Raw genomic sequence first — 140883 nt, 5'->3', positions numbered from 1 at the left:
CACATCATCCGCATAGAGACTGATTTTATGTTCTATGTTCTTGCATTTTATGCCCTTAATTACTGAATTCTGTCTAAATGCTGCTGCTAGAGGTTCGATAAAAATTGCAAACAGTGAAGGGGAGAGTGGGCATCCCTGTCTGGTGCCCCTCAGGAGACAGAAGCTGGAGGATGTCTGGTCATTTGTTCTGATACGAGCTGTTGGGGAATTGTATAATATTCTTATCCAGTTTATGAAAGAGTTTCCAAAACCAAATTTGTGTAAAGTTGCGAATAAAAATTTCCAATTAACTCTGTCAAACGCTTTTTCTGCATCTAGAGATAATATTATGGTTTCGATGTTTTTATCGTATGAGTAGTCTATTAAATTAAGTAATCTACGAGTGTTTGTTGAGGAGTGCCGACCTTTTATGAAACCAGTTTGGTCAGGATGAATTAAGAGGGGGGTCATTTTCTCTAATCTCTTTGAGAGAGCTTTGCAGATTATTTTAAGGTCTACATTTAAAAGAGAAATTGGACGATAGCTTGAGGGAAATAAAGGGTCTTTGCCTGGTTTTAGCAGGAGACTAATGTTGGCAGAATTCATATTTGGTGGTAGTCTGCCATTTTCCTCGATTTCCTGCAACATTCTGTGGAATACTGGTGCCAAAATTGTCCAGAATTCTTTGTAGAATTCTGCAGGGAAGCCGTCTGGACCTGGAGCCTTATTATTGGGCATACTTATCAGGGCTTCCTGGAGTTCACTTGGCGTCAGTGGCGAATCCAGTTCCATTGCTTGACTGTCTAGTAATTTTGGAAGAGTTACGTTGTCAAGAAACAGATCAATTTCATTTTTAGATGGGTTTATTTGTGGTGAGTATAAAGTTTCATAGAAATCCCTAAAAATGTTGTTTATTCTTCCAGGATCATATATTGTGTTCCCCGATAAATCTTTAGCAGCACATATAGTTGTTTTTTCTTTATTTATTTTTAGCTGGTTAGCTAGAAATCGACCTGATTTGTTACTGTGTTCAAAATTCTGCAAGCGAAGTCTTTGTATAAGGAATTGTGTTTTTTTATTAATAGTTTCATTTAATTCTAGTTTTGTTTTGCGTATTTTGTTCAATGTTTCCTGATCTTGGTCGCACGCGTAGGCTTCTTCTAGTGATTTGATGTTTTTTTCTAATTCCTGAATATTTTTGTTTTCTTCTTTCTTTTTGTGTGATGAGAAAGAAATTATTTTACCTCTCATCACAGCTTTCCCTGCTTCCCATAGAACAGAAGCAGATATTCCGGGAGTGTCATTAAAGTCTAAATATGAAGTCCATTCCTTTTTAAAATATTTAATAAAGTCTTCATCTTTAAGTAGTGATATATTAAATCTCCAGTTTTTTCTTGGCGTAGTGTTATTCTTGTGCATTAGTGTTAAAGATACAGGAGCATGATCGCTGACAGCTATAGGGTGAATCTCAGTGTCTGAAATGTCACACAGCAGTGAGCTGCTGACCGAAAAATAATCCAAACGAGAGTAAGAGTGATGAACATGCGAGAAAAAAGTATATTCCTTACTGGTGGGGTGAAGAGAGCGCCATGCATCGCAAAGACCAAAGTCGCTCATATACTGTTTGATCATATTTGTGGACTGCCAATTACGCTGAGTTCCTGTTGTGTTGAGCCTATCCATGTCTTCATTTAGTCCAAGGTTGAGGTCACCGCCAAGAATGAGTGTGCAATCAAGGTGTTCAGAGAGTGCACTAAAAAATCCGTGGAAGAATGAGGGTTCATCAACATTTGGACCATATATACTAACAATACATAGTTTTTTGTTCAATATTGATAGTTTAGTAATTAGAAATCTACCCTCTGGATCTATAACTGTATCGAGTACTGTAAAATTAACATTTTTATGTATTAAAATTGCTACTCCCCGTTGTCTAGAATTATAACAGGCTGCAAACACGTTAGGAAACTCAGGTGTTTTAAGTTCGTTTAAACCTGTGACAGGTCTGTGAGTTTCTTGTAATAAAACAACATCTGCCTGTAGTTTTTTAAGCTGGTTAAATATCTTTAACCTCTTTCCTCTGGTGCCAGCTCCATTTACATTCCATGTGACAAACCTCAGCATGCCCATAATTGTGTGTGTATGTCTAATGAAGTATGCTGGGTGTTTCGTTTAGACAGGTGGAGAGAATGTGGAAACATCACTTGTTTGTAAATAGAAAGAGAAAAAGAAGTGTGGTGAGAGGCTCCATAAGTCTGACTATGTGTGTGAATATTCACTAATATGAACAAGCGTGGCTTGCTTATGTGTCCTGCAAGTCTGTGCGTGCTGTGAGGCTGTTGTGAATGTGCTGCCGTTGAGCTGATGTGTTTGCGTGATCGTGTTGTGAAAATATGGAGAAATAGAGGGTGTTGTTTGTAGGTGAGTGGGGAAGTAGGTGATCACAGCAGTGAAAGACAAGAGAAAGAAAGAAACCACATGAACTGTGAGCGACAACAAAAAAAAGGAAACGAAACGGAAACATTCCAATTAAAGCAATGACGGAGGGTGACGGTGTTATATCTGCTATGACATCATATTGATATTACCAGGTTAAACCCATGTTAAAAGAGAAAGTGTGAATGAATAAGAAAAGAGTGTAGCGGGTTCTTATCTGGAGTGCAGTCAATATAACCATGGTGTGGTGCCGGGGTCGCGGTACAGCTGTCCGTCCACGTAGAGCCGGTCCACGGCGATGACAGCACGGGAGCCTTTCTGGATGAAGCTACGTCGAACTGGGAACAGGACCTTGCGTCGTTCCAGGATCTCTTTGGGGAACTGGTCGTTCACGCTGAAGTCCGTTCCTTTCAGCTCTCTGCCGCGACTCTTCACCTGTTCCTTCTGTTTGAATTGACTGAATTTGGCCACAATAGGCCGTGGTCTCCCGGTCCGCGACCGCGCGCCCCCCAAGCGATGTACTCTATCGAAGTCGATGTTCTTTACGGTGTCCTCCGGCAGCTTCAGGTGGATTTTAATGAAGCTTTTCACCGTTGCCTCCGCGTCCTCTCCGGCAGATTCTGGAATACCAGAAAACACAAGATTATCTCATGATACGGGCTTGTAGATCGATAACGGACTCTTTTATTTGTTTATTTTCAATGTTTAGCTGGGTCACGTTATTGGTAAGAGATTTGACCGACTCCCGTAGCGTGGCATTTTCAGCGGCAAGCGTTTCCACCTGCTGCTGGCTGAATTCCAGGGATTCTCTCAGAGATTTAAATTCCCGGTGTAAAATCTCCACCAGGGACAGCCTCGCATCGAAACTGGACAATCGCTTGTTGATTGACTCCAGGATGTCTGCGATGTCTTTGCCGGCAGGCGATGTTGTACCGGGGGAGTCTGCCGGGCGACATCTCTTCGATGACGGCGTCTCAATTTTGGCCGGGGAAGATGCACTCTGGGCCTTATTCATTACTAAATCTTGAAAACAGCGGTCGATGTAATCTTGGAGAGCGTCTAAACTCTCCCCATTGTCCTCCAGGGTGTTAGAGATGATAAAACAGATGTTGTTAGTTATATGACAATTGATTAGTATATTTGGTAATACTGAAGCTTGAAAAACCTTTGTTAAACTCTATGCTACCATTTGCTTTTTTTCTGCCAAAATCTCCGGCGTCTGACGTCACCTACAACATGGGTCGCTTACCTTGTCCGTCACTTCCGTCACTTACCCTTACCTTACCCATACTTGAATAAATTCTTTACAAATCCTACCATGTGGATTCATGGATTTTTTTTTCACATTCTGTCTCTCACAGTTGAAGTGTACCTCTGGTGCAAATTACTGACCTCTGTCATCATTTTAAGTGGGGGAACTTGCACAATCGGTGGCTGACTAAATACTTTTTTGCCCCACTGTATCTGCATTGACTATTTACTGAATGTACAAGACTTTTAAAAGTGATTTAATGTTTCTTAGCTTCAAATCTGTTTGCTGTAATTTTCAAGTTGGTTGCCCATCTTTCCTAATTTTCAATTTTTATGGAATTAGTCACTTAGCTGGCTTCATTTTAACAAATACTTTTTTCTGTTATAAAGGTTTGATGATTCATTTTCTTATAAAATCTTTTTTTAGGCTCCAGACAGGTTTTGTAGCAGCAGGGAAAAGGGGCCCTTTGAACTGAGAAGGATGCTGACCCCTGACTTAAGCCACCAGGTCAACACAAAACAAATACAGAAAAATGGAACGGTTACTTTCAAGGCTACGGGTGAAGGTGACTGGGTGTGTAAAAGCAAATATACATCAGACTGACAAAGAAAAGAGTGTTAAAAGATTTTTAATTTAGAACTTTAACTTTAACACACAGTAGCCACGTTGAACACATGTAACTGTAATGAACCAAATAAAACAGAAAAATGCAGGCAGCACTCATTATACTGTGTATAACACAGTATGGGGTTTTTTCTTTTCAGATGCTCCTGTCACTCCATTTCCCAGGTCATCATAGCACTCCCACACACATGGAGCTCTCCTGCAGTATGCAGTGTAATGCCCCAAACCACCACCTTTCCATGGAAAGCATTAATGCCCTCAAAGTGAACCACTTTCCTCGGAGAACCAGGTTGGAGGGAAATTCATTCAGTGGAAATTCTGTTTGGTTTGCAAGGTCAGTATCAATCCACACGATATCTCCAATGTTGTAGCTGTGAGTAACTGTCCCTGCACAGAGCTCATTTCCTGTGGTGCTGTCTTCTGTTTGGCCTCCAGAGATGGACTGGAGAGTGGCCACAGGCAGGTAGACTCAGGTAGGCCAAGTCCTGCTTCCACAGCAGTGCCAGGATGAGCCATAGCAGACTCTTTGAGGACAGAGATGGCAGGAGGAACAAATGGCACTTCCCTTGTCATCCCTTTGCTGAGGTAGCAGTGCTGTGAAGAGCAGTGTTTGGTAAAATAAACACTTGAGATGTTCCTCATTGTCTTAGCAATTACAGCGGAGATATCGCACTGAGCATCGGTTTGGATCGCAGCAGACCTCAACGAGACAGCTTCAAACATTACACTAAGCAGCTCTGCCCTCCTCCTGTAGATTTTTATGATTTTTCCTATAATGGTGGGCCGGTCTCTAGTCAAAATGCTCAGGCTGATTCTTTGTCCCAGTCCAGCCCTGTATGCAGCTCATCTGCAGTCTGGTGTTACCTACATCTTCCTATTCAGAAGGCAGAATTTCCGAGTTCGGAGTGCAATCAAAGCACCACGACTGCAGTTTTTGTGTTGGATGTAAAAGGCGCACATGACGCTGTGATGTAGGCTAGAATCATGGCGGCGGTCAACGACGGTCCAGGCGTGGGATTTCTCTCGTGGAAATGTGCAAATTATCTTTTCCTTTCTATTGGTAGGTGGCACAGTGCACTGTGGCAGGATAGTGCTAACATGTAAGCAAGCTAGAAGACTGCAAAGTAATGGAAGCAACATATTAACAAGAGAATTCTAAATAAAACCAAAGTTACTTTGCCTAGTAACTAGTTACATTGAAAGTAACGAGTAACTTGAATTAACTGAGTTACTTTTGATAGAAGTAACTAGTAATGTAACTAAGTTACTATTTTAAAGTAACTTAAGTTTGGCTTTTTGCAGAGTGGCCAAATTTGGAAGGTGGCTTGGCTCAGGATCCCCATCAAATCTGCTGGCTTCGCTGAGCTCCATGCAGCCGGTCCCATTCTGCCCTCACGCAGCTCTTTAGCGATCTGTTCACGCAGGTTTCCAGACATGAACCGCTTGGAGTGGCCAGTGTGCAGAGAGATCTGTATTTCTCATGAAACACTGGGGCACCATTGGACTATTAATTGCTGTCTGTCTGTCACATGACATTTCTAACTGGCCACGACACTCCTTACAGTCGTCTCCAATGTCCAGAGAATTGACCTTGGACCTTTGCTCTTTGGAACACAAGTGTACATGTATGTTTGATCTTCTTCCATATAAGATCGTTGATGATATGAGTCCAAGTGCCAGGCTTCAAAATTGTGTATTCCCTTTTTTGAGAAGGAGAAAACTTGTCATTGTATTCAACCTTTTCAGGAATAAATTTAACCCAGTCCTCAAAAGGGACGTCTAGTTCAAAAGCTTGACAGTTTTCTTGTCCAGGAGAAATGCAATGTGAATCTAATTCTCCTTCACTATTACTTTCCTGATTACTTTCCTGATCACTGATTTCCAAAGCTGACCAGATGTTGTGTCTATTTAGCTTCACAAAAGTGTACAGGGCCTTTGCTGACATCATGTCTTCTAGCTGCTGACTCAGCTCTTTCCAGACTGGTGCAGCTGGAGGGGCTATTTTGCCATTTTGGACTATGGCCTCTTTTGAATTGCAAAGAATTGAAAAAGTGGAAACCTTGTCTACAGATGGCTTTTGAGGCATCTAAATAAAAGAAAAAAAACACACTGATTATGATGGAGCAAAACGTGATTTCTGACCTATATATTCAGCCAGGAGTAACCCCTCCCCCAAGTTCCCCACCAATCTACACTTTCATATTTTGTTGAATTCTTGCTTTTAAGATGGAGCTATTGAATTTATGAGTTTTATTGACTTGAGTGTTTAATCCATTAACATGTACTGTACAGAACTTTAGTCCAGTGTACTGAATGTTTTTAAAGCGCTTTAAAAACATTTTTTTAAGTTTTCTTGGATTTGCAAATTTGCAATTGCTGTATTTTTGAAAATGTTTAACATTGAAAAAAAATCCCTTTGATCCAGACAGTTAACTGTGTCATGTAACTAAAACCTCAGTATTTTAAATGTAAGCTCACCTTGTTCAGAAATCAGATGAACGCTGTTCTAAGAATCCTTCAGACACAGTAGTGCCAAATAATACTTTTTTCTGCCAAAAAATGTGTATTTGATGCAAAAGACTGCTAGCTTGTTCTTTTCTCAAAGCGTGTTCATGGGAGTGTAAAATGTTCAAATGTAGTTTTCAATAAAGTTTTTTTAATCCACTCTAAAAAAAATAAATCCTCAAGCATGTGCATCGTAGTTTTATGAACGAAAAGTGATCGAAGTAAAGAAACAAACTACACTCATTACAAATTTAGCTGATTACATACAATAAGATTTTTTTTTTAACAGAACTTTATTGAACAAATGAACACACAAAGTGAAAGGTCATTTGAAAGAAGATATCTACCCCGTGATAACAGGGTTCTTGCTGATCGGCGTTGGCTTAGCCCTGGTTTATCGGAGAAATAAGAGAGCGGAACCGGCTGTTCAAACCCCCCCAAGGCTGCCCGCTGGAATCGAAATGGAACGAGGCGCAACCTCTCACAACGAACGTAATATGGTCAACACCTTGGAGACGCTTGCATCGGCTGTGAAGACTCAAAACAACACCATTGAGCGTATGAGGGGAAACATCAGAGAGAGGCCTGCTCAGAATGACACCCTTGAGCGACAGTTGGAAAACATCGCGGAACGGATCACTGCAGTTGTGAGGTCTCAGGATCAAAAGAATGACAACACCACGGAACAGAAGTTTGATACCATCATGGGGAGGCTCGCGACTCTCCAACGGGAGATCGAGAGGCCAGTGTCAGACTGTTAAAGAGCAGCCTGAAAATTCTCCTGGGCTGCTCGCATGGAAATTAACAAAATCAACATGAACATTGCGGATCCCCATAACGGCGCCAGCTGCAGGCCCAAGGCTGGAGCCGAACAATCACTCCCTGATAACGACTGTGTTACGGCTATTCTTCCCATCCCATGCAAGGCCACCTGGGTTGGCTGGAAGACTGTATACTTAGCCTGTCGGGGCGAAGGACACTGTCTCAGCTGAACTATGGACACGCACGCACATACATATACACTGATGTGCACACACTGATCCCCCCTCCCTTTCCAAAGGCCTTCGATGCTTGTCCCCTCCCGGGGAAGATAGCAGTCAACTGGACCAGCGCAGACATGCTGCAGGACCGGATGCGCTGTTTACACCGGCTCTCTCTTACCCTTTACCCGCCCCTGTTGCTGGTCTTGTGTTTCTATGGTGTATTGATAGTCATGTGCTTTTGTGCTGAGGTGTTTTTTCTGTTATCAAATTGTTCTCCCACTAGGAGCTCAGTCTGAGTGGAGTTTTTTTTCTCCTCCTCTTACCTCATGTTATGTATTTTCATTGTTTTTTCCTATCAGCCTACCTTTCTGACATGTCTGCCCAATGTGATGTTTGTGTAAAGTTGGTCAGAAGGTTCCTTTGTAAGTGCACATGCGCCATTAGCGTGCTGCCTGCTGTAACCCTAATTTCCTTCGGGATTAATAAAGTGTTCTGATTCTGATTCTGATTCTGAAAAAGACATTTTTCAGCAGTAACACCATAACAGAATATCTCAGAAACCGTAGCAGCACAAACGCTAATTTTACCTGCACAAACCTGCACAAACGTAGCACTAAAAAAGTCGACCATTTTGGTCTGTTATGGAGCAGTCTGGGAGGATGGTGACCTTTGAACGACCTATATAATAAAGTTTAATATCTCAGAAACCGTAGCAGCACAAACGCTAATTTTACCTGCACAAACCTGCACAAACCTGCACAAATGTAGCACTAACCGCTCCGCCTATTTGCCTTTACTTTTTAAGTGGGTGGGGGGTCAGCTTCACTCTGCTCAGCAAGCTGTCGGCTTTCAGCCCCGACCGTGTTCGTGCCGTCGGTGAGAAAGTCACATCTCGCTGATTCTGATGTTTTGGCGGGTCTGAGCTTTGTGTTTACGTCTTTTGTGTTCCTGCTCTCATTTACTGTTTTAGCTGTTTGGTGGTTGTTGAAATTTTGTGAGGTTTAACCTGAGATTCTGGCGTTTCGGGCAAAATAAATTTATATTTAAAAATCGATTCAGGATTTTAATAATTCGATATCACGTTATCCAAGCTAGAATCGATTTTAATGGATAAATCGATAATCAAGACCCACCCCTGGTGCTAACCACTTTACTGCTGTGCTGCCCAACTATTACTAGCACCAATTTCCCAGTCTCCTTGACTTTAGCAGTACCCTGAATTAACAACAAGTTGTTAAGGAAAATCTTGATTAAAAATGCAACCACCAGGCGAGCGTGTCTTTTGAAGTGAGGTTTATTAAAAAAGAAAAGAAAAACACTGCAGTGGAGAAAATGTTCAGGTTGATGGGTCTGTCTAGCACAGGCCCACCGCTGGAACGAGACAATTTAACTACACAGCAAAAGCATTGAACACCAAGTAGGCAAAGTCCTTTGTGTTACTCATGCATGAGGGAGACCGGACCGGAGCCAGATGTCGTTGCGCCCACTTGACCTCCGTCGGACTCTCAGCCAGGTTCCCTGTAGCACTCCTTTTATTGTAGTTACATGAATATGCATGGGTTCATTAACATGACGTTTCACATAGGTATACATGCGGACAAAGAATACCTTATCTGTGTGTGTGTGTGTGGGGGGGGGGGGGGGGGGGGTCAAGATGTGACCCTGTGAAGACTCCCCAAAGCTGGTGCCAGGAGTCCAGCGGTCCATCTAAGCAAAAGGCTCGTATACTTAACCAGATACAGAGTAGGTGTCCTCCTATACCATGAATCAGTAAGTGGAGATATGACCGCTCTCATGACCTTAAGGTGTGTGTGCATGCCAGAGCACTCTGGAAGGCACACAGAGTCTTTACGGTCTGCTAAGGATCAAACCTCTATCATTATGCAATCTTTTATAAAACTCTAAGCACATATGAGTAGATATTTCTAAGCATAAATGACAATCCATTATACAAACCTGACACAGGTCAAACAGCAAACAATTTCTGAAGAAGGACACCGCCCTGAACCATTTTATACCTCCCAGAACACAAACAAAGAACATTCCACAGCACATCATACATCTCTATACCTTCAGTCCAGCTCATCCTTGCGCCTCTCCCACTCTACTCTAAGAAAGGTTATGACCACCCGTCACCTCCCTAAGAGCAGGATGCTCTGGAGATCTTCAAGTTTACAATGCACCCTCTGTGAGGTGCAATAAAACCTGAGGCCCACTTGTGAGAACATTCCACATGTATGTATACAAAGAGGTGTCAGGAGTGATTTTGCTATACTAAAGTGATATGATTAAAATATGTGATCAATACATAAAATAAAGAAATTTCCAGCACAATGCCCACCCTTTGTGATAACAACCCCATTAAATCACATTAAAACAAACTGTTCCTAACTGCTGTATGTAACATCAACATCACTGCACACTCAAAAGAGATTTTACAATGTGCATCATTCTACAGTGTCAGTCTCAGACAATTCCATATCTTAATTTTCATCCTCACTCTCACTCATCACTGTCCCTATTTTCAGTCTGCAACAGGGGTAACTGACATTTAGGAGACTCATCTTCTCTGGTCAGTGCAGTCATGATCAACCTGTTCACTAGGGTGCGAAGGCACGGTATGAAACAACAGCCACAGCATGTAAGTATGGCAACAAATGTGGCCATGGACATCAACAAAGACACCACTATGGCTTTATATTTACCAAAATGATTAGTGAACCAATCATCCAAGGGATTATTTATGCCATAATCATCTGTATTTGGGTGGACAGCGTTCTCAACCCTTCCAGTGCCCTGGCTACAGAGCCATCCTGAGCCGGTCGCGGCCATCTCTCCACATCCTCCTCTGCGCCTCCTTCTTTCTCCATTCCCCTGCTGGCCTGCACCCCCACTTGCTACAGTAGTGTTAGTGCTGCATTGTGCAAGTCAGTGCTTTGCTTCTCTTCCTTAGCTGTTTTCTTCACTATCATGCCCATCACCTCGGCTCATCCTCTCCCCCCACATAGGATCACTTGACCTCGGCTTCTATGTCAGGTCTCAGTCCTTTGAAAATGCGTCCGCGGGCTTCATATTTACCGCAACTGCCCTGCGAACCTCCGAGCCCGTAGGTCTGTACTCCTGGCACTCCATGAGCAACTGCTCTCCAAACTTTGCACCGGAAACAGTCGGGTCTGGCAGGAGAGAGGTGGCCTCTTTCACATCTGAAGCCGTCCACGGTCTGTGTACCAAAATGGGCCCAGCTGGCCCCGACACTTCAACCATTGGCATTTTTGGGGGGGTTCGCTCTTTCTTCTCCCTGGTTCTCAGAAAATAGTTTATTCAAAAAATCTGATGAGTTGGAATATTGATGTTATTATTAGCTAAAGCTTTCAGACCAGTGTATTGGTCCTTTAACTGATTGTTAATCATTACAGTGAGCTGATAAAGAATGTGTCCATGACCCTGCCATAAGAAAGACACTGGGCAACAATGGCCTACATGCTTCAAAGATGGAACCACTGCGGAGCAAAAGGAACATGAAGGCTTGTCTCGGTTTTACCAGAAAACATCTTGATGATCTCCAAGACTTTTGGAAAAACACTCTGGTGTAAAAGCAACACAGCATTTCAGAAGAGGAACATCACACCACAGTAACATATGTTGGTGTTAGTGTGATGGTCTGGGGCTGTTTTGCTGAAAACCAAAATATAGACTTTGGAGTGGCCTAGTCAAAGTCCTGACACGACCGATTGAGATGCTGTGGCACGACCTTTAAAGGTGGTTTGTGCTCAAAAACCCTCCAATGTGGCTGGGTTACAACACTTCAAAGTTTAGTGGGTCAAAGTTCCTCCACGGTGCTGTAAAGACTCATTGTCACTGTTATTGCAAATGCTTGATTGCAGTTCTTGCTGCTTAGGGTGACACAGCCAGTTTTAAGGGGCAAAGACTTTTTCTTACCGCTGTATAAAAGACACACTGAAAGTAATCATGGTCACCGTGCTTTGTTCCTGGACTTACTGGACCCAGTTTATTTTCTGTTTCTGTTTTCTTGTGTACTTCACTACCCCTCTGCAGGTCTCCTCCTGAATACACTGACTCGTGGACTTTTCTGTCAAGGTGTCTACTGATGATTGGCTGCTACACAATATCACACAGTTTGAAAGCCCTGGGTTCATCACTCCAGTCCTGTCCTCAGCTGTGAGACCCTATTGGCCTAAACTGTAATCATGATGTACATGCACCACTAATAGTGTAGTTCTTATGACTGAAAGGCACAGAGAAAATTAGTATGATGGTGCACTGCAGATCCCAAGACCTCTGTGTGTTAATAAACCAAATGTTATTGATGGGAACTTCTTAAAGTATTGTTTACATATTTAAAGATTCAGTTTGCAGTTTGACGGACATTTGACTAACAGGTATAATGCACAGATGGTAACCACACAATAGATATACACACAGGAGGGAGACTGAACCAAATCAACATGACAAAACAGGGGGAGCGCAAAACTGAACACACTGACATCAGACACCTTCAAAGTAAAACAGGAAATGCACAGACTGGACTCAGAGACACGGTACACAGAGAGAACAGAGGGAGCACAGAACCCAAACCCTAATAACTAAAAATACACTAGAACACAAGATCATAATAATAATAAACACAAAACATTGGGTCAGATGACCCAGGACCATGACACACTGCATGTGCACTGCTGAGAGTAGTAGTGATCTCTGTGCATGCAGCTACAAAACCTGAAACTCAGTTCAGTTCTGGTCCCTAAATGGTCCTCCCTGTTTTCTCTCGCTGTCTCTGAGGAAACCTCTGGCTCTGAGACCCAGGACCATCCCACTCATTCCAAATGAATGAACCCTCCAGCTATATCCCACAACCACAATACCACGTGTTCTTAAGCATTATTTGACCACTAAGCCTCACATTTGCAGTCATTTAAATATTGTCCACCCAAGACTCTGTGCTGTGAAAGGGAAGCTCTTACAAATTCATAAGCAATAAGGCCACTAAAACTGATGCGCCCACACCTTTAGTCACAAAGCTGAAGCTGTGCCTCTGCGTTAAATCCCTCATTTAACGCCAACAGAGGGTTTTCTTTTTCTGGTGGGGTCTCTTCTCACTGTTTCAGCTGCCAAGTGCTGGCATCAAGAACAGCTGGTGTCAGACATTCACCACGGTGAAAGGTCACCACTTCCTTGTCTTGAAAATGTCGGAGGAGGAGGACGGTAAGTGACGGAAGTGACGAGTAAGGTAAGCGACCCATGTTGTAGGTGACGTCAGACGCCGGAGAATTGGCGGAAAAAAAGCAAATGGTAGCATAGAGTTTAACAAAGGTTTTTCAAGCTTCAGTATTACCAAATATACTAATCAATTGTCATATAACTAACAACATCTGTTTTATCATCTCTAACACCCTGGAGGACAACGGGGAGAGTTTAGACGCTCTCCAAGATTACATCGACCGCTGTTTTCAAGATTTAGTAATGAAGAAGGCCCAGAGTGCATCTTCCCCGGCCAAAATTGAGACACCGTCATCGAAGAGATGTCGCCCGGCAGACTCCCCCGGTACAACATCGCCTGCCGGCAAAGACATCGCAGACATCCTGGAGTCAATCAACAAGCGATTGTCCAGTTTCGATGCGAGGCTGTCCCTGGTGGAGATTTTACACCGGGAATTTAAATCTCTGAGAGAATCCCTGGAATTCAGCCAGCAGCAGGTGGAAACGCTTGCCGCTGAAAATGCCACGCTACGGGAGTCGGTCAAATCTCTCACCGATAACGTGACCCAGCTAAACATTGAAAATAAACAAATAAAAGAGTCCGTTATCGATCTACAAGCCCGTATCATGAGATAATCTTGTGTTTTCTGGTATTCCAGAATCTGCCGGAGAGGACGCGGAGGCAACGGTGAAAAACTTCATCAAAATCCATCTGAAGCTGCCGGAGGACACCGTAAAGAACATCGACTTCGATAGAGTACATTGCTTGGGGGGCGTGAGGTCGCGGACCAGGAGACCACGGCCTATTGTGGCCAAATTCAGTCAATTCAAACAGAAGGAACAGGTGAAGAGTCGCGGCAGAGAGCTGAAAGGAACGGACTTCAGCATGAACGACCAGTTCCCCAAAGAGATCCTGGAACGACGCAAGGTCCTGTTCCCAGTTCGACGTAGCTTCATCCAGAAAGGCTCCCGTGCTGTCATCGCCGTGGACCGGCTCTACGTGGACGGACAGCTGTACCGCGACCCCGGCACCACACCATGGTTATATTGACTGCACTCCAGATAAGAACCCGCTACACTCTTTTCTTATTCATTCACACTTTCTCTTTTAACATGGGTTTAACCTAGTAATATCAATATGATGTCATAGCAGATATAACACCGTCACCCTCCGTCATTGCTTTAATTGGAATGTTTCCGTTTCGTTTCCTTTTTTTTGTTGTCGCTCACAGTTCATGTGGTTTCTTTCTTTCTCTTGTCTTTCACTGCTGTGATCACCTACTTCCCCACTCACCTACAAACAACACCCTCTATTTCTCCATATTTTCACAACACGATCACGCAAACACATCAGCTCAACGGCAGCACATTCACAACAGCCTAACAGCACGCACAGACTTGCAGGACACATAAGCAAGCCACGCTTGTTCATATTAGTGAATATTCACACACATAGTCAGACTTATGGAGCCTCTCACCACACTTCTTTTTCTCTTTCTATTTATAAACAAGTGATGTTTCCACATTCTCTCCACCTGTCTAAATGAAACACCCAGCGTACATCATTAGACATACACACACAATTATGGGCATGCTGAGGTTTGTCACATGGAATGTAAATGGAGCTGGCACCAGAGGAAAGAGGTTAAAGATATTTAACCAGCTTAAAAAACTACAGGCAGATGTTGTTTTATTACAAGAAACTCACAAACCTGTCACAGGTTTAAACGAACTTAAAACACCTGAGTTTCCTAACGTGTTTGCAGTCTGTTATAATTCTAGACAACGGGGAGTAGCAATTTTAATACATAAAAATGTTAATTTTACAGTACTCGATACAGTTATAGATCCAGAGGGTAGATTTCTAATTATTAAACTATCAATATTGAACAAAAAACTATGTATTGTTAGTATATATGGTCCAAATGTTGATGATCCCTCATTCTTCCACGGATTTTTTAGTGCACTCTCTGAACACCTTGATTGCACACTCATTCTTGGCGGTGACCTCAACCTTGGACTAAATGAAGACATTGATAGGCTCAACACAACAGGAACTCAGCGCAATTGGCAATCCACAAATATAATCAAACAGTATATGAGCGACTTTGGTCTTTGCGATGCATGGCGCTCCCTTCACCCCAACAGTAAGGAATATACTTTTTTCTCACATGTTCATCACTCTTACTCTCGTCTGGATTATTTTTTGGTCAGCAGCTCACTGCTGAACGACATTTCAGACACTGAGATTCATCCTATAGCTGTCAGCGATCATGCTCCTGTATCTTTAACACTAATGCACAAGAATAATACTACGCCAAGTAAAAACTGGAGATTTAATACATCACTGCTTAAAGATGAAGACTTTATTAAATATTTTAAAAAGGAATGGACTTCATATTTAGACTTTAATGACACTCCCGGAATATCTGCTTCTGTTCTATGGGAGGCAGGGAAAGCTGTGATGAGAGGTAAAATCATTTCTTTCTCATCACACAAAAAGAAAGAAGAAAACAAAAATATTCAGGAATTAGAAAAAAAACATCAAATCACTAGAAGAAGCCTACGCGTGCGACCAAGATCAGGAAACATTGAACAAAATACGCAAAACAAAACTAGAATTAAATGAAACTATTAATAAAAAAACACAATTCCTTATACAAAGACTTCGCTTGCAGAATTTTGAACACAGTAACAAATCAGGTCAATTTCTAGCTAACCAGTTAAAAATAAATAAAGAAAAAATAACTATATGTGCTGCTAAAGATTTATCGGGGAACACAATATATGATCCTGGAAGAATAAACAACATTTTTAGGGATTTCTATGAAACTTTATACTCACCACAAATAAACCCATCTAAAAATGAAATTGATCTGTTTCTTGACAACGTAACTCTTCCAAAATTACTAGACAGTCAAGCAATGGAATTGGATTCGCCACTGACGCCAAGTGAACTCCAGGAAGCCCTGATAAGTATGCCCAATAATAAGGCTCCAGGTCCAGACGGCTTCCCTGCAGAATTCTACAAAGAATTCTGGACAATTTTGGCACCAGTATTCCACAGAATGTTGCAGGAAATCGAGGAAAATGGCAGACTACCACCAAATATGAATTCTGCCAACATTAGTCTCCTGCTAAAACCAGGCAAAGACCCTTTATTTCCCTCAAGCTATCGTCCAATTTCTCTTTTAAATGTAGACCTTAAAATAATCTGCAAAGATCTCTCAAAGAGATTAGAGAAAATGACCCCCCTCTTAATTCATCCTGACCAAACTGGTTTCATAAAAGGTCGGCACTCCTCAACAAACACTCGTAGATTACTTAATTTAATAGACTACTCATACAATAAAAACATCGAAACCATAATATTATCTCTAGATGCAGAAAAAGCATTTGACAGAGTTAACTGGAAATTTTTGTTCGCAACTTTACACAAATTTGGTTTTGGAAACTCTTTCATAAACTGGATAAGAATATTATACAATTCCCCAACAGCTCGTATCAGAACAAATGACCAGACATCCTCCAGCTTCTGTCTCCTGAGGGGCACCAGACAGGGATGCCCACTCTCCCCTTCACTGTTTGCAATTTTTATCGAACCTCTAGCAGCAGCATTTAGACAGGCTACAACAATTAAGGGCATAAAATGCAAGAACATAGAACATAAAATCAGTCTCTATGCGGATGATGTGTTGCTTTTTCTGCAAAACACACAAACCAACCCCTCTGAGGTAATTACTCTAATAAACTGGTTTTCAAGAGTTTCAGATTATTCAATTAACTGGCCAAAATCTACAGTTCTCCCCATTAACTGCTCCTTCCATAATTCTTCCTCTGCCCCACTGCAATCCGGAAATATTAAATATTTAGGTATTAATGTTTCTCCTAAGCTTTCAGACTTAACTAAATTAAACCAAATCCCACTTCTAAAGATAGTAGAAGGCGATCTGACTAGATGGAAATCTTTACCCATATCACTCATGGGAAGGGTCGCCACTATAAAAATGATGATCTTGCCAAAAATAAATTACTTATTTTTGATGATCCCTAACAAACCATCACAAGATTGGTTCAGATCTCTGGATTCATATATTTCCAAATTCCTTTGGAAAGATAAACCCCCGCGTATCAGCTTAAAAACGCTACAAAGAACCAAGGATAGAGGAGGATTAGATCTGCCTAATTTTCACCAATACTTCTTAGCCAACAGGCTTCAGTTCATCTCAGAATGGTTAAAACATACCTTCTTAGTTGAGCCCTGGCTAGATGTTGAACAGGCACTATGCAAGGATCTAGAGATTTCAGACCTACCATTTATTAGCTCAAACATCAAAAGACATGAATGCTTTAAAAGTATCAACATCAGCTTTTCTCTAACAGCATGGTGGGAGTTTCTAAAAATAACGGCGTCTTCATTAATCCCATGCAAACGTACACCTATCTGGAATAACCCTGACATATTACAAAACAATAATATGATTAATTTCCCAGAATGGAGTTGTAAAGGAATTAAATACTTAGAACATATATTAGAGGGAACAGAATTTATTCCATTTGATAGACTAGTTGCACAATATGGGATCAACAAGAAAAGATTTTTAGAATATCAACAAATTAAATCCATAGTAAAAAAGAAATTTAACCTCAGTCAAGTTGAATTACAAACACCACCAAGTGCGGCACATTTCCTTACTCTTAAATCCCCCAAATTATTATCTAAAATATACAGAACACTTTCTAAATTAGATGAATCAATACCCCTTCCTATTGCAAAGTGGGAAGCAGATCTATCAGTCAGCTTAGACCAAAACTTCTGGTCTCAGGTATGCTTAAAAACTTTTAAATTAATTAAAAATCCCAGTCTGCAATTAATACAGTACAAAATACTACATAGAGTGCACTATACAGGTCATCGGATGTTCAAGATGGGCTTTACATCTTCCAACAACTGCTCACACTGTCAAGGCAATACACCAGACAATTACATCCACGCTCTTTGGTTCTGTCCACCAGTGCAGAAGTTTTGGCGCGAGATATGTGAAGACTTATCAAAGTGTCTGAAATGTAACATTCCAACTTCCCCCTTAGTGTGTTTGTTGGGCAGCTTAGATAATGTCACTTCAGAAAAGAATATAGCCCATATGGTTTTCACTGCCCTATGCATAGCCAAGAAAACAGTCCTCATGAACTGGAAAAATAAAAATAATCTTAATTCTAACCAATATAGAAATTATCTATTAGATTACATTAGTCTTGATACAGCCTCTGCCACCACATCAGATCAATTGCTCTGGGCTCCTTTGATCAGCTCCATCACCTAGTGGGGGTGGGGGGTCATAGTTTGGTCCCGCCTTCACTGTTGTGATTGGTGTGGGGGTAGGGACAGGCTTAGGGCGTCGGGGGGTTCCCCGGAGGCGTCTTCCTTGGGGGGCTAAACCCGGGGTAGCGGTCATGTCCGGTTGGGGGCTCTGTTGGCTCTCAGGTGACTGTTTCCTCGTGGCTGCGTGCAGCGGGGCTAGGGGAGGGTCTGTGCTGACGGACGTGGGTTACTGACCTGGTAGCCTGTCTGCCCCTGGGTGGGTCCGGGATGGGCATGAGGTTCTGGGGGCGCTCCGTCTCTGGGCTGGGGCCCTGGCCGGGCCTCGGGGCCTTGGGTCCTGGTTTGTGTGTTGCTGGGGTTGTGGGCGGGTGGGTGCATGGGGGCCCATCCCTGGAGCAGGGTGCCGCCGGTGCGTCGAGCCACCTGGGGGGCTCTTCAACTGGTGGGGGAGATTGTCACACCTAGCAGGAGCTTTCCTCTCCCCAGGAACTCTCTGCAGGAGGGGGAGATACAGGAGAGGTGGAGGAAGATCTCAGCCTGGGCGTCTGTTGTCTCATGTAGTCTGGAAGATGAGTGGATGGTGGGGTGGGTGCAGTTTTCTCTGTGGTGGGGTTGGGTGGACTGTCCCGGGCTCTGTGGGGCCGGGGGGCGCTGCTGTGCTGGGCCCCGGTCTGGATGGGCCTGGGCCCCCTTTCCCTGGCGGGTCGCGGAGTATGGGAGTGCCTACTGGGGTCAGCGGGGGAGCTGGCCCCAGGGAGGGGTCACCTGCCCCTCGCTTCCTTCCCTCCCCATCTCCAGCTGCCTGCTGGAGCGGGGGGGCTAGGAGGAGTTGGCCGTCCGACTGCGGTCTGGAGTGTGGGGCCTCCCTGCTGCTGCGGAGTCGGGGCGGTCTGCCTCTCCCCACCGCAGGGAAAAGGGTAACACCACCTGGGTCTGGGTGCAGTTCCCCCCTCCAGGGGCAAGGGTACCTAGACCCGGTTTGTAGAGTACGCTTGGGGAGTGTGATCGTGTGTACAACGTCTCTCTATGTCTGTCTCCACGTTGGTTGAGTGTGGAGTGAGTGCATATGAGAGCATGAGGGGGGGAATGGATGTTTGTGTCTGTGTGTGCCTGTATGTCTGTGTCTATATGTCAGGTTGGGTATCAGACGCCACCTCTCTGGGGACATCTCAGGCCCTCCAAGGTTTGGAGGCCTATCTCCACCCACCACCACTTCCCCTGCCAGTGGCGGACTCCCTCAGGTGTCGGTGCGTTGGTGGTTCTTTGTGTCTGGGGGTGGGCGTCCGGGTACACACCGGACGCCCACCCCCAGGGCCTGGAGCCTGGGGCTCGCTCGGGCCACTTCGGAGGTGGGGTGCCCCCGGCCTCTCGGCCTGGGGCTCGGTCACTCAGGCACGGCTGGCTGCCGGCGGAGCTCACGGGCGCGTCACTGCAACTCCCCCTGGCTTCTGCTCCGCGGCTGCTGAGTGAGCCCTCATCTGGGACTCTCCTCAGCTCTTTCTGGGACAGTGGCGCGGCTGCCCCTCTGTTGGTCTTCCTTGGTCTCTTGTGTTCTGGGGGCCTCTGGATGTCTGGAGTTTTGATCTCCTCCATACCTGCTTCATGCCCTGGAGGACGGGGCTGTGGCTCCCCACACTCCCTAGCAGATCGTTACATGGAGAAACCTTTGGAATGCAAGCATGCTGATCCACACAGGTGTGCACACGGGTGTTCACAGACGCGGACTACAGCTTTCTTGGCTGCTGCCTCAAAGCACATTGTGCGCTGTTGATCTTGCGTGCTGCACAATATCGTTTAATATTTAGTATCTACTGATATCTACTGCTAGCTAGTTTATTGTGATGGTGCCGTTTTTTTTTATTATGTTGCTCTTTGTTGTTTGCTTTCTCTTCTGTTTTTTTTCTCCATACGGGTGACCCAGGAGTTTTGTTTTGTTTTTTTTGTTTGTTTTTTGTTTTTTTTTGTTTGTTTTTTTCTCTCTTCCCCCCCTTCTCACCGTCTCTTCTCCCCTTTGGTTTTCTTTCTCTCTCTCCCTCTCTTTCTTTCATTCTCTCTCCCTGTCCTATCCCCCAGTCATGTCTGTCCCGTTTGTAGGAACTGAAAATAAAATAAATACATAATTATTATAAAGGTCAATCAAATGGACCAATATGGCAAGGCCATGATGATCTACTTGGTAAAATAAATCCGCTTGGCATCTTTCTTGGCCTTAAGACAACAATTCTGACGGCTAAAGATCCAAACGGGACACAAAAAAAAAAAAAAAAGAAAATGTCGGTGTTGACGTGCAACGTTCCCTCTAAGCTGCGCGCGTGCACAATTGTGCACTGCTAGCACGGTCTCTCTGATGCAGAACAGCTGATTGTTCTGTAAATAGTTTGAAATGCTTATTTAAAAACGCCTTGGCTGCATTTTTAGGTAAACAGCTGCAAAAAACTTTGTTGTTTGCATAACTCAGTTACTTTTTTGAAGAAGTGAGTATATAATTAATTGCCCAACACTGGTCATTATTTACTGTACTTGCAGACAGAGTTACAGACTCTCTCCCAGACCACAGACTCATAATACAGTCAGAGCTTTATATATATATAAAAGAAAAGACAGTTGTGTTTTCAAAATTGGAGTTCAAGTTATTTTTCCTTCCAATAGTGTTAACATGCTGCACAGGTCATGAACAAGATTTTTTAAATTTTCATTGTAAGTGGGCAAAAGCAGGTAATTAAGAGTCGTCTAACATAAATGTAAACGCTGTAATTTGATTATTTTAATAAACATGTAATTTGGATGGATTGGATGCTGGCGTGACCACAGTGCGCACGTCTGCTGTTGCTCACAGTGATCCAAGGGACGCTCAGGGAGTTTGTGTTCAGACACATGAAACATTAGAGGGAACATTGTTGGCGTCCCAGCAGTTATCCCACCTGGAGGCCACTTTGGACCTTTCCTGTTTGGAAGATTGGAAGAACACTTACCGGCACTCTTTGAACTGCTTCAGTTCCCACCTGTCCACTCACTACCTCCTCCACCTGCCAGCAGTCTGCCCCCCCCCCCCCCCCACACACACACACACACTCACCCGCCATCACAAGTCACTCCCTCTCTCCCTCTCAGAGCTCCTGTGATCGCGTCAGCGTTGAAGTTCTTTCGCCGATAAAACTTATTTAACTGACTTTAGCTCAGAGTCTTATCTTTGAGTCCTCACCGTGACACATGGATACAATTACTTTTGCAGTTAATATGTTTGAAATATGTGTTTGTAGCATGAGACGCCTGCAGGCAAGATAGTTTTAAAGTGAACTGACAGATTTTCAGTGTTTAAGATTTTTAGTCAAAACCTAGAAATTGGTCCATAATGAGCACAAGTGCAGTGACACAGCTCTGCAACACCACAAATCACCAAAATCAGTGAGGTAGTGTCGGTGATCCACAGCGTGGAAGGATCTCTCAAGACAACAGTTAATGAGACTCATGCCTGGATCGTACAGTATATAGTATTGTCTTTAACAAATATCTAGCAATGCAATACACTAAGACAAAAAACAAATAATGCAGTTACTGTGGAACTTCAATATGCGGATGAGTTAGGATTCAATTCAATTTTATTTATATAGCGCCAAATCACAACAAAAGTCGCCTCAAGGCGCTTCATAGATACAGAGAAAACCCAACAATCATATGACCCCCTATGAGCAGCACTTTGGCGACAGTGGGAAGGAAAAACTCCATTTTATCAGGAAGAAACCTCCAACAGAACCAGGCTCAGGGAGGGGCGGGGCCATCTGCTGTGATTGGTTGGGGTGAGAGAAGGAAGACAGGATAAAGACATGCTGTGGAAGAGAGACAGAGGTTAATAACAGATATGATTCAGTGCAGAGAGGTCTATTAATACATAGTGAGTGAGAAAGGTGACTGGAAAGGAAAAACTCAATGCATCATGGGAATCCCCGGCAGCCTACGTCTATTGCAGCATAACTAAGGGAGGATTCAGGGTCACCTGGTCCAGCCCTAACTATATGCTTTAGCAAAAAGGAAAGTTTGAAGCCTAATCTTGAAAGTAGAGATAGTGTCTGTCTCCTGAATCCAAACTGGAAGCTGGTTCCACAGAAGAGGGGCCTGAAAACTGAAGGCTCTGCCTCCCATTCTACTTTTAAATACTCTAGGAACAACAAGTAGGCCTGCAGAGCGAGAGCGAAGTGCTCTAATAGGGTGATATGGTACTACACGGTCATTAAGATAAGATGGGGCCTGATTATTTAAGACCTTGTATGTGAGGAGCAGGATTTTGAATTCTGGATTTAACAGGAAGCCAAAACAGGAGAAATCTGCTCTCTCTTTCTAGTCCCTGTCAGGACTCTTGCTGCAGCATTTTGGATCAGCTGAAGGCTTTTCAGGGAGTTTTAGGACTTCCTGATAATAATGAATTACAGTCGTCCAGCCTGGAAGTAATAAATGCATGAACTAGTTTTTCAGCGTCACTCTGAGACAGGATATTTCTAATTTTAGAGATGTTGCACAAATGGAAGAAAGCAGTCTTACATATTTGTTTAATATGTGCGTTGAAGGACATGTCCTGGTCAAAAATGACTCCAAGGTTCCTCACAGTGTTACTGGAGGCCAAGGTAATGCCATCCAGAGTAAGAATCTGCTTAGATACCATATTTCTAAGCTTTTCAGGGCCGAGTACAATAACCTCAGTTTGATCTGAATTAAGAAGCAGAAAGTTAGCGGCCATCCAGGTCTTTATGTCTTTAAGACATTCCTGCAGTTTAACTCATTGGTGTGTGTTATCTGGCTTCATGGACAGATAGAGCTGGGTGTCATCTGCATAGCAGTGTAAATGTATGCTATGTCTTCTAATGATGCTGCCTAAGGGAAGCATGTATAATGTAAACAGAATTGGTCCTAGCACTGATAAATATTGTTTTGTGTTCTTCTTTACAGCACAGACTTCAGGCTTCCGTGGATGAAGAGTTTAACGCGGCACCCCTCTAGATGAATTCTGCCTACACATCCAATTTATTTATTAACTCTGTGAAAGTGGAAGATTTCACCACAGAATAAGAGAGAGAGAGAGAGGGCAACTATCACACAGGAAAGAATGAAAAGAGCTGAAAGCACCACATTAGATCTGATGAGGTTGGTCACAGGAGACTTTATATGCTCTTTAATTCAGTCTGATTGTGTTCCCACTGTGGTCAAATACACATCGTGGTCAAACGTTTCCAACTACTCATCATGGTGATGAATGTCATGTAATCGACTCTGCGTACTTTTCTTTTTTGAGGTGAAATAATTGTCCAGCATACACCTTTAGTGAGTGAAAAACGAGAGTTTGAGTTTAGTTTGGATTTCCTGTAACACTCACTGGGTCACATGTTTATATACAGGCTCAAAAATACAATATTTAGCAAAATGTCTCCGCAGGCTTGGAAAGTGGAAATCTTTGGTTGGTAAAGATGATGTTAAAGATGTAGGTTGTCACCTCAGCGGTGGTCCTGAGAGCCTTTTACTGTAATCATATGGGTCATTAATGGACATGAGCCAAGGCATTATTACAGTCACAGGAGCCAGGGTATGACTGGGGGTTGAAATCCCTGCATTTTAGGCCACTGATAGCTGTTGTCGTGAGCCACCCCCTCTGTTCAGTGAAGCTCTTCCAGTTTCTCTTCTTTTCTTTAAGTGTATACGTCCTGGAGAGCTGGCACTCTCTTTAGGTTGTGCCATGCATCCATGGAGAGGCTCTCCGAGGACCCAGGAGACAAAGGAAAAGTTTCAAAACGCCCACAGGAACACAGAGAAAGAGCTAAACTGGGTCGACTATAACCAGGGACACAAAAAACTGTCACTGGGCCGAGTTATACTACCCTTTGAATCAATAATAACAGCATCAGCAGTTACAGCCCTGCCCCGGCTTGTGCTCCGCAGCCTGTGGCAGACTGCTGGTGTGTCCTCAAGTTGCAGATCCAAGCAAACCTCTTCCCACACTGGTTGCAGCTGAAGGGTTTCTCCCCCGTGTGAACCCTTTGGTGCTTTTTCAGGTTTCCAGCCTCAGAGAAGTGCTTCCCACAAGTGTCACAGCGGAAAGGCTTCTCGCCTGTGTGCACTCTCTTGTGGACCTCTAGATTGGACAGGCCAGAGAAAGCTTTTCCGCAGGCTCCACATACGTAACTCTTCCTGCGGCGCTCTGTGGGCAAAGTGCATGCGGCACGATTTTTATTAAGGTTAGTGAGGAGAGTTGTCCGATGCTGTGGGGCGATGGCCACCTCAGTGCTGGCCAGCGGTGCTACAGCTCCCCGGACTGATAGAGAGGACTGTGGAGCCCCAGCTGTCTTGGTTTTACCTGTTTTACTAACAGCACCTGTGCTGGAGGACGGTGTGATTCGTGAGGGAGGGACGGTGCTTTCCTGTTGAGAGTAAGTGTTGCCATTTTGAAGCTGCTGCACTTGAGCCTGTGCTGGTGTTCTCCTCCAGGAAGGCTGGGAAGATCCTGGATCCTGCATTCTCAAAGACGTGGGTGCAGAAGTCCCTGAGGAACCAGAGAAAACAAGGAATCAGCTGTCACTAAACTCGGAGCCAGGCAGTTATATGTGATGGTTGCTTTTCCAAGGTGAGCGCTATTAATTCTCTATAGGCTCGTCTTGTTCGTGTATTTACTCATTTCTCTTAATGGTATTTCTGTGTAATACAAGTAAATATAAATATATATTAAAAATAAAAGCACCAATGGCTGCACCAGTAAAAACATACAAGGAAAAACAACAAATTCATACGGCAGAAACACGCAAATCAACAACGAGAGCAGCTAAAACAAGTGTGCGCACGCACACAAAGGTTGTTGATCCCTCAGTTTGAACTTCATGTTGCGACTAAACGGCTGTCCATCCTCTCCTCCTCCATCACCGTGTGGTACGCTGGAGCCACTATCAGGGACAAACAGAGACTGCAGCGTGTTGTGCGCTCTGCTGAGAAGGTGATTGGCTGCAGACTCCCATCTCTGCAGGACCTGTACACCTCCAGGACACTGCGGCGTGCAGCCCGGATCTCAGCTGACCCTTCTCACCCTGGACACAGTCTGTTTGACCTGCTCCCCTCAGGCAGGAGGCTCCGGTCCATTCGCACCAGAACCTCTCGCCATAAGAACAGTTTCTTCCCCTCTGCTGTTGGACACACGAACAATAACCGTATGACTGTTCCCACCACTAACACATGACCCTACGCTGTGTTCACTGCATCATTCCATGTTTGGCACTGATCACCACCTGCACTCATGTATATATCATGTATATATCTTTCTACTGTTTATTTAAGCGTTATCTGACAGTATGTTTGCACTAAGTACCGCAGCAATTTTCCTAATGTTGTAAACCTGCTCAACATTTGGCAATAAAACCCTTTCTGACTCTGATTTGTTAAACTCAGCGTCCTACTCACTGCACTCACTCTGCTGGTCCACAGACTGTGACATTAGCATCTTCAGACCCTAAAGCATGCAATAGTACAATAGAGACTTTTCATCACCAGTATCTTTTTGTCAGGCTTCAGCAATAACAGCTGCCACAATGACCTCAGTGTGTAAAGGAAAGCTTAACTAACAATAATAATAATACATTTTATTTGAAAGCGCCTTTCAGAACACTCAAGGACACTGCACACAGCAGAATAACAAAAGCAACATAAAAGCCAGCAGTTTACACAATCATAAAAGCATAAGACATAAAACAAATTTAAAATAGCAGAGTGGAGAGGTTATGTGGGATAAGCTGTTTTGAACGAGTTTTGAGTTGGGACCTAAAGAGAGAGAAGGAGGTGATATTTCTTAAATCAGGAGGTCAGGAATTCCAGAGTGGAGCAGCTGAAAGCCCTGCTCCCCATGGTGGCAAAACAGGGGGAGGGGACGGAGAGAGAAAGAGAAGAAGAAGATCTGAGACACCGAGATGGGGCGGTGATCTGAACCAGATCAGAGAGATGATGAATAGTCTTAAATGTGTACAAGAGTATTTTGAAATTGATGCAATATTTGACCAGGAGTCAGTAAAGCTGCTGCAGGACAGGAGTGATGTGGTGGACAGAAGAGGTCCTGGTGATGATACGGGCAGCAGAGTTCTGGACGCGTTGAAGCTTGTGGACGGATTTCTGAGTAAGACCATAAAGAAGTGAATTACAGTAATCGATCCTGGAAGTAACAAGGCTGTGGACAAGAATGGCAGCGGCATGTGGGGTGAGAAAAGGACGGAGACGATTAATGTTGCGCAATTGAAAATATGCAGACCGAGTGACATTATTAATGTGTGAATCGAAAAGTACTGTCGAGGATGAGACCCAAGCTTTTCACAGAGGAAGAAACGAAGACCAGCGAGTTATTGATAGTAACAGAGAAACTGTTGGTTCTGGATAATGTAGATTTAGAGCCGACCAAGAGGAGCTCGGATTTGTTACTGTTGAGTTTAAGAAAATAAGAAGAGAACCATGAATTTAGTTCAGCTAAGCAGAGGGTGAGGGAGGACGGGGGAAGAGCAGCATCAGGTTTAGTGGACAGATACAGCTGGGTGTCATCGGCATAACAGTGAAACTGGATATTATATTTATGTCCAAGTGGAAGAAGGTAGATAATGAAAAGAAGGGGCCCAGGACAGATCCCTGGGGCACGCCAGTGGTCAGAGGGAAGGGCTGAGAACTGAAGGATTTGAGTTGAATAAACTGAGTGTGATCAGACAGGTACGATTTAAACCAGGCTAGTGGAGTATGGGAGAGACCGATAGAGGCCAACCTACTGAGAAGTATAGAGTGAGAAATAGTGTCGAAAGCAGCGCTCAGATCGAGGAGAATAAGAATGGAAAGTAAACCAGAGTCAGCTGCCATAAGAAGATCATTGGTTATTTTTATAAGCGCTCTTTCAGTGCTGGACTGGAACTGTTCATACAGATTATTATTAGTTAAATGTGAGTGCAGTTGTGTGGCTCAAGAATGAGTCCAGCACACAATCACCCGTCTGCTGTCGACCTGTCTGCTATCACTTTGATGACCACTCCGACGTGGCACCAGTGGAAGCTTTGACAGCACACACTACTGGTTTTAAGTACGTTGATGGAACATCAATAAAGTGATCCAAATATCTGAAGGTGTACACAGGCAGAGCAAAACAACAGCATTAAGAGGCCGTACTGAGGAAAGCAGACAAAGTGTTACCCTGTGATGCAGACAGCCGGCCTGCAGAGGAGAAACTCTGCCCTCCGCTCGGCTTCAACGCCGAGGACGTCGAGGTCTGTGGTGGATCGAGCACTTGCCAAGGCTGTCGACGAGTGTCTATGATAACAACTCTATCCTGGTCACGTTCAGTTGACTTGTTAGGAACAAATGCACATGAAGAGCCACCAGGAGCTGACACAGGGTCACTATCAGGGGCCCAGCGGGTGAAGAAGGTTTCCAGTTCAAAGAGAGAGTAGTCACAGCTCGTGGGGTTGTTGCTGCATCGCTGCTGCTGCTGCTGCTGCTGCTGCTGCTTGGTTGGGTTGGCTGGCATGTTGGTGTCTGGTACCCTCAGCTGGGCCGCCACAATGCTGCTGATATCTTCTGATTCTGCAGGGGTCCTTTGAGGTACTGCAACCTGGAAGGAGAGCAGAAGAAGGACCAAGCTTCATGACACAGGCTTACAGGACTGGGTTGAAAGTTTGAAACTAACAGAAGTTTGCTCATCCTTTTCTTAAGAGAATGTACAGAGAATTATAGTTTCTGTACAAATGTAACAGAAAATGTAACAGAAGCCACAAACTAATCTGTGTACGTGCTCCACTGACAGAAGAGCTGCCACAACAGTCACAGTGTGGTTACTTTAGTAGTCAGAAGGTATAGGCTGAGTCGCGTGTCCTCTAATTAGAGCGAAAGTGCCGTCTGTGTATGATGACGATGCCACAGACAGCACAACACTTTTATTTTTCACTCAGTGTTACACTGGACTGCTTTGGTTAGAGAAAAAAAAGATGAGGTCATGAAGATCCCTACAGGAAAATTCATTTCTATATCTATATCATAAACCATAACGCAGTGACAGCGGAGTCCAGCTATCAGCCAGCTCTGTGGTCAATGGTACACTGACCAGAGGATTAAGCTGGAATGTTTCTGATGGGGGAGATGTTGGAGCACCTAGAGCATAGGGAGCCCTGCCCTGGTCCAGGTTGGAACCAAGGACCTGGTAGACGTTTCTTCCTCAGACAAAGGGAGATTCTCAGACATAGACTTCAGGAAAATGTAGCTGCTTCTTCCTTTTAAAAGGAGTCAGGGGGTTTTGCCATTTGATTACAATGAGTCCTGGAAACTTTCCATTACAGGTCCTGGTGGGAAATATCTAGAAAATACTGCAATTCAATTTAACTTGTGTTTACGATAACATGGCACTAGTTCAGCACTTTAACAGTGCTAAATTTATTGAAAATTGCTGCACCTATTTCGATTTTCCCAGTTTAGCACAGTTTGTACAAGTCTGATGATGCTGAAGTATTTAGTACAATATTTGGTATGAGCACATTTATGTTCCTCTTTTTCTGTCATTTCTATAAGTAGTCTTTAGGAAAAGTTCTCTAGGCTTCTTGAAGGACATCCACAGCTCTTCTTTGGATGTTTCTGCCTTTTGTTCTGTAAAAGACTATCCCAAACTGCTTCAGTGATGTTGAGGTCTGGGCTATGGGGAGGTCCATCCACGACTGACAGCGTTGTGTTTTTCTATCCAGATATGCTTTTACTTCACATATTTGGGATCACTGCCATGCTGAAAAATGAAGCTACTGTCCATCAGATGCTCTTCAGATGCAACTGCATGGTTGGTCTGAATTTTATGGTACTTTTCTGTCTTTATAATTACACCAATTTGACAAGATCCCAACACCAGTGGTTGAAATGTAGCCATACCACGCCAGAAGCCCTACCGTGTTTTACAGATGGCTGTAGACCCTCACTGTTGTACCTCTGTCCTGACCTGCTCCATAGTGACATCCATTTGATCTTAGAGGTTTAAGTAGCATGTAAAAGTCATCACTTCATCAGACCTGTTTGACTGATTTTCAGTCCAGTTCCTGTTTAATGTTCACACTTGATCCTTTTCTCTGGCTTCTTTACAGCCACTGAAACCTTTTCTGGTGAGGCTTTAGTGACCAGTCATTGGTCAGGTGCAGGTCCAGATGCATCTCTCAGGTCCCATGTCTTACTGACATGGCTTTCAGATACTGTTGATCTGCTGCAGTTTTTTAGGTTTGGAACTTCCTCTCTCGTCATCCACACTTTGCAAAATTACTGGCTAAAAGATCTTTGAGAATTTTCTTGACACAACAAAAATATATTACGCCTGTGAAACTGTCATCTTTGACATTTGTTTGGTTTTAGTGACAGCCTCCCTTTACAATTGGTTGACTATTGTGTGTAGATGTAACCCTGGTTCATGCCTGAATGATTCACAGGTCAGAGTTCAGTCGCATAACAAACACAGATGAAAGCTGTCCTGTACAGGACAGGACCAAAGATGACTGAAAACTGCAAAATCCATTTACTTTTGGAGTTCAGAGTATTGCAGTGTTTTGAGTAAACTAGTATGTTTGCATGCAGTTCTGTTTGTTTGACTGTAGGTCACTGTAAACCATCTGAACCAACTACAGCACACAGAACAGGGGCTGAAGGTTTATGGTGAGGGTGATATTTCTGTCTGTGTCCAAACACAAACAAGTCAAGATATGGTTGATAATAAAAACCACAGTTTTTAGATTTCCTTTACTGGTTTACAGTGTAAATCATTGATACGTGTGGGTGGAGGCACACCGAAGCCTGAACAAGTGAGAAGGGTTGTGTCAGGAAGGTCATCCAGCTTAAAACCTTCACCACATCAAACATGAAGACAGAGATGAAAGTGTGAAGACAGGCAGCAAGTCAGAGGGAACAGCAGGAGTGTGGAGGTGTGAGGTCTATGAGTATAAAGGGAGAGACGGCCTGAACTGTGGTACTGTGTGTGGGAGGAGCTACAGGTGGGCTTGAGCTGGGGGTGGGATTACATCAGGGACCTGCAGCGCTGATGGACAGGCTGATGAGGTCAGGCAGGAGTCTCTGTGGACTGTGATGTTTGCAGATGAGGGAGCGGGTGGAGGAGAGCCTGGAGAGTAGAGGAATGAAAGTCAGCAGAAACGTGTGTGAATGAGACCAGAGGAAAGGTGAACATGTAAGGAGCAGAGACAGTGAAGGAGGATGAGTTTAAATACCTGGGACCATCCAGAGAGAGCTGCAGGCAGGGTGGAGTGGGTGGAGAAGAGTGTCAGAAGGATAGCTGCGAGAGTGAACGGGAAGGTTTTAGAAGATGGCAGTGAGAGCTGCTGTGATGTATGATGTGGAGACGGTGGCACTGACACAAAGACAGGACGCAGAGCTGAAGATGCTCAGGTGTTCACTGCGAGTGAGCGGGATGGACAGGACTAGAGGCTGGGATGGTTCGCACATGTGCAGAGCAGGGAGGGTGGATGTACTGGACATAGGATGATGAAGATGGAGCGGGAAAGAGGAAGACCTCAGAGGAGGTTCATGGATGTAGTGAAGGAGGAGATGCAGGGCGATGCTGGGATAGGGTGAGGCTGATGATGCTGTGAAGACATCAGCGATGTGTTTGCAGAGGGTGGTTACTGGGACTATAATTAACTGGGCAACAGTGCCAATCCCCAAGAACCATTACAGCCTCTGCTCCATGCTTAGAACAGGGGAGATTTTGTGTGTCCACCTTATTTCTGCCTCACAAAGACATGACGGCTTCAATCAAACATCGCATTTGGAGTCATCATAATTATCGATTTCAACTTGTCCAGTACGTTGTTCTCTCCATTTCTCACCATCAGTACTGGTTTCCTTGAAGCACTTCCACTATGAAGGCCTGACTCACAGTGTTTTCCCATCAGATGTTACTGGAACACCACCGAGTCCTTGGTTCAGGTATGTGGATGACACCTGGGTGAAAATCAGATCTCAGAATCCCAGGTTCTAGTTCGATGTTTCAGGTAGTGTGTAATGTTTAGCTTACCCCAGTTTAGGTGTTTGTTAGTTTCTCTCTCTTTGCTTTTGTTTGTACTTTTGCTCAGCCAAATAATGGCTTGTGTTTCGTTCATCACCTCACTCTGCCTCCATCATGTTTTTGGGTCTCACTCCACGCCGTCTGCTTCACCTTCAGACGTGACAACCTGGGCCTCACAGAGTTTCTGTCTGATTTTTCAAAGTTTTTATCTGATTTAGTGCTCAGCTCAGATAAAATAATTATTGTGGGTGATTTTAACATCCATGTAGATGCTAAAAATGACAGCCTCAACATGGCATTTAATCTGTTATTAGTAGGGGCGGGTTAAAAAATCGATTTTAGTTTGAATAAAGCGACATCAATTCAATAAATCCTGAACCGATTTTTAAATATAAATGTATTTTTCCAGAAATGCCAGAATCTCAGCTTAAAGCTCACAAAACTATTTGAACAACCGCCGAACAGCTAAAACAGGAAATGAGAGCAGGTACATGGATTTCATTCACCGTGGATCGTTCACCCGGCAGCACGTACACGGACAAGCTGTCAGGGCTGAAAATTTCACAGATTCTGATGCTGCAGGTTGAGTAACTCCGACTAAAACTGACTGAACCAGCAGCAAAAGGAGATCCAAACTACACTTCATGTTTGATAAGCATCGTCATCTCTGACCTTTGCTGTTTTGCTTCCACCACGATAAAATCACACTTCCTGCACAGCTCTCTCTGTACTTCAAGAACAGTTTCCCGTCTCAAATCTGTTTTCTGCATTACTCTCTGCTTATTAGGCATCAGTCTACAGTTCTATTCAGTGCTGTTGGCACCTGTTTTTTTCTCAACAATGACATCTGACAACAAAACCTCATTTCTGCAGTTTAAGATCGAAGAAATAGAAACTTTACACTCAGCTGTGTCTGTAATCAAACCTCTATAACTTTGCTCTGCTTCACTTCAGCAGCATCAGGTGATGTTTATACAGAGATGGGCAGTAACGCGTTACTGTAATCCGATTACTTTTTTCAAGTAACGAGTAAAGTAAGGGATTACTATTGCAAAAACGGTAATTAGATTACCGTTACTTTCCCGTAGGAACGCTGCGTTACTGCGTTACTAAAACCGTGATTTTTTTGCGAGTGTCTCATGACAGTGACGTAAGCGAGTGCGCCGTTCGTGACAACAGCTGTGTGCAGATCAACAGTGGATCATATATCGAGTGCGGGAGAGAGTATGAGCGTGCAGCGTTTAAAGCGTGGAAGTACTGACCTTACTTTGAGTTTGATTCCATAAAAAGTGACAAAAACATTAGTGTCCGCTGTGCGTGGGAAGAAAACTTCTTTTTACAGCGAAAAAAAACCCTAAACTTCTGAGCAAGCACCGAGTAGCTACGACGTAATGGGAAACTCACAGAGAAACTCACGGATTCTTCCACTGACCGCGGCACACCTGCACCAGGGTAAACCTCCGCCTACCCCACTCCTGCTTTACAGGTGAAAATAGAGCAACAGGACCGCAGAGTCTTTGACTTTATTTATGTTCTGCTGTGTTTTACTTGCATCTATTTGAAAGACTGAGTGTAAACACAAAAAATATTTTATTTTATGAGCTGGAATGTGCAGAAAATAGGTTTAAATGTTAAACTAATTTCTTCCAGTCAGAGAATGTTGCAGATAATTAAATTTTTGCTTGATGCATAAAGTTAAAAGATTAAAACTGATAAAACAAGTTTTAAAAAGAGACTTTTCCATTTGATTACATTTTGTATGATGGATTATGCAGAAAAAGTAGAATTGGGCTGAAAGATCTATCGCTTTATCAGCTACTCAGGTTGTAAATCGTGTTTTTAAAAAGTAACTAAGTAACTAAGTAATTAATTACTTTTGAAAATAAGTAATCAGTAAAGTAATGGGATAACTTTTGGGGGGAAGTAATCTGTAATTAGTTACTGATTACTTTTTTCAAGTAACTTGACCAACACTGTGTTTATATGTTGATTGATGGTTTTCTTTAGTTTTTGATCTACTGCAGAATATTTTTAAGGTTATCTGCTATAAAAGCCAGGCCAGGAAAATCTCCTTCATGTTTTATCCTCAGTTACTTTGACACAAAGACATCTGCTGTGATGTTCACACCTCTGAAGTCTCACAGCGTCAGCTTTGTTTTTATACATAGATACAAAAATATGAACATGTACTGATAAATGATCAGAATTATAATATTTCTCACTGTCTGAGTGAAAATATTTATTAGACTCAATTGGTTTCTGTCAAACTGTAAAAGAACCCACCCACCACTTTAATCACACTCTAGATCTTGTTTTAACATATGGCATAGAAACTGAACATTTAACAGTGTTTCCTGAAAACCCACTGCTGTCTGATCATTTCCTGATAACATTTACATTTACAATAATTGATTACACAGTGGTGGAGAGTAGACTTTATCACAGTAGATGTCTTTCTGAAAGCGCTGTAACTAAGTTTAAGAATATAATCCACCCACTGTTATCATCTTCAATGCCCTGTACCAACATAGAGCAGAGCAGCTATCTGAACGCTACTACAACAGAGATTTATAAGAAAGCCCTCCGCAAAGCCAGAACATCTTACTATTCATCACTGATTGAAGAAAATAAGAACAACCCCAGGTTTCTCTTCAGCTCTGTAGCCAGGCTGACAAACAGTCAGAGCTCTGTTGAGCCAACCATCCCTTTAACGTTAACTAGTAATGACTTCATGAACTTCACAAATAAAAGTCTAGGAAGAAGTCCACAAGAACTTCTTCCTAGAGTATTTAAAAGTAGAATGGGAGGGAGAGCCTTCAGTTTTCAGGCCCCTCTTCTGTGGAACCAGCTTCCAGTTTGGATTCAGGAGACAGACACTATCTCTACTTTCAAGATTAGGCTTCAAACTTTCCTTTTTGCTAAAGCATATAGTTAGGGCTGGACCAGGTGACCCTGAATCCTCCCTTAGTTATGCTGCAATAGACGTAGGCTGCCGGGGGATTCCCATGATGCATTGAGTTTTTCCTTTCCAGTCACCTTTCTCACTCACTATGTGTTAACAGACCTCTCTGCATTGAATCATATCTGTTATTAATCTCTGTCTCTCTTCCACAGCATGTCTTTATCCCGTCTTCCTTCTCTCACCCCAAACGGTGGCAGCAGATGGCCCCGCCCCTCCCTGAGCCTGGTTCTGCCGGAGGTTTCTTCTTCTTCTTCTTCTTGGGTTTTTCTCTGTATGTGTTACTGTAGGGTCTACCTTACAATATGAAGCGCCTTGAGGCGACTGTTGTTGTCATTTGCCACTATATAAATAAAATTGAATTGAATTAAATTTTAATCATTAGAGAAAAAATTACCAGTAATCATCCCACAGATGTAATATTATCTACAGCTACTCTTAGTACCATTGATGTTAAGTTAGACTCTTTTTCTCTAATTGATCTTTCTGAGTTAACTTCAATAATTACTTCCTCCAAACCTTCAACGTGTCTTTTAGACCCCATTCCTACAAAACTGCTCAAAGAAGTCCTGCCATTAATTAATGCTTCGATCTTAAATATGATCAACCTATCTCTAATAATCAGCTATGTACCACAGGCCTTCAAGCTGGCTGTAGTTAAACCTTTACTCAAAAAGCATCTCTAGACCCAGCAGTCTTAGCTAATTATAGGCCAATCTCCAACCTTCCTTTCATATCAAACATCCTTGAAAGAGTAGTTGTCAAACAGCTAACAGATCATCTGCAGAGGAATGGTTTATTTGAAGAGTTACAGTCAGGTTTCAGAGCTCAGCACAGCACAGAAACAGCTTTAGTGAAGGTTACAAATGATCTTCTTATGGCCTCTGACAGTGGACTCATCTCTGTGCTTGTCCTGCTAGACCTCAGTGCAGCGTTCGATACTGTCGACCATAATATCCTATTAGAGCGATTAGAACATGCTGTAGGTATTACAGGTACTGCACTGCAGTGGTTTGTATCATATCTATCTAATAGACTCCAGTTTGTGCATGTAAATGGAGAGTCCTCTTCACACACTGAGGTTAATTATGGAGTTCCACAGGGTTCAGTGCTAGGACCAATTCTGTTTACATTATACATGCTTCCCTTAGGCAGCATCATTAGAAGACATAGCATACATTTACACTGCTATGCAGATGACACCCAGCTCTATCTGTCCATGAAGCCAGATAACACACACACCAATGAGTTAACCCTTTAAGCGCCATCATAGAACCAAGAGCCAGAGCTTATCTTTATATTTTTACATGCTGTAGTGCCATTTTTAGGAGTATTTCAAGTTGCTATACATCAGTACAAGGCCATTTACACCATGATAAGGGAAAGACCATCTCTGAATTGAGGAGGGGGCCTAATTGGGTACATCTGTCACCATCTTACAATGCTGTGATTGCAGCCATTCCCCAACTCTCTGTGGATGGTACTCATGGTTATTGATCAATGGTCATGACAATTTGCATATTAATGAAGGAACTGACCTCCCAGCCCATTGTTCCTTCAGTCAGATGTATGTGTGGTGTGTTAACATGAGTGCAGCATTTCACTGTATATGTTATTTGTAGCTGGAGTGTGTGTGTGTGTGTGTGTGTGGTGGGGAGCAGAGTTGGGGTGTTCATGTTAAGATGGTTTTGAACCTTTGTATCTGTAAGAGAAATATATTCAGAGCTCTGGAAAACGACTCGAGTCTGTTGTGGTTGTTTTTTTCCATCATCTGGTCCTCTTCATGTTAACCACCAACCGCGACACCTATGAAACTACGTGTAATCTAACATAAATTAATGGGTATGTGCAATGTTATAGCTCAAAGTTGAATGTTTTCTAAGCAGAGAGCAGTAGAAACGGGAGAACTGCCAGGTTATTGCACACCACTGGAAACCAGTAAGGCTGCAGTTTGTGTCCATGTTTGTCCAGACTTTTGTAAAAGTAAAGACTAAATGAATTTACGAGGTTCAATTTTATTTTATTTAAATGGTGTCAAATGACAACAACAGTCACCTCCAAGTGGCAGAAAGATTAAGGTCAACAATTTAATATAAGACCAAATGTGAAAAAGGATTATGATGCAGACAAACAGCCAGAAAAGTTCAGTTATTACTTTTAAACATAAGATACACATTTGACAGAATTAGTGTATGAATTTTTGTGCTTGCAAAAATCTGTGTTGTCAGATCACAGTGACCTTGACCTCTGACCACCAGTCCCAGTAAACATGTGTGCCAATCTTCAAGAAATACTCACAAGGGCTTCCTAAGAGTTTGTATTCATGACACCAGAATGGGCTAACAATCTATTACATGGATAAAACACACATACATAAAATAAAGATTTCTGCTTTTATTTTGAAATTGTAAATGTTGAACAGTGGCTCACTTATCACTCCGGTCTAAAGCACACACATTTTCTAATGACCAAAAGGCTTCAGTTAAAAAATGAATCAAAAACTTTCAGTCAAATGTTCTCATGGTGAGCTTTAGAGCTGTGAGAATGAACACTTACTGCTTTCACTTCCTGTCAACAGTATGGAATAGATTTGACTGGAACTGTCCTTGGGCACACACAGCAACACTTAGCATGACTTTACACAACATGAGTTACATAAAAAACTGGATCTGCATCTTTAGAGGCCTAATAACCTGCTAGCATGCTAAAGCTGAAACAAAACAAGTGTTGTGTTTTCAAAAGGTGAAGCTAATATACTCAAGGTAAACGTCTGACTTTGGAGACCACAGGCCAAACCAAGCAAAGCAATGCTAAACCCCAACAAATGCCCTTACTGAGTGTCTCACTTAAATGCAATATATTATTTAGGATGTCTGTAGCTCAGGAGGTAGAGCAGGACACAATCATGTGAAGGCTGCTCCAGTCTACGTGCTTTGGACAGGACTAACCCAACTTGCTCTCTGATGCATCCCTTGGAGTGAATGTTTGACAGAAAGCACTTAAGCATAGAAAAAGTAGAAGTGCTTTGAATAGAGAATCACTACCTAAGAACAAGTCAATTTACACCACTAACAGCCAGGGTACACGCTACATTTCCTGAAGCCTATTTTAACCTCAGGGCACCATCCATCCATCCACTTCCACTTATCCTTTCCAGGGTCGTGGTGTGTGCTGGAGCCTATCCCAGCTGTCATAGGGCGAGAGGCGGGGTACACCCTGGACAGGTCGCCAGTCTGTCGCAGGGCCAACACACAGAGACAGACAACCATTCGCACTCACATTCACGCACAGATTCACACCTATGGGCAATTTAGATTAATCAATTAACCTATCCCCACTAATCACACCAGGACACGATTTTTAAAATAAGGCTACCGTATTTTCTGCACTATAAGGCGCACTTAAAATCCTTTAATTTTCTCAAAACTCGACAGCGCGACTTATAATCTGGTGCGCCTTATGTATGAATTCTGGTTGTGCTTACTGACCTGATCCGACTTTATGTGCTACACGGCGCTGGAAAATCTGTCAAAAGTGTTTTAGTACGACGTTGGTAAGCTACGAAGGCGCACCGCTTGGAGCATTACGGCTACCGTAGTCAGGAGCCTCGCAGAGTAACCTGGGTCCTAAACTCCGTCCCCTTCAGGTCCCAAAGTCAAACGAACACTGCGGCATCACTGAGAGTTAAAAACTGTCTAAATTCTTTCATCTGTAATAAAATCATCAGCTTTGTTGCTTTACCAGGTGCAACAATTAAGTTTAACATCCTGGCATCCATGAAAACAGAATTTATTAAAATTTAATGAAGCTAGAAGTTAGCAGGAAGTTAGCTCGCTAGCTTCCACCTAAACATGACATACCATGTTCTGACTGAGAGATTTCTGAAACAAATTCAAACGTACAGCTCTGCTATCACTTCCAACATAACCGAGGACAGAAAACTAAACAGCAGTGATGTTTGTAGGGTTACTGAAGTTGGGCTAGCTGGTATATAATGATGTGCTACGTGATTGCTAGCAACACAGCTATGTTAGCATAGCATAAACAGTGAAGCTGGAGGATGAATGTTAACTTTTTTCCACTCGATAAAAGTTAATGTGAGGGTTCCTGATAGTTAGAGACAAATGCAGTCGCATGGCAGGATGCTGTAAACGGACCAAACTTCAGTCAGGAGAACAACTGAGATAATCCATCCACAATACGAGGTTAGTCATTCATATACTGCAACAACATGGGAATAGAGCAGCTGTGATTGAATACAGCATTAATGAATCAATGGTACGGACGTCGAAGAAGCAAGAAGAATGAGTATATAATTATTATAATATAATCCAGTGCGCCTAATGGTCTGAAAAATACAGTACTCATTAACAGTGTGTTAGCCCTTTCATCTAAGATGTTCCTGACTGTATGGCCATGTTTTGTGGATGGTGTCTCTTTAGGTGTTTTTTCAGGTTGCTGGGGTCAGAAAACTTTTCGGGGCAGAGCGAGCACTGGTACGGTCGCTCCCCTGTGTGGATGTTCCTGTGGATCTTCAAATTCCACAACTGGGAGAATTTTTTACCACAGATGGTGCAGCCATATGGCTTTTCTCCAGTATGGGTTCTCATATGAGATTCCAAATTTGCTGGAGCAGGAAACCTTTTCCCACAGAAACTACAGACACAATCCCTCTTCGTGGGATTTTTTGGGCCCTGACTTGGACCTGGGTGCAGATACTGTTGAGACCCCTGGACTGACAGGTGTCCTGCTTGCGTCTGACTTGACACCTGACTTTGGCTGGACTCATCTGACAGATCAATAACAGGAAGCTTCTGCTCAAAGGGATAAGTGGGCAACTTTCTAGAATTCTCAGCGGCTGATCCCCTCTCTGTTGCGTTCTCAGCAGCCGATCCCCTCCCAGAGCTGCCAGGCTCTCCTCCAGTGAGTGTGCCAGGCAAGTATGAGAGTGGAGCGAAGTGTGAGGACAGCCCTGGAAGGCTCTCACTGTAACCGCCCCCCCTATTAGTCCACAGCGAAGAATGGCCACAGCTGACCTCTGAGAAGCCCCGCCCAGAGTCCTGCAGGTCGGACAGCCGATTGGTGGACATCTGTGTGGTTTCATCAAAGGACAGCACTCCTCTGCAGTCGTCTGTACTGGACTCCACCAACCCTGGACACAGACAGATTCAGAGTCAAGTTCTCACCCAGCTAGGGTTAAATGGACTCAACATTCTCACAGGGTTTTCTGGAGCGAGAATCCTTGATGTAGGGCAAAACATCAGATGATGCAATATGATGACTGACGACTCAGTTCTATTTTATTTATATAGCACCAAATGACAGCAACAGTAGCCCTCGAGGGGACACGTTTGATGTCATCAGGCTGCTGTAGTCGGAGTCAGAACACTTCCTAAACTGATCTACAGTTCACAGTGAACGGGTCTGCTCACCCTCCTGTATGCTGAGGCACGGCCGGTTCCGAGGTCTCGTCATTGGCTCCACCTCCTCCACCTTCACCAGCACCACATCTGGCTCCTCATCCTTCTGCCCACACAAAGAAAACATAGGAACTGTCTGATGCAATACACAACACGATACCAGTGAAAACTGTGAAAAAAGAATACGAACTCAAGTATAGTGAAGTTTATTTAGACATCAAAGTCACAAAGTACTGTACAATCACTCCAAAACAATTAATAGCAATACAGAACCATGAAAAAAGCCCCGCCCCTCCCTGAGCCTGGTTCTGCTGGAGGTTTCTTCCTGTTAAAAGGGAGTTTTTCCTTCCCACTGTTGCCAAAGTGCTGGTCATAGGGGGTCATATGATTGTTGGGTTTTTCTCTGTATGTAGTATTGTAGGGTCGACCTTACAGTATAAAGCACCTTGAGGCGACTGTTGTTGTGATTTGGCGCTGTGTAAATAAAACTGAATTGAATAACAAACCAAAGGACGTCAGCAGAAAGCCGGATTACACAGAAAAGTTTTGAACTGTGTTTTGAAAGACTCCACAGAGTTGACTGAACAGAGCCGGGAACAGACTCAAGCGCTCTGTGCCGCCCAGTCTTCAGTCTTATACGAGCAAAAACTATTAGGTTTTGAGCTTGTGAGCAAAGACCGCAGACAGCAAGTATTTTGGAGCTTGTCTGTATGTAAGTGTGAGAATTTGAAAATCTAAAATCAACTGAAAGCCCCTGAAAATTAATAAAAGGGTAATGTGAACTTGCTAGGTGCAGCATGTTGTATGACTGGGAGGCATGAATGAGACGATACACATATCCTGGTAAAAAGCATTACAGTGGTCTAGGCACGCTGACGCATGAACGGTTTCCTCTGGTTCAGAGCACAACACTACAGCTCACAGTTTAGAGTAGAAAAGAAACAGGAGCGTGACATCGACCCTATACATGTGAGCCAACGTTCAGAATTAAACATGACATCAAGATTAGGAAAACGGGTCTTCACAGAGGAGCTGATTCTTGAATACATATCAGCAGGAGCTATAATGTAGCCTCAGTCTTGTTGGAACTAAAGATAATATATATATTTATTATTGGAGAGGCGGTCACAATTCTGGGATAAACAGTGAACTAGTGTGGACAGCCTATCCAGCTGCTGAGGCTCAAACATTTGTCTGCGCCACAGAAACAAGAAACACTAGAAAAGGACGTTAAAGGAAAACAACAATGGCCCCACACTGAACCTTTTGAGCCCCACAGCTTAGAGATGCAGTATAAAAGGAGAACTTGCTCACCCAAATACAATGTCCTTCCAGATAAATAAGAAGAAAACCAGTCTAGTGCTGAGCTGGAGATACCAGCCAAAACACTGAGCCTATTAAATATTATGGTAACAGAATCAAACGCAGCGCGGAGGTCAAGAAATATGAGTAAACAACAATTTACTGGTTTCCACCTTGGTCAAAACCGGACTAGCTCGTTATCCTCTTCAGGTTATTTGAGGGAGTTTGTCCAATCAGTCTGCAGGTGTTCGGTGGGAGAGACATTCAGTCACGTCCCTCAGGGGATCCTGTGGGCGGGGCTTCAGGAGTATGTGGTCTGGTCCATTTAGTCCCTCAGAACTGCAGTGACAGCTTGGTCCATACTGCCTGCCTGAGCCGTCCCTGTTGGAAGGTATATTTTTTGGTGGTCCCAAGAGGTCATGTGGTGGCTTTAGCTCAGGAAGTAGAGCAGGTCATCCTCCTCCTCTACTGCCGAATTGGAAGGTTGGCGGTGATCCCTGCCTGCTCTAGTTAGTATCCTTGGGCAGGATACTAACTTGCTCTTCAGCGTAATTGTTAGATACAAAGCACTTACGTATAGTAAAAATGCTTGAATGAATGGATGCTGTGTAAAAATCTTTGAGTGCTCAGCGTAGAGAAGCACTAGAGTAGAGCTGTGACTTCCTGCAACCTCTCTCAGGTGGCTTGGGAGCACCTCTGGATGGCCAGGGAGCAGGAGATCTGGGTTTTCTGCTTGACTGCCACCCCCACGAGTTGTTAGAAAATGGATGAATGGACAAATGTGATTTCTGTGTTATTATCACTGATTTGAAGTAACCTCTGCAGTAGGGGTGGGTTTTGATTATCGATTTATCAATTAAAATCGATTCTGGCTTGGATAATGTGATATTGATTCATTAAAATCCTGAATCGATTTTTAAATGTAAATTTATTTTGCCCGAAACGCCAGAATCTCTGGTTAAACCTCACAAAATTCCAACAACCACCAAACAGCTCAAACAGTAAATGAGAGCAGGAACACGGATTCTGCACAAAGACGTAAACACAAAGCTCGACCCGCCGACGGATCAGGATCAGTGAGATGTCGCCTTTCTCACCGACGGCACGGACACGGTCGGGGCTGAAAGCCGACAGCTCGCTGAGTCTGATGTGTCAGCGGGTCGAGCTTTGTGTTCACGCCCCTTTTGCGCTGATTCTGAAGCTGTTAGTTTTATCGCTCTCCAAACAATATTGACCGAACCAGCAGCAAAAGAAGATCCAAACTACGCTTCACATAAACATCGTCATGAATTCACTCTGACTTTTGCTGTTTTGCTTCCACCACGATGCACAGCTCTCTCTCTCTCTCCAACAACAGTTTCCCGTCTAAAAATCTGTTTTCTGCATTATTCGCTTGCTTGTTACGCACAAGTCTACCGTTGTTTACAGCCTGTCGGACGCTGTTTTTTTCCTTTTACTTACTTCCGAAAAGAAAACCTAATTTCTGCCGTTCAATACTGAACAAATTTAAACTTTTTAAAATTATGCAAAACGCTGTGTCTGTAAAACTGCTGTAACTTTGCTCTGTTTCACTTCAGCAGCATCAGGTAATGTTCATGTGTTGACTCATGGTCTTCTTTCATTTTTGATCTACTGCAGAATATTTTTATAAAATCCAGGGCAGGAAATTCTCCTTCATGTTTTTCTGTGTTTTATCTTCAGCTACTTTGACACAAAGGCCTCTGCTGTGACGCTCACACCTTTGATAAAGTCTCACAAGTGTCAGCTTTCTTTTTATAGATATAAAAATATGGAAATGTACTGATGCATGATCTGACTTATAATATTTCTGACTGTCTGAGGCAAAATTTCCCCGACTCAAATCGAATGGAATCGTGGATCGAATCGATTCTAGAAATCAGTGACGATACCCAGCCTAGTATGCAGTACAACAGCCGAGGACGCCTTCATGCAGGTGTCAAGGGTTACATCTGAAGCTTTATTTATCATTTATCAGCTGTAATGTTTCTGCAGGGTCTGAAAACAAATAACCCACGCATTTGAGGTAAAAGACAACATTTTATTCCTTAATGAAATGATGCATGCAGAAAGTGGAAACCTACCAAAATGAGCAATGCTCTGATGCTAACATGAGCTACAAACAAATGTAGACTCGGTAACTAAAATACTTTGCAATTCAAACAAAGCCATTTCAGATCAATTCCAACCCAACAGCGTGTGACAAACATCACTGTTACTAACTGCTAGGTTAGCAGTGTTCATGCTTAGCACAGTCTCCCTCCCAAAGGTTAAAACAGCCAGTCTGTAAATGTGACTGGACACATTTTAATGTAACAGCTGATGTAAACGTGCTTTTGTGGGCCACAAACCTTTGACAGCAGGTCACTACGTGCACTGACGGCAGCACGGTTTCAGGTCTCGTCACACATCGTATTCCTCTGTGCCACAGTGAGGGCGAGTCACGTCGTTGCACTGGCTGACGCGCTCGTTCACTACCGAGAGCGCGCTGCAGTTTGTCCCCTGGTACAGTAGTGATACACACATTAATCTGCTGTCTGCACATCTCACTGATCAAACGAATGCAGCTTCATCCACAGCAGCACAGGTAAAGGTAGCACAGTGCTGAGCCTTTGAACAACATGTGCTCTTAACCCGGGTGTAGGGCTGTGCGATATGACCAAAATCCCAAATCACAACCATATATATCACAAAATAGTGAATTTGCTGTAAATTCTGTGAATCTCGGCCGACTCGACCTGCGTGAAGTGTTTTCAGCTGGGCGTCGTGTAGCTGCAGTCGAGTGTTTAGACCGATGCATTAAACAGCCTGCAGAGTGTAGAGAGTCTAAGGTTTATTTGGAGCACCTGACGGCTCTTTTTGCTTGTCGTCCGTAAACTCTCTCCGTACTCTGTCAGGGGATTCTTGTGTAGGTGTTACGGCCCTGGCCATAATGTGTCGTGGTGGCTGTTTTTCATTCTGCCTGTCTGTGTCTTTAAAAGTCTCTGCAGGTCCCTGATTGGAGAAGCTGACGGCTGCTGATTGGTCCCCTGATCATGTGGCTGCTTTGAAAATCTGTCACCAGCAGCTGACAGCAGCCAGTGTTGCCAACTTCGTCGCTATATTTAGCGAGTTTTCAGACCCCTTAGCGACATTTTTTCTAAAAAGCGACTAGCGACAAATCTGGCGACTTTTTCTGGTGTTACTGGAGACTTATTTATGACGACTTTTTGACGTGAAAATGCGTATCGCTCTTTTTCTCAACAAGCAGCGGTGCTGCCGTGGACACCTCACCCGTGCCAAAGCGCTCACGGGCGGACGATAGTCCTCCCCAGCTGCTATCAGGGCAGGAGACGTTCACACCTGTGCATCCAAACGGCAAATGAATCGCGTATGAGCGAAGCCGCTGCTCCGCACTGACTGTAACGCAGTCAGTTCTTCTTTTACTCTTTTACTCTTATGCTGTTTTGTGGATCACAAGGTTTAAAACTACTTATAAACACACACACAGAGTAACTCCACCAGAGCGCCTGTTTCGGGTCACTTTTGCCGGTCCAAGCCCGGGTAAAGGAGCAGGGTTGGAATTGTGACATTAAAAAACAATAACTGCTAAAAGAAATTTAATTTGTAGCTCTAAATAAACTCTAAATGCATTTAGGACGTTTTTTACTCACTTTATGTCTCTTCCACGATGTTATTTCTCTCTCCAACAGCATAGGTTACAATTACATTAGCATGACCAATTATGCAGATTAGGCGATGACGTCATTTGGCGACTTCTAGCAACTTTTAGGACAGCCAATAGCGATTTTCCTTACTGAGGAGTTGGCAACACTGACAGCAGCAGCAGACCCATGCTTGGCCTCCAGACCCTGTGTTACTCGCGTGTGTGCTCCTGAGGATTGCTGAGCTTCTGTATGTAGTGTGTAGTTTAGAGTCACGTGTAAATAGTCACTGAAGCCGAAGGGTGAGCTGCCTTGTTATTTTCTGTATTATTTTCTCCTGTTTATTCAGTTGGGGCATTTGTCTTTGGTTTGTTCTTTTTATCACGTAGGGTTCAGGTAGCACCCCCTTGACTGGTTTTGTTTGTTATTTTGGCCTTTGTTCAGCCCGGAGTCACGCTTCAGTTTAGGCACAATAAACCACTTTCACATCTAAATCGGCTGTGGTGTGGTTTTGGGGAGCAGGGCGGGGTCACTCTTCTTTCAGCTTATGCTTCGTTCCTGTACCCCTCGACAGGGGCGTAACAGTAGGTGGTAGAAGAGGTTTGTCATGTTTGAGTCTGAGACCAGTTTGCACCATGATTGTTCTGGTCCGTGTCAGACTCTTCATAACCAAACCACGTCCGTGCTACAGAGGTGGCCCCTCGGTTACCAATAAGGTCCTCGATTTGTTTGGACTGGTCCTTCTGTTTGTCATCATTTCAGTTTATTTTGAAAAATCTCAACAGGATCTTAAGCTTTATTGTGAAAGGTTTATGTGGAAAATAAACAAGAGGACGGCGGAGCCTCATGCTGGGTTTACCGTCGTTGTTGCTAACGACAACATGTAAAAACAGGCGCTTGTCCGTCCGTAGTGTGGTTATATTAAATATAAGAGAAACAGAGAACGTTAAGAAATGAATGTAGCCACTACAGCGACCATCAGGACCATGATATTGCTGTAAACACTTTATTGTGTGACACCATGAAACAAACGACAGCGTAAAATGAAACGACGTTTTTATATCGCCATCAGAGACATAGCGTCCTGTCTTACAGCCCTGCCTGGGTGCTGATTTTGGTTCTACGACTGGAGATGTAACTTCAACCTTTTCTATTCAGCCTCCTGAAAATGTTTCAAGCATCTTTTTGTAAACTACGATTCGTTTTATCATAAAGTTATTATTTTAGACGCCATGAAACAAAATGCTATGTTGACGTGTTTTTTTACAAATCATACATCTATAACACCACAGCGTCTGGCTTACAGACGACGCCTGCACGGGGGCATACACAAACCAGCAGAGCGAGAACCAGGACACTGGACCTGACCAATCAGAGGAGGCCTGGCTGCCTGCTTTTACAGAAACACACACAGATGTGGAAGCAAACAGAGCTTCACTCTGCTTTACAGCTCTGCTGTAACGGCTAGCTGACACACTGCCCTGATTCCAATGTTGAGTATCATGTGGGAGGAGTGTAAATTTCACTCGTGTAAAAACAACGACTGTAGTCGCCACAGATTTACTTTCCATTCTGTCCAGCACAAAGCGGCCTTCCAGTGTCTCTGCACCTTTCACACAAATGCAGCTCATTTACCCTCCCAGGTCTCTGCGTTGTAAACGTCAGCGTGGCTCTTTTGTTGGTGTGTTTTCAGGTTTCTTATCCAGGCAAATCCCCTGCCACACACCCCACAGGTGTACGGTTTCTCCCCAGTGTGGACTCTCTGGTGTTTTCTCAGGTTCCCGGCCTCTGAGAACATCTTCCCGCATGTGGAGCAGCTGAAAGGCTTCTCCCCTGTGTGGACACGCTGGTGTATCTCCACTTTCTTGGGCCGGTTAAAAGCTTTGCCGCAGTAGCTGCAGGCAAACAGTCTTTCCCTGCCAGTGCGCGGGAACGCTTTGCTGCCGTCAGTGAAGGAAAACACGTTGTCATAGCGATTCCAGCCATTAACACCGGAAGAAGTTGACGGCAAATCGACGGCCGCCATCGAGTACGAACACGACGGACTCGTTCCTTCCACGTCAACATTTGAGGGCTCGTCAAAAAACTCCCCGACCAACGAGTGACCGGTTTTATCGATGTCACACAAGACGTCAAACTTTGAGTCGCTGCTGCCATCGTCGACGTACCGGTGTGGGATCGCCACTTCCTGCAGCGAGTCTCTGCCTTCAACAGAAGCAGTGAGTTCACACTTAAGAGGAGAGGAGCCACTGACCTCCACTCCCCTGCTGCCGGTAAGCTTCGTCCTGCACGCCTGGCTCTGCGACTGGGATCGAGTAGACACGGACTGGGCGTCCTGGTCCTCGGGGCCAGGCATCTGACCTTCAGCTCCATGAGGGACACACTCCATCAGCCCTTCAAACACAGAAAGAAAACTCAGTTTACCATTACACTCAATTAGTAGAGCACTATTCTATAATGCTAACTGCTATTTAAGTACTGGCTGTAACACGTGTGGATACGCAGCTCTGCACACTCTCAGGGAAAACAGGGAGACGACTTTCAGAGTCACAGATGTAGAACGAGGCACAACAACGTTTCTCCAAAGTCTCTAACAGATACCGTTGGCTGCTGCCGTCACAGAGTCGCCACGGAAGCTTTCTGTCGGATGGCCTTCCTCACCGGGCCAAAGAAAGAACCAGCAATCATTCCCTTTGTGAGTGACTCCATTAACCACCACACTGTGAAACCTCCTCTGAGGTCTCTAATATGTTAAATAGATTCTTGTATGAAAATATTTTAGCAGATCTGCACAGAGTCTGACTGGCAGCATATTGATTGTTGGGCGGTCACACCGCCCATCGTTACTGAAGCAGCGTGGGCTCAAACCTGACAGAGGAGCCTGGAGAACTGAAGACCACATCGATATCTGAGCTTACAGCCTAAGACCAGAAACTACTGCTGTTTGAGCTCTCTGCACTTTCACAACACGACACATCAAATCTCAGAAATAAGAGACGACTTTCTTACCACGACGGTCTAAGCAGGATATAAAATATGCAAGGAAATGTCCACCGACTCTCACATGTGAACTTTACCTGCCCCTGCTCATCATCACACTCGGTGTGGGAGGAGTCACAGCTGTTATGAAGCAACATGGCTGTAACAGCGTGTCCTGTTTGGCTTTGCATTGTTTTAATGTTTTTAATATACGAGCTGTTCTACAGTGTTTTAACTCTTTCATGGTCAAACATGTTTCATATCCAAACAAACAGCTTTAGAGGATATGAAACCCTGCTGTGCTCTGTTCTACCTGCAGCACTCATGTCCTGAAATATGTGAACCTCTCTGTTGTAGAAATTATAAAAACTCTTCAATGCATTGTTTTTGCTTGGATGCATTTGATGCAGAGCGCAGCTTGTAAGCACGCTGCTTAGAGCTGCAGTTTACATTTGTGCCTAAAAGCAGACCTGCTGTAGGAGCGTACAACAACACGCAACCGCACAGCAAACCTGAGAGCAGCCACACGCTCGCTCTGTGTGAGGCTAACACACACACTCTGATCTGATGCAGCAGATCTGAGCTTTTTGTTCCTCCTCTTCATGTAAAACTCCTCCAGGAGGACAGAGCACCGTCTTCATGTCCGAGTTTAGGCTGTACGAGTACAGTCAGAGCTACAAATGTGTACGATGTGAGCCTACCTACTCTACAAATGTAAAGCTTTGCCTTCTGAGGACTTGAGTGCTTCAATCCAAACACAAATGTGACCAAGAAACTATTTTACTGACACCTACATCCTAACCTGAATACTGTCTGTGCACACCAGCATCTAAACCTACAGGTCACACCTGTCACTCACTAACACACTTATTTACTCATTTAGGACGTTTTCTTTAAAAAGTATCATTTTAATGACACATAAAAGGGTTCAGTTGTACAGATGTTGTACAGATGTTGCATCCAGTTAAACGACAGTAGTGATTTGTTCACCATGACAGACCTGTGTGCCGTCTCTTTGGATGGGTTAGTATTGTTATTATCTGATCACGGTCACTGAGTGCTCTCCCAGTGGGAATCCCCACACGCTCAGCTGTGTGTCTGTGTTGGGACCACTCATGCTTTATGTCCACGGTCAACTTCAGAATTACCAACTAACCTAACATGCATGTGTGTGGACTGTGGGAGGAGCAAACCCACAGAAAAAAGCCGAGCCTTGTTCCTCTGAGGCGACGCCTCCAACCACGTGCATGTGCGGTTTAAACTACGACCGATTTGATCGAAGGTGTTAAGATTTTTAAACTGCAGCACGGCATGTTGCGTGGAAATGTCCCAGTGTCAGTACTCGTCCACTCAGCAGCCTTAGTGTTTCTGTCTGTACTCACCATCATCTCCTATAAGTGACGTACTCTGCTCCGCTTCATCTCGAGACGTGGCTGCCTGCACCTTCTCCTCTTTCACCAGCACTGCCTCCGGCTCCACCAGCTCCACATCTGGAGACTGCACAGCAACACGGAATCGTCTCTCAGTCAGCCAATAGCAGCTTCACACAGCAGCGTGCACATACGCTAACCTGTGATGATGTGCCTACCTTACTGTGCATGCTTTCAGACAGGATCAGTTCACCGGTTGCGTCTCCGCTGGGCCACAGAAGCACCTCCCTCTGCTGGTCAAACACGTCACCTACACGACAGAAAAGCAGCTGTCTTCAAATGCCGATGTTATTCTCATGTTTGGCTCACATATTACACTATTGGAAGTGAACGCTAACACGGCTCTGTGTCAGTGTAAATAGATCCCGCCCCTCCGTCCCTATAGGGCAGTAATGGCAGAGCCCACCTGTTTATTTTAACCGTGATGTGGGTGTGACGGTGTGTTTGACAGGCACAAGTTACTTATTTTACTGTGTTCAGCTGTATCAGCATTTTACCAGAGAAACTTTATTTTATTCAATATTTCAATGTTACAGTTGAAGTATTTTGAGAACATGCATCCATAATATTCATCTTCCTGTTTCCCCATCATCCCTGTTATTAACCTCTGTCTCTCTTCCACAGCATGTCTTTATCCTGTTGCAGCAGATGGCCCCGCCCTCCCTGAGCCTGGTTCTGCTGGAGGTTTCTTCCTGTTAAAAGGGAGTTTTTCCTTCCCACTGTCGCCAAAGTGCTGCTCATAGGGGGTCATATGATTGTTGGGTTTTCTCTGCATCTACTGTACAATATAAAGCACCTTGAGGCGACTGTTGTTGTGATTTGGCGCTGTGTAAATAAAACTGAATTAGAAAACAAACAAAAAAAAGAGTCTTATTATGTAATACTATGTTTTTTTGCTAAACATTTGTTTCAGTTTGATTTTGTCTAAAATGTGATGTGTACATTGCTGGGGATTTTTGTGCACGTGCCATGCATTCACACTCAAACATCAGCTGGCGTTCTGCATAAATCACGTGTTTGATTATTCCTGCCATTTAAACTTTGTACACTTCCTGATCCAAGTGAAAGTGTTGAGCTGTTCCTCTCCATCTCAAACACACTTTCAGATGCTAACCTGCAGCACGGCCAACACTATGTGATTAATAAAGTGTCACATTGTGATATAATGGCATTTACATTCTCTAATGCACAGAACGATGACACAAACGCGTCAGCCTCAGAGGCAGATTTATTTCAAAGGATCTACGTCAACGTTCTCCTGACGGCACTTCGCATGACACGCACAACCGTGGAAACAACAAAGCCCTGTTTAACCACCTGAGGCAAAAAGACAGCGTGGAGTGCAGGCTATGAAGCTGGAGATACTAGCAGCCACTAATGTGCCACCCAAATGTAAATAAAGGACTCCACCGAGCGTCACTCGAGCGACGTGGTTACTCAAGTGTTTTGCCAAGTATTTGATTCAAATGGTGGGAACCAGAGACTTTAAACAGCTGGTTAGAAAGCTTAAAAAGGTTACATCATGGTTGGTTTATGTTGAGCAGTCATTTTATAGAGCAACAAAATCTGACTAACTGATAGCTCATGGAGAAGGGCTGGGATTCAGTTTGCACTTCTTCCACATCGATTTCAAACTGGATCAGGACGGGGGCAGAGATATACATCGTTTACGTGATCAAAACAGCAACCAAGCGAGCAACCCAGGTAGAATCGGAGCGGTCAGCCTCCGTTTCTACCTGAATCACTTTGAAGTCTCTGTGCTGGTTTCCATCTTTGCTCTGTGCTCAGACCTAAACACTAAGACAAAGATCACATGTGTGTCCTCATTAGGACAGAGGTTCGTGTTGGTGTCACTTGGGACCAAAGCTCTGTGTAGCACCAACAGATTACAACACACATCTATGCCAGGCACTGCAGGGGGACACTAGAGTCCTCTGCTGTCATATCCATGTAACGAGGGCTGGCCAAATGACCGTCTGTGTGACCATCTTCTCGTCTCCTCTGCTGTTTGTAGTCTCTTCCCACCTGCACCTCTTTTTCAACTGATTCAGGGCTCTAGAGTGCGACCAAATTTCTCAAACAAAAAATCCTAGGTCACACAGGTGAGACCAGCCAGTCCCCACAACACTGAAAGTCTCCATGCGGTCAACAACAGACACACATTATGCCCATATCATGGTCTAACCAATCAAAGATAGTCTCTGATTGGCCATGGTCCAGATATTCCTGTAGGCCTATGTGTGTGTGTACGTTTGAAAGTGCAGGCGGATACAGAGAGGTGAGCAGCCTCGGCCTGACAGCAGCAGATGTAGCTGTGGGTAATGAGAAAAGATGAAAAGAAGAAAAAGGCCAAATCACAGGAGTTGGCCATCTGAGGGCCATGTGACTGCAATGGAGGACAGTCCATAAGATATCAAGCTGTGCCGACACAGAGATGTTCAGTTTGAAGCCCGTGAGACACTTTGAGGTCCTTTTAGATTTTCTTTTCATTGAATGTCTTGAGATGTTTTGAGGTTAAATTTCAGCTCAGTGAAGCGCTTTAAGCACTTTGTCAGTAACTTGTGTTTCTTGTAGAACTGAGCTCCAAATAAAGAACTTTGTGTTGACAACATTGTTCGTTAATCATTTACAAATCAATATTGTCTGTAAGTCAACATGTAAAACTGCGGTGTTAAGTGATGCAGTTGCACCTATCTTCTGTCCTGGTGCAGCTAAGAAAAACCGTTAGGCGCACCAGTGCAACCGTGGGAAGCCTTAGTCAGAGCCCTGTGACGTGTCTGAAATCACAGCGCAGGGTGACAAACATGAACCAAGAACGGGAGGCTCATTGTCACAAGGTACAAATAAGCTGAAAACAGCCGATCAGAAAAGAAGATGGGGTTATATGTAAATGCAGATTTGATGTAGGAGGCTTCTACATGTGCTCTGTAATGTACCGGTATAACAGCTGATGGGCGGAGACGTTCATTTCATCGAGTCTCGATGAAGAGGTTTCTGAGTTTGCATGAATGAACCAGAGATGCTCGTGTGTCCACTTTGAGAGAGGGCACTCTGCACACCGGAAAAACGAGCTAGGCACACTGTAGCCCCGGCTCTATCCAGGGCCCAGACTTTTTACAACATAATAAACGTGTGAGTGAAGAAAGCCTGATGTGGTTTCAGACTGGACTCTTCTTACTGCTCGGATTATTCGTGCTGACCGTACCGGCGGGGGTGGAGGGTTCTCGGGGCCTGTCGCTGCCGTTTATCTGCACCCTCGGCCGGCTGCTGTTCAGGGCACTCTCCCGGAGCCTTCTCTCGGCATTTCCCCGGGCCATCTTCAGCTCCAGCAGGTGTAGTTTCCTCTTCAGGGCCTTGTTCTCTCTCTGGCACTGAGACATCTGCAACCTCACCACCGCGTAGTCGTCGTCAACCAGCTTACAGATTTCCGCCACCGCTGCGTTTGCTAGGACCTCCATGATGGAGGCCAGCTGGGTCTGGAAGGCCAGGCGGTTGGACATGGCTGTTAGCCGCTGGCTGCTCGGTCTTTGCTCTTTCACTGCTCGAGTAGGACTAAGAAACTACTGGAGGTCGTTCACAGCATTGCAGCACAGCTAGCAGGTAAACACTAGCACCTCACCGCTAAAGTGCATCTCCTGTTTGACGGCGGCTCACAGCCAGTTTGCCGTAACAGCGCCACCCTCTGTTCCGGAGGATGTAATGCTGCTCGTAGCTCGGTGGCACTAAAGCTCCAACTTGTTCAGATGTGTGTTTGTCACCAGATCACCTGATTTAGCTACGACTCTGAATTTGTCTAATTCTGTAACAGCGGCTAAAATAACAGAGAAACATCAGACTGTGGCTGGATAACAATATCTCAATATCTTTTATAATCTCAGGTATGAGTGTACTGTATGACACAACTTCATTTCATCTGGCTGTGCTGATAGTTTTAAAAACAACTTGTCCAGCCACACATAAAGATACAGCAGCAACCTTCCTGTTAGTAAGTGATCTCTGCCTCCTGAGCTACAGCCACACCTACTGCTAAGCACAACACCTTCTGCTGTCATGTTTTTATCTATTAAATTATAAAAAATAATGATAACTGGGTGTGTATGCAAATGTAATCATTACAATTGTGGAACACTGAGACACGCACAAAGATCTAACTGCTGTCGTCTCGTACATAAAGCAGAATGTCTCCACAGAGAGGATGTGCAGGTAAACGGTGGTTCGGGTCAAGTCAGTGTAGCCACCTCTGAAGTGACAGCTCTGGAACATACAAATGACAAAGTGACAGCACACAGCAGAAATGATGAGCACAGCATGGCGAGGTTCACTGCAAACCTCCTACATATTTAATGACATCAACACTGAAACATGTCATGAAAGAATACTCGAAGGCAAAGTATTTGTTTTAGCTGCTACAGCCGATTACAGTCAGACACCAACACACACTAACACGACTCTGATATATATGTTTCACTTTACATCTTTTTACAGTCCTGTGATGTGTTGAAATGTGGACAATGAATGTCTGACATTAAAAGATTCATCTTCAGGCCTGGACCTGGAAAAAGCTTCTCCAGTCAGGCTCTGCATCCAAAAATAATAATAACAATAATCCAAATGTAATGCCCTCTCTTCACAACAGCTTATTACATTTCCATCAATTCAATATGAATGTGAAGTGCACACACATAAATGTAGTCAGCACAACGAGGAGGTGCGAGCTTGGGCAACAAGATGTGTTTCAACAAAGTGCCAACACGTCAGAGTCACTGCACAGGTCTGAGAAGGCCACTCGTCCACGATACTGTCATGATGACGCTGATACAGAGAGCATGGAATCAAACCGCGACTCCAGTTTTTCCCTTCTAACAAAGGGGAACCTTTAAAGTGCTTCAACGGAAGAGTCTGGAATTTTTTTACAACAACATTACTCAGTTTGTTATAGCTTTTGTAATCGTGCAGCAACATGGACTCCTAGCCGCTGCACAGCTGTGGTATCCTAGCCTTCCTGCAGCAGCCCGCCCCTCGCAGCTCCTCCCATCAAACCAGGACACGCGTCTTCTTCATATCAGCTAAAATAAGATGAAACCCACTGTCCCGCTACAACGTGCCTTCTATGTCCACTTTTCCTTTCGACTGTTCACCTTATCCGGGCCATAAAGACCTCTGATTGGAACTCTGGACTTTGGAAAGCAGAGCCCAGAAAAGGACCGTCAAAGAGATCGAGGCGATTATCCCAACAGGACTGAGGAAAGCTGCAGCCCATCCACGGGACGAGAGTCAGCGCCGTGAATGCTGCCAGTCCTGACTCTGTGAATCGCACTCGTAGTCAGCGATCAATGTTCATGACAATTTGCATATTAATGTTTATGAAACGGAGCTAGTGGTGCTCGTGTCAGCTGTGCCGTGTGCACGGTGGGAAAGCTGCAGCCTGACCCGGATGGGCCGTGAAACGTTTCTCCCAAACAAAGCGCAGCATCCACACAAACACAGACAACGTTCTGGGATTTCCCTTCTTGGTTCTTGAGACATAACTAAGGTACTGTTACTGTGCCACATGTAGCACACTCTCTGTGTGCAGGATTGACTAATGTTCATTATGTTAATAATACATTCAAACATGAATTTGGCATATTGAGAGTCCCATTAATGACCGATGTTCTGATGTTAGACTAAAGAAAGTGCTCTGTGTTTGCAAACTTTATCAACCAATATTTAATGGATGGAATAAAGTCCACTCTTCTAAATAGAGCGATCACCTTCAACAGATGTGCAGATGCTGTTTGCCATCACTGCTTTATGTACATAGCACCAGGTAACAACAGTTAGGTGGAGAGTCTGCGCAGCAAAAGTCAGACTTTCTGTTGTCATTGCTACTTACAGCTGCTGACAGCATGAAATACAACATGCTGGAATCAGCAGCCGTGTCGCTGCCACTACACTGCACTGTCAGCTTCCAGCTTCATCTAGTCATGAACACCAATGTTTGATAAAAGCATGAGCCAAACTGGTACACAGTCATGCTCCTTGGGCCACGAGATTAAAATAGAGGTTCTGCCCTTTTATTTGCTCTCGACATCGCGGTTTTATTAAGGAGGGGTTTTCGTCACAGCTCACTCGAACGAGTTCTCAGAGTTTATTGTTAGACTCAGAGTTTAGTCTCAGTTTAGTCTCAGTTTAGTCTCAGAGTCTAGTCTCAGTTTAGTCTCAGAGTCTAGTCTCAGAGTCTAGTCTCAGAGTCTAGTCTCAGAGTTTAGTCTCAGTTTAGTCTCAGAGTCTAGTCTCAGTTTAGTCTCAGAGTCTAGTCTCAGTTTAGTCTCAGAGTCTAGTCTCAGAGTCTAGTCTCAGAGTCTAGTCTCAGTTTAGTCTCAGAGTCTAGTCTCAGTTTAGTCTCAGAGTCTAGTCTCAGAGTTTAGTCTCAGTTTAGTCTCAGAGTCTAGTCTCAGTTTAGTCTCAGAGTCTAGTCTCAGAGTCTAGTCTCAGTTTAGTCTCAGAGTCTAGTCTCAGAGTTTAGTCTCAGTTTAGTCTCAGAGTCTAGTCTCAGTTTAGTCTCAGAGTCTAGTCTCAGAGTCTAGTCTCAGAGTCTAGTCTCAGAGTCTAGTCTCAGTTTAGTCTCAGAGTCTAGTCTCAGTTTAGTCTCAGTTTAGTCTCAGAGTCTATCACAAACTCACCTGTGTGACCGTGTCTCACTGTCAAACCACCAATATGAAGACAGTGTGGGGTAGACCAACCGAAGAACTGATTTAGGACAAACATTTACAAACATTTACTCTGAACGTCATCATGACATCACCTCATCTACGCTCAAGCTACCATCTTTAAATGTTCACCATTCAGAGTCCAGAGTGTATCAGATGTTGCTACAGCATTCATGCTACAGGCCACACTGAGACTGTTGCCGGTGTCTGCGGACGCTACACATCTGGCTGAAGGACTGGCCGCAGCGCGAGCAGCTGTAGGGTTTCTCCTGTGTGTGAACTGTACGGTGCCTCTTCAGATGGCTCGATGAGATGAAACTCTTCCCGCACAGCGTGCATCGATAACGCCTCTCACCGGTGTGGATGAGGAGGTGAACCCGCAGGTTGTTGGGCTGGGCAAAACCCTTCCCACAGTGAGGGCAAGTGTAAGGTCTTTCCCCGGTGTGCACCCGCTGGTGCAACTCCAGGCCGGCCGTGCTGGGGAACACACGTCCGCACACAGCGCACGCCACCGGCTCTTTTGCGGCGGCGGTGCTGCTCCTGTAAGGCCGCCTCTGGCTGCTGGCAGTGCCAGTGGGAGCTGTCGGAGGAGGGGGAGGGGGCGGAGGTGGAGGGGGTGCAGCTACTACGGCGGCGGCAGCAGCAGCCATGTCGAAGGAGGCAGCAAAAGCAGCCATCTCGTGAGCGCCGCCTGTAAAGAGCATAGTCGGGGGGCCGTCGAGACTTTCTCCCCCTCCCTGTGAGGGGAAGGAGGCAGAAGGGTGCCCGCTGTCCGTGTTCCCCAAACCCAGCTGTGCTACTGCATAGGCTGCTCCCAGATGGCTGACACGCTCCTGCATCCAGGCCAGATCCAGGCCCAGGCTGTTGAGGCGGTCGCAGCTCGACTCATCAGAGGCTATAGTGGCCGACAGCTGAGAGGGATGAAGGTCATCTTCTGTGAGCTCATCTGTCTGGACCTCTGGCTTCAGAGCCATATCAGGTAGGCTCCCCGAAGGGTCCCTGCGAGCCGCTTCGGAGGCATGGACCCCCTCAGTGTTGCCTACGGGCTTAGCAGCCTTACGTTTTGCTCGAGGCCTGCAGGTCAGGTCCATCGTGGCATCAGCAGGAGAGGAGGACAGCTGTGATGTGGAGGAGGTGAGGCTGCTGACGCTGGTGTCGAGGACAGTGTCAGCAGGGGGGCTTTCCTCGCTGGGCTCCAAAGCTGTAGAAGGACAGACAGTAACACTGAAACCATGTGAGCAGCCAACAAAACACTGATGTAACTGTGTGGGGGCCACACTCACCTGCAGAGAGGCCACACTCCGCCCTTATGTTAACCTCCACCTTCACGTCCAAGTTGCAGTCATCTCTCTCCTCTTTTTCCTGCTTCACCAGTGTCAACATCTTGGCTTCCTCCTGCTGAGAAAAGACAAACGAGTCTCACAGTTTCAGCTACTGCATCAATCATTTCTGTCCCACACAGCAGCCAAGACGCTGCGGACGCTGAAGGAAGACATTCAAGACTTTTTGCCTCCAAAATAGAAATAACTGCACGTGTGCACACTGTGAGTGGAACCAGCTTCCAGTTTGGATTCAGGAGACAGACACTATCTCTACTTTCAAGATTAGGCTTCAAACTTTCCTTTTTGCTAAAGCATATAGTTAGGGCTGGACCAGGTGACCCTGAATCCTCCCTTAGTTATGCTGCAATAGACGTAGGCTGCCGGGGATTCCCATGATGCACTGGGTGTTTCTTCTTCACTCACTATGTGTTAATAGACCTCTCTGCACTGAATCCTTAGTTGTTATCCATCTCTGTCTCTCTTCCACAGCATGTCTTTATCCTGTCTTCCTCCACTCACCCCTAACTGGTCTCAGGTGGCGGCTCCACCCTGAGCCTGGTTCTGCTGGAGGTTTCTTCCTGTTAAAAGGGAGTTTTTCCTTCCCACTGTCGCCAAAGTGCTTGCTCATTGTTGTGATTTCTCTGTGTCATTGTAGAGTCGACCTCACAGTATAAAGCACCTTGAGGTGACTGTTGCTGTGATTTGGAGCTGTATAAATAAAGCAGAATTTGAACCCAAACCATGAGCTTTTTCTAATTCAGTTTATGTTGTATTCCTAACTCCAACTGTTCCTTTTTAGGGCCTAAACCAATAGAACCCTTTAAAGATCCTGAACCTAACAAAGTAATGTTTTTAGAGTGAATAACATATGAAACATATGTTAGAGGGTGGACTCAGACACATCTGAGTCTAACCTTAGGATGTGGACCTTTTCTTTGTCACACGGTCACAGATCAACACTGACGAAAATAATGTTGGATTCTTGTATTAACAAAAACAGATTGATCTTGGATTAGAGGTTCACAAAGTGCAGAGAGCTGAGGTTATATAACGTGCTAGCCTAGTGCACGATTCATCTTTACCTTTGAAACTGGATGAAAGGGTTTGCCTTCAGAAAGAGCCAGAGGAGGGGGTGCCAGGGGCTGATGGTCATCAGGTCCTGAAAAATAACACAGGACATTGAACATGTGCTCCCCCACGTGTTTCAGCTGTGTGTCACGCAGCCACATTATCAGACAGACACGCCACGCATCCCCACGTCTGATGTCTATGATCTGCCGTCATATTTGACGCACGGCGAGCTGTACCGTGTGGCAGCAGAAACTCGGCACACCTGGCAGTGTTTCCACTCTTCTCCAGTTTTGCTGCGCCTGTGTGAGCAGTGGCTTCCTGTTCTTCTGCTGCTGTAGCACATCTGTTCGATGTGCTGTGCACTCAGCCCCGCTCTTCTGCATACCTCGGTTGTAACAAGCTCTGATTTGCTCTAACATCAACTACACCTTTTCACCCGGAGAACTCACTGGATATTCTGCCTTTTGCTGAACTCCACAGGTGGCTGTGCAGGAAGAGCCCAGCAGATCAGCAGGTGCATGTTACACCAACCAGCATTTGAGGACACCTGAATCAGGTTTGCTGGGACAAAACATGCGAGCCATCTTTTACCATGCTCTTCATGGGAGACAGGACGAATTTCTCCGACTAGCACACGGGGCTGGATGCAGCAGTATAATCATTACTGAGCTCACAGCTGGATGGGTGGATGTGCAGGGTGTCCCGCTCCCCTACCTTTGGGCGGCCTAAAATGAGCCGTGTGATGCTCCTCGCGCTGACTCCGTCTCCTCATCCTCCTCTCACAGCTCCGCATCTTCACGTCCATGTCTCGCAGCCTCTGCCGCAGGGCTCGGTTCTCCTTCTCGCTCTTCTCCCGCTCCTGCTCCATCTGAGAGCGCAGCGCCGCGTAACCGTCGTCCACCAGTTTGCAAATTTCGGCTACCGCCGAGTTGGCCAGCATCTCTATGATGGAGGCGATCTGCGCTTGGAAGCCGACGCAGTCCGCCATCGTGGCCCGCGCTGTCGGAGTGCACGGACAGATGCGCGCGGCAGACGCTGCGGTGCACGGGCGTCAGGAGATCCGCGCACTGATGTGTGGCCGAAGACATGCACAGGCTCCCCGTCGGCCTCCTGGGCGCTGTCAGGTGGGAGTCGCCTGCTGATGACGTCAGTTTGTTGTTTAGTATCATGTCGCAGGCTGCCGCCCCACATGTGACAGCATCAGGTCACAAAAATAACCACCTGTGTGTGTGTGTGTGTGTGTGTGTGTGTGTGTGTGTGTGTGTGTGTGTGTGTGTGTGTGTGTGTGTGTGTGTGTGTGTGTTAAAGACACAGACCTTAATCATCAAGCGTTCTGAGGTCTAAATCCTGACAGGAAGTGTTACCATGGCACTCCTGTGCAAGATGCAGGTGCGTGTGTGCTGTGGAGGGGCTGTGATGGCTCATCACACACACGCGGGTCACCTCTGCAGCGTCTCATGCTGCTACACAAGTCTGCCATCTGTAATCCAGTTTGAGATCCTTCCCAGACGCCTTAACGCCCACTCACCTCATGGGCCATCTAACCTCAGGAAATCACATGATAGGGCGGTGCCAGGTTTCACAGTGGGTTCACCTGAAACCTTGGCTGTATCCCAATTCAGGGTCTGCAGCCTTAAAGCTGCATTTTAAGGCCGATTATATGGGCTCAAAATGTGGTCATAACAAGGGCGTAGATTGTCATGGACGGAAGGGACACGTCCCCACCAATATCCAGCGATTACTGAATTGTCCCCACCAATAATTTGATCTCTTCGAGTAAAGAAAAACAAACCCGATTTAAAAAAAAACCGATCTGTCAGCGTCTCATTCACCCAGCGGTGCAGAAAGAGTTAAATCACCTCTACTGGAGACCTACGTCATGTGACAAATATGGCCAATGTGATTGGCTGAGCCTTTCAGGGAGCTCTGTTCAGTTTCAGCAGCGGGAAACCTGCGCTGCGAGGAGGAGAGGAGGACGGCAGCAAAGAGGAAGAAGCTGGATGTAAGAAAGTATTTTTCAAAGAAACCTGTGAGTCACTTAAAGCCAAGTTCACTCATAAAATGTGTCACAATTAGTGATGGGCAGATGAAGCCCCATGAAGCACTGAAGCTTTTCATCCAATTGGTTCACCCCAACGCGAAGCTTCTTGAAGCTTCATTTGCTCTAGCAGGACACCTACTGGACGTAAAAATAATAGCTGGCATGAATTTGAAGAGTGTGGCATTTTGCACACAGCCTGTAAATGTCAACAACAAAAGGAGTGTGTAAAACATGTATATTGTAGTGATGGCAGTATACTGTGTATATTTATACTGGCAGTGTGGAAAATGATCATTTCCTGTGAGGTGAGGTGTGGTTGGGGTGTGGACAGTAGTTGTGCTTTTGTAACGTTGAGGTATGGACAGCTACACACTGAGGCTTTGAGCCTCAGTCCTGCCTGTTCACATTTTATTCTGTAAAAACTAAATTTTCACTGCTTTTATGACATTTTAGTGGGGAGAACATAGCTAGGATTTAATGATTTAACAAATCTTTTGAATCCTTTGTCCTCCACAATGCTAAATTGCTGGGAGTCCTCAATCACCATGCTAACCAGGTCTTCATCTATTTGAGATTGTTCTCCTGAGGAAAGACAATAAAGATAAAGCACAAATATAAATATCACACACGTAACTTATTACAGTTGTATGATATTGTTATATCATTTAGTAACATTACTGCATCCTATATTATCATGGCATTTGATGGCTCACCTGGTCTTGCTCCACAATCGGTGTTCCCCTTATTCTCATGCAAAGCTCTGTAGTGCCTAAGCATGGATGAGGTGTTGTTGTTATATCCCAGCTCCCTGGCACATAGCAAACACTTCACCTTGTACAAAAGTACAGACAGCTCAACATAAATTGTATTGCACCATCAGTATCATGACAATACATCTTCTGTAGAAATTTACATACCTTGTTGGGAGGAATAAAATCAAAATGTTCCCACACAGGGGAGGACATCCTCCTCTTCTTAGCTGGCTCCATTCTCTCCTGACTTTCTCTCCTCACTCTCATAAACCTCCAAACTGTCTCTAACTCTCACTAACAACTCTCCATCAAACACCCACATTTTGAATGAAGTCTGAGGGTTTATATCGCTGTCATAGCTCGCGGCAAAGTTCGAACCACTTCATGAACCAGTCACGTGGTACAGCCGGGCAGCGAGGCTTCGGACGTCATCATTTTCAGCTCCTCCCATAAATGAAGCAAGCCTCGATACGCGCTTCGCGGAAACGCCCCCTCCATTACTCGACACACGCTCCGAAGCCTCGATACAGAACGTCACATCACTAGTCACAATAACGTTACAGGCTGTGCCAGGCTTTGGCCCACATCAGTCTAAAACTGTATGTAACCATGAATAACGTGTTGCCATGTCCACCAGGAGAGACCGGACAGTATAGATGTAAAACCAATATGCCAGCAGTTTATCTCAGTTAGTGAGAGGAGCAGGCCTGTGTTTGGCTGCTTCACATAGTGGACATTGAGTTGTTGTGTGGGGCATGTAGTCCATGTCTGTTGCTGTAACAGTAGCTCATGTTTAGAATAAAAGATCGCAGCTCACTGAGTTAATCGGGGCAATAGTGCCTCAAACGTTGCATCATTTTGCTGAGAGATCTGTTACTTTGTGGTCATCTTAGACGAGTAGTTTTATGGACAAAAACCAGCAGGTCACTCAGTGTTCCCTTAGTGCTAATGTATCAGAGATGTTGGTGTACTATAACTGAAGTAATGTTGTTAAGTCCTTAAAGTCATATTCTTTTATTGTCATGACTGTATTTGAAGCTATTTTTATTTTTGTATGATACCTGATTTATATGGAATATGGCTGAAGTAAACTAAAGCCTGAAATACTCAGTCATTTGTTTAATAGTACTTTAACATTATATAATTCACATATAAAACTATGAATTGTAATTTTAAATGGTTTAAAAGCACGTAGAATAGCATATGTAGGCAAGTATATTTCTCCTTTTTTGTTAATCAAGAAGGAAAAACAAAAAACAAAAACAGGGCAGGGTTCGGTGGTTGAATCATCCGTCCCCACCAATGCCCAAACCAAATCTACGCTCTTGGGTCATAAATATTTTGTACATGTAAATCAGGATTTGTATGTGTAAAAAGAATCTGTGTGTGGACTTAGCCAAAAAACCCTGCAAGTTACAAGTACGAATTTTAACCCTATTTTTCTTCCTTTCATCTGATTGGTCAATGTCATGTCAATCACAAATGTAACAATCCAATCAGAGAACAGATGGGTTTGGCTGTCGAGGGGCGCTTTTTTTGAACTGCAGGTCTTTGAAAGGAATAAATGCCCCTTTACATGCCAACCCAGCGTTTTCCTTCATCACCACCAATGACTGTAATAAAGATGGATGACGTGACAGCGTCCCAAAAATGAAGCCAAAACGTCTCTATCGCCCCCTGGTGTCTGGCTGCAGTATAGGTCATAAACCCCGCCTCCTCTATGTTAGCGGATGGGACTGTGGTCAGACTAAAATAAATTAATTCTCCTAAGAAAAACTTTTTCCAAAGATTCTTTCTTTTGTTATCAATAGTTCTCATCACGCTGATTGATGTCCAATGAGTCTCCTCTCCCATAAGTTTGATTCTAATTCCTACCGCGGTGATGTTAAATTGGGGTGAAACGTTATCATAGCAGCTTTGACTGGCAGCTGCAGAAGTGGAGGTGGAGCGGCCGAAGAGTAAACTGTTAAAAGTAAGTACTGAATATTATGTCACTTATTTATGTGCAAATGTTTAATAATGAGGAACATTAAAACATTCCTGTTGGCCACATGTCGGCAAAGTTATGTGACATTAGCGATGTTTGTACTTTCAGCGTTTACTTGGTTTTAAAGCCTTTAAAATATAATACAATAGTCGACCTTAATCTTACAGAGAATGTGATGATTTTGTGGATAATTAAAGTCAGTCATATATCCACAAACACAACAGGCTGAAAGTCAGTGATGCTGCTCGGTTTGCAGTCCTGAACATCACGGCACAAGCAGGATTCACTGCACTGTTAATGTGAGCTGTGTTATATTGCTGCCTCTGTTCGGTGGTGTCGAGCCAAACGCACTTTAACGTGTGTTTGAACGAGCTGACGGTTCACTCGTTAAGCTGAAAGAAAGATGCTTTAATCACAGCAGTCACACATGTGTCCACTGTACCATCTGGAACTCTTCTTGTTTACACTCGTAATAACACAAACACTAAATCCTGCTTCTCTGTGCTGTTGTGTAGCAGTGTGTACACCTGAGACTGTCACCTGTCTGTCTGTCCTGCACTCTCTGTTTCTTTCTCTCTGATTGTGGAATAAAAGTATGAACATGTGTTTATAAGTTCAAATTCAAATTCAAATTCAAATTTTATTTGTCACGTACACAGTCATACACAGTACGATATGTAGTGAAATGCTTGGACAACTGCTCGTGACCTAAAGAAAACAAAAAAGGAAAAGGCTATGAATAAGATAGGAAATAAATATGAAAAATTAAAAAGGGTAAATTTAACTAGGAAGGAATAAAATATAAATTAAGGTTAAAAATGAAATAACTGTACAACACAAATTAGAATGAAAGGTAAATTTAACTGGGAAGAATAAGATAAAATATATAAATTAAAGTTGAAAATAAAATAACTGTACAACAAAATACACAATATAGAACTATATAAGAATGTATGAAGAAATATAAATAAATATATACACAATAACAGCAGCATATACACAATAACAGCAGCGTGATTTAAGTGATGAAGTGAAACCAAAGTCCAGAAAGTCCAGTGTGTGTGTAAGAACCATATGTGTGGGTCAGTACTGTGTGGTGGTGTGATTGAGAGACCGTATCGCCTGCGGGAAGAAGCTCCTCCTCAGTCTCTCTGTGTTGGTCTTCAGGGAGCGGAATCGCTTTCCTGACCTCAGCAGAGAGAACAGTCTGTTGTTGGGATGGCTGAGGTCCTTCACCATCTTCCTGGCCTTGGTCCAGCACCGCCTGCTGTAGATTGAGTGCAGGTCAGGGAGCTCGGAGCGGATGGTGCGCTCAGCTGACCGCACAACCCTCTGTAGAGCTCGTCTGTCCTGCATGGTGCTGTTCCCGAACCAGGTTAAGATGTTTCCCGTCAGGATGCTCTCTATGGTGCACGAGTAAAAGTTCCTGAGCACCTTGGAGGGCAGTTGGAAGTCTCTCAAGCGTCTGAGGTGGTAGAGACGCTGTCGGGCCTTTTTCACCACGGTGTTGATGTGACAGGACCATGACAGGTCCTGCGTGATGTGAACTCCGAGGTATTTGAAGCTGTCCACTCTCTCCACTGGGCACTCGTTGATGACGGGGGTCTGGTAGTTCCTCTCCTGCTTAGTGCTGAAGTCCACTATCAGCTCCTTTGTCTTACTGACGTTTAGAAGGAGGTTGTTCCTCTGGCACCAGTTCTCCAGATTCCTAATCTCCTTCAGGTAGGCTGTCTCGTTGTTATCAGAGATCAGGCCCACCACGACGGTGTCGTCAGCAAACTTGATGATGGTGGTGGAGCTGGTAGTGGCCACACAGTCATATGTGTACAAAGAGTACAGCAGGGGGCTCAGAACACACCCCTGGGGGGCTCCAGTGCTGAGAGTGGTGGAGGCTGAGACATGTCCGCCCATCCTTACTGCCTGTGGTCTGCCAGTTAGGAAGTTGGAGATCCACTGACACATAGATGAGCTGAGTCCCAGATGCTCCAGCTTGGTGGTGAGTGTGGAGGGAATTATGGTGTTAAATGCAGAGCTGTAGTCTATGAAGAGCATTTTAACATAATTCCCCCTTCTAGTGTCCAAGTGAGTGAGTGATGTGTGGAGGAGATGAGACATGGCATCGTCTGTGGAACGATTTGGACGGTAAGCGAACTGTAGTGGGTCCAGTGTGTCTGGTAGTGAAGAAATGATGAAGTCTCTGACCAGGCGTTCAAAACACTTCATCACTACTGACGTGAGGGCTACAGGGCGATAGTCATTGAGAGAAGCAGGGGGGGGGTTTCTTCGGGACAGGAACAATGATGGACTCCTTGAAGCAAGTTACACTTGTGTTTGAATCCTGCAGCTTATCACACATTTGATTTCCATGTGTGACGACTGCAAGTGTCCAGAGTGAGGACAGACTGAGGGACCCACTGCTGCACATCATCTGTGAGGCTTTGCAGCCCTGATGATCCACCAGGACAAACTCAGCAGTGTGTGAGGAAGAGGAGGAGGAAGAGCCAGCAGCAGCTGACAGATGGAGAGAATAGACAGACTGTTCCCTGTTTGTGAAGGACTGCTAGTATAGAGCGTTATTACATTTATTGCTAATGCAGTCATATGGCACACTGACTTTTGAGGAAAGTTTAGATGCACTCATCATCAGAAAGGTTGCCGACCCCTGCTCTGGGGTGAACTGCAGCTCCATGACCTGGAAGACTTGCTGTAATCGATGAAACCATGAATTCTGCTCTCTACCAGAAAGTCCTGAGGTAGAAAGTCTGACCATCATTCACAGAGTCACCTTTGAACGTGTCAGGAAAACTAAATGAAGGCTGTTTTCTGTCACAGTGGCCGGGTCACCCCGGAGTGTATTAGGAACACCTGGTGATGACGATCTGAAGGCTACACCCTGTCAGTAAATAGCCCATTGGTGTTGAGTCACATACTGGTTCACACACAGTCCACACACTACATCGGTGAAAGACTGGTGCAAAGACAGCTGCACTGCAAAAGAAGCATTATCGCTCCGAACACACCAAGCGAGAGCCAGACCCCTGCTCCTGACTGCTGCTCGGACTCGATAAGTTGTCCATCTGCTGCATCTGCGACCACGATGGCCATGTTAGCTGGACCTGGGAGTCCACTGTTTCTATGGCAACAGGAGAGGCGTTGAACCCCACACCTTCGGCTGATGATGTCAGCACTCAGCTCTGCTGAGAGGCGCTCCCTCGTCTCCACCTCCTACCCACGACCCACCACGTCTGTCAGCCCCACGTGGCAGCAAGCCGACTGCAGCGCCGTCAAGCTTCGCAGCAGAGCTCCACTCTGAGCCATCTTGGAACCTGGTGGAAAACCAGAGGCTGGCTTTGAACTGATTTGGTTGACTGATGCAATTTTGAGTTTAGAACAGGATGCTGCTCCGTAAGGCAAGGCAAGTTTATTTGTATAGCACAATTCAACAACAAGGTGATTCAAAGTGCTTTACAGAGACATTAGAAACAAGAACAAATAAAAAGCATGATTTAAAATTGAATAAAACAAGCAAATAAACTAACTAACTAATTAACAAACAAACAACAGTATATAAAATCAAAACAGATAAAATCAGAACAGTAGATAAAATCAGTAGTTTAAATGTAAGTTTTGAAATTTAAGCTTAAAAGTGTGGATTTGGTGCTTTATTCAAATGCAGCTGAGAACAGGTGAGTCTTCAACCTGGATTTAAATAAACTGAGTGTTTCAGCTGATCTGAGGCTTTCTGGGAGTTTGTTCCAGATATAAGGAGCATAAAAGCTGAATGCAGCTTCTCCGTGTCTGGTTCTGACTCTGGGAACTGATAAAAGACCGGATCCAGATGACCTGAGGGATCTGGAAGGTTCATACTGGGTCAGGAGGTCATTGGTGTATTTTGGTCCTAAACCATTCAGAGCTTTATAGACCAGCATCAGAACTTTAAAGTCTATCCTCTGACGGACAGGCAGCCAGTGTAAGGACCTCAGAGCTGGACTGATGTGGTCCACTTTTTTGGTCTTAGTGAGGACTCGAGCAGCAGAGTTCTGAATGAGCTGTAGTTGTCTGACTGATTTTTTAGGTAGACCTGTAAAGATGCTGTTACAGTAATCAAGCCTACTAAAGATGAATGCATGGACTAGTTTTTCCAGGTCCTGTTGAGACATCAGATCTTTTATCCTTGATATATTCTTGAGGTGATAGTAAGCTGACTTTGTTATTGTCTTAATGTGTTTTTCTAAGTTTAGGTCTGCATCCATCACTACACCCAAATTTCTCGCCTGGTTTGTGGTTTTTAGATGTATAGATTGAAGTTCTCTGGTGACCTGTAATCGTTTTTCTTTGACGCCAAAGACTATTACCTCAGTTTTGTTTTTGTTTAGCTGGAGAAAATTGTGGCACAACCAGTCATTGATTTCCTCAATGCATTTACCAAGAGCCTGTACAGGGCCTCGGTCTCCTGGTGACATTGTGTCCTGATGTCCTCCTGCCAATCCAGCTGCCCCTGGGAGGGACTGTTTCCCTGGAGTGGAGCCTGAGGAGCCCACAGCAAAGAAACAGGATTAGAAACGGCATTTTTCAGGTTAATACCTGACAAGTTTCTCCTTTTCACCTTCAGTGAGACGCCAAAGTGCTTTGTTAACTGATCTGGATACTTTTTTAGTCTCAGCCTTACATTTCCAGTGCGCCGGTACAACGTCTGCAAGTTCTGAACACTCGAACAGTCTCTAGGTTTCATGATAGTTTCATTCAGACAGAATATGAACCATAGGATAGGATGTTCCACAGCAGCGTGCATGCTCACCCAAACTGTCCCAGCTCTCACACAGGCACTAAGACTGAAATCAAGTGTGGAGTTTTTGCCTACAGCTGAGAGTCCTATGATGAAAAATACACATTATTCTGGGTGTATGTTAGTCTTGAGTGTGTTAGAGCTCAGCCACCCTGGCACTGGATGATACTCTCTCCTAGCTCAGTCCCACACACCGTGCTGCTGAGTACTAACGATGAAGCTTCAGGTACCATCACCTCTCTGGGATCTGTGTTTCCTGACTCGGATTTTTACCACAATCATTTGTAATGTAATGAATTCTTCAAATATTGGTTTCTTACAGACATCGTGGTGCCACTGGCTGCTCTGTTCGTCTATGCAGTGACCAGGGCCGATGGTTAGTCGGTGAACAGCCTTCGTGGGGTTGGCAGCACGTGAAACAATGTAAGTGAGAAACAGATGATACCTTGGACCTGATCCACGTCTTCCTCCGGGATCTGAGAGCTGCTCGTGTTATTCAGACTCCCCTGACCCTGGAAAGAGGAGGGAGGCGTTTAGCTGACACAGAGAAGCCAGGGGGCGCTCACACAGTGGGGGGGGGGGGTCATGACAGGCTGTGGACGTCAACTGACGTCAACATGGCTGTGACATGAACCGTGCTTTCACAGCACCATCACATCTCATACTTGTATTTGACTCGGTGCAGTCCTAACGGCAGGGCTGTGGGGGACAGTACACCTGCACAGCCCTGGAGCAGTGAAGGAGGAGGAGCTCCTGGAGGAGCGTTTGGTTTTTCTCCACTAAGTCTCGTTTTTGTAGCTGCAGGAATCTGTGCATCTATTTTGCTTACAGGCCAGCTTAAAACAACCCATCCAAGCTAGACCGGCACTAATGCACCGCTCCGGTGCCGACAGCGAGCGTGAGCTCGGCCGAGGACCACTGAGTCCAGAGCGTACGACACAGGAAACGACAAAATACAAGTGTTTGAAAATACAATTTATTAGCAAATTTACATGTCGCTATATTCACGAGTACAAAGCAGTGACAATGTTTCTCTCTTCTTTGTTGAACTCATAGCTCAGATTTCATGAATTCATTTCAAAGGTGAAGCGAAGTTTGTACGTTAACAGGGAAATGTTCGTGATGATGTCATGACTTTGGCTCATATCCCAAATGAAAGAAATGAAGGAAACCAAACGAAGGCTTCTTTGCAGCCATCAACTCACACAGCCCGTTACACACAGGGGGCGTGTCAGGAGCTCCCGTTAACCTGGTGTGGACTAATAATCTGATATTAAAGTCAACGCTGCAGATTAATGGGGACAAAGCTCACCAGGACAGCCATGAGGTGTGATGATAGATTTAAAGGTGGGGGAGGTTTATATATGAAGTCTCGACAAGTTCACAGAAACTTTCATCAGTCAAAAGAAGAAAGCAGCTGGGTTAGCAAGTTAGCCTCTGCTGCTAAAGACAGCAGCTGTGCCTTTGTACACTTAATGTGTCTGGATTCAGTCAGTCTGATGTCCATACAGGTGCTCAGCTCAGCAGCAGCTATGATGGTTCTTGGTTGATTGCTGGATCTGAAACTGACCTGCTTATCAGACGTGGCCGTGTTTTTATGAGCACAGAAACCTTTTTAGTTCTTTCATCAGTGTAGAGGCACCAGGATGATGAGCGCAGCCACTGCCAGCATCCTGTGTCTGAGTGTCAGCATGATGCAGACAGCCAACACCACAGGCAGCATGTTAACGCTAAGCTAAGAGCCCAGAGTGATGCTACAGCAGAGTGTGTGCTGACCCCAGACCAGCAGCCAGAGCCTTCATCAGGTAACAACGTGACGAGCAGTCAGCCTCCGTTTCTACCTGAGACGATCAAGTGCTCAGACCTAAACACTAAGACAAACATCACATGTGTCGTCACTGGGATTTGTGTTGGTGTGTGGGACACTGAAACACCTCCAGCATGACAAACATTTGACCAGACAGCGTGCAATGAATCTGCATGATGTGACGTCTCTGATGTGCTGCTCAGAGACGGTGCAGCCTCTCACAGCAGAGGCAGCGAGAACATACAGGAGGTCTCAGTGATGGAGTTAATCACTCAGTCTGTGCCCGTCCCCAGCTGACGCTCATGTTGCTTTGGTGCTTTTTGCAGAACATTTGTGTTAAACTGATTAGACTTCATGTAAATACACACACACAGGAAGCAGGTTACAAAAGACAGAGGTGCAGCAAACTAACGGCAACAAGTGCACCACACACCAACAGTTGTGACATCATTTCTGATGTACGGGCCGTCTGCAAGGAGCTCATAAAGGACTAGAGGTGATGATGATGATGATGATGATGATGATGATGATGATGATGATGATGATGATGATGATGTGTCTGCCATGTGCCAGCTGATTCATGCTGCTCACAGTTCAGGAGTTACAAGCTCATTCACAGTGTTCATGGTCTGATTGGATACTTCCATGGAAACGTGTGTGTGTGTGTGTGTGTGTGTCTGTCTGTCTGTGTGTGTCTGTGTGTCTGTGTGTCTGTCTGTCTGTGTGTGTGTGTGTCTGTGTGTGTCTGTGTGTGTGTGTGTGTCTGTGTGTGTCTGTGTGTGTGTGTCTGTGTGTCTGTGTGTGTGTGTGTCTGTCTGTCTGTGTGTGTGTGTCTGTGTGTGTGTGTGTCTGTCTGTCTGTGTGTGTGTGTCTGTGTGTGTCTGTGTGTCTCTGTGTGTGTGTGTGTCTGTGTGTGTGTCTCTGTGTGCGCTGCTGTTCCATACTCATCCTTACACACTCACATACTGCATCCTGTCCCTCATCAACAACAGTGTGTGTCCTTTGTGTGCTGCAGAGGACTGTGTGGGTGACGTGACAGCAGCTCATGTGATAATATTCATCCAGTCCTGTTTCATGAAGTTAAGGCTGAGGAAGGTTAGTAGTGTATAAGCCTGCCTCTGGAGGAGAAGCTGTGGTGCAGCGGGCTGTGGAGAGTTCGTCTTTGGGTTCAGTGCTGGATCTTCTGATGCCTCTTGAGGTTGCTGGGGTGGGAGAAGCGCCGGTTGCAGACGGAGCAGCTGAAAGGTCTCTCCCCGGTGTGCACGTTGTGGTGGATATCCAGCTGGCTCTGGCATACGAAGCTTTTGCCACACAGCAGGCAGGTGTAGGGTTTCTCCCTGGTGTGCCTGGCCATGTGCTTCTGCAGGTCCGACTCCATGAAGAAGCGTTTGGTGCAGATGGTGCAGCCGTACGGACGCTCCATTGTGACGGCCTGGTAGAAGGACAGAGGGAGGGCTTTGTGTTGGACCGCAGGGTGGTGTAAAGTCAGGAGGTGCGTGTCACTGGAGGAGTTGATGCTGGAGGTTCCTGGAGGGTCATTGTGAGGAAGCACAGACCCATCTCCGGCTGAGCACAGACCCGAGGACCGAGTCGCGTCCTTGTGTCCGTCTCGTCCTCTGGTTGTCTGGACTGCATCTGACGAGTCACCCCCCTCCCCTGCGGTCTCCTTGTCCGATGCCCCTCCCCTATCAATGACGATCACTTCTGGCAGCGGGCACTTGGAGGGCTCCAACGCCGCCTGGTTATCTTTGCTGTTGTCCTCACAGGAAGCTGTACCCAGCCCGGTGTCAGCACCTTTACTCGAAGGCCGACGGTCCCCTGCTCCGGTCTGCTGCGGCTGGGAACTGTGAAAAGTGTCGCCGCCCTCAATCTCAGCCGTCCCACCGTCAACAAAGCCGACGACGCTGGATCCACTGACCTCTTTTCCTCTTAGGTGTCTGGATGTCTGGCCGTCGCTGACGCCGAGTGACGTAGCAGTGGTGGAGGCAGCATCTCGTCTCGGCAGCTTGTGGTCAACAGACCCAGCGTCCACTGCTCCCTCCACCTTGACGATCAGCAGCTCGCCCTCCCCCTCAGGCTCTGCTGACTGAGAGGACACACCCACTTTGAGAACAACACTGTTCTTCACATCATCAAACTATTTCAAATGTAATCATTACAACACACGTCCAAATAAATAGTTACATAGTAACGTGTTACATAACTGTTTCCATGCAGAGCAAAGCTGCAGCCTGTCTGCATGAATCCAGCTGATACTTCCACGTACCCACCGTGATGTTTTGGTTTCTGGTTTTAAAGGCCCATTTTCACAGGCAGACAGGTAACTAGACTGTGCACATTTTAAATATTAGGACTGTTTGTATTAGTTTGCAGTGAATGACGACAGTCTGAAGCCCACAGGCATCAACAAATACTGCGTTTCCTCCCTGAGACGTTGTGCTGCTTCTCTACTGTGCCGTCATCCTCCAGATAATTATGGACCCAACATTAGATTTCTTATTCACGCTCAACAACGACAAGAACACTTTTCACTTTAAATGAGGGACGCACCACATGACAGCAGCAGCTAGCTGGAGGGCTATCGTATCACGGAGGACGCTAACAGCAAAGCTGTGGACAGCAACTGAGCGTAGCTGCAAACACAAACCCTCACATATTTTGCCAGTGAAGAAATTTGGCTTGGAAAACAGAGACAAGTGAGCATTTACAGGCTTTTGCTAAATGCAGACACATTAGCTCCTGTTGCTGTAGGTGTTCTTGCTACCACCTCTGAATGAAAACGCACCAGAAGAAAGACAAAGCCAATAATGTTTGTCACTGTTGTCTGTGGACGTTACGACGTCAGACATGCTAAGAAACATCACATCGTGAGGGGAAAGTGTTCACAGGCAGTGGGACAGAAGTGTGAGTACACTCTGTTAGAGAGTGCATTGAAGCACACACACCATGAAAGAACTAAAGCACATGTGACTGTGGTCACAGACACTCACACTCTATTATAGAAATGTCTACATCTGTTCTATTGTGTTCCCTGCAAGCCCAGAGAGTCCTCATAGCTCCTCCCACGACTGGAAAAACAGAGAGCGATGGAAGGAGGAGGGTGGGGGGAAGTTAGTGAATCAGGAAGTGTAGAGGAATAATAAGCAGGAAGTGAGGTCAGCTACAAGAGGATGAAGAGTGGAAATACACTTGGTCCAGATGACCTTTGCAGGTATGAAGGTGTCTGTGAGAGGCTGTTGAAGCATGGAGAAGAACTGTACTGGTACAGATCTGCCAGAACGAGGCTGATGTTCAGAGCTGCAGTAACTACAGAGGGACGATGAGCCACAGCAGGCAGACATGGGACAGAGCTGTTGAAGCAAGGTTACAGAGATCAGTGAGCAGAAGATGTTTGCTTTGAGGGTGATGATGGAGAAGAACAGAGAAGGTCAGCTTCACTGTGTCTTTGAGGATGAGAGAAAGCAGATGACAGGCTGCTGAGAGAGGAACTGTGGTGCTGCATGGAGGTCAGCAGTGTCAGAGCAGTGTGTGAGGTGGTGCAGGACACGTACGAGGAGACGGTGGTGAGGTGTGTGGGTTACATCAGGCATCTGCTCTGAGCCTGTCCGTGTTACACCTTCATGGATCGTATGTTTTAAACGGGGGTAGAGTAACAAAGGGAGGTCTGCCGGGGCCACTGTGGTCACTCGCAGTCACAGATCCAGCCATGACCATTTAAAAACAACTTAAAACTATAAAAACTTTGTGTGACAGTCTGTAAGTGTGAACAGTTTGGACTGGTGTGTAAACGGACGTGTGTGGGTGAGGATTTACCTCGGCTTTGGTGGTGGTCACAACCTCCTGATCAGCATCCTGGTCCAGACTGACGAGCTGGATCTTCTGCACAGACTGATGAGCTCCTGGCCCTCGGTTCAGAAACCTGGTCCTGCCCTGCAGAGAGGGGCCTGATGGGATACCAGAAGAATGATTAGAGGCTCGTGAGTCTGATCATTCAAAATAAAGACTCATATAAACAATCAGGTGTTTAATGTCGTGCCAAACACATGTGCACGTTATGTATTAAAAAGCTGCATGTCCACAGAGTCAGAGGCTCGCCGCTCCGAGTCAGCCCTCCTTACACCGACGGCTGACGCAGTAGATCATCGTAACAGCTAAGCTGGATTTGAGTGTTTGGACAAACAGACTTCATCACAGGTGAACAGGTACAAATCACCACCTACTGACCAATCAGATCTCCAGAAAACAGCCACTCCTGGGAGATCCCTGAGACGTGTGTGCCGACAGTCTAACGCAGGGGTCCCCAATCCCAGTCCCTGAGGGCCGGTGTCCTGCAGGTTTTTAGATGTGTCCTTGATCCATCACAGCTGATTTAAATGTATAAATGACCTGCTCAACATGTCTTGACTTTCTTCAGAGGCCTGGTAATGAGCCAATCATGTGATTCAGGTGTGTTGACCCAGGGTGAGATGTAAAACCTGCAGGACACCGGCCCTCGAGGCCTGGGATTGGGGACCCTGCTCTAACGTCTGATATCAATTCTTAAAGGAAACTTTGTTTTCTCTTGGCTGCAAACTATTTTACAGCACGTAGTTGTAACCTGTGTGTTGTGTTTATCACTGACAGTCAAACCATCAACCAGCACTGAGGCTACAGTAGCTCCGCCCCACTCTACTGAGTGCTTTAACTGGACCAACCAATCAGCTGCTAGTACAATAACCAGTGTGACTGGTCACATGTTGTCCACACCGTGGATGAGGGAAGCCAGGGTCGTGGGTTTGTTGGGCCCTGCCCTGCTTTGTTACTGCGCAGCCGCCAGTACGTTCTCCTCCAGTGGCAGCCAACGAATCAGAGACAGGAGTGAAATCGCTGACTCAGGCACCGAGGTCAGAGGTCAGCGGTGTGTTTACTATGGACTACACGATAATCAGCCCACAGAAACAGTGGAACTGCAAACATATCCCTCGGGTGTGAGTACGCCTGGATATAATAAGCCCGTGGCGTTGACACTCGAGTCCACCAAGCTACAGAGGAGGACGCTCCAAACACAGGACAGGCCCGCGGCCGTGGTCAAACACGAAAATCACCGAGTGCCCAGTGGACTGTGTCACGCTGAGTCACGGCACACTGCCCTCCCACCGCGTCCTGATCGTGTCTGCCAGCCTGTCCTATGACGGTAATGCTTCACCACCCGGTGCCGGTGCTACATACCCGCCTGCGAGTCCCTGCTCTGCCGGCTGAAGAGGCGAACCCCGGGAAAGCGGCTGCTGATGGAGCCCTCTGCCCCCCTCACCCTCTCCGCTCGGTACCGGGCGATCTGCAGCTCCAGCAGCTTGATTTTCCTCCTCAGGAACTCGTTCTCCTTCTGGCTCCGGGACATCTCCAGGTGAACCACCGCGTATCCATCGTCCACAACTTTACAGATTTCCGCCACGGCCGCGTTAGCCAGCACCTCCATGATGGAGGCGATCTGAGAGTGGAAGTCCACGGCGGCAGACATCTTCAGACCTTCGGCCCTCTCACAGAAGGCGGAGCCTGTGCGTTGTTACTGCTGCTATCTGACATGCATAACCCGGGACCACCACCTGCACCTCGGCTCACAGGACGGACGCTCTGCGGAAGCTTTAACGTCGACGGAGCTTTTCCAGAAGGGACCCCGGCGATCAGCACACAGCGCCCCCTGCGGTCAGGGGCGGTACTGCCTGTGAGCGCTCACCACAGCCAGAGCTGAGAGGACTCCCCGCGCTGCTGCACGAGAGCACACAGCCAGCCCACGCTGCAGTCACGGGCTGCTTTCATGATTTGTGTGTAACAGTGAACAGCTGTAAAGGGACAGAATGAAAAGATGAAATCCTTGGTTATGACATCAAACTACAGAAACCTGTGAAAATGAGGAGAAGCACAGAGCTGTGGGTGGACAGTCGCCCAGACAGCAGCACTGCCGTGGGGTGTATCTTCCATTACTGCTTCTTTTCTACACCGGCACACAGTCACACAGACATGGACCAGTGTTACAGTTCTGTCCACATCTGTACTGCCTCACACACAGCGTTTATTGTCCCAGTTTCATGTCAGATTAGGGAAAAGGATCAGCAATGGGCTCTTTGAGCTCTGCAGCTAGACGACGATACAAGACCACGGGTCAGTTTGCAGCTCAGACATCAGAGCGCAAACTCTAACGAAAGGAGCAAGAAAGGAAAGGACAATGGTTTCAGAAAATCCAGCAAACACAGAGAAATGAGACGCACGGGAGGGAGCAGCACAGTTTTCATTCAGGGCCCTGTGACCACTGTGCGAAGGACAGGCGTCACTGAAGTGACCCAAAACCACAAGAAGACAAAGAGGCAGCCAGATCCAGAGATGGGCAGTAACGCGTTACTGTAATCTCATTACTTTTTTCAAGTAACTTGGCCAACACTGGCCAGATCTCAGTGAGCTGCTGCAAACGGAGCTCTGCAGCCATGGACGCTTGTCAGCAGCTGAGATTTAGTGTTGCTGGTTTTGAACATGCTGGATCATCCCCATACCAGCTGATGGCGCTAATGCGCCGTTTTGCTGTTTACCAACCTCCAATGAAACTTTAAAAACCCAAGAAGTGCAGCCCCCCCACCCTCCCCGCCAGGAGACACTACGGGAGTTTAAAGTAACGCCTAAATCTCGCGATGTTTGCCTCCAGTTGCTCTTTGGGGGGGATTACAGGCGAGTTGCACAAGGTCAGTCGAGCCGGTGTAGAGGCGACCAGGTCGGCGTGTCCAGGCTTTGCGTTGTCCGCTAAATCATCTCCAATGGCCAGAGGAAGCCGCAGCCGTCCCTCGGCTCCAGCCAGGTGAGACTGTCACAGTACCTGTGTGTTAATATCTCAGCGCTGCTGCTGCATTAGTGCAAACGCTGTACACCGCCGTACACGTGACTTTCACGGTGACGTGCGCCTGAAACACTGCTGCCATTTTTCTGCGTCACAAAAGGTGAGTGAAGCAGCTTCAGCTAACAGCTCTGAGCTTGGACAATTATACAAATATTAAAAACATCATTTGATCATCTCTGAACTAAAATGTGTTTAATGCTAGCCTGAATTCAGCTGTTGAAATAAGAACAGCACAGTTTTCACCTGTCATATCTGATGTAATATTCAGTTCAACATGTACTGACACCTCTCCAAATGAAATAAAATGATCCAGTTATGAAGCTGAACTTTAGTCAGGAGCAAAGAAACCAAACACTAACATGACTTCTGGACTGAATGCATTCTGGGATGTTTGGCTGCACTGAGTCCACGCAGGCAACCGCCATCAATGCATCCTGGATAGGACGGGAGGAGCCGGAGCACATCTGGGAATTTGAATTGCAACAGAACTTGATCTGCGACGGATGACGTATCACAAATCCACACAGCATGCTAACCAACTCCAAACCTGCTAACTCTGATGTGAAGCCTACCCTCAGAAACTAACAGCAGCACAGAGCGTTCAGCAGCTGGAAGCTCTTGTCCTGCTAGCAGCAGTGTTGCATGACTGTTTTTCTCCTGTCTGTAGCCCAGCTCCATCCCACGCTCCAGCTCCTGTTCATGCACCTCCGGCCTCGCTGGCCCCAGCTCCTGCTCAGTCCCAGGGTCCAGGACTCATGGCCCAGATGGCTACCACAGCTGCAGGAGTAGCTGTTGGCTCAGCTGTGGGCCACGTGGTTGGCAGCGCCCTCACGGGAGCATTCGGTGGGGGCAGCAGCAGCAGTCCAGAACCAGCCAAAGCTACATACCAGGTAAGAGGTGGTTGGAAATGCCGCCCAGACAACGCCCAGCATGCCTCAGCTCTAATGTTGCAGCTGCCACGAGTGTGACATTTCTTTATGCTCTCATTCAGGAGCCCCCCCGGTCTGCTCCAGCCCAGCCAGGCCCCTGTCACTTTGAAGTCAAACAGTTTCTGGATTGTGCCACCAACCATACAGACCTCACTCTCTGTGAGGGCTTCAACGAGGCGCTCAAACAGTGCAAGTTCTCCCATGGTAAGTCTGGTAAAGGAGGCGTGGAGCCTCATACTGCAGCTCTACTCGGAGCACGCCACGAAAACCTGCAACAACAGCCCACCGGCTTCATGTGATTGCCCTGAGTGTGCAGTCACGTGATCAGTGGGGGTGGGTAGTCAGTGGAAAACAAACATTCAGGACCTCTAATCGATCCTGGTTATTTTGGTTCCCTCATTAGGAGCAGTTCCCTTTAAAACAAAGTGCGCTGATGGTGTCAGGAGACGACTGATGTCTGCAGGGCGGTCACTCGTGTTTGTTTGTGATTGTGCAGGTGTGACATCGCTGGTGTGATGAACGGACCCCCACAATCATGGTGAAGATCACGTGACACCAACGGGAGCGCTGTCCTTCAGAGAGAGAGTGTGTGTGTGTGTGTGTGTGTGTGTTGACTGTACAACAGTGATGAACTCTTTAATAAATAGCTGCTGTTGACGTCACGTGTTGGTCTGTCCTACTTTGGGATGCTGCAGCGAAACAAATGTTCACTTCCTGCTTTGATTATTTTCAGTGTGGGAAACTGATGATGATGATGGTGGGTAAACACTGTGAACATTAAAGGTTTGTTTGCTGGATTGGTGCTGTAAGTCTGCTAGCAGCTGGATACTCACAGGTGTGTGTGCCACACACTGCACTAATGTAAACAGCACACAGATCTGAACATTACAGAAATGTTTTCACATGAAAGCTGCATTTTAAATTTCACCAGGTGTTTTTTAATAGTCCCGTTAAATTTGCAAAAAACCCACAAAATGAATCGAGCCTTTGTGAGATCTGCAAACAACAGCTGAGCGTCCCTGTATAGATGTTTGTTTGAAAGAAGCAGCCAGTAAGGTTGCACAGAGGTCTGTGTGTGTGTTAGCTCCCAGCATGAGCCACACAACACTGCTTTCAAAATAAGACTGTAACTCCAGAAACACTGAATCTAACAGATCGTTATCGTTGCAGCTCTGCCCGACACACGTGCTGTGTGTCTGAATGATGTCCTGTGTGGCAGCAGAGCTGAGTCTCTTTGCTGCACTGCCTGTTCAGAGGTTGGTGCAGATCATCTATGATGGATACCAGTTTGTTCAGGGCCCTGCTCCCCACCACAGCTTCCAGTTTGCAGCACAGAGGCAGCCTTCATTCAGTTTGTTGGTGTGAGCCGATCTCCCCGCAGTGACTGAAAAGCAAACACCTCATCACCTTCTTGTTGCAGCCTCTGTGTTGCTCGTCCCTCCTGTCGATGTGGTCGTCCCAGGATACATATAGGTCATGTCATCCCCCCTGAAGCCCTCTTACTCTCATGCAGGAGTCTGTTCCTCCCAGCCACTGCAAACTCTTTGTTACCAAATTCCATCATCATTCAACTGCTGGAGCAAAAATGATAGCAAATAAGGATTTATGAAATCTTTCTGATAGCGCTAGTCCTCCGTTTAATTTATATAGCTCCAAGTTACAACAACGGTTGTCTCAAGGCGCTTTATATCGTAAGGTAAAGAAAACCCCCAAAATCATGTGACCCCCTACGAGCAGCACTTTGGTGACAGCGGGAAGGAAAAACTCTTTTAACAGGAAGAAACCTCCAGCAGCACCAGGCTCAGGGAGGGGCGGGGCATCTGCTGCGACCGGTTGGGGGTTAATATATTTAAAATGCAAACGCTCCCTAATGACTGTGTGAAGGTCTGATCTGGAACATCCCTGAAAGCGATTTTTGTGATTCAGTCCACTTTTCTCTTTACAGCACAAACAGGAAACGAGCTCCTACGGAGCCCCGCAAGGTCCACTAGAGAAAGGAACTGAAGCTGTGTGAGATCCTGCAAGAGTGTTTTAAGTCCACGTGCCTCCAGGTCAGCACTGAGACCTCGGAAACAACCACGGCCGCTTGGCCTGAACTCTGAGCACATTAAACCAGCCGTCCGGGACAAAGTCTTCCCTGTCAGTCTTGGTTAAGTTCACTAACATTATGCACTCCACACTGTATATAAATGCCACTTGTTTTGCACATATTCAACTCTGTATATTTTATATATTTTATTATTATTATTATTATTTTATTTTTTTACTATTTAATTTGTAAAAATGTGTGTACACACACACACACACACACGTAGGAAAATATTTAGTATACACATCCAGAAATGCATACACTATTATATATTGTACATATATTTATTAGTTTCAGGTTGGCCATTCTTGTATTTTGCTCGTTTGTGTTGTTGTGTTTGCACATCTCTGTTGCTTGTGGGGCTCGCACACAAGAATTTCACTCGCATGTGCTGTGCCAGTGTGCCTGCACATGTGATGTGACAATAAAAGTGATTTGATTTGATTTAACAGTGCTCTGGACAGTCCCGTGCGAGGCTCCGTAGGGCTTCATAAGAACCTGATGTTTAACAGTCCACGCTGAAGTTACCTGGTCTCCGTGAGTGCTCGCGCTTGTTTCGTTTTGACTTGAAGCGTGGGAGCACACACACACACTGCAGCCGTGGACGGTCTCGTTTATGTTTAAACACATTTGTCCAGGTTTGTAGAAGTGAGAGCGGCTCTGTCCAAAGTGCTCACATCACTTTCTGGACCCCAACCAGCGAGCCGACGATCCAACATGCGGGCAGTCATGTGACTGCTGGTGGTGGGGAGGGGCGCAGTCATGTGACTGGGGGGGCTGTGATTGATGACACCTGACGTCATCAATCACAGTTGTAGTTTCCCAGCCCAGGTAAAGAGTTAAGGTTTTACATGTTTACTTCCGGGTTCGCCAGCTCTTACGACACATCCGTCTCAGCCTCCCACGGCCACGTCCGTGCGAGCTCCAGCAACATGCCTTTCATCGAGCTACAGAGCAACCTGCCCGCCGGCCAGTTCTCGGAGGCCTTTCTGAAGAGGCTGTGCTCCAGCACCGCGGCGGCTCTGGGGAAACCCGAGGACGTGAGTACGGCACACACACGAACCCAGCCCGACCTCCAGGCTGACAGGCCCGCGAGCGAGCGCCGCACGCCGAGGATACGTGTCCGCTGATCAGCTCTCTCATCACCCTCTCAGCCCTGATCCACGTACGACAGGTGACCAATCACAAGCACCGATCGGGAAGAGTTGGATATGACGCGTGAATCGGTGAAAGTCACGCGCAGTGAAAGAGCGTCAAAAGTGTTTTTACACGCGTCGAAGAGCCGCTTTGTCAACAAAGTTGATTCAGTATCACAGCTCCATCAGCAGGACACAGCACAGGCTGATAGCGCTGGATTATAGTCACGTGTCTGAAACGAGGGTGTAGTTTCTATTCTTGCAGCTGCAGCCTCTGGATCACGCGTGGGGACCTGCAGGTTTTAGATCTCACCTGAATCGCACGATGAGTTTGTTACCCGGTGCTGTGCCAAAAACGGATTTCCAATGTGTCTGTGTATTTTTTATGAGTAAAATCTTTACATGTGTTGGTAATAGACTTCGGTGAACAGGGTTTACAAAAGGATTATAAATTAAAAAATTATCAGTTTTTCAAGTATCTGTATAACTCTGTGTTACTGTAGTTACTTTATAACAAATTCGGTCCTTTAGCCCCACTTAAAATATGTTTACAGAACTATTGTAATTTTTGCTGCCATTTCTGCTGTCCTCTTGGCCAACTTACTCTTACAAGAGACTTTTAATGTTAATGAGAATTGCATAAATAAAGGTCATATAAAAGTCACTGCCAAAAACTGATTGCGGCTTCTACCTTGTTACACAAATGTTGTTTGTGGCCCAAGATGGCTTTATGTTATCCATGAGGGATCCATTTGACATATGTTTCACATATTATAGCCCAACAAGTTATTTATAGCAGTTTAAATACGACCAATCAGTTTTTGGCAAATACCGGAAATCAATTTTTGGCAGACAATCACTATTTGGCACAACACCGGCCTCTGGAGAACCTCAAGACATGCTGAGGAGGTCATTTAGCCATGCAGATCAAGGACACGTCTAAAACCTGCAGGACACCGGCGCTCGAGGCCTGGCGTTCCCCACACCTGCTCTGATGTAAAGAATAAAGTAAATGCCCTATTCCAGCTGTAGCCAGCAGCTACAAACGCACTCCGTGTAGGACCACTCAGGCTTGGAGAGCTATAAAAGCTTTAAAGCCAACAAGCAGTGAAGCTGCTAATAAGAATCCACATTTAATACTGATGCTCATCAGAGAAACACAAAGACTTTGGACAAACCTGGATGTCGAGGTGATGTTCTGGAGATCTGCTGTCAGTGTTTTTGTCTGCATTTGTAACAGAACTGTGACTGACCGAGTGAAGAAGAGCACGCTGCTAAAACTAGTTTCCATGGAGCACAAACACATGAACAGCATTTTAATCAGCATGTCGTGTGTATCGGGATCCAATGATAATATTAACATGTATGTGCATTTGCTTGAACTCTTGTTTTTTACCAAACCTAATGACATGCTGGCAGAGACCGCTCACATCTGGAGCCGGGACAGAGGACGATGTCTCACCAGTTTACAGGAGAGCAGTTAAACTGGGATACTGTGTTAGGTCAGGGCTTGTCAGCATGCAGTTCAATGTGCCACAAGTAGCTTTCAAATACCTATGAAAATATACATTTCATCCAGCAGATCAGGTTACTGTGCTAGCAGCGAGGAACGTGGCTAATTTCACACAGCTTTGTCTCAACTCAAAAAGAAGGAAAAGCTAACGATAAAAATTTAAACCTTCTCAGATAAGAAAGACTTGCCAACAAACAACGCAGAAGTATGGAGAGCAGAATGTTCGTACAGGGCGTCGCTTCACCTTCGGTCAGGGTCATAGCCACTGTAGGAGGTCAGAGGTCAGAGTTACTGTGTCCACCTCCACAACTTTTAAACACTAATATTTTACCCCTCAGAGATGTACATGAAAGAATGTGACTCTGCTTAGAGAAACACGAACTGTACCTTTGCACAAAGTCTGATAACACCAAACTATTGAACACTGTATTATTCAGTGGATTAACTGCACTGATGCTCGTGACCGTGTTTAAGGCTACGTCATGTTTTGCGTGTGCAGCGAGGACACAGAGGAGTAACTGGTGCACCTGTGCTGCCCTCTGTGGAAGTAAGCACACTTAGTTTGTTTGATCAAGCCTCGCCCGTGCAGCCTTCTTTCTCAGTCGGGCTTCAATGCGAGTGTCTGTGTCTTTGGTCCAGCGGATGAACGTGGTGGTGACGCCGGGGCTGCCGATGCTGATGGCAGGTTCCACCTCTCCGTGTGTGATCCTGTCAGTGTCTGCTATCGGTGTGACTGACACCGCCGAGAAGAACAAGGAGCACAGCGCCAAGATCTTTGAGTTTCTGACCAAGGAGCTCGATCTGAGCCAAGACAGGTGAGTCTGCTGTGCACACTCGCTGTAGTTACCTGTTTACTGAGGCTGTCTCCTTAACAGCTTGACAGTGATCACATGTAAAGGCTGTGAATGTTAATGATTCACTAACTGAATAAACTAACGGACATGAGCCGCTGAGCCTTTTCTGAATGTAGACAGCTGTTGTATAAATATACTTTGGAAAGAAGAGCGTGTACGTTTACTACTCTGCAGAATGCTATAAAGTCAAACTGGGCCCGATCCCAGCAGAGCCCAGCACTAATCAATGCCACTGCAGCACTCAGTCAGTCAATCAATCAATCAAGCCTTTTATTTGTCACATGCAAAGTTTACACCTGTAGTGAAATAGGACCCCCCCTCCCATCCATACATACATAGCACAGACATCATATGGGGATACAGGTCAGAGATCGGTAGCGTTACAGAAAAACACTGAAATATACACTACAATGGGAAAGTACAAGAGGAAAAAAAGAGACCTCTACTCATGCTGGGCTCCTGGGAGGACAGCATGAGAACAGGAAACAACAAAACTCCTCTGCACAGAAAGCACATAAATGTCCACAGCACAACATTATGGAGCACGTGACCAGCAACAGGGTCGGGTGGGGGGTGAGGAGTAATCCGAAGCAAACACAGCAGCCATCCTGCACAGCGCTACCATCCAGCGCGGGCTCAGACCCGCCGTGTTCCCAGGAGGCAACAAGCATCGAAGGCGTTTGGAAAGGGAGGGGGGATGAGTGTGTGCATATCAGTGTATATGTATGTGTGGGCGTGTCCAGAGTTCAGCTGAGACAGTGTCCTTCGCCCTGCCAGGCTCAGTAAACAGTCTTCCAGCCAACCCAGGTGGCCTTGCATGGAATGGGAAGAACAGACTAAACACAGTCGTTATCAGGGTGTTGTTGTTCAGCTCCAGCCTTGCGACTGCAGCTGGCGCCGAGAGGGTCTCCGCATGAAGTGATGGTGCTTTTTACTTTAGTGCGAACAACTCATATGAATTTCAAAGCAGTTCTACAGTCCAACACTGGTCTCTCAATCTCCCGTTGGAGAGCCGCGAGCTTCGCCATACTTACGTTCTGTGATGTTGTCATTCTTGTGCTCAAAGAGCCGATTCTGAGAACTCACAACAGTGGGCCTCCTCGAGATGTCATCCAATTTGGGCTCAGAGATCTTATTCTGAGTATTCACAGCAGCCGTAAGCTTCTCCAAGATCTTATCCATGCTGCGTTCAATGAGCCCATTTTGAGAAACTCACGCCTCTTCCATCGTTTCAATCCCAGCGGGCAGCCTTGTGGGGGTTTGAACAGCCGGTTCCGCTTTCTTAATTCTTCGATAAGTCAGGGCCAAGCCAGCTCCGATCAGCAAGAACCCTGTTACCATGGTTCTGAATAGGTAGATATCTTCAGCACTCAGGCTCACCCGAGCCCAGACTTCTCGTTGAGAAAGTGGTGTCAATTGCATTCAGGGACCAGTTGATCCAACCCATAATTCTCTTTTAGGTTTTAGAGAACAGACTGTGAGAGTGTTCCACGGAAAAGTAATAAAAAGTAATACAAAAAAACACGAGACTAGACAAGGACACAAGAGGCTAAGCAGGGAAGCTAAGGGAGAGGAGAAAAGTGCGACCGCCTTCGTCAAGAGCAAGAGCACTCGCAACAATCAGAAAACAAGCCCAAATCCTCACCTCTGCACCACCGTGCTCCACAACACTGGTGCAGAGGTGTTCGATGTGCTGTGTTTGTGCTTCTTCCTCCTGTTGTTGCAGATCATCTGGACACATGTGGAGCATTTCCCATTAGGATGATGTAGAGAACTGATTTGGTAGAAAGATTGCTTCCAGGGCCAGTCTTCTGTCTGGGATGATGGTTTAAACACAGTAAGCATTAGTGCTGCTGTCAGCGATGAGTGTGCTGCTCTCATGTGGATGTGCAGACTGACTGCTGTGTTTGATTGGCAGGATTGTGATTGTGTTCAACGCGCTGGAGCCTCACCAAGTGGGGAAAAAGGGAACCGTCATGAGCTTCCTGTGAAGGCTCGCCTCCCTGAACGACCGGCTGTACCACATCAGCACCCGCCCCCTCTGCACAGTCGTTTAAAGGTCACTTGCTTCATTTTCACACCATGATCATTTCTGCTGTCTGAACCAAACCCAAGCTCTGCGACTGTTACATTCGCTTGGTTTCTATACTTGTTACGAAGAAGCGCACAGAGAAAGAGCTCTAAAGTTTGAGTTTTGATGTAGCAGAGGGCTCCTCTGGAAACAATGTTACTGTGATGTGGATGAAATAAACACAGTTCACTTATGTGTGTGTGTGTTTGCCTTCTTTCACATGTTAGCAGACACGTGTGAGCCATCACTGCACGTTATACATCTGCTGCCAGATTCTCAAAGCTCAGCTTCACCTGAAAATGTTCATTGTTTCGTGTGTTCAGCAGGTTCAAATCAAATCAAATCAAATCACTTTTTATTGTCACATCACATGTGCAGGCACACTGGCACAGCACATGTGAGTGAAATTCTTGTGTGCGAGCCCCACAAGCAACAGAGATGTGCAAACACAACAACACAAACGAGCAAAATACAAGAATGGCCAACCTGAAACTAATAAATATATGTACAATATATAATAGTGTATGCATTTCTGGATGTGTATACTAAATATTTTCCTACGTGTGTGTGTGTGTGTGTGTGTGTGTGTGTGTGTGTGTGTGTATACACATTTTTACAAATTAAATAGTAAAAAAATAAAATAATAATAATAATAATAATAAAATATATAAAATATACAGAGTTGAATATGTGCAAAACAAGTGGTATTTATATACAGTGTGGAGTGCATGATGTTGAAGGTTCGATGTGCATCTTTGCACATTGGTGATTTCAGTCGTTAAAGAAGTGCGACGTACAGCTCGTAGCTCCTGGCTCACACACATCAGTGAGAAAGGTGCCACTTTTTACATGTGTATCCTAAATGTGTTAATATTCCTTATCTAAAGAAGACATGGCTAAATGCCTCGTCCTTACTGAGCAACACGTCTTTATGTGTGAGAGCAGAGGAAAGCTCCTGTGTTGGCTGAGGTAGAGGACCGTCTCCATTTGCAGTAATACTCAATCCTACAGTTGGAAATGTACTGGAAAAGGTGAGTTTAATCTAAGTGATGAACATCAGTGTGAAGGGTTTAGTCTCTAGAATCTGGGTTAGAGAATAACTGGATGTTCCAAACAAGCTGCTTTGGCCTGACTAACACAATGATGAGCTGTAAGACTTCACCAGCTGAGTGAACACGGGTACATTTATGAAGGCAGTCCATGCTAGCAAGTGTTTGTCATAGGAGGTTACTGACCCTCATCTGTCCCTGAAAGAGCAACAACAGGAGCATAGCTCTGAGTTATGTAAATGCTCAGATGACCTTTCACCCAGTGCTCTGCAGCTCAGAGAGCAGAGAGATGGAGCACGAGGACTCCCCGTTGGACTGAACTCCCTGAATCATCTGGCTCACAGCAGCTGTGAGACGAACCTGCAGAGAGCCCCTGATATTAAACGTCACAGTGTATGAGCAGGAAACACTGACTTTTAATGCAGCCAGAACAGGACAAAAACGTAATCACGCAGGTCACCAGTTATCAGTGGAGACGTGACTGATCTTTGGTTAGGGCCATAATAAAAGTTAACGAGGAACAAAGTTAGGATCTCGGGTGATTTTTCAGACGTTCAGCTGGTCGGTTTAGGAGCCTCTGTCTCAGCCTCTCCCAGCATCCCCCTGTGTGACACCAACACCCCTACATCCATGAACCTCCTCTGAGGTCTTCCTCTTTCCCCCGGCCTGGCTGCTCCATCTTCATCATCCTGTGTCCAGTACATCCACCCTCCCTGCTCTGCACATGTGCAAATCATCCCAGCCTCTCTGACTCTGAGCTGTTCCTCTGATGGACTCATTTCTAGTCCTGTCCATCCTGCTCACTCCCAGTGAACACCTGGACATCTGAATATCTTCATGCTGTGGCTCATCAGCCCTCTGTAGTTACTGCAGCTCTGTACATCACCCTGGTGCTTGCAGATCTGTACCAGTACAGTTCTCCTCCTGTGAAAATCCTGGTTAGTCCACTGTCCTCCTAAACAACCGACTCCACAGGATCGTCCTCTAGAGTAGCCTCTTCATAGCTGCCCTCACCTCCTCCTTACTAATCCTCTGCTCTTCCTAGCTGTCCTCCACTTTCTTCATTCATCAGCTGATTAAAGCACTTCTTCCAGCTTTTCAACACTCATCGCTCTTCAGTACATTCACATCTCAATCCTGAAATGCCTTCACTTCAGGCAGATGCTCTGACCATCAGCCAGCGGTGGGGCTGCTCTTTAAAGACTCCAGCTCCATTTGTGCTTGGTTCTGCTGTGTGAACACAGACAGAAGCTCCTCCTAGATGTTACCACTCGCGCCTCTCATCACTCCTCAACTATTCTGAGCTAGAGAAGAAATTCAGATGATTCCTGAAGAATGGGACTCAGAATTTTACAGTGAAAATGACAAAATAATTCCAGGTCGCCTGTATGCTACTTAGGTGATAAAAGGTTAATGAGATCACCACAAAACCACAGTCAAAAGGATTTCTCTCAGTTCACATTCAAACATCTGCCAGGATCCACAGATAGATTATTTATCCATGAATCAGTCGAGGTGGGAGATTCCAGCGTTCTTTAGCCAGACTTCCTCATCAGTCTCAGTTTGTCTGACGCTCCACATAAGAGCCAGATGTCTGTTGAACTTGACTCTCAGGTTTGATGCCGAAACACTGCCCATGTTGGCTTCCTACCAAAACAATCAGACGACTCTCTAGGAATGAATCAGAGGGAAGGAGGTGCAAGCTAATGCAAGCAAGGCACTACCAGCAGTGCAGCAATGATGACAGACGGGTGGCTCAGCTGGAGTTCAGCGTGCCCACATCCATGTGTCTTCCTTCTCTCCATCATACCAACCACCTCTCTGCCTTCATCAGACTGAGGAATATTCTGGGACCTGCTGTATATTGTGAAATATTTGTCCTGCCTGGTCCTTAAACGTGTCTCAAGCTGTAATAAACTCATTCATAGAACCATGGTTACCTCTGCAACTAAAAAGACCAAATAAAAGTGATGAAAACAACAAAACACATCAAAATATGACTGAAAATATATATTAACAAAATCAACATGAACATTGCGGATCCCCATCACGGCGCCAGCTGCAGGCCCAAGGCTGGAGCCGAACAATCACTCCCTGATAATGACTGTGTTACGGCTATTCTTCCCGTCCCATGCAAGGACACCTGGATTGGCTGGAGGACTGTTTACTTAGCCTGATAGGCCGAAGGACACTGTCTCAGCTGAACTATGGACACGCCCACACATACACTTACACTGATAGACACTCACTCATCCCCCCTCCCTTTCCAACGCCTTCGATGCTTGTGCCCTACCGGGGATGATAGCAGTCAACTGGACCAGCGCAGATGCTGCAGGACTGGAAGCGCTGTGTACACTGGCTCTCTCTCACCCTTTACCTGTTGCTGGTCTTGTGTTTCTATGGTGTATTGATAGTCATGTGCTTTTGTGCTGAGGTGTTTTTTCTGTTATCAAACTGTTCTCCCACTAGGAGCTCAGTCTGAGTGGAGTTTTTTTTCTCCTCCTCTTACCTCATGTTATGTATTTTCGTTGTTTTTTCCTATCAGCCTACCTTCTGACATGTCTGCCCAATGTGATGTTTGTGTAAAGTTGGTCAGAAGGTTCCTTTGTGAGTGCGCATGCGCCATTAGCGTGCTGCCTGCTGTAACCCTAATTTCCCTCGGGATGAATAAAGTGTTCTGATTCTGATTCTGATATGTTGTGTGATGAAACTGCTGTTATACCAGTTCCTCTTATGCTGGCAGTGTGGTCATATCTTAGACACGCCCACCGAAGAAAACATTCTGGCACGTTGGTCCGGGCTCTCCTGGTGGTCATTAGGGAATGATGCAGGCTTGTCATTGGCTTCATGTATGTGAGTGAAGTTGCCCCCCCACCTTCTTCAAATCCAACAAAAGTGGTATCAAACGTTTGTGCTGGTTTGTGCTGCTATCATTTTAAAGATATTAATAAAAATTTCTAGAGGTCATCAGAGGTCAACCAGCCCCCCCACATTAATGGAATCAAACAAAATTGGTGTCAATCAGTTGCGCTATGTTTGTGCTGGTTTGTGCTTCTAAAATTGTCATTTGTGCTGCTTCTGTTTTAAAGATATTAATGAAAATGTAAAGGTCAAAAGGTCAACCAGCCCCCCCACATTACCCAAATCAAACACGATGTTAAACGTTTCTGCTACGTTTGTGCTGGTTTGTGCTTCAAAAATGTTCGTGTGTGCTGCGATCATTTTAGAAATATTAATAAAATAACGTCTTGATGCGTGCTTAATCATCCAGGTAAGTAAATCCCAAAAGGTTGATTCTGTTCATCTGGACATTTTCAGTGGGAGAAAGAACGACCTCCAACGCTTCTATGACTGGGATGCAAGTGAAGACAGATGTAACATCTCTCTCTCACTGTACATGTACTGTGTATAAAATTAGAGAAACACAACCTGCACAAACAAAATAATTTGCAGGACAAATGTTTGACATCAATTTTGTTTGATTAGAAGAAGGTTGGAGGGCAACTTCACTCACATGTGTTTGTAAGGTTGGGGAAACCTGCAGTCAGCTGAGACTGAAGAAGTCACTTGGATGCAGAGGTGGGTCGAGTATCCAAAAATTGTACTCAAGTAAGAGTATCATTACTTTAAAATATTATTACTCAAGTAAAAGTGAAAAGTAGTCGTCAAAAAAGTTACTCGAGTAAGAGTAAAAAAGTACTTGGTGAAAAGGCTACTCAAGTACTGAGTAAGTAGCGAGTAACTGTTTGAAATGTCTGATTTATTTTATAAATCAATGCTATCAGACAAACAAAAATACATAAATATACAAATTTTAGTATTTTCAAATATATGTAAAAAGATCCACAAAATAAGGCACAACAATTCTAATTTAAGATTTCAGTTTTTCACAACGTAAAGCTTCTTCAAGCAAAACCCACAGTAAATATATTCACATTTACAGCAGCCTCAGAGAAAACATTAGAACGAGGCAACTTCAACATAACAGACTACAGCTGATGACACTATGTTTGCACCTCTGAAGCCCAACTGATCCCCCATGACTGCATTTAATGTCAATCATTTATATGAGATAAGCAAAGTCTGTGTATCAAAACGTTTCTGACAATATTGCTGGACACAATTGAGCTATCGATGTAAAGGTGCCTGGTTGTGTTGCACTGACCCGACGTTACTAAATATAGGCTGTCATATATTAACTGTTCCTCTACGTTCCTCAGTGAATGCAGCCATTATTACACCCCTGAAAACAGGAAGGAAAGAATCACAAGTGATTTTGTGTTGTTATCTCACAGAGTAGTTTAATGCAATGAGGAGAATGTGCGAAAGCCCCCTAGTGGAGATTGGAGACACTACCAATCGATCCCAGAAACTAGCCGATTAGTATTGTACAGATCGCAGTTCTGGTGAATAAAATGACAACCACTGATGCAACATGAAAAATAATAACTTTTAAAATATTTCCATATCTTATTTACATTGTCTTTATGCTTATGTCAACTAAGATGAATGTGCATTAACTGTATTACTTTTTACTTTCAGTTGTGAACCCTTTTTATACATAAGAATAAGAATACCACATGACTGCGGCCTTGTGTTATACCCTCTCTGCTGCAGACAAACACAAACATCGTGATTAGACATTCGGGAAGAGCCTCTTAAAGATGAAGGTCTGTGTCTCTTGACCTAAACACATAATCCAGTTAAATCTGATTTATGTTCATCAATGCCCCTCACACTGTAACTTAAAGTAATAAATCGGTCACTGATTAATTACAGAAGTACGTCTGTGAGCATAAAGATGTAAGCCTTGGACCATCAGGATGAAATGTGGTTGGGAAACTTAACAAGCTTTGATAAAACTTCATCAGTAGCTCAAGCAAGACCTCAAAACCTTCGATCACCACGGGTGGTTAGCAGCCTGTGGTTGTACCATGCAGCCTAACAACATGCAGTAAATTGCAGGTTAAAGCAGTCTGCTTACACATTGTTAAACGAGGGAAGGGAACTAATGTGGCTGTCACATTACCCTTTTGTCCCATTTCATCCCAGGACTCGATTGAATTGCTGCTCACTTTCTACAATACTTAAAACTGATCAGTAGGACCTGAAACTGCAAACATTCAAACATTCAGGCCAAGAATCAGCTGGTGAACATATTAATCTACTACAATTAGCAGAAATGAATAAATAAACAGAAGAAAGTTAGAGTGATATCAGAGTCATGCAAGTTTTTGACCAGGAGGTTAAACTCATGCAAATGAGCTTCACCCAGGCTCATGAAAACACCGTCCTGCTTATAAACAGCAGATCATTTGTGTCAGTGTCAGGATGGTTTATATTTGAGCTTTTAGTTCACACAGAACAATTTTTATTAATTGTTTTTAGCGATTACCAAAGTCTGTGAATCCCCAAATTGTGCAGTTGTTCTATTTGCTCCCCCTGAGGTCACTTTCACCATGTGACAAAAACAACACCCCACTCCACACACTCGGGCCACCAGCAACTTTCTAAATCCTCAATAAAAAGCTGACAGGTTGTGATGATGTTCCAAATAACTTATTAAGAAAACAACTAAATACACAGAAAATGTGATGAAAATTGGTTTATTTTATATCTCATAGTTTTAAATGATGCAATAAAAATGTGTATAAAACATCACAAACTGTAATATTTTACAAATGCTTACGTCCTGCTGATGCAATGGAGACATCTTCCAGTGACAGTCTTCATCAGTGTGAGTGTGAGGAGGATCCTAAACCCACCGACACAGAAGTGCATGTTCACAACTCCCTCTGTGCAGGCGGAGTTGTGAACACCCCTCCTCACCCTGGGTGAGGAGGGGTGGTGCTGTGGCCAGTCAGGTATGAAGTGCTGAGAGTGGATCTTTGGTCCTCTGTGCAGCTCTGTCCACTCTCAGCTGCCCTGCAAAGCAATAACACAAGAAAGCTGTCATTTTAACACAAAACAGCATTTCCATTGTTGGCAGCTGCAGTATGTTGTTAAAAAGCAATTTTAGACCCAACGTATACACATGAAAAATATAAATAAAGCTAAACCTACAGTGCTGCTGACAGAGGATGATGATTTATACCAACTATTGGAAGAATTTCGCCTTCAATACAGCTTGTTGTCAATGTGAGGTGATAACTTACATAGTTGGACCACAGCACCACTCTCCCGTTTTTCACTTGGTCATCCATCCTTCTCATCGGGTTGGTCGGGGTAAGGCTGTCTTCTGGGTGGGGTGTTTGCTCCATCTTGGACGTTGAGCGTCTGAAGTGTTGAATTCTTAGCCACAGGCTATACCTTATGTAAAAACAAGAGACTACAGTCAGTTCACTGCATCATATTTAAACCTTTTCTACTTATTTGTGTTGACATTAAGTACAGACGTACCTTTGTCCTGCATGGTGAATTAGGGCTTGGGAAAAACATATATTATTCAAGAAAAAAACAATACATTTCACATGTGTGAGTCAGATGTTCTTATATCTGTAAAAACAAAAACACAAAGGCAAAGTTTAAAAACACGTTCTAACATAAACTAATCAGAGTCACTGTCATCAAGGGAAAGGCTAAAAAGCCTCTCCCAGAAACGTCTGACTCCAAAACAACCTGAGGATGTTGAAGGGGCATCAAACTGGTCACTTACCTTGCACCTCTTTGCACTTACCTCTTCGGTGCAGATGTCTTCTCTGCTTCTCTTTTCTGAGGAAGGAGCAGCAGAGAGAGCAGCAGAGAGAGCAGCTGAAGAAGCAGATGAGAGAGCAGATGAGGAAGAAGCAGCAGAGGGAGCAGCTGAGGGAGGAACAGCAGAGGAGAGAGCAGCTGAGGGAGGAACAGCAGAGGGAGCAGCTGAGGGAGGAGCAGCTGGCGGGTCACCAACTGGGGCAACAACTTGAGGGAAGAGTGGGGCGTTGGCCTGGCCAAAAGGCGGCATGGCGATGGGGGCAGCACCTGGAGCAATAGGATGTTGCCAATCGTGCCAAAACGGCCCTGGAGGGTGCTCCCGGATGAGAGGGGAATCATCTCTCTCATCCATGGTGTCATACCCCGAGTCATCGCTAAGCCAATCCCCCCACTCTTCTGAGTCGTTCCAGTCAGATGAATTGTCAGTCTGTTCACTCACCTCTTCATCATCTACAGGTAGGTAGGGGGGGTACTCACCATACTCACCTTGCTGTTCACCGTCATCAGCATCTGGTGCTTCATCAGAAGAGGGTGAGGGTGAGAGAGGGGAAAAATACTCACCATACTCACCTTCGCTGATACGCTGGGTATCAGTGTCCTGAGCTTCACCAGAAGAGGTGGTGCTCTGGAGACTGTCATCCAGGATCCTGATGACTTCAGGAAGGCCTTCTTCTGCAGGGCGTTCAACCACATAGTCAAGACGCCCTGTGAGGAAACAATTTTTAAAATAAGATTAGGAATGTAATAGACACCCAGTGTTAAAGCAACAGACCTACATCTGTTAGTTTGAGCAGAGCATGAGAGAAAAGCATTTTATGTCAGACTGAATGACACTTCTACTTGTTCAATCTTTAAGTGAAGTTTTTTAATAGAAGACCACCAAACCTCCACCAAGGCAGCTCACTCTGTGTACTTTTAAGGTGACACTATATTGACACTGTATTTAGTGTACATTCAATTTGTTTTATTTGTTCTTTGTAAGCCTTTATGCAAACACTATGTTGGAATAGGTAATGGATAATAAGTATTGATTTGTAAATAGCCGAACATGAGTAACTTATTATATAAATATACTACAGTACATTTAGAACTAACCATGCAGCTCATTCTCCTGTTTTATTTACAATTCACGATGTCACACATTTTGAAAAAAGCTCAGAGGTTAAATATGTGGATGCAAACCATCCATCCATCCATCCATCTTCATCCGCTTTGTCCGGGGCCGGGTCGTGGGGGCAGCAGCCTAAGCAATGTTACATTATGCAAACCATAATGTAACATTTAGACCACATGTACCAATCGCATTTTTTTTTAAATAAAAACACAACCTCCTTGGCAAGAGTAAAAATTGCACACACAAAGCTCTGCAGGTATGTCTGAAAATGATGGTCAAGTGAAAAACAAACAAACAAACAAACTCTTAACTCAGAATCCACATTTTTAGAAATGTGCACAAGGACTGTATCTGCCATAAGGACAGACACATCTAATCTGTGGTAAACATGCTACCCCTGTGGAAATATCCCTGTGGAAATATCCCCGTGTACAATATCTCTCTCTGCTATCCAATAAGGTTAAAAGCATTACCGTAACAGAAGATGGGTCTTAATGCCATTATTTCTACTGTTTTCATATTCTTTTGATATTATTTTATTTGTATTTTTTTTATCTTTGTGTTTTGCAGCAGAGAAAAAATATCGTTTGTCATTAAAGCCTTTGATCCGGAGAAGAAAAGGATGTCAGGAGGGGACCTGGATCTGCGTGTTCTGACGCCATGACAGCTTGAAGATGCCGTTACCACAGAAACGGATTTTTGGGCATTTTACAAATTTTAGTCCATTAAGCTATTTTTAACCATTTCATTTTAAAGAAAAGTGTCAAATTTGAAGCCTTCACATCAAAGTAACACCTTTTTTTCGTATTCATACACCAGTCGTTAATAATTTCTACACCTCTCCCGGAAAATTTAAAGCATACAAACAATTTACGGGAAACAATCTTGAATACACATATTTGATCACGTTAAAACTTGATATTCACACTGGAACTTGTTAAATTATTACAGTCATTTAAAGTTAAAGAAATTTTCAAACGTACCTGCAGCGAAGTCCAGGTGACAGTCGAGGAGTCCGGGTCCACGGCGAGCCATCTTCAAACTTGAAAAACAGAAACAAGTACAAACAGATGAAGTACTTGTTGTGCTCTCAAGTTATATCCGCTTTCAGTCAAATGTTTTGCAAAACTTAGCTTTCCACAGGCTGAGGTTGGAGCAGGTCGAAACAAGTCCACGAGCAAGTGTAAACGGACGATTGGAGCCTCGTGCAGCGTTTAAATACCCTCGGCTGCCATGGTTACGGTTGTCAACGTGTGTACACGTGCACTGATAGAACTATATGAATGGAGCTGACCGCGGTGTAATTTACAGTTCATTTATGGTCATTTACTGTCAGGGGTGGAAGTAATGAATTACAAATACTCACGTTACTGTAATTAAGTAGATTTTTTTGGGGTACTTGTACTATGAGTAATTTTTCAAGTGTGTAATTTTACTCATACTTGAGTACAACTTACACCATGTAATCTACTTCGCTACTTATAAAATCAAAAGTCGCTACTGAGTACGCCCACAATTTGAATTAATATTCAAACCTTTCGTCTACATTTTTGCAATCGCAACCGCGCCAATTTAAGACGTAAGCAAAGAATAAACTCCGCTGCAGCAGCAGGCACAGTCTGGAGGTGCTGAATGGTGGAGTACAAACTACTTTATAGACCGAAGATTTGGAGACAAAGAAGCCAAAACGGAGACAGAGGACAACACTGTCAACCATGAGAACGAGCAGAAAAGACGGAGGACGCGTGCCCGTGGCCATACCCGCGTGCCCGTGGCCATACCCGCGTGCCCGTGGCCGTACCTGGAGGGATTGTTCATGTGCAGAGGGAGAAACGGAGACAGCGTCCAGATGCAGTGCAAACTTTGACCTCTACAGTCATTTCAGCTTACAAGACTTCAGCGTCTAATCTTAAAAACACACATTGAGGTAAGAGGTTTTACAACTATACGTGTATGATATTGCTTTCTTATTTTCCATGTGTGTTAAGGTTATTTTGGCTAAGATATTGTCACCGCCATTGGTTAGCCTGATATTAAAATAAGACGGAGCTAGCTAATGTGCGTGTGTGTGTGCATGTTTTAGCTTATTGTTTGGATAACCACCGTCATTACAATAAATTAAACTTGTAGTCATTTAAAACTCACAGGCCTACAATCAGCTGGCCTATTTAAAAAACAAAAACTTGAACACAGTGCTGAGCTGCATCTCAAATGAATCTTCCAGCTCTCAGCTGACACGTACCAGAGCGCGATTGATCAGTTGATCAGTATCATTGGTCTGATACAGGTCTATCATAGTGACGTGGCTCTTAATCAGTAGGGTTATATGTTTCCCAATATGATATCTTTTTTAAAGAACATAATGTGGATTGTTTTTATTTGTTAGCTGTATGGGCAGCATTGTGTATGTGATCCCTTTTCTTAAATTAGATTTGCTATATACACATATTTTGCTCTCTTAGTATTTTTAGGACCTGACTAATACTGAAAACTTTAGGGTGATACTGATAAAAAGGAGTTAAAAATTTAGATACTGATACATTGGTCGATACTCTTTTTACAGATAGTATACATATTACAGAACTTAGAATGTATACAGAAATTCATGTTTTTTGCAATGATCGTTCAAAATTGGTTTACACTTGTAAATAAATACAGCAATATATCTGCAAAATTTGACCAATTCACCACTCTTTTATACTATGCTCAACAATCAAAGATTAGCTCAAGTCTAGTTGAATAATGTTTTAAAAATGTGTTTTCTTTTAGTGTTAATCACAGTGAGGTTATGAAGTAATGTATGAACCTGACGTATGATAATATTTATCTCTACAGAGGAAACATCCATCGAAGACTGAGCAGTACAATATCACTGTGGCATCAACATCTCGACAGCGAAAGACCACAGCCACACCAAACAAGCTCTCAGCAAATACACAAGTTACCAGACCTGATGTTGAGAGCTGCAAACAAACATGTTCCACAAGCAACTGTTGACAAGCTTGTCATCAATTTCATATGTGAGGGTCTACAGCCATTTGCAGTGGTAGAACAGCCATCTTTCAAAGAATTGGTTACCACATTACAACCTCAAGTCATCTCCAGACCCACTGTCCGTGCCAGAATCTGTGAAGCTGCTGATCACATGAAGATGACTTTGGTTGCAGCATTGGATAAAGTCAAATTTGTTGCTACTGATTGTTGGTCAGCTCATCAGAAAAGTTACCTTGGAGTCACATGCCATTGGATAGAGGAAGAGTCTGCAGCACTAGCGTGCAAAAGATTGAGAGGGTCTCACACATTTGACATGCTTGCTGGTGCGCTTGATGATATCCATTGCCAATACAAGATTAGAGGCAAAGTTGTAAGAACACAACTGATAGTGGATCCAACTCTGTCAAGGCCTTCCACATGTTTGGGGCACAAAATGATGCAGATGAAGCTGAAGATGAAGCAGACCCAGAAACTCTTGACCTGACTGACCATATTGACTACCATGAGGCAAGTGCAATTCTTGATGAAGACTCTGGTTTGGTGTATCAACTCCCGCCTCATCAGCGATGTGCATGTCACCTGCTAAACCTTGTGGCAACATCTGATGCTGCCCTAGCAGAGAGCATGAATGACACCTACAAGAGGCTCTCCCGTGCAAGCTTTGCAAAATGCCAGGCCATTTGGAACAAAACTGGCCGGTCTCATTTGGCTAATGAAGTGGTAGAGGACAAGTGTGAGCTACAGATCATCTGTCCCAATGCAACACGGTGGAATTCAACCTACCTTGCCATTGAAAGGATAATACGCATCATTGATGAGAAGGAGGAAGATGCCATCAGGAGCATTTGTGAGGAGTTCAAGGTGAAAATGTGAGTAAAATTGGACACCTCACCTCCACTACTGGAACTTCAACATTATGCACTCCATACTGTACAGTAACGCCACTGTTTTGCACATGTCTCACTCTGTATATTTTATTTATTTTATTTATTGACTCTATTTAATTTGTAAAATATGTGTACACACACACACACACACACACACACACACACACACACACACGTAGAAAAATATTTAGTATACACATCCAGAAATGCATACACTATTATATATTGTACATATATTTATTAGTTTCAGATGTAGCCATTCTTGTATTTTGCTTGTTTACATTATTGTATTTTGCACAACTCTGTTGCTTGTGAAGCTCGCACACAAGAATTTCACTCACATGTGCTGTACCAATGTACCTGCACATGTGATGTGACAATAAAAGTGATTTGATTTGATTTGATTTGATTGGACACCTACCAATATGGTTGCAAATTTTGTGAATTTTCCTTAATGGATGGTTAAAAACGTGAGCAGACTCTTAATATTAAATCAGAAGATCCCTATTATAGTCATGGTGGGTTTTGTTGTTGTGTCTTACAGGTTGAGTCCTGCAGAAGTTGCATTCCTTAGGGAGTACTGTACCACCATGAAGCCACTGGTGAAAGCTGCAAACATCCTTCAGTCTGAGTCCACTTCCTTTATGGGATGGCTCCTGCCAGTAATCCAACAACTACTGTCCAAACTTAGCAGGCTGGAGACATCAAGCACGACATGCGTGCCACTCATCAGAGCCCTGCAAAATGGCCTTCAAAAGCGTTTTGGAGCGATGATGGAGGATCCAGAGTTGGCTGCAGCTGCAGTCCTCTTACCCAAGTTCAAGACTTCCTGGACTGACAGAGCAGATGTAACAGAGGCTGGTAAGGATTCATGTGATCCCACTTTTGTGTAATCTTACATTTGAACACATGCTTAAGTGAGTATTTCACCTAATACGTTGTAAGTTATTGATGGTCTGTCCTGAATACTAAACAATCCTTTTTGAGAATTTGCCGATTTTAAATTTGTGTTCAGGAATAATCACTGAAATTTAAATAACAAAATTGTGTTATCTACTTGCAATTACAGCCTTGACATACATCAAACAACATCTTGAAACGACGGAGCATGAGAGTGAGGATCAGCAAAGAGAGTCATCTGATGAAGATGAATTCTTCTCCAGACCAAAGTGCAGCTGAGCTTGATGGTTACCTTGCTTGTGCCACAGACACCATGGAGCTGCTGCACTCCTCAGCCATCAAAAGCCTCTCTCTTAAACTGAACACAGCTCTGCCTGCTTCTGCTGCGTGTGAACGACTTTTTAGCTGTGCTGGTCTACTCTTCACAGCCAAACGAAGTCGGATTGCCTCTGTTAATTTAGAAAACCAGCTCGTGCTGAAACTGAACAAAAGGTTCAGAAAGTAAAGTGTGACAGAAACGCTAAGAGTTTAAGACACTCCTGCCTGTTGTTCAGTGTATGGGGAAAAGTTTAAATGGTTCTACGCATGTTCAGAAACATTTTTGTCATTGTTTTAACAAACAAAATTCCTCCTTTTATATCTACATTTATTTACAAAACAAGTTACCTTTCTATACCTTGTTCATCTGAGAAATGTGCTTTGAACATAAATATTTATACTGGTGAATCGAGTCGAATGCCTGCTGTTGACGACAGAATAAAACATCAGTCTGTTAAAAAGTAATTAATACTCCGAGTAGTTTTTGAGAACAGTACTTTGTACTTTTACTCTAGTATTTTTTTAACACCAGTACTTTTACTTGTAATTGAGTACAACTTAACCAGTGTAACAGTACTTGTACTTGAGTACAAGTTTTGAGTACAGCAGGTGGATGAGGGAAAGGGGAGGAAGGAGGAGGAGAGACCCGTGGTGGCCGCCGGACCGGCCGCGTTTCGTATTGGGCTGAAAAGGAAGGTGATTGGTCCAGACTTCAGCTTGAATGAAAAAAGACACAAAGCTGGAGTTATTCTGTGTCTTTACGCTGCAGCTGCCTCTTCTTCTCCCATTCTCCCCCCTCCCTCTCCTGTTGCTACTTAAATGATGAAACTGATCAGTGATCAGCTGATTGCTTTTCTCTCTTGTTTGTTTATATTTTGAGCCAGAAAGAGGAAACCAGCGGATGTCGCGCTAAACAACAGCAGCACGTTTGATCAGCTGTTGTTAGAATTTATTTAATATTAATTTCTAGTATCAGCTGATGTTTGCTGGAGCCACAGCTGTAAAGCTGCTGGTCATGATGTCGGTTTGGATATGTGGTGAGAGGGAAACATGAAGATGAAACCAGGAGATGTCCTTACTGAACCATCAGAGCTGTGATGGAGAAACAGGCATATTTTTGTCATGGTCTGCGTGGCAGACCGTGGGTGTGTGGGGAAGGAGGACCCAAAATGCGGATTAATGCAGTGCGTTTATTTACAGTGAAGTAAACAATATACAATAATAGGTCTAGGTCCCTCAGACCCAGATCCCTGACAATTTTAGGCTGGGACTGAGCTACAGATGCATTTTGAAAAGCCTGGCACTGAAAGGAACCATTATTATGGAGAGACATTTAAACAGGATATTGAGAGCCCAGTTGCTTTGCAGACGTAAGTACAATCCGGACGTTGGGGTAGATTTTATTGTCAACCAACTGGGCCTGGGAAGGATCACGGTTATCGGTCAAGTGTTTCGTGCCCACAAATAAGTATTTCGTGCGCACGTTATACCCATTTCGTGGCCACGAAGTAGTATTTTGTGGCCACAATTTATTTATTTTTGGACCGTGTCATCAGAGGGGCTCCGTACATGCTAATATCACATCTTCACATTTTTTTTAGAGGTAAAAATAACTTTGCACTCTGGCTACTCACCATGCTCTAAAACAGGTATATGTTAGCAATGACAACATTTAACAAATGTTTTTAAAATTCTAGCCGTGCTAATTAGCCTTAGGATTGGTTGAGGTCTGTGCAAGCCTTTGGAACAAAATCAGTCTTGTAAAGCTCACTATTTTCCAGGTGAGCCTATAGCACATTTGTTAAAGTCAGTGCGGATTGTGTTGTGGAGTGGGGTCATGTTAACAATCCATTCAAACTTGTGGTCTTCAAGGTCAACTTGATGATTTATTGGTTGAAAATTGACAAAAAGCTTTAGAACTTAGAAACTATCATTCCTACAACTGTGCTGTGTATATGTCACAACATATAGCAGGAACCTATAAAGGTAGCTGACCTTTGACCTCTCCTTTAAGAAGGTACATGTAATGTCTACAGTGATTAGACATACTTAATAAAACAGTGTGGGGCCCAGAGTACTGTTGTGCATCAGTGTGGAACATGTCAGTAACACTGAGGGTTACACACACTTTGCCAGGTACACCTGTTCGTTGCAAAGTTGATGGTGTGTGTGTGTCTGTGTGTGTGAAAGACAGAGCGAGAGACAGCTTTTGTATGATAAGCTTCATGTTATGGACGCACAGTGTGAGCACTCAGGTCGCATCAGAGCATCAGGCTGTATAGTGTGAGACCTGCATCGTGACCTATGAACTTCTAACCCCTGAGATTCAATTGTACAGTTTGAGCAGCAGCTGAATAACGGGACTGAAAAAAATCGCAGTGTTTGCCCAGCTTAATGCAGACTGTTTAAACTAAACAAGCTGCTGCTCCACATAATAAACCCTGCCAGCCGCAGTGTTGCCTCTGTTTAACAGTTAAAGCAGTGGAGACGAGCTGTTTGCATGCGTGTGGAACCAACCTTTTGGGATTTACTTACCTGGAAGATTAAGCACGCATCAAGATGTTATGTTATTAATATTTTTAAAATGATAGCAGCACAAACAAAGATGTTTGCAGCACAAACGTTTGATACCACTTTTGTTGGATTTGAAGAAGGTGGGGGGCCAACTTCACTCACATGCTTAATGCACTTCACCTTTGATAGAAACAGATTGGACCTCAAGCACAGCTTTGAGATACTAAGTGCGTCTCATATAAGGCTGTTGGTAAAAGTTACTGGTGTAGATTCAAAGCGCAGTTTATTTTTTCATTTGTTTCCAGGAGAGTGAACCCAGCCAGTGCTCTGCAGCTGCTGGTTTCACTGGACACGCCTTGTGTTTGAAAACACTTTAAAACGTGTGTTTAAACACATTTTGTGTGCTTTTTAAACACGCTTATGTTTTTACCGTCGCCATTAACTCCACTATCAGGGTGAGGCACACGACAGCAGGGGGCGGGGCGCCAACTATCTTAGAGGGCTTTAAACTCTTTGGTGTCCGCACCCTGCTCAGAAGGAGCCGACACAGGACCGTCAGCTATGGCGCTGGAGCTCTACCTGGACCTGTTCTCGCAGCCCTGCCGCTCCGTGTACATTTTCGCCAAGAAGAACAACATCAGCTTCGACTTCAAGAAGCTTTCTCTGCTGGACGGTGAGTTCACGCACGCAGACACGAAGAACGTCGCCAGTGTGACCGTTCACAGCAGCAGTAAGGAGGTTTGGACGAGCACAGGTCTGAGTTGTGAGTCTGTGAGGGTGTAGATCAGGGTTTCTTTGAACTTGGGTTCCGTTGCTTGCAGAGCAGCTGCTCCGTCGGTCCGCACTGACTGCCTGACGCTGTCTGCCCAGATAGCAAGGAAACATTGAAACAATGTTGAGTCAATATCAGGCTGTGTCATTGAATCAACGTTGAAGTGTGACGTTGACCTAACATCACTCTTGCACCCTTTTTTAACGTTGAAACAACGTCAGGTTTTGATGTTGAATCAATGTTGAAACCTGACGTTGATTCAACGTTATATTTTCTAATACTGCTGACATTGAAACAATGTCAGATTCTGATATTGAAACACTGTTGAGCTATGGTGTTGATTTTCCACCTCTTTCGCACAGTTGCTTTTTATTAAAACAACAGTTAAATCATGACTGGAAATCTACCTTTCTTTATAGGTATTTTAACCAATACTAAACTACTGCATGTTTCCATCAATACTTCAACCACCTAAACACATAATTGTACTTATTCCTTAAATTGGACACCCTTTATAAAAAAAAAACCAAATGTCTCACAATGTATCATGTCAATATTAATATCCTAAAATAAGAAAGCATTGCATGTGATGTAAGAGAGAAAAAAAATAAACAAAAAAAGGTCAATAGGCATGTTTCGTTTGCTAAATACTTTATTAAAAGACAGTTTCCTATTTACGTTTATATGATTCACAGAAGTTTGTAATTTTTTGCATGATGTGCGTCCTGCACCACCCAAACGATCTGGGGCGTATCGGAGCCATTTCTGCACTGCTTGTGCAAAGACTAACTCGGACATAGAGTTTGCCCCTAACTGCTGCGTCAGGCTCCAATCAAGGCAAAGCGTCTCACCTATAGACACATTTTAAGAGATGGAATTAGCGTGTCTCATGTCTTAAATGTGTATGCAAGTGCTTGTGTGTTTAATCAACAGGCCGTTGTTATGTATTTAAATCACATCTGACAGCTATTACACTTTATAGTTACAAAGTGTACATAACCTTTATATACTTACCATTGCCTTATTTGCCTCTTGTGATTGAAGAGCTGGCTCTGCATTGTTTAGCTCCTCAATGTTGTGCAAGGGCAAATCCAGAGGCAGTACCCCAGCATCTACCGATTCATTGCAGCCGGTATTGCGGATGGCTCTGACCTCCTCACGGAGTTCGTTAACAGCTCTCGTCAGGTCTGACAGAAAAAGATAAATTTTTTTTAAGTATTTAAGAATACAGACAACTTATCAAAAGTTTCCTTGTGTCACACACAGATATGTACAAAGACACTAGACAGTATTTTATTACCTGGTATTTTCACTCGAGGGGCCTGGGGAAACCATTTTTTTGTGGGCTGCTCATCCTCTGAGTCACTATGTGTACAGGGGATTTGGTCTAAAGAAAAAAAGTTGAAAACGGTCATAAGTAATTACAAATGTGCTTTTGGAATATTTTTTCCTAAAGTTACAGTTTGATTTATAACAACACACACAGGAAACAGATGTGCAAGAAGGTACTGTATACAAGGAATTTTTGAAGTGCACAAGTGTACACGGCTTTGCATTTATAAAAAGTTTACAAGCTTCCACTTTTTGGACTATATTATGTGGTGATATTGCAGTATGCAAGCACCACAGATATGTATAAAAGACAAGATCATAAATTCTTAGCAATCAAAGATATGTTTGTGAAATAAAAAAAGTTTTACTTGTGCTTTCTTTTATGACTGGTCTGAGTTTCAGCTTCGGACTGAAGGTCAGACGTATCACAGTGTTCACTTAGATATTTCTGAAGACTGCGTTCTGCTTCGTGAAATGTGTCTGGAAGTACAAACACAATGTATGGCCAGACATAAATTAGGACACGAAAAACTTGTTATTGTTACATTTATACAACACCAATCCAGATGATACCCACCATGGCTTATTAGAAGTCGGACTGGTGCATAGGTGAGCCATGTTGCACCAGGATGAACTCTCCTCTTTACTGCGTCGTGGATCCTGAATGTGTCTCACGGAGGATATGGAGGCCATGACAATTTCTCCCCATTTATCCATGATCTAGGGACTATTTCTGTACCACCAGTGCTAAACTGCACAATGCACCAGTCTTTCATTTTTATCTTTTTTTTAATTTGGAGTCCTTTTTTGCCCTGTCTAGGATAAACAGGAAACAGATAATTACAATATATTTCATAGTCACTACAAAACTTGATCTATTGATTGAACTAAATAATAAATAATAGCTTAAAATGTATATAGGCAACAATTACAAGCAAACCCGTATATGTAAGCATTTAAACACTGAAGATAATAAAATTAACAGTATTTTGTCTAAGTCTGCCATTGTAGGAATTCATGGCACCGAGACAAAAACTTGGCGCACAGTGTGGCGTCAAAATAGGCGCACACCTTTGACGCTGCGTTTTCTCCGTCTTCCTCGTCCACACGTAAATGCTAAACGCAGTTTACGTGTGGACAAAAGGTGCAAACGCAAGTTAGGTGAGCGTGCAGCGTAAAGTTAGGTGAGCGTGCAACGTTAAGTTTGAATTGAGTGCGAATCGAAGCGGGTGCTCTCCAATCATTAAAAGTAACAAAGTCATTGAACACATTTATACAGTTACCTTTACGTTTATCAATCATATATCACAGATTTACAGTTTTTTTGTAGTACTATGCTAAAAAGCAACTACAGAGCGAAAGTCTGGGTCAAGCGCCGAGGCGACGGCAAGAACAAAGGAACCCTCGAAGCGTTAAAGCTAGCTTTGTAAGGGAATATAACGGAAAAGTATGAAACGAAAATGTTTTCTTTGTTGATAGACTTTGTTTGCAGTGCAATTTATTTGTTGCCGGATTGTAAGATGAAAGTAGACACAATTTCGGGCTCCCACATTTTATCCGAAACTTTACATTAACAAGTTTTTTTTTTTTACTGTTATCCAAATGCAACCGTGGAAATAACGAATAGAACAAAAGTCATTCATTCTTACCTTATACTAATCGTGGTGCAGGCCAGTGCAGTGCATGAACTGATGCCTTCTCCGGTCAATTCCGCTGAGAGTAAATCGAATGTCCCGCTCTACTGTACAAGACAATGGTTACCTGGAGGGATGTACCAATGTGATAGGGGTGCTGCGGAATAGTCCAAGTGGTAGCAGCTTTAATTTCCCGCTCAACCATAAATCGATGGTTTTTCAACGTGATTGTTGTCACCTTGTCAACTATAAATAGATCAACAATCAACGATGACAGAACAACAGTGAATCAATGTTATTTCAATGTCAGTGTAAGGTTTCATCAGTATTTCAATGTTGTTTCAACATTGGTTTTGTGTTGACATTTCAATCCTGACGATTCTGATGGTTCAGATGGAAAATCAACATCTGTTCAATGTCTCCTTGCTATCTGGGTGGTTATGTCCACGATGATCATGTGATTCTTCCAAATATCTGCTATTAAAATGTGTGCGTGTGCATGCGCGTGTGTTGGTCCCAGGCCAGCAGTATGGGGAGGACTTTGGGAAGATCAGCCTGATCAGGAAGGTCCCAGCTCTCAGAGATGGAGACTTCTGCCTGGCTGAAAGGTGATTATGTCAAAAAGTCGTGAGCTGAGGAAGCGCTGGTCTGCCGTGACGGTCACAGTGATGTCTTCTCTGCAGCATTGCTATCATGTTGTACCTGGCTGAGAAGTTTAAGACTCCCGACTTCTGGTACCCAGCTGACCTCCAGCAGCGTGCTCGTGTCAATGAGTACCTGTCGTGGCAGCACACGGCCATCCGGATGCACGGCTCCGAGATCTTCTGCCTCCGGGTACGTTCCCCTTCACTGATCTTTGTAGGTGCTGTTAGATTAGTAATATCCCAGATAGCAAGGAAACATTGAAACAATGTTGAGTCAATATCAGGCTGTGTCATTGAATCAACGTTGAAGTGTGACGTTGACCTAACGTCACTCTTGCACCCGTTTTTAACGTTGAATCAACGTCAGGTTTCAACATTGAATCAATGTTGAAACCTGACGTTGATTCAACGTTATATTTTCTAATACTGCTGACATTGAAACAATGTCAGATTCTGATATTGAAACACTGTTGAGCTATGGTGTTGATTTTCCACCTCTTTCGCACAGTTGCTTTTTATTAAAACAGTTAAATCATGACTGGAAATCTACCTTTCTTTATAGGTATTTTAACCAATACTAAACTACTGCATGTTTCCATCAATACTTCAACCACCTAAACACATAATTGTACTTATTCCTCAAATTGGACACCCTTTATAAAAAAAACCAAATGTCTCACAATGTATCATGTCAATATTAATATCCTAAAATAAGAAAGCATTGCATGTGATGTAACAGAGAAAAAAATAAACCAAAAAAGGTCAATAGGCATGTTTCGTTTGCTAAATACTTTATTAAAAGACAGTTTCCTATTTACGTTTATATGATTCACAGAAGTTTGTAATTTTTACTCCGGGATGGGGATGGATGATGTGCGTCCTGCACCACCCAAACGATCTGGGGCGTATCGGAGCCAATTCTGCACTGCTTGTGCAAAGACTAACTCGGACATAGAGTTTGCTCCCAACTGCTGCGTCAGGCCATCTAGGACAAAAATATACACACACACACACACACACACACACACACACACACACACACAATAAGTGAATTAGAGCACATGAATAAGCTCTTGTTAACTGTCTTCAGCTGGGAGAAAGTATGTAAACTCCTAGGCTGATAAACATGAAAGTCACCAGGCGTAAATCTGCAAACTGCCGCATTTGATTCCCAAAGAGCTATGAGCGGAAAAAGTGATAAGTCTTAGCATGGTGTACCGTGTATCCTTTAAAACAAAATAAACATGGGGTCCTCGGGCTGTACAAACTACAACCCGAGGACTAAACAAGCCAAAGACCAAAGACTCCATCTCCAGATTAACTGGACATGAAAGTCTTGTTATTAAGAAAGAAAAAGTAATATAGCAAAAAAACGGTAAAACTTACAGCGCTCTGCAAATGCATATTTGGTATCTTTAAATGCCCTTTTTTGCTTTGTCTGGTCCTTGGTTTTTTCCCCTGCCCAGTTTAGTACCGAGGCCAGCTCGTTTGTAATGGCATAAGCCATTACACGGCGGACTCGCACCTGCAGTGTGGTCCCTCCAATCAAGGCAAAGCGTCTCACCTATAGACACATTTTAAGAGATGGAATTAGCATGTCTCATGTCTTTAATGTGTATGCAAGTGCTTGTGTGTGTAATCAACAGGCCGTTGTTATGTATTTAAATCACATCTGACAGCTATTATACTTTATAGTTACAAAGTGTACATAACCTTTATATACTTACCTTTGCCTTATTTGCCTCTTGTGATTGAAGAGCTGGCTCTGCATTGTTTAGCTCCTCAATGTTGTGCAAGGGCAAATCCAGAGGCAGTACCCCAGCATCTACCGATTCATTGCAGCCGGGATGGCGGATGGCTCTGACCTCCTCACGGAGTTCGTTAACAGCTCTCGTCAGGTCAGACAGCATAGTTAACATCTTTTGTGAGGTCGCATCTGTTTAAAAAAAACAATTCTAGAAATATTAATGGCTTAAGCAGTGAGAGGCGAAAAACTAATAAATAAATAATAAAACGCAGTTTACGTGTGGACAAAAGGTGCAAACGCAAGGTAGGTGAGCGTGCAGCGTAAAGTTTGAATTGAGTGCGAATCGAAGCGGGTGCTCTCCAATCATTAAAAGTAACAAAGTCATTGAACACATTTATACAGTTACCTTTACGTTTATCAATCATATATCACAGATTTACAATTTTTTGTAGTACTATGCTAAAAAGCAACTACAGAGTGAAAGTCTGGGTCAAGCGCCGAGGCGACGGCAAGAACAAAGGAACCCTCGAAGCGTTAAAGCTAGCTTTGTAAGGGAATATAACGGAAAAGTATGAAACGAAAATGTTTTCTTTGTTGATAGACTTTGTTTGCAGTGCAATTTATTTGTTGCCGGATTGTAAGAAGAAAGTAGACACAATTTCGGGCTCCCACATTTTATCCGAAACTTTACATTAACAAGTTTGTTTTGTTTTTTTTACTGTTATTCAAATGCAACCGTGGAAATAACGAATAGAACAAAAGTCATTCATTCTTACCTTATACTAATTGTGGTGCAGGCCATGAACTGATGCCTTCTCCGGTCAATTCCGCTGAGAGTAAATCTAATGTCCCGCTGTACTGTACAAGACAATGGTTACCTGGCGGGATGTACCACTGTGAGAGGGGGTGCTATGGAATAGTCCAAGTGGTAGCAGCTTTAATTTCCCGCTCAACCATAAATCGATGGTTTTTCAACGTGATTGTTGTCACCTTGTCAACTATAAATAGATCAACAATCAACGATGACAGAACAACAGTGAATCAATGTTATTTCAATGTCAGTGTCAGGTTTGTTGTTTCAACATTGGTTTTGTTTTGACATTTCAATCCTGACGATTCTGATGGTTCAGATGGAAAATCAACATTTGTTCAATGTCTCCTTGCTATCTGGGATCTTATCACCATCATGTTCTAGCTTTGTTGAAATACCCTTTCGTCTGGTTATGAAGTAAAATCACTGTGCAGAGTGATGTCACTGAGCATGTCTGGGCCAGCTGGTGAGGGCCAACTGAAAATGATCAGCAATAAATGCCACTGCTGGAAAACAGAGTTCAGCAGTTCTTACTGTGCACCTCTGTGGTAAAGTTTCATCACTGCCATTTCATTGGTCTGCTCGCTCAGAGAGAGAGAGAGCGAGAGCTGCTCTGAGCCAGTAAGCTAAAGTCATGCGATGTCATAGCCGTCGACTTAAAATCCACATCATTCAGACATCGTCTCCTCCCCGGCGTGTTCGAGCTTTTACTTCCTTCCACCTCTTTGGGACAGATGCTACTTTTCTAGTTTGTTGGAATTTGCTCAAAGAAAAACCCAGAGTCACCGTGTCATCATTCATCTCCTGAATCAGATTGTGTTCAGCATTAAGCTCATTGTTTCACTCACACTGAATCCATTGTGCCTGTAGCTTATGATTCCCAAGGTCATGGGCGTGGAAATCCCAGAGGACAAAATGAACGCGGCCTTGGACGATCTGAACTCCTCCCTGAAACTCGTTGAAGAAAAGTTCCTCCAGGACAGGCCCTTTATCGCTGGAGATCAGATTTCACTGGCTGATCTGGTCGCCATTGTGGAGATCATGCAGGTGAGCGGCCCAAATGTACCCGCAGTAACAGGAATCAGAATCAGTGTTCCCACTATGAGAGGAGCAAACACGAGATCTTAAACTCATTCAGGTCTCCGTCACACCATCATTAAGTGCACATCTGTCATTTCTTTGTAAGTTGGTGCATTTTTGGCATATTGTCCCTTTAATCACATTTTAAATGTATTTTCCAGTCCGGGGGCGGGGGGGGCAGAGCCATTGCAGGGGGGGCGGTATGAAGGAAAAAACAAAACAAAAACAAAGAACGTTTGGACACTGCTAGCATCGTGGACAGGTTTTTGACGGGGCGCCCACACAAACACAAAGCAGGAGATGAAGCGTCGCTGAATATGTTTCCAAACCAACTTCATTCTGAGCCAAAGACTAGAAAATCTGGTGAAGCAAATCTGCCCTTTGGCTTCACCTGCACAGGTGCTGAGGTAGGTCTCCCTGCAGGTTCCCCTTCTTCAGGAGCAGCGCTGGGCTGTTTAAATCACAGACAAACAGGATCCCACATTCTTGATCTTTAGTTCACAAACACTTGTTGTAATGACTAACTGCTCCTGACATGTTGGAGATGTTTGCTCTTTATACAGTAAAGTTACAGCAGGATACAAATAACATCAGGCTGATCCTGACACAGTTTGTTCCCCCGGTTCAAATCACAGACAAACAGGATCCCACATTCTTGATCTTTAGTTCACAAACACTTGTAAGTATGTTGTGAATATTCTATAACTATAAGTATGTACAGGCTGTAGTGAGTACAAGCTATGTGCAGGCTATGAACAGGATATAAATATGAAAAACTATACAGAATATGAAATAAATAACTTTACAGAATCTGAGATATACAGAAATGGGAACTATGCAAGTTGTAAACAGTTGTAGGATTAAAGATTATCGTATGTACAGAATGATTATTTACACAGAGCTATACAGTAGTGCAGTTAAGATAAGTGAGGGTGTAGATAGTTTCTACAGAGGCTATATAAAGTGCTAGTGGTTGTGAGTGGTGGTTCAGTCCATGTTATTGTTGTGTGTTTGAGGGTACAGTTGTCCATTGTGGGTGTGTGTGTGTTCAGTCCATGAGTTTAACGTGGGTCAGATGTCAGGAAGCAGAGTTCAGGAGTCTGACAGCTGTGGGGAAGAAGCTGTTCCGGTACCTGGTGGTCTTAGTCCGGAGGCTCCTGTAGCGCCTCCCAGAGGGCAGGAGGGTGAAGAGTCCATGCGATGGGTGACTGGGGTCTTTGATGATTTTCCCAGCCCTTTTCAGACACCGCTTCCTGTAGATATCTTTTATGGCAGGAAGTGGTGCTCCGGCGATGCGCTGGGCAGTTTTCACGACCCTCTGCAACGCCTTCCGGTCCGAGGCAGAGCAGTTCCCGTACCAGACTGTTATACAGTTGGTCAGGATGCTCTCGATGGTGCAACGATAGAAGTTCACCAGGATGTCTGAGGACAGGTGGTTCTTCCTCAGAGTCCTCAAGAAGAAGAGGCGCTGGTGAGCCTTCTTGACCAGCTTGGAGCAGTTGGTCGTCCAGGTGAGATCCTCGGAGATGTGGACTCCCAGGAACTTGAAGCTGCTCACACGCTCCACAGCCGTCCCCTTAATGTGGATGGGTGGATGTGGGTCAGCATTCCTCCTGTAGTCCACGATGAGCTCCTTGGTCTTCTCGGTGTTAAGCAGCAGGTTGTTTCTGTCGCACCACTCAGCCAGACGATCCACCTCCTCCCTGTAGGCGGCCTCATCGTTGTCACTGATGAGGCCAATCACCGTGGTGTCATCTGCAAACTTAATGATGGTGTTGGAACCATCAGCAGGTCTGCAGTCGTGGGTGAAGAGGGAGTAGAGGAAAGGGCTCATCACACAGCCTTGTGGTACACCGGTGTTCATTGTGATGGTAGATGAGCAGCGGTTATCCAGCCGGACATGTTGGGGCCGGTTGGTCAGGAAGTCCAGTAACCATTTGCAGATGAGGGAACTGATACCCAGGTCTGTCAGTTTCCTGATGAGTTGTGAGGGGTGGATTGTATTGAATGCTGAACTGAAGTCTATAAACAGCATTCTGGTGTAGGTGTTGTTGATGTCCAGGTGTGAGAAGACAGAGTGCAGTGCGATGGAGACTGCATCCTCTGTGCTCCTGTTCCGGCGGTATGCGAATTGGTGGGGGTCCAGGGTGGGGGGGAGACAGGATTTGAAGTGTGCTAGGACCAGCTGCTCTAAGCACTTAGTGATGATGGGGGTGAGTGCTACTGGGCGGTAGTCATTGAGGCAAGATGGGTTGGAGTTTTTGGGTATCGGGACGATGGAGGTGGATTTGAAGCAGGCCGGTACCACAGCGTGGGCCAAGGACAGGTTGAATATGTCTGTGAGCACTCCTGCAAGCTCCCCAGAACACGCTCTGAGAACACGCCCGGGGATGCCATCAGGGCCTGCAGCCTTGTGGACATTGATCCTGCTCAGCACCACTCCTACATCGGTGGGGGAGAGAGTCAGAGGTTGGTGGTCTGGCGTCAAGTCTGCTTTGGTTGTGGTTGTGGGGTTCCCTCGCTCAAAACGAGCATAAAAGTTGTTGAGCTCGTTGAGGAAGGAGACATCAGAGGATGCGGGGGAGGGTTTGGTGGTCCTGTAGTCTGTGATGGTCTGGAGTCCTTGCCACATGCGTCGGGGGTTGGAGTTGGAGAAGTGTTCTTCTACCTTCTTTTTGTAATGTGTTTGGCTTTTTTGATGCCCTTCTTTAGATTAGCCCTGGCTGTGCTGTAGGCGTGTGCATCTCCTGACCTAAAGGCGGTGTTGCGGGCCTTCAGGAGGAGACGAACATCCCGGTTCATCCAAGGCTTCTGGTTGGGGTACATGGTGATCCGTTTCTGGGTGGTGACACTGTCTGTGGTTTTGGAGATGTAATCCAGTACAGATGAGGCGTACTGGTCCAGGTCTGTGTGGGTGAACATATTCCAGTCTGTGTTTTTAAATCTGTCCTGGAGCACTGCGTCTGTCCCCTCTGGCCACACTTTAATTGTCCTCACAGCAGGTTTCACACGTTGGATGAGTGGTGAATACCGAGGTGTGAGGAACAGGGAGAGATGGTCCGATTGGCCAATGTGGGGGAGGGGTGTGGCTTTGTAGGCTCCAGCCAGGTTGGAATACACATGGTCTAAAGTCTTGTCTCCTCTGGTGTGGCAGGAGACATGTTGGTGGAATCTGGGGAGGACTGTCTTTAAGTTGGTGTGGTTGAAGTCGCCAGCAACAATAAAAGCAGCCTCGGGGTGTTTATTCTGGTGTTTGTTAATGGCTGCAGAAAGTTCTTTCATGGCCAACCTAGCATTAGCGTCGGGGGGGATATACACGGCAGTGAGTATGATCGAAGTGAATTCTCTGGGGAGATAATAAGGTCTGCATTTGACCATTAGAAACTCCGCATTAGGTGAGCAGTGACTATCAGTACACAGGAAAAAACTACACGTAAAACAATCACACTGTGACGCCTCTGCCTTTGTAAATAGAGGGACAGTAACTGCGTGTTTATATGTAAGCGTGTAAACCTGCAGATAGAGAGAAAATACTGTTGATCTGACTATCTGCCATTCTGCAGTTCATCTCATGTAAACAATAACGTGGCCACAGCGTGACGTGGAAAAAGTTACATACCTTTGACGCTGCATGACGAACTCTGTATTCCTCGTCCACACGTAAACGCAAAAAAGGAGTTTAAAAATCTCAGTTTTCAGTGATTTGAAACGCCGTTTACGTGGGCGAAACAGCTGCGTGTTCAAAATCACCCGTGTAGGTGCGGACGCAGCGTGACAGAGTTAGTAGTTTATTTTATTACTTCCTGCAGATTACTTGTATTTGCTTAATTGTTCACTAAATGTTTGAGGTGTGAAATAAACAGCAATGGAGCAAAATATGGGCGTGTGGTTGGAGGATGGTTTTTTTGTTTTGTGGGGGGGGGGCATTTTTCTTGTGAAACAAAGGGGGGCCCAGCAAAAAAAGTTTGGGAACCACGACATTTTCTTTTTGTGTCCTGTTTGGATCTTTAGCCGTCAGAATTGTTGTCTTAAGGCCAAGAAAGATGCCAAGCAGATTTATTTTACCAAGTGGATCATCATGGCCTTGCCATATTGGTCCATTTGATTGACCTTTATTATAATTATGTATTTATTTTATTTTACTTTCGGTTGCTACAAACGAGACAGACATGACTGGGGGATAGGACAGGGAGAAAGAATGAAAGAAAGAGAGGGTGAGAAAGGGGGGAAGAAAGAAAAACAAACAAAACACCTGGATTACCTGTATGGAGAAGAAAAAAAACAGAAGAGAAAGCAAACAAAAAAAGAGCAACATAAAAACAGCACCATCACAATAAACTAGCTAGCAGTAGATATCAGTAGATACTAAATAATAAACGATATTGTGCAGCACGCAAGATAGACGGCGCACAATGTGCTTTGAGGCAGCAGCCAAGAAAGCTGTAGTCCGCGTCTGTGAACACCCGTGTGTACACCTGTGTGCATACCTGTGTGGATCAGCATGCTTGTATTCCAAAGGTTTCTCCATTTAACGATCTGCTAGGGAGTGTGGGGAGTCACAGCCCCATCCCCCAGGGCATGAAGCAGGTATGGAGGAGATCCAGGCCCCAGACATCCAGAGGACCTGAGGAGGACCACCAAAAAGGGGGGGAACCGTGCCACCCTCCTGGGAAGAGCTGAGTAGAGCCCCAAATGAGAGGTCACCCCGCAGCTACGGAGCAGAGGCCAGAGGGGGTTGCAGTGGCGTGCCCGCGGGCTCTGCCGGCAGCCAGCTGTGCCAGAGAGGACCGAGCTTCAGGCCCAGAGGCCTGAGGGCACCCCACCCCCCGGAAGGGGCTCAGCCGGGCCACAGGCACCCGGCCCCGCCAATCGGCCACCAGGAGTGAGCCGGTACATACATGAGCGCCCAGCCCCAGACGACAAGAACCACCAACACACCAACATCTGAGGGCATCAGCCACCGGCAGGGAGTGTGGTGAGGGGAGATAGGCCTCCATACTTTAGAGGGCCTGAGATGTACCCAGAGAGGTTGAGTCTAAGACCCAACCTCCCTACGCCCGCTCATATGTAGTGTTGCTGTGTGCTGTTCTAAAGTGCATTTAAAACTCAGGAGAGCATGGTTCCTGCTTCCTATCAGAGAGCAGCACGGCTCCTCCCGAAAACCCTCAGTGTCTATATGCATTTAAAATTGAGGGTAGGGCACCAGCGCCAGAGGTGGGTTGGAGTACACCGACCATCCTCTGGATGCTGTAAAACGTGCCCACCCCCAAGGCCCTATATGTATGTGTTATGTGAGAGTGTGAGTAATGTGGATGTCTAGGTTGCAGAATAAAATTGAGGCACAGGCGGCCAGAAGGGGACAGAGGGGGCGTGCCTCCCCTGCACCCTGGTGACATACCTGCACCCCAAGCCCTGCGTGTGTGGGTGGGTGTGGTAGAGCGGGAAGAGGGAGGCAGCTGAGGATGGGGAGGGAAGAAAGGGAGGGCCTGGGGGCAGCTCCCCCACTGAACCCAGTATGCACCCCCCACACTCTCGAACCCACCAGGGCAAGGGGGCCCAGGCCCATTCAGACCAGGGCCCGCAGCAGCAGCACCGACCAGCCCCACAGAGTCCGGGGCAGCCCACCCGACTCCACCCCAGAGAAAACTGCACCCACCCCATCATCCAATCATCTCCCAAACTACAGGGAGTGCAGAATTATTAGGCAAGTTGTATTTTTGAGGAATAATTTTATTATTGAACAACAACCATGTTCTCAATGAACCCAAAAAACTCATTAATATCAAAGCTGAATGTTTCTGGAAGTAGTTTTTAGTTTGTTTTTAGTTTTAGCTATTTTAGGGGGATATCTGTGTGTGCAGGTGACTATTACTGTGCATAATTATTAGGCAACTTAACAAAAAACAAATATATACCCATTTCAATTATTTATTTTTACCAGTGACACCAATATAACATCTCCACATTCACAAATATACATTTCTGACATTCAAAAACAAAACAAAAACAAATCAGCGACCAATATAGCCACCTTTCTTTGCAAGGACACTCAAAAGCCTGCCATCCATGGATTCTGTCAGTGTTTTGATCTGTTCACCATCAACATTGCGTGCAGCAGCAACCACAGCCTCCCAGACACTGTTCAGAGACGTGTACTGTTTTCCCTCCTTGTAAATCTCACATTTGATGATGGACCACAGGTTCTCAATGGGGTTCAGATCAGGTGAACAAGGAGGCCATGTCATTAGTTTTTCTTCTTTTATACCCTTTCTTGCCAGCCACGCTGTGGAGTACTTGGACGCGTGTGATGGAGCATTGTCCTGCATGAAAATCATGTTTTTCTTGAAGGATGCAGACTTCTTCCTGTACCACTGCTCGAAGAAGGTGTCTTCCAGAAACTGGCAGTCGGACTGGGAGTTGAGCTTGACTCCATCCTCAACCTGAAAAGGCCCCACAAGCTCATCTTTGATGATACCAGCCCAAACCAGTACTCCACCTCCACCTTGCTGGCGTCTGAGTGGGACTGGAGCTCTCTGCCCTTTACCAATCCAGCCACGGGCCCATCCATCTGGCCCATCAAGACTCACTCTCATTTCATCAGTCCATAAAACCTTAGAAAAACCAGTCTTGAGATATTTCCTGGCCCAGTCTTGACGTTTCAGCTTGTGTGTCTTGTTCAGTGGTGGTCGTCTTTTTTTTTTTTTTTTTTTTTTTTTCTTTTCATATTTTTATTGAGAGACAAGTGTACAGTGGTTTACAATGACAATACAATCTGTTCCCCTCACATATTTTTTAGTTTTTCTTACATGAACAGATACGATAACACACACACACAGGCTTAAATAAACAAACAAAACCTAATAAGAAACCCAAAACAAACACAAACAACAAACCCCAAAACACACAAAAAAAAAAAAAAAAAAAAAGAAGGGGGGAAGAGATATGATATTAATCAGCTGGTAGAGCGTGTAATGACTTGCAATAGTCTACAAAGGGGCCCCAGATACGATAAAATTCTCTGTATTTGCCCTTCGCCACAAGGCCTATCTTTTGCAATTTAAGAAATGACATCACATCTCTAAACCAAAAAGAAACTGAAGGTGGCTATGAAGATTTCCAAAGGAGTAAGATGCAACGTCTAGCCAAAAGTGATGTAAAGGCTAAAATTTTGAAGTGTGTAGGGTCGGTTAGACCAGTGTTGACTGGAAGCCCAAAAACAGCTAGAAAAGGGTCCATGCAGATTTGGGTCCCAAGAGCCTTGGAAAGAATAACTGAATACTGACTCCAGAAGCCATGGAGTCTTGGGCACAGAAAGAACATATGGCCTAGGTCACATGGGGTGGCATGACATCTCTCACACTGATCCATCACTTGTGGGTAAATCTCAGACAGACGAGACTTTGAATAGTAAACCAGTGGTGGTCGTCTTTCAGCCTTTCTTACCTTGGCCATGTCTCTGAGTATTGCACACCTTGTGCTTTTGGGCACTCCAGTGATGTTGCAGCTCTGAAATATGGCCAAACTGGTGGCAAGTGGCATCTTGGCAGCTGCACGCTTGACTTTTCTCAGTTCATGGGCAGTTATTTTGCGCCTTGGTTTTTCCACACGCTTCTTGCGACCCTGTTGACTATTTTGAATGAAACGCTTGATTGTTCAATGATCACGCTTCAGAAGCTTTGCAATTTTGAGACTGCTGCATCCCTCTGCAAGATATCTCACTATTTTTGACTTTTCTGAGCCTGTCAAGTCCTTCTTTTGACCCATTTTGCCAAAGGAAAGGACGTTGCCTAATAATTATGCACACCTGATATAGGGTGTTGATGTCATTAGACCACACCCCTTCTCATTACAGAGATGCACATCACCTAATATACTTAATTGGTAGTAGCCTATACAGCTTGGAGTAGGACAACATGCATGGAGAGGATGATGTGGACAAAATACTCATTTGCCTAATCCCTGTACACAAGTAAGTAAGTAAGTAAACTTTATTTATTAAGCGCTTTTCGCAGACAGGCAATCACAAAGCGCTGTACACAAATATTAAAATATTAAAATAAACAATAAAATCAATAGACATTATATACAATGTAAAAGATCAAATGTAAATAATGTAAAAAATAAAATAAAATATGTAGATCAACAAAAGGCTTGTTTGAACAGAAGAGTTTTTAACTGTTTTTTTTAAAAGAATCCACAGAGTCAAGCAAACGTAATTGTAGTGGTAAACTGTTCCACAGCCTTGGTGCAACAGACTGAAAGGCTCTAGACAATAGACACCCAGGTTGAGTTCATTCTCCACCTCTCCTATATCTCTCCCCCACCTGCAGAGTGAGCTCCTGTAGTGAGGAGACCTCCTGCAAAGATACAACAACCTCCCCACCAGTTAGAGAGCCCCCTAGTTGGGCCGATGCACCAGAGGTCCCCCTGCACTGGGGCTGAGCCCCCCTGCACCCACCCGCCCACAGCTCCGGCGACACAACAGCCAGGACCCAAGGCCCAGCCAGCACCCCAGACCGGGGGCGGAGCACCCCCAGACCCCCAAGCCTCCACGCCCATCCCGAACCCACCCAGGGGCAGCCAGGCTACCAGGCCAGTAACCAACGTCTGCCAGCACAGACCCTCCCCCATCTCTGCTGTATGCAGCCACAAGGAAAACACCATCTAAGAGCCCCCAGAGCCCCTAACCAGGTCATGGCCACATCCCCTGGCTTAGGACCTCCAGGGAAAACATCCCTTGGGACTCCCCAGACGCCCTAAGGCCATCCCTACCCCCACATCAACCACAATAGCGAAGGCAGGACCAAACCATGACCCCCCACCCCCACTAGGTGATGAAGCCGATCAAAGGAGCCCAAAGGGATTGATCAAATGTGATGGCAGAGGATGTATCAAGACTAATGTGATCGATTAGATGGTTTTTATATTGGTTAGAATTAAGATTATTTTTATTTTTCCAGTTAATGAGGACCATTTTCTTGGCGATGCATAGGGCCGTAAAAACAACGCGAGCTGTGTTTATTTCTGCACTGACCTCATCCAAATTGCCCAGCAAGCACACTAAAGGCTGGAATGTTACATTTCAGACACTTTGATAAGTCTTCACATATCTCGCGCCAAAACTTTTGCACTGGTGGACAGAACCAAAGAGCATGGATGTAATTGTCCGGTGTATTTGCTGTGCAGTGTGAGCAGTTGTTGGAAGGCGTATAGCCCATCTTGAACATCCTATGATGTATAGTGCACTCTATGTAATATTTTGTATTGGATTAATGTGGGGGTTTATGTTTATGTTTCCAAAGGAATTTAGACATATACGAGTCTAGAGATCTGAACCAATCTTGTGATGGCTTATTTGGGATCATTGACAATAAATAGTTTATTTTTGGTAAGACAATCATTTTTATAGTGGCGACCCTTCCCATGAGTGATATGGGTAGAGATTTCCATCTAGTCAGATCGCCTTCTACTGTCTTTAAAAGTGGGATGTGGTTTAATTTAGTTAATTCTGAAAGCTTAGGAGAAACATTAATAGCTAAATATTTTATATTTCCCGATTGCAGTGGTGTAGAAGAAGAATTATGGAAGGAGCAATTAATCGGAAGGACTGTAGATTTTGACCAGTTAATTGAATAATCTGAGACACTTGAGAAAGAATTTATCAATTCAATCACCCCAGAGAGATTGGTTTGTGAATTTTGGCGAAAAAGTAACACATCATCTGCATAAAGGCTGATTTTATGTTCTATATTCTTACATTTTATGCCCTTAATTACTGAATTCTGTCTAATTGCTGCTGCTAGTGGCTCAAAAATTGCAAACAGTGAAGGGGAGAGTGGGCATCCCTGCCTGGTGCCCCTCAGGAGACAGAAGCTGGAGGATGTTTGGTCATTTGTTCTGATACGAGCTGTTGGGGAATTATATAAAACTGTTAATCTGACTATCTGCCATTCTGCAGTTCATCTCATGTAAACAATAACGTGGCCACAGCGTGACGTGGAAAAAGTTACATACCTTTGACGCTGCGTGACGAACTCTGTATTCCTCGTCCACACGTAAACGCAAAAAAGGAGTTTAAAAATCTCAGTTTTCAGTGATTTGAAACGCTGTTTACGTGGACGAAACAGCTGCGTGTTCAAAATCACCCGTGTAGGTGCGGACGCAGCGTGACAGAGTTAGTAGTTTATGTTATTACTTCCTGCAGATTACTTGTATTTGCTTAATTGTTCACTAAATGTTTGAGGTGTGAAATAAACAGCAATGGAGCAAAATATGGGCGTGTGGTTGGAGGAAGGTTTTTTTTGTTTTGTGGGGGGGGGGCATTTTTCTTGTGAAACAAAGGGGGGCCCAGCAAAAAAAGTTTGGGAACCACTGGTTTTAGCAATGGTATTTCCTTTTTCCAGTTCATCCAGATCAATGGTGTTTCTCACCAACAATACTTAAATTAAAATATAAACAGGTCCAACAACTAGTTCGCCTGGTACCGACTAGTAACCGTAGCAACACTTTGTTGACTAGTCGCACACATCCCCGGTGTTTTCAGAGCTCCTCCTGAGCTGAAACAGCTGCTGGGAACGAGGTCGATGAACAAACCGGTTCTGATCTCTGTGGGGACTAAACCTGAATCCTCTTCTTGTGCTTGTCTCAATGCAGCCTGTGGGCGCCGGCGTGGACGTGTTTGAGGGGAGACCCAAGCTGAGTGCGTGGCGGGACAGAGTCCAGGAAGCTATTGGAAAGGAGCTCTTCGATGAGGCACACCAGTATATCCTGGGAGCACAGGAGAGTGTGAAAAGCATGGACTCCAGCAAGATGCAGGTCTTCAAGCCCAAGATCCTCAGGCTCTTCATGTGAACAGGACGGCACCGATTCTGTGCAAATGACTTGGATTCATCTCATATGTGTCGATACAACAAATACACACAACGTCTTACATGTATGTCTGTACTAACAGGATAATGTAGTATGCATTCCAGATGTTTCAAGTAAACTCAGTACACTCTTGTTGCATAGTGCAGGGCTTCTCCATGGAGACAGGCAGACATGGCTCTGCAGACCTGATTATGTAACAGAGGAATGTGGAACATGAGCTTTCAGAATAAATGCACAGTTATAAAAGCTCTGTCTTCGTATATAATGAAGCTGCTGTTAATCTTCTTTCAAGCCTAATAAAGTGTCTGCAGCACTCTGTCAGCCTGGCTTCCTCCCTTTGTGTTTACTGTGTTGGTGCAGATCTGTGTGGATGTTTGCAAATGACGGTGCACTGCTGCCACCTAGTGTTTCATATTTACATGCACAGTAATCAGTGCAAGTGTAATACACAGACATACTGTAGAACAAACAAGACTTGTACTCACAAGCAGAGACGGCCCTTTCACGTAGAAATTGACTGTTCTTCAAAGATGGCCGCCCACCACAACATGCTACTTTACCAGAGGTCTACACTACAAAGCCAGTTCAGTGTACCCAGGATGTCTTCATTGTCTGGATTCACTTACTCTAACATTAGTGGTCAGGATAATCTCTCACACAGGGCTGGTTATCAACCAGCTCGGTTCACCCAGGGTTGAAGAGGTGGGGTTGGCACCATCTGACCAGTCTAAAAGGGACATTTTGCTTTATCCACAGAAAAGGATCCCATGAGTCCAACCTACTCCAGAGATGTTAAAAAACCGATTAAAGTCTATAAAGAACTTAACAAATACAGCATTAAGAAAGAAAGGAGATTGAGGCAGCAGCAGCAAATCCTTATTATGGTGAACATCCACAGCAGAGGGCTGGAAAGCAGTACCCACAGCACCACCTCAGTGGAAATGACAAATACATTTATTTGAATGTAATTTCCCCGAACAAATACAAACAGCTGCTCCAAGGCAGTCATTGTCATTAAAGTACATTTATGGACGGTGAACTGAAGTACTCAAAGAAAGGATGTTATTGAAAATGTTCTTTTCATACATGGACATGTGTGTTGTTCTAAAATAAATAATAAAGGTGAGAGAAAGTCAAAGTCAGGATGCAGGTCGGTGTGCTGCAGGTTTTAGGTCTCACCCTGGGTCAACACACCTGAATCATACGATTAGTTCATTACCAAGCGAACTTTAAAACACGTTCAGGACAGCGGCCCTTGAGGTCTGGAGTTCCCCACCCCTGACATAAGGAAACAGTAAGAGTGGGTATGTGGCCAGAGTCCACGCTGTTGTTATAATGCTGATGTTTTACCTGCTTTCACTCATAATGATTTCACAGAAGAGCCAGAAATACTCTGCTTATTTGTTTTATTTATCTGCACAATCTCACGCACACACACACACACACACACCTACCTTCATACATCAAGCTACTATTTGCACAATGCTCAGACTTTTGCACCACCCCCTGTCATTGTTGCACTTTTCTACTGCACTGTTGTGTGTCTTTATCATTCTGTTCTCTGGTTGTTTTGGTTTTTTGCACACTTGCATACCAAATATCCTTGGGCAAGATACTAACCATCCATCGGAGTACGAATGTGTGTGAATGTCAGCTAGAAAGCACTGGAAAGCATAGCAGGAAGTGCTTGTGTGAATGTTGCATGTTGTATAAAATGCTTTGAGTTCTCCAGGAGAGTAGAAAAGCACGTTATAAGAATCAGTCCATTTACCACCTCCAAGGTGACACTAGGAAAAATCACTATGCTGGCAGGTAGAACTTAAGAAACCTTTCAGATGCAGTGAAACTGTAAAGAATGGCAGCCGGCTTCAACTAAACATCTCCACATCACAACACCATAAACCACATGACAAGCAATGGGGGTGGGTAAGGGGGTGAGAGGTGAGCCGATGTAGACACAGCCATCTTGCCCTGCAGCTATTAATCCAGCGCTGGGCCTAGACCTGCCAGCTGACCTCGGCCTTGGAGATAAACCTTCAAAGGTGTCCAGGATCCAGGATGGGGGTGTGTAGGGATGGGAAGGAACAGTCAGGAACACGTGGCAGGCTTCATCTGCTGGTGCGACGGGTTAAGAGTGTCAAGGAGCAAAGTCACAGGAAAGGTTGGAACCATATCAAGCAGAAGGAAAGTGAAAATGCTGTGCATTGTAAAACCTTTGCATCAGGGACTCGCGTCTCTGCAGAGAGCACAATTTCTGGGAGCGACTGAGGACACCCTGTGAGTCAGTAGCTAAGTTGACGTCTCTGTTGTGGAGGAACGTGCCTCTTATTTACATCCTTCCTTGGATTCATGGAGATTTGTAGCTATTTGTTCACACACAGCTCTGCTACGAGGTTTGGACTCTGACCATGCTGCTGTAGTGGGGCTCACTGGGCCTCATTCACTTACACTTGTGTGGACATGTACTCGGTCTGTATCCACACAAAGTTACAGTTGGATTCATCAAAGATACGCACCCTAGTAGTGATTCAGAATCAGTGTAAGCCAACAGCCTGCTGTCTCTGTAAGAGAGACCAGGATAAAGTCTGAATGACATTAGTGAAACGTCTAAGTGGGACGCAGAGATCTGAAGTGTTTCCACTTGTTCAAACAAGAAACAGAGGGGGAAAGAGCTGACCTGTCAGTCAATCAATCAATCAAGGCTTTATTCGCCGGGTGCAGGTTGCCCTGTAGTGAAATAGGACCCCCCCTCCCGTCCATACATACATAGCACAGACATCACATGGGGATACAGGTCAGAGATCGGTAGCGTTACAGAAAAACACTGAAATATACACTACAATGGGAAAGTACAAGAGGAAAAAAAGAGACCTCTACTCATGCCGGGCTCCTGGGAGGACAGCATGAGAACAGGAAACAACAAAACTCCTCTGCACAAAGAAGCACATAAATGTCCACAGCACAACATTATGGAGCACGTGACCAGCAACAGGGTCGGGTGGGGGGTGAGGAGTAATCCGAAGCAAACACAGCAGCCATCCTGCACAGCGCTACCATCCAGCGCGGGCTCAGACCCGCCGTGTTCCCAGGAGGCAACAAGCATCGAAGGCGTTTGGAAAGGGAGGGGGGATGAGTGTGTGCATATCAGTGTATATGTATGTGTGGGCGTGTCCAGAGTTCAGCTGAGACAGTGTCCTTCGCCCTGCCAGGCTCAGTAAACAGTCTTCCAGCCAACCCAGGTGGCCTTGCATGGAATGGGAAGAACAGACTAAACACAGTCGTTATCAGGGTGTTGTTGTTCAGCTCCAGCCTTGCGACTGCAGCTGGCGCCGAGAGGGTCTCCGCATGAAGTGATGGTGCTTTTTACTTTAGTGCGAACAGCTCATATGAATTTCAAAGCAGTTCTACAGTCCAACACTGGTCTCTCAATCTCCCGTTGGAGAGCCGCGAGCTTCGCCATACTTACGTTCTGTGATGTTGTCATTCTTGTGCTCAAAGAGCCGATTCTGAGAACTCACAACAGTGGGCCTCCTCGAGATGTCATCCAATTTGGGCTCAGAGATCTTATTCTGAGTATTCACAGCAGCCGTAAGCTTCTCCAAGATCTTATCCATGCTGCGTTCAATGAGCCCATTTTGAGAAACTCACGCCTCTTCCATCGTTTCAATCCCAGCGGGCAGCCTTGTGGGGGTTTGAACAGCCGGTTCCGCTTTCTTAATTCTTCGATAAGTCAGGGCCAAGCCAGCTCCGATCAGCAAGAACCCTGTTACCATGGTTCTGAATAGGTAGATATCTTCAGCACTCAGGCTCACCCGAGCCCAGACTTCTCGTTGAGAAAGTGGTGTCAATTGCATTCAGGGACCAGTTGATCCAACCCATAATTCTCTTTTAGGTTTTAGAGAACAGACTGTGAGAGTGTTCCACGGAAAAGTAATAAAAAGTAATACAAAAAAACACGAGACTAGACAAGGACACAAGAGGCTAAGCAGGGAAGCTAAGGGAGAGGAGAAAAGTGCGACCGCCTTCGTCAAGAGCAAGAGCACTCGCAACAATCAGAAAACAAGCCCAAATCCTCACCTCTGCACCACCGTGCTCCACAACACTGGTGCAGAGGTGTTCGATGTGCTGTGTTTGTGCTTCTTCCTCCTGTTGTTGCAGATCATCTGGACACATGTGGAGCATTTCCCATTAGGATGATGTAGAGAACTGATTTGGTAGAAAGATTGCTTCCAGGGCCAGTCTTCTGTCTGGGATGATGGTTTAAACACAGTAAGCATTAGTGCTGCTGTCAGCGATGAGTGTGCTGCTCTCATGTGGATGTGCAGACTGACTGCTGTGTTTGATTGGCAGGATTGTGATTGTGTTCAACGCGCTGGAGCCTCACCAAGTGGGGAAAAAGGGAACCGTCATGAGCTTCCTGTGAAGGCTCGCCTCCCTGAACGACCGGCTGTACCACATCAGCACCCGCCCCCTCTGCACAGTCGTTTAAAGGTCACTTGCTTCATTTTCACACCATGATCATTTCTGCTGTCTGAACCAAACCCAAGCTCTGCGACTGTTACATTCGCTTGGTTTCTATACTTGTTACGAAGAAGCGCACAGAGAAAGAGCTCTAAAGTTTGAGTTTTGATGTAGCAGAGGGCTCCTCTGGAAACAATGTTACTGTGATGTGGATGAAATAAACACAGTTCACTTATGTGTGTGTGTGTTTGCCTTCTTTCACATGTTAGCAGACACGTGTGAGCCATCACTGCACGTTATACATCTGCTGCCAGATTCTCAAAGCTCAGCTTCACCTGAAAATGTTCATTGTTTCGTGTGTTCAGCAGGTTCGATGTGCATCTTTGCACATTGGTGATTTCAGTCGTTAAAGAAGTGCGACGTACAGCTCGTAGCTCCTGGCTCACACACATCAGTGAGAAAGGTGCCACTTTTTACATGTGTATCCTAAATGTGTTAATATTCCTTATCTAAAGAAGACATGGCTAAATGCCTCGTCCTTACTGAGCAACACGTCTTTATGTGTGAGAGCAGAGGAAAGCTCCTGTGTTGGCTGAGGTAGAGGACCGTCTCCATTTGCAGTAATACTCAATCCTACAGTTGGAAATGTACTGGAAAAGGTGAGTTTAATCTAAGTGATGAACATCAGTGTGAAGGGTTTAGTCTCTAGAATCTGGGTTAGAGAATAACTGGATGTTCCAAACAAGCTGCTTTGGCCTGACTAACACAATGATGAGCTGTAAGACTTCACCAGCTGAGTGAACACGGGTACATTTATGAAGGCAGTCCATGCTAGCAAGTGTTTGTCATAGGAGGTTACTGACCCTCATCTGTCCCTGAAAGAGCAACAACAGGAGCATAGCTCTGAGTTATGTAAATGCTCAGATGACCTTTCACCCAGTGCTCTGCAGCTCAGAGAGCAGAGAGATGGAGCACGAGGACTCCCCGTTGGACTGAACTCCCTGAATCATCTGGCTCACAGCAGCTGTGAGACGAACCTGCAGAGAGCCCCTGATATTAAACGTCACAGTGTATGAGCAGGAAACACTGACTTTTAATGCAGCCAGAACAGGACAAAAACGTAATCACGCAGGTCACCAGTTATCAGTGGAGACGTGACTGATCTTTGGTTAGGGCCATAATAAAAGTTAACGAGGAACAAAGTTAGGATCTCGGGTGATTTTTCAGACGTTCAGCTGGTCGGTTTAGGAGCCTCTGTCTCAGCCTCTCCCAGCATCCCCCTGTGTGACACCAACACCCCTACATCCATGAACCTCCTCTGAGGTCTTCCTCTTTCCCCCGGCCTGGCTGCTCCATCTTCATCATCCTGTGTCCAGTACATCCACCCTCCCTGCTCTGCACATGTGCAAATCATCCCAGCCTCTCTGACTCTGAGCTGTTCCTCTGATGGACTCATTTCTAGTCCTGTCCATCCTGCTCACTCCCAGTGAACACCTGGACATCTGAATATCTTCATGCTGTGGCTCATCAGCCCTCTGTAGTTACTGCAGCTCTGTACATCACCCTGGTGCTTGCAGATCTGTACCAGTACAGTTCTCCTCCTGTGAAAATCCTGGTTAGTCCACTGTCCTCCTAAACAACCGACTCCACAGGATCGTCCTCTAGAGTAGCCTCTTCATAGCTGCCCTCACCTCCTCCTTACTAATCCTCTGCTCTTCCTAGCTGTCCTCCACTTTCTTCATTCATCAGCTGATTAAAGCACTTCTTCCAGCTTTTCAACACTCATCGCTCTTCAGTACATTCACATCTCAATCCTGAAATGCCTTCACTTCAGGCAGATGCTCTGACCATCAGCCAGCGGTGGGGCTGCTCTTTAAAGACTCCAGCTCCATTTGTGCTTGGTTCTGCTGTGTGAACACAGACAGAAGCTCCTCCTAGATGTTACCACTCGCGCCTCTCATCACTCCTCACCACATCACCACAGCAGCTGTGATTCACAAGATGAAAGCCACACTCTCCACACATGGCATTCCGAAGAAAGTCATAAGCGACAACGGACCATGTTACAGCTCACAAGAGTTGAGACGTTTTGCAGAGTACTGGGGATTCCAGCATATTACATCAAGCCCACGTTACCCCCAGAGCAACGGCTTAGCTGAAAAGACTGTCCAAACTGCACAACGTATTCTGACAAAAGCAAAACAGGACAGGATGGATCCCTACTTGAGCTTGCTGGAGTACAGGAACACACCTGTTGATGGCCTTAAATCCCCAGCCCAAATCCTCATGAGCCGTAGATTGCACTCCGTTTTGCCCTCAACAACTACACAGCTCCGCCCTCAGGTCACCCCACAAAGCCTTGTGCAAGAAAGACGAGAGGAATGTCAACTGCGTCAGAAAAGACATTATGACACATCCGCCCGACCCCTGCCGACACTGCAGGCTGGAGCACTAATACGCTACCAACAAGAAGATGGGACATGGCAGCCAGCCACTATTGTCAAACCAGCAGAGACCCCACGCAGCTATCACATCAAAACAGGTGACGGTCAATTCCTAAGACGCAATCGCCGACACCTCGTCAGCGCCCAGGACACGTCGCCACGAAATCCCACACAAACTGGCGTTTGTGATGACACGCAAACCACTCAAGACATTGTTCCAGAGACCAGAGCTGTGTCCCAAAACGTCGGCTGCATCCTCCAGAGGCACCATTTGTAGACCGATTACGTCACAGTCAGGCGACAAAGGCTGTCCCAATTCGTCGACTCCTTCAAATGCGTCCTTCATTTTTGAAGGATGGGTCGGGTGTGTCCTTCGTGGCCCACCATATCCCAGAATTCATATCCCAGCCAAATTTCAGTTGCCAACAATGGCGGCTGCTACTAAGTTTTAAAATTAGTCTTATTATTCTTTCTGGGTCACAAAATAAACTTTTAACATATTTTCAGGCGAGAAAGCAGCTGTGTACATTTCAAATATCTGCTTGGTTTATCAAGACATCGCATATTTGCAAAAGTGCGCCGACGTTTTCGGAGATGTCTGTTAGCCACCCGCTCGATAGCAAGGCGGGGGGTTCAGTGGTCACTCGAGCTGGCGAGAGCAGCGGACTCCCGGCTTCATCATTTTCAGATCCCCGCTCTTTCGCTACTCAGGTTAAACATGATATATAAGTCACTCGGATAACTTAAAAATGTAATTGTTTGCCTATTTTTCGGTGTTTTATTTGTTCCGGAGTAAATCGGTTTGGCTGAGATCAAAGTTATTAGATTATTAGATTAAATAAAACGTTATTAATCCATCTGGGTTCCTCCGGGATATTCACACAGCTGAATAAACGTCAAACAGAAAACTGATTAAACAGAAGTGTGAGATGGTCGAGAGTTTACGCCAGTGTCCTGTCATATTTTAGATAGCAAGGAGCAGACGGCTGAGTTTATTATTATTTTTTATTTATTTATTTTTTGTCCCGTTTGGATCTTTAGCCGTCAGAATTGTTGTCTTAAGGCCAAAAAAGATGCCAAGCGGATTTATTTTACCAAGTGGATCATCATGGCCTTGCCATATTGGTCCATTTGATTGACCTTTATAATAATTATGTATTTATTTTATTTGCGGTTGCTACAAACGGGACAGACATGACTGGGGGATAGGACAGGGAGAAAGAATGAAAGAAAGAGAGGGAGAGAAAGAAAACCAGAGGGGAGAAGAGACGGTGAGAAGGGGGGAAGAGAAAGCAAACAACAAAGAGCAACATAATTAAAAAAACAGCACCATCACAATAAACTAGCTAGCAGTAGATATCAGTAGATACTAAATAATAAACGATATTGTGCAGCACGCAAGATAGACGGCGCACAATGTGCTTTGAGGCAGCAGCCAAGAAAGCTGTAGTCCGCGTCTGTGAACACCCGTGTGTACACCTGTGTGCATACCTGTGTGGATCAGCATGCTTGTATTCCAAAGGTTTCTCCATTTAACGATCTGCTAGGGAGTGTGGGGAGTCATAGCCCCGTCCTCCAGGGAATGAAGCAGGTATGGAGGAGATCCAGGCCCCAGACATCCAGAGGACCCGAGGAGGACCACCAAAAAGGGGGGGAACCGTACCACCCTCCTGGGAAGAGCTGAGTAGAGCCCCAAATGAGAGGTCACCCCGCAGCTACGGAGCAGAGGCCAGAGGGGGTTGCAGTGGCGTGCCCGCGGGCTCTGCCGGCAGCCAGCTGTGCCAGAGAGGACCGAGCTTCAGGCCCAGAGGCCAGAGGCCTGAGGGCACCCCACCCGCCGGAAGGGGCCCAGCCGGGCCACAGGCGCCAGGCCCGCCAGTCGGCCACCAGGAGTGAGCCGGTACATACATGAGCGCCCAGCCCCAGACGACAAGAACCACCAACACACCAAGGCCTGAGATGTACCCAGAGAGGTTGAGTCTAAGACCCAACCTCCCTACGCCCGCTCATATGTAGTGTTGCTGTGTGCTGTTCTAAAGTGCATTTAAAACTCAGGAGAGCATGGTTCCTGCTTCCTATCAGAGAGCAGCATGGCTCCTCCCAAAAACCCTCAGTGTCTATATGCATTTAAAATTGAGGGTAGGGCACCAGCGCCAGAGGTGGGTTGGAGTACACCGACCATCCTCTGGATGCTGTAAAACGTGCCCACCCCCAAGGCCCTATATGTATGTGTTATGTGAGAGTGTGAGTAATGTGGATGTCTAGGTTGCAGAATAAAATTGAGGCACAGGCGGCCAGAAGGGGACAGAGGGGGCGTGCCTCCCCTGCACCCTGGTGACATACCTGCACCCCAAGCCCTGCGTGTGTGGGTGGGTGTGGTAGAGCGGGAATAGGGAGGCAGCTGAGGATGGGGAGGGAAGAAAGGGAGGGGCAAGCGGCCCCACCCTGGGGCCAGCTCCCCCGCTGACCCCAGTAGGCACCCCCACACTCTGGAACCCACCAGGGCAAGGGGGCCCAGGCCCATCCAGACCAGGGCCCGCAGCAGCAGCACCGACCAGCCCCACAGAGTCCAGGGCAGCCCACCCGACTCCACCCCAGAGAAAACTGCACCCACCCCATCATCCAATCATCTCCCAAACTACACAAGACAATAGACACCCAGGTTGAGTTCATTCTCCACCTCTCCTATATCTCTCCCCCCACCTGCAGAGTGAGCTCCTGTAGTGAGGAGACCTCCTGCAAAGATACAACAACCTCCCCACCAGTTAGAGAGCCCCCTAGTTGGGCCGATGCACCAGAGGTCCCCCTGCACTGGGGCTGAGCCCCCCTGCACCCACCCCGCCCACAGCTCCGGCGACACAACAGTCAGGACCCAAGCCCCCAAGGCCCAGCCAGCACCCAAGACCAGGGGCGGAGCACCCCCAGACCCCCAAGCCTCCACGCCCGTCCCGAACCCACCCAGGGGCAGCCAGGCTACCAGGCCAGTAACCAACGTCTGCCAGCACAGACCCTCCCCCATCTCTGCTGTACGCAGCCACAAGGAAAACACCATCTAAGAGCCCCCAGAGCCCCTAACAGGGCATGGCCACATCCCCCGGGTTAGGCCCTCCAGGGAAAACATCCCTAGGGACTCCCCAGACGCCCTAAGGCCATCCCTACCCCCACATCAACCACAATAGCGAAGGCAGGACCAAACCATGACCCCCCACCCCCACTAGGTGATAAAGCCGATCAAAGGAGCCCAAAGGGATTGATCAAATGTGATGGCAGAGGATGTATCAAGACTAATGTGATCGATTAGATGGTTTTTATATTGGTTAGAATTAAGATTATTTTTATTTTTCCAGTTAATGAGGACCATTTTCTTGGCGATGCATAGGGCCGTAAAAACAACGCGAGCTGTGTTTATTTCTGCACTGACCTCATCCAAGTTGCCCAGCAAGCACACTAAAGGCTGGAATGTTACATTTCAGACACTTTGATAAGTCTTCACATATCTCGCGCCAAAACTTCTGAACTGGTGGACGGTCGAGTTTTTTTAAACTCCACCAAGACAGCGGTGACGCAAATCTGAAGGCTAGACCGTCCCATTTCACAGCCTTGCACTTCTGGCCTTCTTGGTCTTCGAAGGACCCGGCCCACGTAGACCGCGAAGGCCCGGGTCCTCTGAAGGATGCAGCCGCAGTTTTAGGACACAGCTCAGGTCTCCCCAACTACAATGACTGAATCCTGCCCTCGCACCAGATTCGGCCGTGCCATCAAGCCAAGGCAGGTCCTTGATTTGTAACCCCCCTTCCCCAAAAAAAAAGAAAAAGAAAAGAGAGATACTTATACAGCAGAACCTAAAAAGAGTGTTGAAATGTTTGAAAAATAAATAAAAAATGTTTAGAATACACATACAGCAGCATAGCATATTGAAACCTAGAAGTATATTGTTTACATCTTATTATAGTCTCACTACCAGAGAAGCGTTTTTTGTTTGTTAAAGGGAGACGTAATGTTCGAACTCTTATTTTGAAATCACCGGAAGTAGATAGGTACGCCGGCTGTGTGTTCATGTGCTAGCTTAGCAGTTTACAGTTGCGTGGATGCGTTGTTATATATATATATATATATATATATATATATATATATATATATATATATATATATATATATATATATATATATATGACGACTCCGAGGCGATTTCTTCATAAGCAGTGAAGACACAACAACGCCCACCGAAGGAAACATTCTGGCACGTTGGTCCGGGCTCTCCTGCCCCCTGGTGGTCATTAGGGAATAATGCAGGCTTGTCATTGGCTTAATGCACTTCACCTTTGATAGAAACAGATTGGACCTCAAGCACAGCTTTGAGATACTAAGTGCGTCTCATATAAGGCTGTTGGTAAAAGTTACTGGTGTAGATTCAAAGCGCAGTTTATTTTTTCATTTGTTTCCAGGAGAGTGAACCCAGCCAGTGCTCTGCAGCTGCTGGTTTCACTGGACACGCCTTGTGTTTGAAAACACTTTAAAACGTGTGTTTAAACACATTTTGTGTGCTTTTTAAACACGCTTATGTTTTTACCGTCGCCATTAACTCCACTATCAGGGTGAGGCACACGACAGCAGGGGGCGGGGCGCCAACTATCTTAGAGGGCTTTAAACTCTTTGGTGTCCGCACCCTGCTCAGAAGGAGCCGACACAGGACCGTCAGCTATGGCGCTGGAGCTCTACCTGGACCTGTTCTCGCAGCCCTGCCGCTCCGTGTACATTTTCGCCAAGAAGAACAACATCAGCTTCGACTTCAAGAAGCTTTCTCTGCTGGACGGTGAGTTCACGCACGCAGACACGAAGAACGTCGCCAGTGTGACCGTTCACAGCAGCAGTAAGGAGGTTTGGACGAGCACAGGTCTGAGTTGTGAGTCTGTGAGGTAGATCAGGGTTTCTTTGAACTTGGGTTCCGTTGCTTGCAGAGCAGCTGCTCCGTCGGTCCGCACTGACTGCCTGACGCTGTCTGGTTATGTCCACGATGATCATGTGATTCTTCCAAATATCTGCTATTAAAATGTGTGCGTGTGCATGCGCGTGTGTTGGTCCCAGGCCAGCAGTATGGGGAGGACTTTGGGAAGATCAGCCTGATCAGGAAGGTCCCAGCTCTCAGAGATGGAGACTTCTGCCTGGCTGAAAGGTGATTATGTCAAAAAGTCGTGAGCTGAGGAAGCGCTGGTCTGCCGTGACGGTCACAGTGATGTCTTCTCTGCAGCATTGCTATCATGTTGTACCTGGCTGAGAAGTTTAAGACTCCCGACTTCTGGTACCCAGCTGACCTCCAGCAGCGTGCTCGTGTCAATGAGTACCTGTCGTGGCAGCACACGGCCATCCGGATGCACGGCTCCAAGATCTTCTGGCTCCGGGTACGTTCCCCTTCACTGATCTTTGTAGGTGCTGTTAGATTAGTAATATCTTATCACCATCATGTTCTAGCTTTGTTGAAATACCCTTTCGTCTGGTTATGAAGTAAAATCACTGTGCAGAGTGATGTCACTGAGCATGTCTGGGCCAGCTGGTGAGGGCCAACTGAAAATGATCAGCAATAAATGCCACTGCTGGAAAACAGAGAGTTCAGCAGTTCTTACTGTGCACCTCTGTGGTAAAGTTTCATCACTGCCATTTCATTGGTCTGCTCGCTCAGAGAGAGAGAGAGAGAGAGCTGCTCTGAGCCAGTAAGCTAAAGTCATGCGATGTCATAGCCGTTGACTTAAAATCCACATCATTCAGACATCGTCTCCTCCCCGGCGTGTTCGAGCTTTTACTTCCTTCCACCTCTTTGGGACAGATGCTACTTTTCTAGTTTGTTGGAATTTGCTCAAAGAAAAACCCAGAGTCACCGTGTCATCATTCATCTCCTGAATCAGATTGTGTTCAGCATTAAGCTCATTGTTTCACTCACACTGAATCCATTGTGCCTGTAGCTTATGATTCCCAAGGTCATGGGCGTGGAAATCCCAGAGGACAAAATGAACGCGGCCTTGGACGATCTGAACTCCTCCCTGAAACTCGTTGAAGAAAAGTTCCTCCAGGACAGGCCCTTTATCGCTGGAGATCAGATTTCACTGGCTGATCTGGTCGCCATTGTGGAGATCATGCAGGTGAGCGGCCCAAATGTACCCGCAGTAACAGGAATCAGAATCAGTGTTCCCACTATGAGAGGAGCAAACACGAGATCTTAAACTCATTCAGGTCTCCGTCACACCATCATTAAGTGCACATCTGTCATTTCTTTGTAAGTTGGTGCATTTTTGGCATATTGTCCCTTTAATCACATTTTAAATGTATTTTCCAGTCCGGGGGCGGGGGGGGCAGAGCCATTGCAGGGGGGGCGGTATGAAGGAAAAAACAAAACAAAAACAAAGAACGTTTGGACACTGCTAGCATCGTGGACAGGTTTTTGACGGGGCTCCCACACAAACACAAAGCAGGAGATGAAGCGTCGCTGAATATGTTTCCAAACCAACTTCATTCTGAGCCAAAGACTAGAAAATATGGTGAAGCACATCTGCCCTTTGGCTTCACCTGCACAGGTGCTGAGGTAGGTCTCCCTGCAGGTTCCCCTTCTTCAGGAGCAGCGCTGGGCTGTTTAAATCACAGACAAACAGGATCCCACATTCTTGATCTTTAGTTCACAAACACTTGTTGTAATGACTAACTGCTCCTGACATGTTGGAGATGTTTGCTCTTTATACAGTAAAGTTACAGCAGGATACAAATAACATCAGGCTGATCCTGACACAGTTTGTTCCCCCGGTTCAAATCACAGACAAACAGGATCCCACAGCTGTTTATGTTTTTGAACACATTTTGCACAGAGAGAAAAATGTATTGATGCAATGTTGAACATTATTACACAGGAAAAAACAACCACATGTAAAACAATCACACTGTGACGCCTCTGCCTTTGTAAATGGAGGGACAGTAACTGCGTGTAAACCTGCAGATAGTCAGATTAACAGTATTTAGTCTCTATCTGCCATTCTGCAGTTCATCTCATGTAAACAATAACGTGGCCACAGCGTGACGTGGAAAAAGTTACATACCTTTGACGCTGCGTGACGAACTCTGTATTCCTCGTCCACACGTAAACGCAAAAAAGGAGTTTAAAAATCTCAGTTTTCAGTGATTTGAAACGCTGTTTACGTGGACGAAACAGCTGCGTGTTCAAAATCACCCGTGTAGGTGCGGACGCAGCGTGACAGAGTTAGTAGTTTATGTTATTACTTCCTGCAGATTACTTGTATTTGCTTAATTGTTCACTAAATGTTTGAGGTGTGAAATAAACAGCAATGGAGCAAAATATGGGCGTGTGGTTGGAGGAAGGTTTTTTTTGTTTTGTGGGGGGGGGGCATTTTTCTTGTGAAACAAAGGGGGGCCCAGCAAAAAAAGTTTGGGAACCACTGGTTTTAGCAATGGTATTTCCTTTTTCCAGTTCATCCAGATCAATGGTGTTTCTCACCAACAATACTTAAATTAAAATATAAACAGGTCCAACAACTAGTTCGCCTGGTACCGACTAGTAACCGTAGCAACACTTTGTTGACTAGTCGCACACATCCCCGGTGTTTTCAGAGCTCCTCCTGAGCTGAAACAGCTGCTGGGAACGAGGTCGATGAACAAACCGGTTCTGATCTCTGTGGGGACTAAACCTGAATCCTCTTCTTGTGCTTGTCTCAATGCAGCCTGTGGGCGCCGGCGTGGACGTGTTTGAGGGGAGACCCAAGCTGAGTGCGTGGCGGGACAGAGTCCAGGAAGCTATTGGAAAGGAGCTCTTCGATGAGGCACACCAGTATATCCTGGGAGCACAGGAGAGTGTGAAAAGCATGGACTCCAGCAAGATGCAGGTCTTCAAGCCCAAGATCCTCAGGCTCTTCATGTGAACAGGACGGCACCGATTCTGTGCAAACGACTTGGATTCATCTCATATGTGTCGATACAACAAATACACACAACGTCTTACATGTATGTCTGTACTAACAGGATAATGTAGTATGCATTCCAGATGTTTCAAGTAAACTCAGTACACTCTTGTTGCATAGTGCAGGGCTTCTCCATGGAGACAGGCAGACATGGCTCTGCAGACCTGATTATGTAACAGAGGAATGTGGAACATGAGCTTTCAGAATAAATGCACAGTTATAAAAGCTCTGTCTTCGTATATAATGAAGCTGCTGTTAATCTTCTTTCAAGCCTAATAAAGTGTCTGCAGCACTCTGTCAGCCTGGCTTCCTCCCTTTGTGTTTACTGTGTTGGTGCAGATCTGTGTGGATGTTTGCAAATGACGGTGCACTGCTGCCACCTAGTGTTTCATATTTACATGCACAGTAATCAGTGCAAGTGTAATACACAGACATACTGTAGAACAAACAAGACTTGTACTCACAAGCAGAGACGGCCCTTTCACGTAGAAATTGACTGTTCTTCAAAGATGGCCGCCCACCACAACATGCTACTTTACCAGAGGTCTACACTACAAAGCCAGTTCAGTGTACCCAGGATGTCTTCATTGTCTGGATTCACTTACTCTAACATTAGTGGTCAGGATAATCTCTCACACAGGGCTGGTTATCAACCAGCTCGGTTCACCCAGGGTTGAAGAGGTGGGGTTGGCACCATCTGACCAGTCTAAAAGGGACATTTTGCTTTATCCACAGAAAAGGATCCCATGAGTCCAACCTACTCCAGAGATGTTAAAAAACCGATTAAAGTCTATAAAGAACTTAACAAATACAGCATTAAGAAAGAAAGGAGATTGAGGCAGCAGCAGCAAATCCTTATTATGGTGAACATCCACAGCAGAGGGCTGGAAAGCAGTACCCACAGCACCACCTCAGTGGAAATGACAAATACATTTATTTGAATGTAATTTCCCCGAACAAATACAAACAGCTGCTCCAAGGCAGTCATTGTCATTAAAGTACATTTATGGACGGTGAACTGAAGTACTCAAAGAAAGGATGTTATTGAAAATGTTCTTTTCATACATGGACATGTGTGTTGTTCTAAAATAAATAATAAAGGTGAGAGAAAGTCAAAGTCAGGATGCAGGTCGGTGTGCTGCAGGTTTTAGGTCTCACCCTGGGTCAACACACCTGAATCACCCCACTTTGCAGTTATTTATTTGTAAAAACTGTTTGGAATCATGTCTGATTTTCATTCCACTTCTCACGTGTGCACCACTTTGTGTTGGTCTTTCACGTGGAAGTCCAATAAAATTGATTCATGTTTGTGGCTGTAATGTGACAAAATGTGGGAAAGTTCAAGGGGGACGAATACTTTTGCATTCACTGTATGTTACAGGCCCAATAATAGAGCTGAAAGCCAGGCAACCTCATTCCTCCTGTAATCTTGGGTCTTTGGAGAAATGTCTTTTTTATTCTGGCGATCGTGGCTCAAGAGTTGGCAGTTTGTCTTGTAATCGGAAGGTTGCCGGTTCGAGCCCCGGCTCGGACAGTCTCGGTCGTTGTGTCCTTGGGCAAGACACTTCACCTGCTGGTGATGGTCAGAGGGGCCGATGGTGCGATATGGCAGCCTCGCTTCTGTCAGTCTGCCCCAGGGCAGCTGTGGCTACACCTGTAGCTGCCTCCACCAGTGTGTGAGAGTGACTGAATAGTGGCATTGTAAAGTGCTTTGAGGGGTCCTGAAAAGTGCTATATAAATGCAATCCATTATTATTACATTGAAACAAAAATAAAAATTTGGGTGAAGTGCTCATCCTAATGATATTTACTCGGCCAGCAAGCGAGATGGGCAGTTTGGACAGTCTTTCCAAGCTCTGCTCAGTTTGATGGTATAAATTAATAAAATTATGTTTGAAAAGGCCAGAGAATTCACGGGTTACATTTATTATACAATTATTATTTATTCCAAGATATTTTAAAGTATTTGAGATGGTAAAAGGAAACGAAGTCAATGTAGCACTGTCTAATTTTTCTAAAGAACTAATAGGAAACAATATGCTTTTTGTTAGGTTAATTTTGTATCCAGAATTTTTCCCAAATTCAGTTAAATCTGTCATAATTTTTGGCAATGATTTAGTAGGGTCAGTGATATATAGCAACAAATCATCTGCATAGAGGGACACCTTATGTTCTACACCAAATCTCCTTATTCCTTTATAATCCTTTGCAGAGCGTAATTGAATGGCGAGAGGTTCTATGACAAGTGCAAATAGCAATGGGGACAAAGGGCACCCTGGTCTTCAAGAGCGGTGGAGGAGGAAAGGACTAGAAGTTATATTATTTGTGTTAACCGAGGCCTTAGGTTTTGTGTAAAGCAGCTTAACATGCCTATGCCAAACTTTGACAGGGTTGAGAAGAGGAAATCCCACTCGACCCTGTCAAACGCCTTCTCCGCATCTAGTGAGAGTAGTACTTCAGATTGATCACAAATGTTATGTGTATATCCAGTGGGGCAAAAAAGTATTTAGTCAGCCACCGATTGTGCAAGTTCCCCCACTTAAAATGATGACAGAGGTCAGTAATTTGCACCAGAGGTACACTTCAACTGTGAGAGACAGAATGTGAAAAAAAAAATCCATGAATCCACATGGTAGGATTTGTAAAGAATTTATTCGTAAATCAGGGTGGAAAATAAGTATTTGGTCACCTCAAACAAGGAAAATCTCTGGCTCTCACAGACCTGTAACGTCTTCTGTAAGAAGCTTTTCTGTCCCCCACTCGTTACCTGTATGAATTGAAGCTGCAACTTCTTTAATTTGCCTTGCTAGTAAACTACCTGTTTTTTCCCCGTGTTCATAGTACTTATGTCGAAGTTGTGTCATTTGTATAAAGCAATTTAAGTTCTGTCTGCAATGAGACCTTCTTTTTATAAAGTTTGGATGAAGGAGAGATGGCATATTCCTGATCTGTTATGTTTGACTCTTTCCTATAACTACTCAATGAGATGATTTGGCCTCTCAAGTAGGCTTTTAATGTGTCCCATAGTGTGGATCTCGTAACTTCAAGTGTGTCATTTATTGAAATAAATAGCTTGATTTGATCCTTTATTTCATTTACTAAAATATTATCTAACAGCAAACCATTATTAAATCGCCATTTTGGTGCAGTAGGTCTATCTCCTATTGCTAATCGTAGCAATACTGGACTATGGTCAGATAAAACTATTGCCTTATAGTCACAACTTTGGGTCTGTGTAAGAAATCTGTGATCTATTAAGAAAACGTCTATTCTAGAATAAGTATGATGAACAGAGGAGAAAAATGAAAATTGCTTAGAGTTGGGGAAATAGCTCTAAATGGATCTATCAGTTTATATGTCTTCATGAACTCCTGGATAGTTTTCACAGATTTTGATTTAGATGCTGATCTTTGTGATGGTCTGTCAAGACTAGGATCCAAAACAAAATTAAAATCGCCGCCAATTATCAGTTTATGGGTATCCATATTAGGTAAAGAGGATATAAATGATTTAATACAGCCTGCATCATCAACATTAGGGGCGTAAATATTTGCTAGTGTAACCTGACTGTTATAAAGTTTCCCTGTAACATAACGTCCACGAGGGTCTGATACTGCTTTTGACGCTATGAAGGGGATCCCTTTTTTGATAATAACAGCTGCACCTCTGAGCTGTGAAGTTAGAGTGAAACACCTGCCCGATCCATCTGCTTTACAAATGCTTTCTTGTAGTTATACATTTGTTTCCTGTTTAAGGGTTTTGTTAGAAATCAAACAAAGAAGCTCTGGAGGAATGTTTAAAGTTGTCATTCTTACAGTAAAAAATAGAGTACAAGCTCTGAACTTAAACAAGTGACTGGAACTCTGTAGAACAGCTGTTTCCTGTATAGGAAGTGACAGCCATCTTGGAAAATGGCGACCATTTGAAAATTCAAGTGTCTTATAAGCAGGGGTTCTTAACCTGTTTTACCTCGGGGCCCAACTTTTCCACTACAAAGGGGCCGGGGCCCATTCAGATATTAACACCGTACTCAATACATTGATGTTGTTTTTGGTTTGATTCATATTTAATAACTAAATCAAATCTACTTCATTCTGACAGCTAAAACCTCGTCAAATAATGATGATGACATGATACAATGCAATAATCACACAGACATTCATTTATTATGTGTATGTGAACCTGCACATAAAACAATTCATGGAGCAAGTCAGACTGCAAGAAGAAACTGAAAGGCTGACGTCAGCCTTAATAACACAGAAATAACTGATCATTTAATTTTACCACAGCAAAAGAGACGAGGAAAAAAGAGGAAATAGAAACTGGATAAATAATGTGGTGATAAAATAAATACATTCAAAATTATTTTCTAATTAATTGAATAAATAAATAAGCTGTTATAAAATGTAAATGAAGTGCAAATGAAAATGTAGCCTTATAGTCTGTGAGTGAATCTGAAAGTTACTTCAGCAGTAAACCTTTTTTCATTGGCAGAACCAGAAGTTACTCCTTATGTTTGAGACAAATGGACAAAGAGTCACAGCAGGTAACTCCCCTTTACCTGAGACACCATCAGATCCAGTCTGGGTGGAGTGGAGGAAAGGATCACTCTCAGAGTAGCTTCCACTGTTGCTCTGAATCTGTTTCGGGCTTTGGTCTTGGTGGTATGTAGTTGTGAATGGGAGAAGGAGTTTCACAGCTCTCAGTGCCAGACGGGTACTCCTTTGAGACAGCAATCCAGAAGGAGCCCAGATCCGGTTTGCCCCACTCCAACGTTAAAGTGCTGTCGGTGGAAACTTCCAGAAGCTGGGATTCCAGATGTGAGAGCAAAGCAACATCATTTTCAGTGGGATCAACAGAAAATGGGTCCAAAATCCACATGTGTGCTTCTCTGGGATCCTCAGGGAAATATTCATCGACAGAGTCACTGACCTTCACCTGAGGGGAGTTTTCCAAGATGTGAGACAAAAGTGGAAACATGTCCATCGTCTTCTCTTGGACCCTCTTAGTCCACAAAGCAAGTTTCCTCTTGAAAGCTTCAACTTTGTCTGCAATAAAAAACATGTTGCTGTTCAGCTGGTTCAGCAGTGAACAATGTCACAGAGGTAGGCACGCTCAGCGGTGGACTAATAATGTACAAGAGGAGATTTTTTTTCTCTGTAAGAAAAGACCTCATTCCTCAGTTCCAACAAAAGCTTGATGACCAGTCGTGTTCAATGTCACCTCACTGTGGCAGAGCAGATGGACGTGATCTGCTTCCATGTCCTCACAAAGCTCAGCAAAACAACTGGAGTTTACAGCATTCTTTTTAATGAAGATGATGGTTTTCACACTTACATCCATCACATCGTGGAACTCTGGTAACATATTTTTTGCTGCAAGGCTTTCACAGTGGAGAACACAGTGGGTCCATTTAGCTACTGGTGCACGATCGAGAATCTGCCTAATGACGCCGTGATGCCTGCCAGTTATTGAAGCTGCACCATCACTGCACACCCCAACACAGTTCTACCAGCTGCCAACTACTGTCCCAGCGATAACAAACAAAAACCAGCAGCAATGCACCATTTGTGACATCAGTGGACTCGTCTAGTTCCAAAGAGAAAAAAACGGACTACTTGTTATTCTTTCCAGAAGCTGATGCTGTAT

General features: G+C 44.9%; 8 protein-coding genes, 3 long non-coding RNA genes and 1 pseudogene across 23 annotated transcripts; 5 read left to right on the top strand and 7 right to left on the bottom strand.

The window, feature by feature from the left end:
* Positions 1–20188: 20188 nt before the first annotated feature.
* On the bottom strand, positions 20189–23291 carry LOC145429271 (uncharacterized; annotated as a pseudogene). Its single transcript, XR_013909509.1, has one exon. The product of XR_013909509.1 is annotated as an uncharacterized LOC145429271 (transcript).
* A 160-nt stretch (positions 23292–23451) lies between these two features.
* Positions 23452–52753, bottom strand: LOC113024569 (uncharacterized). Of its 3 annotated transcripts, none has more exons than XM_080302540.1 (8): positions 52283–52753; positions 49263–49354; positions 49057–49171; positions 46950–47089; positions 39744–39834; positions 39348–39463; positions 27506–27923; positions 23452–24845 (listed from the first exon to the last, which is right to left on the bottom strand). In XM_080302540.1, exons 1-8 carry the CDS (start codon positions 52602–52604, stop codon positions 24214–24216), a joined length of 1926 nt encoding a protein of 641 aa, XP_080158666.1. In that variant the 5' UTR covers positions 52605–52753; the 3' UTR covers positions 23452–24213. The 3 variants fall into 3 exon arrangements, with proteins under 3 accessions (XP_080158666.1, XP_080158665.1, XP_080158667.1); XM_080302539.1 differs by having other exon boundaries at positions 39744–39837; positions 52283–52751; XM_080302541.1 differs by having other exon boundaries at positions 39744–39837; positions 52310–52748.
* Positions 52754–53399: 646 nt separating this feature from the next.
* LOC145429270 (uncharacterized) lies at positions 53400–60129 on the bottom strand. 3 transcript variants are annotated; one of them, XM_080302547.1, is made up of 5 exons: positions 59506–60129; positions 58904–59327; positions 58201–58277; positions 57080–57194; positions 53400–56997 (listed from the first exon to the last, which is right to left on the bottom strand). In XM_080302547.1, the coding sequence occupies exons 2-5, from the start codon at positions 59175–59177 to the stop codon at positions 55973–55975; spliced, it is 1491 nt and encodes a 496-aa protein (XP_080158673.1). In that variant the 5' UTR covers positions 59178–59327; positions 59506–60129; the 3' UTR covers positions 53400–55972. The 3 variants fall into 3 exon arrangements, with proteins under 3 accessions (XP_080158673.1, XP_080158672.1, XP_080158674.1); XM_080302546.1 differs by lacking the exon at positions 59506–60129 and having other exon boundaries at positions 58904–59432; XM_080302548.1 differs by lacking the exon at positions 59506–60129 and having other exon boundaries at positions 57080–57191; positions 58904–59432.
* A 3495-nt stretch (positions 60130–63624) lies between these two features.
* LOC113024820 (uncharacterized) lies at positions 63625–75378 on the bottom strand. Of its 6 annotated transcripts, none has more exons than XM_080302544.1 (6): positions 74771–75374; positions 73376–73506; positions 71481–71648; positions 68201–68267; positions 67325–67497; positions 63625–66295 (listed from the first exon to the last, which is right to left on the bottom strand). In XM_080302544.1, exons 1-6 carry the CDS (start codon positions 75057–75059, stop codon positions 66254–66256), a joined length of 870 nt encoding a protein of 289 aa, XP_080158670.1. In that variant the 5' UTR covers positions 75060–75374; the 3' UTR covers positions 63625–66253. The 6 variants fall into 6 exon arrangements, 5 of the variants coding, with proteins under 5 accessions (XP_080158670.1, XP_080158671.1, XP_080158668.1 ...); XM_080302545.1 differs by having other exon boundaries at positions 67396–67497; positions 74771–75373; XM_080302542.1 differs by lacking the exon at positions 63625–66295 and having other exon boundaries at positions 66372–67497; positions 74771–75378.
* A 780-nt stretch (positions 75379–76158) lies between these two features.
* chchd10 (coiled-coil-helix-coiled-coil-helix domain containing 10) lies at positions 76159–78015 on the top strand. The gene is made up of 4 exons (XM_026172167.2): positions 76159–76385; positions 77092–77314; positions 77416–77557; positions 77850–78015. Exons 1-4 carry the CDS (start codon positions 76222–76224, stop codon positions 77867–77869), a joined length of 549 nt encoding a protein of 182 aa, XP_026027952.2. The 5' UTR covers positions 76159–76221; the 3' UTR covers positions 77870–78015.
* A 2129-nt stretch (positions 78016–80144) lies between these two features.
* ddt (D-dopachrome tautomerase) lies at positions 80145–85209 on the top strand. Of its 2 annotated transcripts, XM_080302549.1 has the most exons (4): positions 80145–80173; positions 80317–80482; positions 82731–82906; positions 84864–85209. In XM_080302549.1, the coding sequence occupies exons 1-4, from the start codon at positions 80160–80162 to the stop codon at positions 84934–84936; spliced, it is 429 nt and encodes a 142-aa protein (XP_080158675.1). In that variant the 5' UTR covers positions 80145–80159; the 3' UTR covers positions 84937–85209. The 2 variants fall into 2 exon arrangements, with proteins under 2 accessions (XP_080158675.1, XP_026027949.1); XM_026172164.2 differs by lacking the exon at positions 80145–80173 and having other exon boundaries at positions 80279–80482.
* Positions 85210–91884: 6675 nt separating this feature from the next.
* On the bottom strand, positions 91885–93488 carry LOC113023391 (uncharacterized). Its single transcript, XR_003272568.2, has 3 exons — positions 92465–93488; positions 92221–92374; positions 91885–91990 (listed from the first exon to the last, which is right to left on the bottom strand). It is a non-coding gene; the product is annotated as an uncharacterized LOC113023391 (long non-coding RNA).
* A 92-nt stretch (positions 93489–93580) lies between these two features.
* LOC145429269 (uncharacterized) lies at positions 93581–99436 on the top strand. The gene is made up of 4 exons (XM_080302537.1): positions 93581–95799; positions 96708–97735; positions 98298–98614; positions 98823–99436. Exons 2-4 carry the CDS (start codon positions 97284–97286, stop codon positions 98930–98932), a joined length of 879 nt encoding a protein of 292 aa, XP_080158663.1. The 5' UTR covers positions 93581–95799; positions 96708–97283; the 3' UTR covers positions 98933–99436.
* A 2240-nt stretch (positions 99437–101676) lies between these two features.
* Positions 101677–120695, top strand: LOC113024817 (glutathione S-transferase theta-3-like). 2 transcript variants are annotated; one of them, XM_080302535.1, is made up of 5 exons: positions 101684–102158; positions 105744–105831; positions 105907–106057; positions 109296–109472; positions 120159–120695. In XM_080302535.1, exons 1-5 carry the CDS (start codon positions 102047–102049, stop codon positions 120354–120356), a joined length of 726 nt encoding a protein of 241 aa, XP_080158661.1. In that variant the 5' UTR covers positions 101684–102046; the 3' UTR covers positions 120357–120695. The 2 variants fall into 2 exon arrangements, with proteins under 2 accessions (XP_080158662.1, XP_080158661.1); XM_080302536.1 differs by lacking the exon at positions 109296–109472 and having other exon boundaries at positions 101677–102158.
* On the bottom strand, positions 102892–105658 carry LOC145429267 (uncharacterized). Its single transcript, XR_013909506.1, has 6 exons — positions 105239–105658; positions 104167–104405; positions 103958–104069; positions 103558–103644; positions 103272–103444; positions 102892–103108 (listed from the first exon to the last, which is right to left on the bottom strand). It is a non-coding gene; the product is annotated as an uncharacterized LOC145429267 (long non-coding RNA).
* On the bottom strand, positions 106264–108745 carry LOC145429268 (uncharacterized). The gene is made up of 3 exons (XR_013909507.1): positions 107595–108745; positions 107254–107431; positions 106264–106852 (listed from the first exon to the last, which is right to left on the bottom strand). It is a non-coding gene; the product is annotated as an uncharacterized LOC145429268 (long non-coding RNA).
* A 10770-nt stretch (positions 120696–131465) lies between the features above and the next one.
* gstt1b (glutathione S-transferase theta 1b) lies at positions 131466–135534 on the top strand. The gene is made up of 5 exons (XM_026172162.2): positions 131466–132092; positions 132365–132452; positions 132528–132678; positions 133237–133413; positions 134998–135534. Exons 1-5 carry the CDS (start codon positions 131981–131983, stop codon positions 135193–135195), a joined length of 726 nt encoding a protein of 241 aa, XP_026027947.2. The 5' UTR covers positions 131466–131980; the 3' UTR covers positions 135196–135534.
* Positions 135535–140883: the final 5349 nt, after the last annotated feature.

The sequence above is a fragment of the Astatotilapia calliptera genome, chromosome 6, assembly GCF_964374335.1.
Source record: "Astatotilapia calliptera chromosome 6, fAstCal68.1, whole genome shotgun sequence".
In the NCBI taxonomy this organism is placed as follows: domain Eukaryota; kingdom Metazoa; phylum Chordata; class Actinopteri; order Cichliformes; family Cichlidae; genus Astatotilapia; species Astatotilapia calliptera.
This window is presented reverse-complemented; position numbering and strand designations above follow the sequence as displayed.

Bases quoted from the DNA above. Each gene is read 5' to 3' on its own strand.
- LOC113024569 (XM_080302539.1), bottom strand. From the start codon at position 52,604: ATGTCCAACCGCCTGGCCTTCCAGACCCAGCTGGCCTCCATCATGGAG. The intron at 27,924-39,347 runs GTCAGCTGTGGC...CTCTCCTTCCAG, and splicing joins CTGGGCGGGGCTTCTCAGAG to GTTGCAGTACCTCAAAGGAC. The intron at 24,846-27,505 runs GTAACACTTTGT...CTGGTTCCTCAG, and splicing joins CCGGCTGTCTGCATCACAGG to GGACTTCTGCACCCACGTCT.
- LOC145429270 (XM_080302547.1), bottom strand. From the start codon at position 59,177: ATGGCGGACTGCGTCGGCTTCCAAGCGCAGATCGCCTCCATCATAGAG. The intron at 58,278-58,903 runs GTAGGGGAGCGG...GTTATTTTTCAG, and splicing joins TCATTTTAGGCCGCCCAAAG to GACCTGATGACCATCAGCCC. The intron at 56,998-57,079 runs GTGAGTGTGGCC...GTCCTTCTACAG, and splicing joins GGAGTGTGGCCTCTCTGCAG to CTTTGGAGCCCAGCGAGGAA.
- LOC113024820 (XM_080302542.1), bottom strand. From the start codon at position 75,059: ATGTCTGCCGCCGTGGACTTCCACTCTCAGATCGCCTCCATCATGGAG. The intron at 71,649-73,375 runs GTAAATCCTCAC...GTGTCCTCTCAG, and splicing joins TGACCACCACCAAAGCCGAG to TCAGCAGAGCCTGAGGGGGA. The intron at 67,498-68,200 runs GTATCATCTGTT...TGGGCTCCTCAG, and splicing joins AGACGTGGATCAGGTCCAAG to GCTCCACTCCAGGGAAACAG.
- chchd10 (XM_026172167.2), top strand. From the start codon at position 76,222: ATGTTTGCCTCCAGTTGCTCTTTGGGGGGGATTACAGGCGAGTTGCAC. The intron at 77,315-77,415 runs GTAAGAGGTGGT...GCTCTCATTCAG, and splicing joins CAGCCAAAGCTACATACCAG to GAGCCCCCCCGGTCTGCTCC. The intron at 77,558-77,849 runs GTAAGTCTGGTA...GTGATTGTGCAG, and splicing joins ACAGTGCAAGTTCTCCCATG to GTGTGACATCGCTGGTGTGA.
- ddt (XM_026172164.2), top strand. From the start codon at position 80,294: ATGTTTACTTCCGGGTTCGCCAGCTCTTACGACACATCCGTCTCAGCC. The intron at 80,483-82,730 runs GTGAGTACGGCA...TCTTTGGTCCAG, and splicing joins CTCTGGGGAAACCCGAGGAC to CGGATGAACGTGGTGGTGAC. The intron at 82,907-84,863 runs GTGAGTCTGCTG...TTTGATTGGCAG, and splicing joins CTCGATCTGAGCCAAGACAG to GATTGTGATTGTGTTCAACG.
- LOC145429269 (XM_080302537.1), top strand. From the start codon at position 97,284: ATGTTTGGGGCACAAAATGATGCAGATGAAGCTGAAGATGAAGCAGAC. The intron at 97,736-98,297 runs GTGAGTAAAATT...TGTGTCTTACAG, and splicing joins GAGGAGTTCAAGGTGAAAAT to GTTGAGTCCTGCAGAAGTTG. The intron at 98,615-98,822 runs GTAAGGATTCAT...TTGCAATTACAG, and splicing joins AGCAGATGTAACAGAGGCTG to CCTTGACATACATCAAACAA.
- LOC113024817 (XM_080302535.1), top strand. From the start codon at position 102,047: ATGGCGCTGGAGCTCTACCTGGACCTGTTCTCGCAGCCCTGCCGCTCC. The intron at 106,058-109,295 runs GTACGTTCCCCT...TTGTGCCTGTAG, and splicing joins CCGAGATCTTCTGCCTCCGG to CTTATGATTCCCAAGGTCAT. The intron at 109,473-120,158 runs GTGAGCGGCCCA...GTCTCAATGCAG, and splicing joins CCATTGTGGAGATCATGCAG to CCTGTGGGCGCCGGCGTGGA.
- gstt1b (XM_026172162.2), top strand. From the start codon at position 131,981: ATGGCGCTGGAGCTCTACCTGGACCTGTTCTCGCAGCCCTGCCGCTCC. The intron at 132,453-132,527 runs GTGATTATGTCA...TCTTCTCTGCAG, and splicing joins GACTTCTGCCTGGCTGAAAG to CATTGCTATCATGTTGTACC. The intron at 132,679-133,236 runs GTACGTTCCCCT...TTGTGCCTGTAG, and splicing joins CCAAGATCTTCTGGCTCCGG to CTTATGATTCCCAAGGTCAT.